The sequence below is a fragment of the Apis mellifera genome, linkage group LG11 (genome assembly GCF_003254395.2).
Source record: "Apis mellifera strain DH4 linkage group LG11, Amel_HAv3.1, whole genome shotgun sequence".
In the NCBI taxonomy this organism is placed as follows: Eukaryota; Metazoa; Arthropoda; class Insecta; order Hymenoptera; family Apidae; genus Apis; species Apis mellifera.
The window spans coordinates 14482683-14626861 of NC_037648.1; the positions used below are offsets into that span (position 1 = coordinate 14482683).

The 144179-nt window shown below is 32.7% G+C and overlaps 9 protein-coding genes and 4 long non-coding RNA genes across 50 annotated transcripts; 7 read left to right on the forward strand and 6 right to left on the reverse strand.

Annotated features, from left to right (window-relative positions):
* The first annotated feature begins 7560 nt into the window (after nt 1–7560).
* On the forward strand, nt 7561–12570 carry LOC113219098. Its single transcript, XR_003305635.1, has 2 exons — nt 7561–9504; nt 9617–12570. It is a non-coding gene; the product is annotated as an uncharacterized LOC113219098 (long non-coding RNA).
* Nucleotides 12571–16471: 3901 nt separating this feature from the next.
* LOC411552 (ceramide glucosyltransferase) lies at nt 16472–19573 on the reverse strand. The gene has a single exon (XM_395023.7). The coding sequence runs from the start codon at nt 18352–18354 to the stop codon at nt 17152–17154; it is 1203 nt and encodes a 400-aa protein (XP_395023.4). The 5' UTR covers nt 18355–19573; the 3' UTR covers nt 16472–17151.
* A 449-nt stretch (nt 19574–20022) lies between these two features.
* Nucleotides 20023–24349, reverse strand: LOC551734 (general transcription and DNA repair factor IIH helicase subunit XPB). The gene is made up of 13 exons (XM_624122.6): nt 24143–24349; nt 23756–23967; nt 23567–23677; nt 23175–23495; nt 22916–23107; nt 22729–22826; nt 22242–22645; nt 21891–22159; nt 21658–21822; nt 21405–21591; nt 21169–21317; nt 20686–20802; nt 20023–20592 (listed from the first exon to the last, which is right to left on the reverse strand). The coding sequence occupies exons 1-13, from the start codon at nt 24174–24176 to the stop codon at nt 20464–20466; spliced, it is 2388 nt and encodes a 795-aa protein (XP_624125.1). The 5' UTR covers nt 24177–24349; the 3' UTR covers nt 20023–20463.
* Nucleotides 24350–24816: 467 nt separating this feature from the next.
* On the reverse strand, nt 24817–26943 carry LOC410264 (tRNA-dihydrouridine(20) synthase [NAD(P)+]-like). 2 transcript variants are annotated; one of them, XM_016914989.2, is made up of 5 exons: nt 26531–26943; nt 25901–26414; nt 25584–25829; nt 25156–25494; nt 24817–25069 (listed from the first exon to the last, which is right to left on the reverse strand). In XM_016914989.2, exons 1-5 carry the CDS (start codon nt 26703–26705, stop codon nt 24961–24963), a joined length of 1383 nt encoding a protein of 460 aa, XP_016770478.1. In that variant the 5' UTR covers nt 26706–26943; the 3' UTR covers nt 24817–24960. The 2 variants fall into 2 exon arrangements, with proteins under 2 accessions (XP_016770478.1, XP_016770480.1); XM_016914991.2 differs by having other exon boundaries at nt 26521–26857.
* A 113-nt stretch (nt 26944–27056) lies between these two features.
* On the forward strand, nt 27057–33032 carry LOC100576185. 2 transcript variants are annotated; one of them, XM_026443935.1, is made up of 19 exons: nt 27057–27356; nt 27465–27586; nt 27650–27778; nt 27854–27978; nt 28063–28376; nt 28441–28613; nt 28680–29171; nt 29269–29505; nt 29588–29796; nt 29897–30160; nt 30241–30722; nt 30796–30966; nt 31065–31278; nt 31351–31527; nt 31604–31787; nt 31866–32064; nt 32121–32259; nt 32326–32510; nt 32584–33032. In XM_026443935.1, the coding sequence occupies exons 1-19, from the start codon at nt 27256–27258 to the stop codon at nt 32918–32920; spliced, it is 4254 nt and encodes a 1417-aa protein (XP_026299720.1). In that variant the 5' UTR covers nt 27057–27255; the 3' UTR covers nt 32921–33032. The 2 variants fall into 2 exon arrangements, with proteins under 2 accessions (XP_026299720.1, XP_026299721.1); XM_026443936.1 differs by lacking the exon at nt 29269–29505.
* On the reverse strand, nt 33021–35343 carry LOC100576286 (26S proteasome non-ATPase regulatory subunit 6-like). The gene is made up of 2 exons (XM_026443943.1): nt 34179–35343; nt 33021–33744 (listed from the first exon to the last, which is right to left on the reverse strand). The coding sequence occupies exons 1-2, from the start codon at nt 35326–35328 to the stop codon at nt 33041–33043; spliced, it is 1854 nt and encodes a 617-aa protein (XP_026299728.1). The 5' UTR covers nt 35329–35343; the 3' UTR covers nt 33021–33040.
* Nucleotides 35344–35463: 120 nt separating this feature from the next.
* LOC410266 (replication factor C subunit 5) lies at nt 35464–37304 on the forward strand. Of its 3 annotated transcripts, none has more exons than XM_026443944.1 (8): nt 35464–35649; nt 35745–35809; nt 35873–36000; nt 36125–36287; nt 36354–36513; nt 36575–36936; nt 37001–37172; nt 37286–37304. In XM_026443944.1, the coding sequence occupies exons 1-7, from the start codon at nt 35612–35614 to the stop codon at nt 37141–37143; spliced, it is 1059 nt and encodes a 352-aa protein (XP_026299729.1). In that variant the 5' UTR covers nt 35464–35611; the 3' UTR covers nt 37144–37172; nt 37286–37304. The 3 variants fall into 3 exon arrangements, with proteins under 3 accessions (XP_026299729.1, XP_006566679.1, XP_393747.1); XM_393747.6 differs by lacking the exon at nt 37286–37304 and having other exon boundaries at nt 35469–35649; nt 36575–36786; nt 36859–36936; nt 37001–37240; XM_006566616.3 differs by lacking the exon at nt 37286–37304 and having other exon boundaries at nt 37001–37240.
* A 1096-nt stretch (nt 37305–38400) lies between these two features.
* On the forward strand, nt 38401–79861 carry LOC724460. Of its 6 annotated transcripts, XM_026443940.1 has the most exons (15): nt 38401–38945; nt 39120–39295; nt 39383–40419; nt 43103–44048; nt 44761–45019; nt 72084–72297; nt 72715–72821; nt 73603–73739; nt 74281–74481; nt 74756–75099; nt 75338–75557; nt 75635–75940; nt 76100–76693; nt 76778–77505; nt 77606–79861. In XM_026443940.1, exons 6-15 carry the CDS (start codon nt 72095–72097, stop codon nt 77979–77981), a joined length of 3216 nt encoding a protein of 1071 aa, XP_026299725.1. In that variant the 5' UTR covers nt 38401–38945; nt 39120–39295; nt 39383–40419; nt 43103–44048; nt 44761–45019; nt 72084–72094; the 3' UTR covers nt 77982–79861. The 6 variants fall into 6 exon arrangements, with proteins under 6 accessions (XP_026299725.1, XP_026299726.1, XP_026299723.1 ...); XM_026443941.1 differs by lacking the exon at nt 43103–44048; XM_026443938.1 differs by having other exon boundaries at nt 38401–38885; nt 43103–45019.
* Nucleotides 45070–57756, reverse strand: LOC102653678. 23 transcript variants are annotated; one of them, XR_003305747.1, is made up of 17 exons: nt 57495–57756; nt 57063–57382; nt 56617–56845; nt 56389–56545; nt 55924–56243; nt 55208–55553; nt 54763–55070; nt 53927–54592; nt 52369–53842; nt 49944–52293; nt 49578–49811; nt 48466–49488; nt 48145–48341; nt 46996–47751; nt 46364–46812; nt 46072–46279; nt 45821–45987 (listed from the first exon to the last, which is right to left on the reverse strand). It is a non-coding gene; the product is annotated as an uncharacterized LOC102653678 (long non-coding RNA). The 23 variants fall into 23 exon arrangements; XR_003305748.1 differs by having other exon boundaries at nt 52369–52482; nt 52814–53842; nt 55924–56545; XR_003305752.1 differs by having other exon boundaries at nt 49944–51874; nt 51950–52293; nt 55924–56545.
* Nucleotides 79862–80843: 982 nt separating the features above from the next.
* On the reverse strand, nt 80844–83875 carry LOC724502 (transcription initiation factor TFIID subunit 5). 2 transcript variants are annotated; one of them, XR_410727.3, is made up of 12 exons: nt 83700–83875; nt 83339–83524; nt 83057–83259; nt 82790–82986; nt 82511–82715; nt 82321–82440; nt 82102–82247; nt 81883–82020; nt 81626–81819; nt 81488–81544; nt 81253–81399; nt 80844–81164 (listed from the first exon to the last, which is right to left on the reverse strand). XR_410727.3 is itself a non-coding variant. In XM_006566619.3 (11 exons), the coding sequence occupies exons 1-11, from the start codon at nt 83760–83762 to the stop codon at nt 80950–80952; spliced, it is 1959 nt and encodes a 652-aa protein (XP_006566682.1). In that variant the 5' UTR covers nt 83763–83875; the 3' UTR covers nt 80844–80949. The 2 variants fall into 2 exon arrangements, 1 of the variants encoding a protein (XP_006566682.1); XM_006566619.3 differs by having other exon boundaries at nt 81253–81544.
* Nucleotides 83876–90625: 6750 nt separating this feature from the next.
* LOC102654866 lies at nt 90626–97011 on the forward strand. 4 transcript variants are annotated; one of them, XR_003305562.1, is made up of 8 exons: nt 90626–91925; nt 92212–92336; nt 92582–92878; nt 92999–93110; nt 93176–93375; nt 93453–95146; nt 95205–95669; nt 95736–97011. It is a non-coding gene; the product is annotated as an uncharacterized LOC102654866 (long non-coding RNA). The 4 variants fall into 4 exon arrangements; XR_003305563.1 differs by having other exon boundaries at nt 93453–95104; XR_001704965.2 differs by having other exon boundaries at nt 93453–95669.
* A 16245-nt stretch (nt 97012–113256) lies between these two features.
* Nucleotides 113257–115632, forward strand: LOC102654793. Its single transcript, XR_001704969.2, has 3 exons — nt 113257–113985; nt 114068–114302; nt 115085–115632. It is a non-coding gene; the product is annotated as an uncharacterized LOC102654793 (long non-coding RNA).
* Nucleotides 115633–120307: 4675 nt separating this feature from the next.
* On the forward strand, nt 120308–129882 carry LOC100576557. 3 transcript variants are annotated; one of them, XR_003305559.1, is made up of 13 exons: nt 120308–120550; nt 120923–121275; nt 121352–121627; nt 121709–121877; nt 122071–122586; nt 122695–122877; nt 122943–123077; nt 123165–123590; nt 125258–125520; nt 127761–128130; nt 128265–128402; nt 128680–129318; nt 129556–129882. XR_003305559.1 is itself a non-coding variant. In XM_026443597.1 (8 exons), the coding sequence occupies exons 1-8, from the start codon at nt 120454–120456 to the stop codon at nt 123230–123232; spliced, it is 1797 nt and encodes a 598-aa protein (XP_026299382.1). In that variant the 5' UTR covers nt 120308–120453; the 3' UTR covers nt 123233–123798. The 3 variants fall into 3 exon arrangements, 1 of the variants encoding a protein (XP_026299382.1); XR_003305560.1 differs by lacking the exons at nt 128265–128402; nt 129556–129882 and having other exon boundaries at nt 128680–129377; XM_026443597.1 differs by lacking the exons at nt 125258–125520; nt 127761–128130; nt 128265–128402; nt 128680–129318; nt 129556–129882 and having other exon boundaries at nt 123165–123798.
* Nucleotides 129883–144179: the final 14297 nt, after the last annotated feature.

The window sequence follows — 144179 nt, forward strand, 5'->3', positions numbered from 1 at the left end:
ATGTTTAAGTATTATTTTGAAAAATAATTACATAACTTTTTATAATTCGATTTATACACTAATTTTCGAAAAAAAAATATTAGTTTTTTATATTACATAAAAAGTGAAAATAAAAGAAAAAATTTATTATAGAAAAAAACATTCATTATAATATTTTGTTAGATAATTAATTAATTATTTTTTTTTATCTTATTTTCTTACACAATATTATAATTATTTGTATATTATATTTTATTTTTTATGGTTTTTGTTTTTTTATTTCATTTATAGAGTTTCACCATTGTTTAATGATTACAATTGGATTTAAGTTATCTCACAAAAAAATTACTGTTATAAAAAAATTTTTTTTCTATCAATTTTCTATCGGTAATGCATATCCATTTGGATTTTCTTCTTTTGCTTACATTTTATTTTTTTCTTACGATATATTTTAATTATAAACTATAATTTTGTAAATATAAATGTATTATGTAAAAGAATAAAAAGAAAAGAAATTATCTTCAAATGATAATTCATCATTTCATTTTTTACCATGCTAAAAAAAAAGTTTTGCATCGAAATTTCTCTATTAACAATTTTAATAAATTACGCAATTATATACGCAAATATATTATTAAATTTTTATCATTCAAATATATTTTAATTTATAAACAATCAAAATTAAAGATTATTTCATAAAAACAAATTATTTCATAAAATTTTTCATTAGAAAATATTTATACAAATTTGCGTTTCGCTTAATTATTTTAAATGATTAATTAATTTTTAAATGATTTTCGGATATTAATGCTGATATATTTTAAAAATATTTTTTTTTTTTTAATAAAATATGAATATGTACCTCAAATATGAAATATGAAATTCATATATATTCATCAAGAAAATATACCATTATTAATTGATGATCATTCGTTTGAATTGTTGTTGATAATAATAGAAAAGAGAAAATATTTAATTTTTAAAAAATTAATACAATAATGCCGAAAAAGAATCTATTTTTACTCGAATGAATCTTTATTTCGTATTGAGAGACGCGACCGCGGAATACTTGACGATAATTAACGACTTAGTCGATAATGCTGCTATACAATATGTGTATAACGAGTAAAAAAAAAAAAAAAAAAAAAAAGAGGAGGAAAAATTATAATCTTGAAAACAAGTCGAATCTCGAGATTTCAATAACTTAGACATTCGACATTGTAATATTAAAAAAATTTTGATCTATTACTATTGTTATCAGTCATTGATATAATATTTGATAGAGCGTATATACAATCATTATTTTTCTGTTTGCTATATGTACAATAGTATTTCTGCTTGCTATATATCGTACATATTGTATGATATATTTCACGTGATTGTGTAAATAAATATCTTTTTTACTATTTTTTTACGATAATATGGATTATAATACATAAGAAATATTTACTATTAATATTAAAATAAATATAAAATATTTTTTAAATTTTTAATAATTTTTAACATCAAATTTTTTTATTATTTTTATTATTATATATAATATATATATATATTATTTCTTTATGATAGAGATAGAATACTTTAATATTTGATGGTATTCAAAAAAAAAGTATTAGATTAAGGACGATTTTCAAAGTTTGAAATTGAAAAGCAATTTCCAATAAGTTCTTTCTTTTCACGGAAGAAAAGTTAAGTTCATCCCTAATGAAATAGTTCGAAGAGAAATTTAATGAATTCTACTTTCAGACTTTAAACTCAATGTGAAATCGTTAATTTTATCGGCTGATATCTAGTTCAATGCGCTCCTTACAGTGAAAATTTGAAGAGAAACATAGTGAAACCCTCCATTGAGTTTCTCGGATATTTCTGTGCAATTCATAATAAATAATTGTTCTCTTCTTTTCGTTCACGACTTTGTTAAATGATATTCAATATTTACATTATAAATAATAAAGATTACAACTTTCAAAACTTACTTCATCAATATTTGTATAGGTTATATTTGACTCTGTTAACCATTCACAAATATAAGGACATACAGTTGACATCTTATTAATTCAATTAAATAGAAATTTGAATTAGGTAAGTACATATTTAAAATTCAATGTTAAAAATTTAGATATATTCAAATAATTTGATATTTGAAAATTGAAGAATTTAAATACTTTTAACTTTCTGTTATGATACTATAAAATTTCAAAAAATGGATAATTTAAATGTTTCTACTCTATCATATAAAAATATGAAAATAATCTTTGAATAATGCATTCAAGAATTACAAGCATTTTCTTTAAATATCATCTTCCGGCCTTGGATAGATCAAGCGCATCGTAAATTTGTACGAATTACGTAAATAATTTGTCGAAATGAATTGATGCACTTTGTAAAATGCTTTTAAATAGCTAATGACCTTGTGTTTTAAATGCAAAAAGAAAAATAATAAATAATATTCAAAGTATAAATTACATTTAAAATGTATTTAATCAAGTAATTAAAAATAAATTATAACAACATTTCGTTAATGATTAGAAATATGAAAGATCAAAAGAAAATAATAATAATAATAATTTATATATTATTTAGAGTATCATGATCAAAAAAAAAAAAAAAAAAAAATTAAAGAAAAGATATATTATTGTTAAATTCGTTAAAGATTAAATTAATTCTTCTGTTTTTACATCGACAAAATATCATTATACATAAATTATAATTCTAACGTTTATTATGCAATAAATATAATATCATATAATATCAAAATCATTCGCGATAAGTTTTCTTTGGTACCGAAATATGAAACGTGTATCGCATTACCTGGATTAATGTTTCGTGTGATATAGAGATCAATGTCCATGATGATCCATAATGATGATTATCGTGCAATGCATTTTCTCATAAAATATAACGATCAATACATATCTTACATTTAAATTTGCCTATTCAATCGCGTTATTTTATTTATCTAGGACAGTTGTTGAGAAAATTTTTTTTACATTATCATTTATCGTGAAACGTTAAATTTATTACGAAACTCAAATTCACGATTATATTGCTTAATAGAAACTTTTTTGATGAACAATACGACGATATGAAAATAGAAATCGATACACGAGTTTCAAGATAACAATTTTTCTTTTTACATGGACATTTATAGAACATTTATCAAATCTATATTTCTTTAGAAAAAAATTGGTTCATTATTGTGATAAATATTTAAAATTATGGTTTTGGCGATAGAAATGGAAAAAAACGGATAAAAAGCATAACGGTGAAAGAGAAGTTTACCTCTCGGATATATGCACGTAAAAAAGTGCATTTGCGGATAGAAACTGGAGGACAAGAAAGTGATGGTGGTAAAACTGTCTCACGTATATACATATATATATATATATATATATATATATATATATATATATATATATATATACACGATATACGAAAGAGACAAAAAAAGGGAGAAGTCTCGAGAATACATGTAATGGTATCGTTTACTTGCGGTGAGAACACGATCTGTTCTTTACCACGAAGAGAAAACACAAGATAGTGGTTTCCATTCAGGTACTTTAATAAACATGTACAGTTGAACGTATTCTTTTGAACGTATTATTATTATTATTTGATGATGTATATATCATCTTTTGAACACGGGCGGATTCCAGAGTCATTTTACAATGATCACATGAGAAACACAGTAAAATGATAAATGATTTTGAATCCGCCTAATACGCACTGGATTAAATTATTATAAACTATAATTGGCAATGTTTCGCGCGATACAAATTACTGCGAGTAACCATTTCGTTCATTTTTTTTCCCCATGCTTTATTTGCGCTCCTTTTTTTTTTTCTTTTCATTCAATCTCAATTACAATTTAATAAAAGAATCACATATCGAAAATTTTGAAAAAAAAAAAAACATCTTGAAAGTTTGTCGAAATATTTTTCTATTCATTAGTCTTTTTTTTTTAATATATATATATATATATATCTTTTTTTCTTCTCTGCCAGAGTGCGATTCGAATGTGCAATAAAAAATTGCGGAAAAATATTGTACAGAAAATCGCAAAAAAAGTTCACATTCGATTTTCGGCGGACGTTCGTGTCGGTAAAACAGTATTCTATGATACTTTCATTAGACATGCGCAAATTTTTCTATACGATTTCGACTTCGATAATTTTATAAAAACATCGATATATAGTAAGTAAGGGCAGCGTTAAATAAAATTTTATAAAAATTTAGAGCATTAATGAGATTAAAAAGAAAGTTATTTTACAGTTATTAATTGGAAATGGAAAATTTTTATATAAAAAAAATTCGAAATCATTATAATTTATTAATGCCCAGATCACACATTTCAATTGGCAAACAATTTAACGTCCGCCTAAGTCTTTGTATTACCTACTTACAAATATCGCACATACTTGTACATGTACATACACACATACGAGAGATACGATGTATATACATGCATCAGCGCGCTACACTCAATGCACATCCACGCAACCCCATTGATATTTCACATTTCAGGCACCACCAACGAACGGTAGATACGTATTGTACATTGCCATCGAATATTACATCCGGCTATCGATTTTCTCAACAGAGTGTACAACATTCGATCGCGATGTCTCAACCTTTTTATTATTTGGCAGTAAAAAAATTAAGAAATTAGTCTCGCGGAATTATTATACGAATTTATAATTTATCGAGCAATATGTTTTCTTCTTATCGTTAGAACCCATTATTTACAGATTTGAACAAAGAAAATTTATTTAAAAATCAAAAAAAAGAATCGATACATTAAAGCTTTTTTTTTTTTTTTTGTTTTAATAAGAATATGAATATAAAAAAATTCCGCATACTTTTCTGTTCGATAAAATGAGATCTCCATATATATATATATTTATTTTATATATACGTAGATATATCGATAAATGAAAATTGCATAATTTTCAGCAGAGCGTTGGAACTTACCAAGATAAGTAATAAGTATGTTCTTTTTTTTTTTTTATTAACGATATAAATTTTTACAAACATCATTTTTCATCATCTCCTTTATTCTATTATCTCTTTTCCCTTCCAACGGCGTACAAATCCATCCACTCTTGAGCATTTTTTTTTTTTTTTTTTTTCTGTTTTTTACGATTCGCTATGGTTACAGGATATGCGCACGTACCGTACGCGCTATACACTATGCTCAATTCGGTCGCCATTAATTTTTTGCTCGTTTTTTATTTTATTTTAACACATTCGCTACGAGTACATTTTCATAAATTTTTCGTAATTTCGTTTAGAAGATACCTGTGTTGTTCGATTTTTACAGAAAAATTTTTACAACGTCGCGTTATTTCTATGGTAATAGTTACTACATGTGAAACTATCTTAAGCAATAAATCACATCACATCACGGCTCGAGGTATAGCGAATTACCATTAAAAGTGAAAAATTACAGTAAGACTAATGTACAAGCCACGAGTGATTCATATATCGCAGCGAAAGTGTTAATCAATGTAACGTTTCCATCTTGGTTTCAAATCGAAACTACCCTCCTGCAACATTCTCTCTCTCTCTTTCTCTCTCTCAACTGCATTTATGCATACCGCGTCAGTAACGCGTAACATTCTACTTTACCGCTTCGTCGGAATTGGATGGAAAGAAAAATTCGAACGAATTTTCGGCGAATTTGATTATACGTGTATGTCGTAAGTCTATTTCAGCATATGGTTCATGTTTATATAGCGTTTTGAACAAGAGTAAAAATTATTATTTACAAAAGAAAAGAAAAAAAAAAAGAACGAAAAAAAAATTGTTATATATTACTTTTCTGAATATATCACAGTATGAAAAGGAACTGAAAATAGTTTTTAATCGTTTTTAATAGTTTTAATTATGGAATAATGAACACTTGTAACGTAACGTTACTATAGATTATCAATGCAATCATATCAGCAGTCTGTTCGATGATAGAAATTTTTTTACTTGTTAATTTATCGACAGTCAAATATATGATTTTACTATTTCGTTTGTTATATAGTCTTTCTTTCGATCAAAAATAATCTAGCAGTGAAAATATCTGGAAAAATATTTCTCGTAGATTACAGAATTATGGTTCAAAGTGTCGATGAATCATCGATTGCTGCTTCTCAACAAATGCCGAATCCATATTCATGAGATCTCCTTTTTCCCCCCTTTCCAAACGAATCGAAGGCGGTAAACTCATGCAAACTGGACACTTATGGTGTTCTACACCAGTTGGCGCAACGAGCATAAGCACACGCATACGAAACAAATACATAGCCGATAAAAACGATTCGTACGTTCTACCGACGTTTTCAGCCTGTGAGATCCAAGAAAGAATGTACAAACCGAGATGAAGCGCGCGATACAACGATATCTTTGATTACGTTTAAGGAAGTCTTTCGACGTGAATGTTCAATGAAACAGGAACGCCCACACGCGTAATAACACGATTTGAAATCCTCTTAACGCGGCTTACCGTCAATGACGGTAATAGGATTATTATCAAGAAATCTCTAGATAATCCAAATTTGCGCGCGAACAAGTTCAAGAGGGAAACATTTGCCAAATTGGAAAACTAATTAGAAATTATATCACAATCTTCACAATCATCGAATTCTTATTTTATTTTCTTATTTCACAATTAGTTTAAATTAGATAAATTGAAAATTCAATCGATTATACAGTTAAATCAATGAATCGATTTATTTCTCGATCTATCGATTGAGCAAAGATCGATGGATTTAATACGAATTACATTCATCTATTTTTTTTAAACAATTTTTTAAAATTGACAATATTTATATTTCGTATTTATTATCCCAGTTACGTTTAATTATAGATTCCAATTTATTTATACAATTTCTCTTGAAATTGAATAATTAACATTGAAAAATTAAATCTTCAAATTTTTATTAAATATATTCGACTAAAGGAATGTTTTGTTTTAATTAAATAAAAGAAGAGAATAAAATAAAAAAATTCGTCGATTAATTTTACAATTAAAAATATCCATATGTTGAATTTTTTCGCGTTTTTTAAAGTCGGCGAAATTTCTACGATTATGAAAAATCAAAATACAAAAGTAATTTTTAGCAAAATGAAAAATGCGTTCGGAACATTCGTATTGACATTCCTACTGACCTGGATATAGTCAACTGCAAAACAGCATTTAAATTGTCCGATAAAACGCGTGGGCGTCGTTTCCCTTTAAACTTTTAAACCTCGGCCGGACACAGTGCCATTTGATTCCGCCTAAGATTTAAAACGGTTTCGCGGGAAGAAGTGAGAATGAAAATACGCGAACGAAATTTTGAACGAATGACTAGTTAGACTAACACGAGTTTCATACTTAAATAACGTACCAGGTGGCGCCAAAGGAAAAACACTATAAAAAAATAGACTTAAGTAAAAATAACAATAAGTCTTTGATGCGTTCTTATATGTATATACATATCTATATAATAAATCCTTATATAATCATTAATGATTATCGATATTATTAATAATTTTTTTTTTTCGTTATTATTATTATTAATAATATCTGCAATTAATACTTATGCATTAATAATTATATTATATATGTATATGATACACATGTATAAAAATCAAATTAATTGAGGGCATATGTAAAAACTTTAAAAATTAGTGTTATTGTGAATTCAAATCGGTTCGCACCACTAGGTCAAACAGAAATCAATCGATAAAATGTACGTCTATCGACGCAGCGACGACGTTTCGCGATGACATATATTACATAAGGCGCGGAAATCCTATTTAAGCAGATCACAGCTGCTTCCGCTTGGCCACATTTTGGATCTCTCTTAAGTATATATCTCTCTTCCATCGTGCACATTTACGAACTACTGGTCGATTTTTCATTTTTTTTATTTTTATTATTAACAGAAGAAAAAAAAACATAAATACAAAAAATTCTATACGATGCCATTTTAGCACATTTGAGATACGTTTGTAAAATTTTTTTCGTATCGAAGTATCATTAGAGAGTGGTTTTTGCAAAGCTTTGAAAATTGGTCTAAGTGTCTCGTTGCGAAGTGATAAATTGATCCGTTTAATTTTTTTCGTTCGTTCCGTAATTCAATATAAATAAACGCAAATACTCGATTTTACTCGAATCATCATCAATCACAAAAAAAGAAAAAAGAAAAATTAGATTACCAAAGGAAACGATAGATCACAATATGTATTCGAAATGAAATTTGATACATCACAATTAAAAAAAATTTTATCACTTCTATATCGATCGATAACTTAGTGTCCATTGGACAAAAATATATATTAATTTCGAATTAATTTCGAAAGTTTTAAATCCTCCGTGTTTATGCGATCGATCATCGTACGGTATAATCGCGTGATTCATTATATATTAAAAAAAAAAGGAAAGGAAATGTAACAAAGAACAAATATATAAAAACGCATAAAATTCTTCCTAGCTAATTAATGTCATATACATATTATGCATATATGCGTGCGCACGTGATACTCATTATCAAATTGTTCACGATATCTGAATGCTTAAAACGTGCATCAAATCAAATTTGGATAGATAAAAATAAAATAAATTAAACATTTTTAGGTTAAGTAATATGACATTTTTAATCGATGTATAAAATATATATATATATATGTGTGTGTATATATATATATATATATTTGATAAAAAATTGAATAATACTTAACCAAATGCACAGATATAATATACTTGTTTTAAATTATGCGTATGAATTATGCTTGAGTTAAGTAGACAGGTTAGGTCTGAGTCAGAACTGTAGTCGATGTTTACGAGTACGTATACATTTCAGTCCATATCTTCTCTGCATTCTCATCAACTTTCGCGTGTCTATATTAAAAATTTATTGCGAAATATTCGGCAACAAATTTTACATTTAATATAAATTTTACTATAAATAGATTTTTAAATTCCAATATTTAAAAAAAATAAATCTAAATTTTATTACGAAAGATAAACTCTTTTGTTCAATTTCATTGCACATTACTGAAATTATACGTATATATATATATATGATAATAAAAATTCGTGTCAATGGAATAATTAGAAAAAAAAAAAGAGAAAAGCTGATCAAAGATTTTTTTACGACATTACCGTTCCAATTTCTCAATGACAAAGAAAATTGGTTAGAATGATCCAAGTTCTCCATAATATAAATAATAATAATTTATTTGTGTTCAACATTGTGCCTCGATCTTTCACTTCAATAAAATGCTTCGTTGAAATATGTACGCTTTTAAAGCAAAAAGATTAAATTGCACTTTTAATTTATAATTACTTTTTAAAATTTAAATTCATATAATTATTAATGGATTTATTAATAATATGTAAAAAATAACAGATAATCGTTGTTAACTTTCCATATTTTATCATCCACAATCTATGCTCGTGAATTTGAAACTTTATTATCGACCGTGATAAAACAAGTCTCGTCGACGATAATTATTATTACATAACCTGTGCAGAATAAGGGTCACAAAGTAAGTGTAATAATAAAGTGTAACATAAATAAAAATAATCATATCGTGTAAAGTATTCTCGATTCTTAATGATTTTTTCACGATTCTTTTCTCAATGATTCGTTTCTCACAGGTAAAATTACACATCAGGGAAATTGTTAAAAAGGGAACAATTTTTTTCGCGAAATAGATGGCGGAATAGTATCGAGTCGGTCAATGGCCTTTCTTCATCGAACGGAGATCAATGATGGCGAGTTCACAAACTTAAACCGAGAGAGTCGAGTGTTTTCGAGTGCAGTGCACTTGAAGAACCTTGAGGTCAGCTTCCTCTTCTCGAAGAATGAACCACGGACCTTGAAATCGATCGCGCAACGAAACAACGCAACGAAAACTTTGAACATTGCCGCGTTGTTGTTGATTTGAGATACACATTGAGATTTCAGAAAGGGAAATAATTCATCCACGAACAATTTCGAAATAAGAATTAGAACGTAAAAAATAACTTTCTTTCGATCACGAATCGTTTATTTTTTTCCTTTTTTTACCTTCTAACTTTTTAACCTAACTTTTATTTCGTTTTTATCTATCTATCTATTTATTTATTTATTCGCATCATGTTAATATTATAAACGAAATAATAATTTGATCTCGCTAAAATTTACTACGAATCGAGCTACAAACAAGCAATAACTAATAACTGGAACGCATGTATGTTTTCAATTGATTCGCGTGCTATCCCCATATATATAAGCGAGGCAACCCTGCTCTTCGTATTGTTCTCATCGTCTGGCGTGTCCCTTCGATGATTCATCCGCCACGATGCGAATCGAACGCTCGTTTGCCCATGTTGTTTCTGAACGCTGTCGCTTGGCCAAAGAATTAATTTTTTTCTTTTTCTTTTCTTTTCGCATAACAGTGTTCAAAATCGGAACTGGATCTCGAAGAATCCTGTGAAAGGCTTAATGAACCGCGAGGCATCTTCAATGAAAGTTCCAAATGTCAGCCCAGTGTCAACATTTTTCGCATTCAAGAAACGCTCGAAGCAATTTCTACGACGTTGTTAGCCGAAAAACTTCTCTCCGAGACCGCACCCTTTTTTAAACGGTTAAACGGTTCTTATGGAACGAACGTTTTGATACGTGTAACGTTTTAAAATTAATATTCGTGCCTTATAATATCGATAACTTCGAGTCGAGAAATTTATATTACGATAAATATTTTTTTCAATATAATAAAATATTTCACGTTGATTAAATCGATAAAAAATAATTTTTAATCCGAATGTTCGTATGATATGATTCAGACTAGGTTGAAATAACGAATTAGTAGATGATAAAATACTAAGAAGGAATTGATAATAAGATAAAAATCAATGTTACGAAATTCTCCGTTGTTTAGTCATCGAGATAACGCGAAAAATGATCTCATTTGATCTTAGGTTAAGTTTTATTTTCTTCACGAAACGGAATAACCGCATTTCCGACTCTTGCTCATTAGTTAGGGATTGACCAGGTGTTTGTCAGCTGTTTTTATCATACGATACTTATTGGCGGAAAGAGTGAACTACGGACGACAGAGAAATATTCATTCAATTATGTAATGATAGTAAACAAGTATTCTTACGTGTGTTAACACGATTGTATTACGAGACGGCGAATCGACGAAGAATTGATAAAGATAATGTAGATATTATTGTTTCAGCAGTAAGTTGTTATTTTTTTTCAAAAAAAAAAAAATTACTGATTTTATCCGTGTGTAATTACACGTAATTTCCCCAGTGTACTTCATGAAAATAGTAACAGAATTATTTTCAATGTTACCAACCGTGGATACATTTTATTACGATTACAATTACGAAAGTATTCAATTATTTTACTAGAAAATTTTTACATAAAATTAAAAATTTAGAAATTAGAATTTTACGAAATACTCTTTTACGTATAAAGATAATTAATGTCGTCAAAAGTTTGTTTCACGTTCACAATTAAAAAAATTCTCTGCTCTCGTTTATTACGAGTGTAATTTACCGAGCGAAACGTTATTTAGACATTTAACCTCTTAAATTAAAAATTTCTTGAAAATGAAACTTTTGACTAGACGAATAAAATTTCCAAAAGGCGTGCAAAATTTCACATTGATGACGAATTTCAGAAATATTTTTTAGCTAATATCATTTTAAAGAGTATCGAAAGATATTTTATCTATCGGCGAGCGAAAGAAAGAGAGGGAAGCAAGAGATTTCACGCCGTGAGTCATGATACTGTTTAACGCGTACACAATTATTATGTATCACGTTAATTTATTATTAACCTAGACACATTCAACGTCATCCTCTGTCTCTCCGTAAAAGATGTTCTACACTAAATTTTTCACAACTTATTCGTTCGTTTTGTTAAATTTGTCTCGTTAAACAACTTGGTGTTCTCGTTTATAAAAAATTGACGAGAGAATCCTCAAAAAAAAAAAAGTTGGAAAAGAGATAATATCGAGAGATAATTTAAAACTCTTTTTTAAAATTATTTGAAATCTCTATAAATTAAACAACGACGACCTTGTTTATACGTAAACATTAAATACGATAAAACTTGTATTACATAAAAGAATATATAGATGTCTATATGAATCACGAACATACGTCATTGTATAATTTATATGATACGTTCAAATAAAAAGATAATGAATCATTGGGGGAAAATAAAATTAGTATCGTTATCTTACATGAAATATCGATCGGCTATTTTCGATTACGAAAAATGTATTTACGGAAAAAAAAAAAAAAAAAAAAAAAAAAAAAAAAAAAGTAAAGAAATAAATAAAAAAAAAAAAAGAAACAATAAATTATCTCCATAAGAAAAATACTGAAAATCTTTTCTACTGCAGGAAAAATAATGCCATCTGATGGCCACTTGTTGTATTAGCAGTTATTATTGCTCCTTCGTTAAACGCACTTGCATAATGACACTTCAAGTCCAGGTTTTTCCAAGTTTGTGGAAAAGAGTTTTTCATTTAGCATTCCTTTAATCTTTCTGGAAAGAACACCAACAGTGTTCTTTCATTATCACTACCAAAAAAAAAAAAAAAAAAAAAGTATATAAAATTAGGTTAAGTTCCTTTCTACAAATGTTGTTTCGAATATCGTACGTTAAAAAAAATTAATTTCTTTGAAACGTTAAATTAGGAAGGGAGAAATAAATGGAATATCTTTATTAGTTTCTAAAAAAAAAAAAAAAAATTAACAAGGATACGGATAATGACATTTTTTTTTCAATTTTGAACAAAATAATATAACAATATAATATAATATAATAATTTTGACATTATATAAAATTGATTATATAAAATTGAATTTTCGAAGTCAAGATAAGATTAGATATATTTAAGATTAGGGATTAGATATTAGGGATTAGATATATCGATCGATACGATCGATAAATTATTAGAAAAAAGTTTTTATTTACGCAATATACGCGGATGATAAGGATATTAAAAAGAAACATCGTCTCCGATAAGATTATTGGAAATTTAATACAACTGTGATATCATCGAACACGAAACTTTTAAAAGAGTTAATAAAATTTGTTTAAACAAAGATTTCAAATAGCATATTTTGTATACAAAAATATACAGTGTATCGTATTGTCCCATTTAAAAGATTTAATTCCGTTTAAAAAGTAGGCTCGCATACATGTAATTTCGAATCTTTTCTAATTATCAGGGAATGGTATTTTTCAATAATTAATAGAAATTAAGTGAAATTTTGTAATGAATAAAAAGATGGAATGACACGTTTCTTTCGTATATTATATACGTAGGATATGATTCATTGTTTTCGAATTGTTATATATAAAAATATAGAAACAATGATTTCCGTTCTCGGAATATCGTTTTAATCAGCACGTTAAAATTAAATTAAAAAAAAAAAAAAAAATTTCACATGAAATAAGTCATATCTGAGATTTTGATGTAATTGTAAAATACAATTATACAATTTAAAAGACTTGGATTAATAGTTAATACAGAGAAAATGTACGTATACATTCTTTCTTGTAAAAAATATGAATAAATGTTATTTTCTTTTCCAATAAAATTTATGTCCATTCAATTAAATTTTAATCACATCCAAGAAGATAACACGATACATTCTAAAAGGAACTTCTCTTTTGCGCAAAGCAATCTTCCAGAAATTTCGATTGCGAGATCATTCTGCGAGATATTGTCCCATTTCCCCCCTTCTTTTTCGTTGAAATAATCTAATCCATTTGATTTATTCTTGAAAATACGATATACATTTCCTTCCATTATTCTTACTTTCGATTCGACGGCTTTTTTTTATCTATTTTTTCTTTATTCGTAAATTTTAAAAATGAACGTGCTTTTATGGATAATTAAATGGTAAATTCGAAAAATATAAATCGCTTGGGAATATAAATGGAAAATATAACATGCGAAAGGAAGGAAGGAATAATCGTTCAACTTTCGATAAATCATAATAAAAGCGATTTGGACAGCCGATATTCCGTGTTCTATCGGTACGAAAACACCAGGTAATTCGCAAGGGGAAATCTAACCGACACAATTGATCCCTCGTTCCGCGAGTCAACGAGTTCTTTGCACGAAAATAAACGGTATTCGATTCAATCCCGATTATCGATTTGGATAAAATCTTTTTGGAAGTTTCTCGTGTCTTGTTTTTTCACATTTCAACGAAGTGAAATTGTCGAGTAGCGAATATTAGGTTACGGTGAGTAACGTGATACAGGAATTTTATTGTTCGTATAAATGAGGTTATGGTACGGAATTAAATTATCGATAGTAGCGATATTTTTGTGAATATTTCAAATATTTGTAAGAAAATTGCAGAAGAAAGAAAGAAAATATTCTTCATTAAAGTATTAAAAACTTTTTACGTACGTATTTTTGATCGATATTTCTGTCATAATCGTGTCTCGTTGAATTAACCTATAATACGAACTCGTATATACGATTAAACGGAAAAACTTTAGGAAATTTTAATACAAAGTGTCAAAAATCCTAGAATCGAATATTGGATATTTCACTTCGAAACTACATCGAATTGAAATACAAGCTCTAAATCGAATCGTAACTCGGTTTCAAACGGTATATAGTCTACAACGATCATTTACAGGCTATCCAACCGTCCAAAAATCACAATGGCTCCCATCTAGTCGAAATCGTACGGGTTGCAATTGCTGTTAATTAAACGCATACACTATTTCGTTTAAGCATGACGAGGCATGGGTTAAACAGTTATTGGTCCTGTAATGGAACGGGACAGTATAAATATCACAATTAATTGACCACTTCACTGATGAAAGTGTCAGGGTTCAAAAGCTTTAAAGATTCATTTTTATCATTTAAGCGGCACCGCTTCGCTCCTCGCGCAAAAATTTTTTGCCGAATCTGCAACTTTTATTATTATCAAATCCGATAATATTCTTCTACGGCATTAGATATGTTTAAATCAGCTTCTTCCGCGGATTGGAAGAGTCTGCATTGTGTCTATATTTACATTTTCCTAACTTAACAATAATGAAATTAACGAAAGACGTCTTTTTTGTCTTTCCGATAATTTATCTTTTAAATAATTTATTCGCTAAAAATTAATTAATTAAAAAATACTGAAAAGCGGAAAATACAAACCTAAGCTTATATGCAATATCTTTTGATACACAGACTTTCATATTCTGCCTCGACCATTCACCCTTCATTTTTTCTTATTTTTTCTATACAATAAATAAAAAAAATTCATATTTTATTAATAATAATTTTCGAATAATTATTTTTTGTCACAATTCATTAATTCATTACCTATTAAAATATATATTTATATCCACTAGAAGTAGTTAATTTTTATAAAAATGCTTTAAAATAAATAATTTCAAACTAGATGTCATTTTTATTGCCAATTAAACAAATCTTGGCATTATGATTTTTTTTATCTTTAATCAAATAGCATGAGAAAACTATTTTTTCTTTTTTCTTGATTGCGTTGTGTACAAAATAATTAAAATATATGAAACAATAGAAGAAAACGATATAATTAACATTGGCCGCAAACAAAATTCTCATAATTTTCGTAAGAAAGAAAGAATAAAGGGTTCGATATTTTTGCAAAGTTTATAATTTTCGCGAAACTCGATTGACGAGTGAAGAATATAGAGAAAAAAAAAAAAGCAAGCAACAATCTTATCTTTAAACATGGACAGATACCACAGACGCTCACAATCAGTGAAATTTCATTTCGAATTATTTATATATATAGACTAGACTTTTCAAAATCTCTTAATCTTTTCAGTATTAAGGAACCAATCAATGAAAATTGATCAGCGTATTATGAAATATATGCAATAAACGCACATGGACATATGTACTGTATATTATGTAGGTGATACGTTACGTAAACGATAAATTGCAGCATCAGCGGAGTTAAATTAGAACTTAGAAAATATTTAAACGAGAAAAATAATTTTTTTTTTTTAGAAAAATTTTTTCTAGAAATATATGATCAAATAATATCGTATAATCTTTACTTTTAAACGATTTTTTTTTTCTTGTAAAAAAACAAGAAAATTAATTCAATAATTATTTTCAATTCTTATAAATTTTGAAAAAAATTTTTTTTTGTAATATATCTTTGATATCTTTTCTTTTATATTATGTTCAATAATATATATAAGCGAAACGAAAATGGACATTTATCTAAAAATTTCTTTCGAAAATGATGAAAGAAAATGAAAATCTAATCTTTTTATCGATTAAAATTTTGTCTATAATGAAAAGTATCGATATTTTATTTTTATCATATAATTTTCAATGTCAAATATTGAAAAAAATAAACATTTATTTACAAATCAAAAACAATATTAACATTAATACTTCAAAAATAACGAAACGCGTGAAAATATTCCGATAATGACAATACCAATAAAATATTAAATATTGATCGCGAAACCTGCGCAATCATATATTTTTTTTTTTTTTTTTTTTTTTTAGAAATCATTTCATTAGAATATATCAATAATTTTGCGCTGAATATACTGCAATAACGACTGCAATAAAGATTATCCGTTTCGGACAATGATCTTAAAAAAATAAGATTATATATATATATGTATATATACATTAATTATTATTTACTATATATCTTTTCTTTTTCTAACCTATCATAAATAAAAAATGTTTTATTTTTTTATACTATATTTTTTTTTTCCAAAGAACATTGCACAAAAAATAAGCATACCGTTAAAAATCAACCAGCAGAGATGATATGCAGAATAATTGAAAAATGACTTTGCACGTGCATACACCCATGTCGTGATTACTATTTTATGTAAACATATCATATATGTATATATATATGTGTGTGTGTACGTATATGTATACACGCGCGCACGCGGATATTTCTGTTTAATACATTTCTTGTGTATATGACATATATTTTTCTCTCATCCTAACGTAATAAGTACTATATGCGTAATAGCATAATATATCAGATATTACAAAACACCCACGCGTACAGCTCGATGTGGATGTTGTTCTGTATATGAATGTATATACATATAAAAAACAAGGAAAGAATGATGAAAAAGAGAAAAAGAAAGAAAGAAAAGAAAAGAAAAAAATTAAGAACGTATTTTTCACGATATTTCAATATTTCACTTTTGCCTTAACCTCTTCTGCGACTCCACCCCACCTGAGCTTATAAACGCGCGATCGCCACTGTATCAGAGGATCTAGAACTGCCTGAAGGAAAAGATAAGGCCTGGTGATTTCGCTCAGTAACCATCCGCATACAAATTCTAACTTATTGAACGGTAATGGGCCATTTTGCACGACGCTCAATAGCGTCCAATCGAACATGAACCACAAAAGTATGTGTACTAAATAGAAAACAAGGGAGTCCCACTCAAAAAGTACGCTGGCTGCCCAGGAAGCACAGGCACCTAATACTAAACACTCGCTAAGTGGCTCCAGAACAATCATGGTAGGCAACATAGCTACCCTGAGCTTTGCCCACCTTCGTAATCTCGCCTGAAATGAATGTAGCTCACAATGACCGCTATTCTGTAACGCTGGCTGCGATGACACTGTGATACGCCAACCACGATCGGTCAATGACTTTGCATAGAAAAAGTCCTCCGCTAAATACACACCGAACGTCTTTAATCCACCGACCTCGTCAATTGGCGCTTTCCTCAATAAAGCTGACATACCGGTATGACAGTTTATCCTAAGTAAATCGGCGGCAAGATACATACGCGATTGTACGGTACCAAAAAAGATTTTTTCGTATGCTGCGGCAAAACCTTCACGATCACAGGTAAACGGCATTTGATGTACCAATGCAACATTGTCAGTCATGTAATTAATCATATCCAAGAGCGTATCCTCTTTCATCTTGATACCACTGTCACTGATCAACACAAACTCATGTTTGGCCGCCTCGTATGCTGGTTGCATATTGTTGATCTTTGGATTTACACCTACGTTACAGCCACCGATAAAAAGTTTTGCGTCCACTTCTGGATACTTCTCGATCAATTTACGCACTAACATTAACACAGGATCCGAGTCATCTTCCACACAAAATAATAACTCGTAACGTGGGTATTGCATGGTGAAAAATGTCTCTAAATTACTGAATAGATTCGGATCAACGCCCATTAGTGGTTTTATGATTGATACACCGGGTAAGGGCGTTTCGTAGGTTGGTACTTGAGTGATTTTACGATGTAGTTTCCAGTGACCAGCGATCAGTGCCAGTACATGAACAATCCACATCACTGACCAGAATATCATGAAAAATATCGCAAACCCGTAGAGGGTATATATCATGGAGTTCATTTTCATGCAAAAATCCTAAACATTCGGAGGTCTAACCTCCAGGACTCCTAGCTCACCTCACCACTTCGATGTCTTCTTTCTCTCTCGTTTTATGATTATTCGATTCTTTCGTACCTATCAATTTGAATGATAATCTGAAAGCCCGCCATCCTTTTGGGACGAGTAAATGACATCCGCCGCATTCTTGACGACGTTTCCATCGTGCCGCGATCACGGATGCCGTTGAAAAATCGCGCGGGCCATCGATGATGTAGCGTTTTTGGCAATTTCCACAGTGTAACACCGTTTTCACGGCGATCACAACGGTGACGACGACGAGAAAGACGTGGCCACTGCTTCCAATACATTCACGCACTAACTAACCCCGCGCGGCTTATACGGTGGCTACGTAACCGCGTCCACGGTTACTAGCACTTGAAAACGCCGGCACGCTGTGCCGACGGATATATACCAGGCTTTATATACTTCTTTTTTTTTCTTTCTTGTTCACTTTTCACTGCGACAAGGATTGCCCTTCTATTCACAATTACTGATACCGAAGCACCCTCTTTGTCGTCACCAACAACGATCCTCCCCAATTTTCACCAATACATTCATGAATTTCACTTCTTTCACGCGGGTAGTTTTAACGAGACACGATAGATAGTATGTTCCTTGTATTTGATGCGTTTTTTCTTTAATAGTTCTTGAATAGTGCCAATCTTTTATTCCCTAAATATCTTGTATGAAATAGGATCCAGAATAAAAGCGTTTCCTTTTTGCCTCTTACCTCAAATGTACAACGCCTTTCGATAATTGACACTTCCTGTGTTTCATATGAACATTTAATAACCGAAGTTCACCAATCCTTCAGAGTGCAATGTATATAATGTCAAGATAGGACGTTCAGTTTGTATTCACGGACGACTGCTTCCTTTCATAACGATGCGCCTACGCGGCCTTGTCCTGTTCCATTCCAACCGCAACTACGGCACTGCCATCGCGTGCCGATGCATGTCATGTCGATAATCAGACTTCTGTTGGTCGATTCGAACCGATTATAATCAAAAAATCGAATAGTAAAAGCAAAAGGGAGACAAAATAGCGGTTTAAACAATCGAACGCGTCTTACACGCAACGACGCACCGCCAAGCGTCGACAGGATAACTGGCTGCATGTGACAGCCGGCAGCTCTAATACGCTACTAAGTTCAGACTGAACGCGTTGACGGCCGCTACAGTCAACTGGCATGTAGCGCCCGCGAGTCACCATTTTTATAAAAAAATTTAAGACTCGAACGTATTGTTATTATACGATATAGATTTTTTAATGAATTATTTGATAATAAAATAATAGATATTTGTTTTGTTAGATATATTATCATATATCAATTTTATATTTTATTTTTTGATAAATTTAAAACAGAATTAATTAATCTATTGAACATTTAAAAAGAAAATTAAATTAAATAACATATAAATAAAAAAATAAAATAACAAGATTAAAAACAATAATTTAAGTTTTTAATTATTTTCTTTATTATGTTCTAATAACTAATATTATTAATTAATAATATTTTAGTTATTAATATAATTGTATATATGAAATAAATTTAATATATGTTACATTATAATATATACATCAAATTTTATAATATAATTTATGTATATAAAATAAACATGAAAAATATATACATAAATTTATATTTTCGATTTATTTGAGTGAAATCGAGTAAATATAACGTTAAACATATATTACAGGTACTTTATGATTATCGCTCCAGACCAACAAATTTATCAGGAATATTTTTATCGCATTCTTTGTGTCAACTATCCATCGGATAATTTACATTGGCGTAAATTGTATTGCTAACACATAAATCGTGCAAACAGGCGTATTAGATATACAAAGAATAGAGACCTATGAACTATGTAACGAGCAAATTATTAATTCTTGCTTTTTAAAAAACATAATTAAAAAACAAAAACCAGAGCTCATATTTAAATTTAAATTTTTTTACACAGTAAAAAAATGATGTTTACTTTGAAGAAGATTTTTATACACATATAAATATTGAATTAATTAGTAAACAATGATAAATTTGAAATAATTTTATATATACATAATTAAAATTTACTATGCTCTAAATTTTTTAAATAATGGATGTTTATTTGCTGTAGATGAACTAGGAGCTTTTTTATATTCATAATAAACTGCATCATCTGCACCAGACATTGATGTCATGTTTCCAGCTTTACGTACAATCTGAAATAATAATAATTTAAATAAAATAGAATAATATATGAATAATAGATATTATGATTCGATTAACATATTTTTTAATGTCACAAAACTTACAGGTCTTGGACCTTCTCCTGGTATTCTTTCTTCGTCCGCATCCATATCACTGGCAGATAGGACTTGTTGTAACAAATGTCCTTGTTCTTCTCGAGATGTATACATCAAATCTGGTTCCTATTTTAATAATTAAATTAATAAAATTTGAAATAATTTTAGAATATTTTTATTTAATTATTATTAATTATAATAGTATTCGATTATTAGTTATAATAATTATTATAGAATTAAAATCAAAATATGTTATTTATTCTGAAGAAATAACTATTTTAAAAATTATTAAATGGAAAAAAATATTCATGTTTTATTTTAAAATGCATATCTTTATCAAATTTAAAAATAAATTTTAAAAGTATATCCATATCTGAAAAATTGGAATTTTAGTTTCAAAAATTAGTTAAAAAATAATTTTGTAATAATTAAATAGATAAAGTATTATTGTTAATGAAATATTACTTTAATATTTTATACTTTAATATGTACCTCTTCCATTCCTGCAAGTTTTGTAATGACTTTATAAGCATATCCTTGATTGACAAGGAAACGTTGGCGTTTTCGCGAATAATTCATTTCCATCGTATCTTGCGATACTAATGTATAAAAAAATGCATTATATTCTTCCGCAATGGCACCTATAAAAAAGCATAATAATATTTATAATTAATATGATTAATAGATTTTATGTAAAATGATTTAAAAAAAACTATAACTAAAACTACCTTTTTTAGCTCTTAAAATTCGTCCTAAACGTTGTGCTTCTTGACGCCGTGAACCACCATGTGAAGATATTTGAATCAATACATTAGCTTCTGGTAAATCAAAAGAAGTATCAGCCACTTTACTAACAAATATAGTATTCACTTTAGTATTGAATTTAAAATTTTGCAAAATTTGTATCCGTTCACTCTAAAATTAATTTTATCATTATATATCTAACAATTGTTGCAATTTTTTTTTTACGTTTATACTTACTTGACTAGTGGGCCCATAGATATACGGTTTATTCATTTTAATAGCATAATGCTTCAAAGCAAAAACGTTATCCGAGAAAACAATGGTTTTATCGCCACGCCTTTCATGATATCGTATCAAATATTGGCAACAACGAAATTTATTAGGATTCATTACATAAAGTAACTATAAATAGAATAATATTGAAAATTCAAAAATTTTATATCAAGTTAAATTAAATTAAAATAACCTACCAATTTTTTACTCATTTTACAACCAAGATATTCTCTATAAAATTCAGGTGTCATAGGACACCAAACTTCGGCACATTGTACCCTTGCAATAAAACCTCTTTTTTGTAATTCTAACCAGTTGGCCTCATACAGTTTAGGTCCAATAAGAAAATTGAGATCAGCAATTTTGTCATCTTCTCGAAGTAATGTCGCGGTCAATCCCAATTTACAATGAGATTGAACAATTGTTAAGACTCTTCTAAACATTTTTGCAGGAATTGTATGTACCTCTATAAATATAACAATATTAAATAATTTAATGAAAAAAATATAATTTTTCAATTAATTCAATCTATTAAAAAGATATATTACCATCTAAAACCATAATTCCCCATTCTTGTTCTTGAAGCCATCGCATAGTTTGTTCCGCTTCCCATGAACGTTTCTGAGTATGAGTAATCATAGAATATGTTGTAATTAAAATTCCACAACCCATAGGCTTATCTTTCGCTTCGCTCGTAAATCGACAAATCATTGAATCATCCGCAGTAGACCACATTTTAAATTGCTGCTTCCATTGTTCTACTGACACTCCAGAATTACATAATACTAATGCACGTTTTCGAACTGTACAACAAGCTGTTACTCCAACTAAACTTTTGCCGGCACCACAAGGTAAGACTATGACTCCCGACCTAGCTCGTCCATTTCCAAACATTTTTCTTAAACTTTTCTCCTGATAGGGTCTCAGTACAGCTGATGGTTTCAAGTCAATGCTAAAACATAATTTATTAATTTTTAAATATTTTTTATCATTTGTATTAAATATAAATCTATTATATGTGCTATTTTATTGTACTTTATATCTGGATTTATAGTATCATTACGGAAATCATATTCTGCTAATAAAGGATATTCCAATTCAATACATCTTTTTTGTATAACTTCAATTTTTTCCTGTAAAAAAACTTTTAATATAAATATTTATGAATTTTTTATATTTATAAATTTACTTCTTATAATCTCAAGTAAAAATTCAAAAATACCTGATTTACTTCAAAACTAACTGTTTTTAATTCATGCTCTTCTTCTTCATCTTCATCCTCTTTATCTATTTTATCATAAAAAGTAGTTATATCTTCAGGAACAGCAGCTGTTTCTGCTGGAACCTGATCATTAGTTGGTTCTGTTACTTTAGTAGTTCCAGTAGGAACATTAGTTATGGCTTTTGCTCCAAACTAAAAGGAATAGAAATTATTAATATTATATTTCATTAAAATAGTGATATAATTGATATACAATTACCTGTGGTGTTTTTGTTTTATTTTGAACATTTGTAATTATTTCATCTTTATCATCTTCTACATTTTTCTTTAATCTACATTCTTGAATTACAGGATCTTTCAATAATTTTTGTAATACTTCTGGATATGGAGATTCAACAAAATATTTATTGTGTTTTAATACTAATTTCACTTTACCATATGATAATGTACATAATTTAATAAATTCTATAATCCCATCAGGAATGCTAGTTTTACTAAGTCTTTTTAAATATTCTATTATATCATGTGTTTGAAGACCAACACTTACAGCGGCATATAAAGAATAAGCAGTTAATTTATACTGAAACATAAAATTTAAAATATTATAATTTTATAAATATTATATAAATGAATTTATAGTAGTATTTTTACTTCATGAATATGTTCTGGACGACACACAGGTTCTGAGATAGCAATTAAAAAATCATGAGCATGTTTATATACAGGTGAAAAAGATTCCAAAAAAATATGTCCATTTGGTGCCTAAAAATATTTACATAATAATAAAATAATTTTTATATTTAAAAAATTATAAAAAATAAATTAATTTTAATATCTTACCACCCAAAGTGGTCTTAAAGCACAATCAGGTTTTAATATCATTTGTGAACGATAATCTTTTGCACCAAATTCATCTTCCAATGCTGTATCATCTTGTTTTTCAACATCATTCTTGGCTGCATCAGGTATACCTTCAGTTTCATTATCATCTAAAGTATCATCTTCATTGTATTCTTCTGGATCTTCCTTACGTTTTTTCCATTTACCTCTGTCTATAAAAATAAATGATAGTTTTTATTGCAATATCAAAAAATTTTGTTTTCTTTATAAATATATAGTATAATTTGACATTTTAATTTATAGAAAATGTTGTAAAAATAAAATTAATTAAAAATTATAAAATTTTTTTAAATTTAATTTTAAAATAGAAAATAAATAAAATTATACCATTGTCTTTTTTGAAACGTTTTGGAGGACCCATTATTAAATTTAATCGTCAAATTATAAGTAATCTTTTTTATTATATTTATACTTAAAAAAATTAAAAAAATTAATAATTTTCACAATGTAACAAACATACGTAAGATAAACTAAATGCTTTAAAGATAGAATGCGAAAAACTTAGAGTGTATACATGATGGAAAAATGGTTAGTCATAGAAAAAATATAATATAGATATAAACTCAATAAGATAATTTAATATACATATATATTTTTCAATTTATAAAGCTAATATGAATATAATTATATTTTGAAATAAAATAAAATAAAATAAAATAAAAAATTTTTGTTTACATTTATTTACACCATTGTATTTTTTGTCTTTTAAATAACAAAAATATTAATTTATATCATAGTTATTTTTAAATAACTAAATAATTCTTAAATAAACACTAATGGTTATTTTTTAAAAATTTTAAAAAGATATTTCATTACATTTATATATGAAGAATACTGAAACGAATGTTCTAATAATAATTTAATTATTGTAATATATCTTAAGTATTTCAAAATATTAATTATCAATTATATGTATATATATTATATATAATATATATATTATACATGTTATATTATAATGTTGTTAGGTTCTTAGAAATAAAATAAATTTTAAACTTATATATATCTGAAAAATGTTTTTTATTGATAATAAATCAGATAAAAAAATACAAGATTAAATTTTATAAGATAATATAAGATATTTTCATAATATAAGAATATTTATTTAGTACTCTCAATTATTCTTATACTTTATTTATATACTGTCAAGAAGGAACATTACTGTTTGTATCAAAAGTTTTTTCACTGATTAAGCCTAAAGAAAAAAGACAAACTAAAGCAGCACCTTGTTCTGCCCATTTTTTATTTTTTTCCCTTAAAATAATTTAAAAGATATTTTAACAATTTAGCTTTAATAAAATAAAAATATATGCTATAATATACATATATTTTTTTATTACCAGAAAGATGATCCATATTTCCGTCCATCAACAGTAACAATAGAACGAAATAATTTTCCTTTTTGTTGTGTATTATAGTTTGGCATTTTTTTTCTTTGAGTTTGTGTCCACTTGTGTAATACAGTTTTTGGTAGTTCAAGATCTGTTATATAATTATTTCTTAAAAACGCACAATGCATTAAAATTACATCTTCCTCCTCTAAAATCTTTCTTTTATTACATAATTGAGTTTGTTTTTCATCTTCTTTCATAGGTGAAACTTGAGATCTTCCTAATAAACCTTTTTCTTCAAATTCCTTTTTTTTCAAATAAAAATAATCACTTAAATCCCATAAATTGCTAAAGCAAGATATTTATAAATGATATTATGTTATCAATTTATAAATAATTATATAATATAATTCATATTTTAATAATATAATTCATACCATATTTGTTCTAAAGTTTGAGAACTAAGAAACTTTTTGCCTAGTGTTGATTCTTGTTGTTCTCTAAGTATATTTTGTATACAATACTTAGTATTGGAAGGTGAATTATCACAATCCACAGCATATTTTAAATATGATTTTATCACATCTTCCATAGGAAGTAAACCTTTTTCACTAAATATTGAACAATTCCATTCAGCTGCACGTGCAAGCATTACACTACTGCATCCTGTTATTTCCTTAAATCTATAAATTATTATAGTTATTTTTAAACTATACAATAATATAATAAAAATAAAATTTAAATGAAGTATTACTTGAAAATATCAGAATATTTCTGTATTTCTTTTGATCCTCCATTTGCTATAACTGGTATAGAAAGTCTATTGGAAATTTTTTTTAGAACTTCATTGCGATTCATATGTTGTGGTCTTTCATGAACAGTACGACCATGAACAGCAATTGCTGCTATACCAGTTGATTGTAAAAGTTCACAAAGTTCTATAGTCTTATCTATATCTGGCAATACACGAATTTTACAAGTTACTGGGATATTTAAATTATCTACTAAAGTTTTCAAAATATTTGTAGCTGTTTCTGGTTCTTTCAAAAGAGCTGCTCCCATTTTTCCTATTAAGGAAAACAGTTTGGGACAGCCCATATTTAAATCAATTCCAGCAACATCTTGTTCTACCATTTTAGCTACTTTTAATGCTCTTGCTGCATCACAAGTACCGATTTGTAAAACTACTTTATCTTTCTCTTTGGGACAAGTTCGAAAAGTCACTGTACCATCCGTTTTGTCTATATAATCAATTGTTCCCAAAACATCTAAAAAAATGTATTTTAAAGTAATTAATATATTGTATTGTAATTTTTCTCATTTTCTTTAAATTAAATTATTTTTTAATCATAATGTTAATATTTTCTTACTAACATTTTCTTACCATTTTCACGACGAAATGAACGTAACAATTTCCAGTCTATTAATTCTTCCGTATATACTACATCAGCACCGTAATCAAGTGCAAGAAGACGCATAGGAAGAGTACCTATTCGTACCATTGGTGCTAGTATGAGTTTATTCTCATAATTTAATCTTTTTCTTTCCATTTTTATCATTTTATTAATTGCATTAATTGTATTGTCAATATGTTGCTATTCCTTTCATGGTTTTGAAATATAAATGTTTCTAATTTATTTTCTTATTGTTGTTTATTATTCATCATTATTATTCAATAATATAAGTTATTAAGATATAAGTTTTTCTTTTGAGCATTTCAGTAAATTATAGTAAATTAATAACTCTAAATTTTTCATAGCATTATCACACATCAAAATTTTTTTATAATACCATGAACATACAAACAATATTACTTCAAAATTACTTAACCAGATGGCAGTTTCATTATGTTTAATCGTATATGTGATGTTGATCCAACTTAGTAAGAATTCCTTATTCTGTGATTAATGATTACAATACTTTCAAATTTGAATGCTAAAATCGATTAACTGTCAAATAATACGTTAATAATAATATGGTACAATCTTCTCTTTGTTTCAATAATTTGGCGATTAGTAAATCGCTCAGAATCTTTTATGTGTACAAACTATTGTCATAAGAGATTAGTAACCAAAGTAATTGAACGGCAAACAAAGAAAAATTTTGACAATGTTCACACCATCCAAACTTACAGATACAGATTTGATTGATGTGACCGTATTAAATACTCCTCAACCACAAGCAACTTCGACTGTACAAAGAAAAAACACGTGAGTTTGTTTTCTTTATAAATCTTATATTTAATATCTTTTAATTAATATATATATATATATATATATAATAATAATATAAAAATTAATTCTTAATAATCTTTACAGATTTGAAAATAAAGTTCCTGATAAAAATATTAATGAATCTATTAATGAATCTATTAGACATAAAAGTATGACAGAGAAATGTGATGAATCATCTCTTGGTATACTTAATGATATGCCTTCTTGTAAGTTTTTTTTTAAATTATAATATTATATTATACTTTTTAAAAAATAATAAATTTTTATAGTTTTAGCTGAAGTAAGTGGACTGGAAGAAATAGAAAAATGTAATGAGAATAATTTAAATTCAGAAGATGAACTTATTAAAAAATTACTTCAAAAATGTAGTGATTTAAAAACTACCTTTACTATACATGGTAAAGATTTATTTTTTTTTTGCAACTTTTTTATAGATTAACAATGAATATATATATTTTTGATTTATATTGCAGATATAAATAAAGAAAATGATGTAAATATTCAAAACTTATCTGATAATATTAGTCCTACACTGATTGATTCCAATCAAATTATTTTTCAAAATGAAAACAATTCATTTATTAATAAAGCAAGTAGTGTAAGTATAATTTTTTATAAAGAATTAATCAAAATGATTAATTGATTAAATGATTAAATAATTTTTTATGAATTTCATATCCAGATTATTTTTGAACCAAATGAGATAACTGCACGTTCATCAGGATTAAGTAGAAATTCAGAAAAATGTTTATCATCATTATCATCAAACAAAAATTTAAATACAATAACATTTGATTCAACAACTGCTGAATTTATGGCTCAATTTAATAATGAAGATTTTCGTTCTGCTTCTGAAATGACTAGTCAATTCATAGCTGATGAAGCTTCTTGGCAACAAAATTATTCCTATGCTCTTCCCACAACTTCTAGTGGAAAAGAACATCTAGATTTATCTTGTTTTTCTGGTGTAATTGGTGAACTAGATATATCAGTGGAGTAAGTATACAATTATAAATATTTTACATATAATGTAATAGATTATAATATGATCAAATTTTAGATCTTGTGCTGGACGTAAGGTATCTATAGGTGAATTTTTTAGAAGAAAATGTGGAAATTTTGGAGAATTATCAGATAATGCAGTAGAAAGGCCAAGTTTAGGTTTATCTGTAAATAGTCCAAAAAAAAAAGATCAAATTATACCACTAGTTGATTCAACTATTGTAACAGAAGGTATTATTTATCTTATTTATTTAAATAAATGTTTTATATATATATATAAAATTATTTTTTTTATAGATTGTTCAATTAGATCTATTGCTAGTAAAGATAAAACTCAAAATATGCAAAGTACAATGAAAGATATAGAAGAACATAGTATTATGAGTTTGACCAGTATTGCTCAAGCATTACAGGATATTGATAATGGTACACCTAGAAGATTAGTAGATCAACTTATCATGGCAAAAAAAAAAAGGAAATCCTTGCGCATGCAAGAAGAAAATCTAATTAAAGATACTTATACATTAATGCCTTCAAATAGAAAATCTATGCCTATTACTCCAAGTAGGGATATAGATAATTTTAAAAAAGATATAGGATTATTAAATCTTACAACAAAATTATCTCTAGATAGTAAAATCATTAATGAAACTATAGGTATTAAACATTCTATTCCAAGAATGCTTTCATTTGATTCTAACTCAGGTGTAAAAGCAAATATTGAAGTTGCTTATCAAGAACTTAAGAAAGAAATAAGTAATGAAAAATTACCATCTTCACATAATGAAGGTATATACATTTTATTTTCTAAAAATTTCATTCAACTAACCAATAATAGGTTTAAAACTTTTTTCTGATTCACTTAAAAAAAAATTATGAATTTTAGATTTTAAATTATTATTGGAAGATTCTAAACTAACTCTTCCAAACTATATAAAAAAAGAAGTATCACCTTGTATTTCAAAGATTAACCCAATAATTAATCATGAGAAACAGTTTGTTAAACTTGAGAAGAAAGAAATAGAAAAAAAAGATGATATAAAAAAGGAAAATATTTCATATAAAGATAAATTAGAAACTTCTATACAAGATTGTTCAAAAGAAATTCAATCTTATGTTAATAGTATGATGTTATAACACAACAATAAGAGTAATTATATGATCCTTTGCTTTTTTATTAATTGTTATTTTTTTATTTCTTATAGATGTTATTATTGGCAAAAATACGGAAGAACTATGTAATTGTATTGTTGGTCTATCTAGAGAGACTGACATCGAACTTTTAAATAAAAGTGATAAATGGATGCTTTGTTCATTAAATATAAATCAAATTCAAGGAGATAAAGAAATTATTCAACTTTCATCACCAAACAATGTTGTTCTTGTTAAACCAAATTCAGAAAAGTTTTTTAAGGTAAAAAAAAAAAATATATTTTAATATAAAAATTTACAATAAAAATTAAAAAAAAATTATATACATTAATTTATATTTAATTATATTTAATTATACTTAGATTATTGCAACAGTAATGAAAATGAGTAAACCAATTATAACTGTTGTAAACATAACAGTATTAGATGTAGTAGCAAAATTTGAATGGACTATGAAACATATTATTTGTTTCAAACCTGAAGAAATCGATATAAGTGTATCAAATCCTTTAGAAAAAAAGGAATTAGATTTTCAATATGTTGTTGAGAATAGTGTGACAATTCTACCTATTACAATAAAAAATAAAAACAGTATTAATGTTCCTATTAAATTTTTTATATCACAGGTAATGATTTTATCTAATTCAAATAAATGTAATATTTTTTTATTGTTTTTTTAATTTTCTTTTATCTTAATTGAATGCAGCATGAACCAGCAATATTCAGTTTAGAAAATTCAGCAGAATCACAACATATTATTCTTAAAACTCAAGATGCATATATTATAAATATTCAATGCAAGGGTATTCTACAGAAAAATAGTGAAATGCAACAACAATCTTTACAACGTTTCAATAGTACTTTAATAATTCAAGCTGAAAACAATTCTTCAGAGAAAAATGTACTAATCCAAGAAGTTCCTCTTGTTGTACAAGTAGGAACTTTTAAAATAGAAGTGATTGAAACAGATTTACCTTTGATTATTCCTAATAAACAAAGCAAATCTTTGTCTGTGATTAATCTTGGAACAATACCAATAGTTATATCAGCCACATTTTCCGAAGACATTGATTCAAAAAAAAATTCTAAATATTTTTCAATTGAACCAGAAAATATACAGATGCAACCTAAAGAAATTGGACGTTTTTTTATCACTTATAAACAACAAATTTTAGACATTCCTAAAATGTAAGAAGACATTTTATATGTAGATTTATATTATTATGAATTTATTTTTATTGATTTTTATTTATATTTAAAGATATACAAAAATTAAATTAACTGCTGCTGGTAATGTTCATCATTACGTTATAATTGGTGAATCGAGCGTATGTATTGAGGGAGAAAATGAAAATTTTCCTCGTTGTGAAACCCCTCAGTATTTACCATCTGTAAGTTCTCCTTCTTCTCCACATAGTATGGTTTCAAGCAAGTAAGTTTATTATAATATTATATATATATAATATTATATTATTATAATATTTTATATTAAAGTTTTATGAAGTTCTGTTAATATTTCATACAATATAGGTCAAGCGCATCTGGTAGAAATTCTTCTCTTAGTTCAGTATCAGGTTCAACTGTTACTGGAGATAAAATTCCTATAAAGACAACCCATGCTGCTCTATCATGGAATAGTTTAAAAATAGGAAAGTCGGAAATTAAAGAATTTACAATTCGCAATACAAGCAACAACAAAATCAAGATACAAGCTACTATATCAGATAGTGAAAAAAATTTTCGAGTAATATATTCATTATAATAAATTAATATTTTACATTTATGTTTTTACATAATAATAAATATAATATTTTAGTTTCTTCGAGAACGAGAAACCGTTGGTACAACTATTGTATTAGCATTGCAAGGTTCAGAAAGTAGGACATTGTCTGTTGTATTTAGTCCTCATCATATAGGTGCAGCAAGTGGAAAAATTATATTTAGGCATTATCAATCAAAAAGAGAAGATTCTGAATCTTTACCTTCAAGACAAGTAAATAAATTTACTGTTAAAATAAATTTTATTCTTATATAAGTCAAATAATAAATGTAAAATATATTATTTATAGATATTTCTATATGGTTATGGAGGTTATAGCAAAGTCGAAATTTCAGAAGTATTCAAAGACACAAATGGAAAAATGTGGTTGTCACTTGGCATGTTAAATTCAGAAAGTTCTTTAAGTGCAAAGATAAAATTACAAAATACTGGAGATTTATGTTCTTATGTTAAAATAAAGTTAACACCAAAAGGTATAAATATTTAAATATTTAAATTAGTTAAATATAAATATATTTATAATTTTTTAAGTAATTCTTGGATGATTTTAGCTGTATATCCTACTATGATATCAAGTTGGCAAGTAAATCCAACTGAATTATTGTTAAATCCAAAAGAAATTCAATGGGTAACTCTGGAATTTCATCCACGAAAAGAAGATTTAGCGTTATTACAAAAATCTGATGTATCGCATGTTGGAACATTATTAATTACTCACGGAGATGAACCTACGCGTTTGCGAATTCGTAGGTAAGATATTAAATTTATAAATCTTAATCTATTTTGAATTCCAATTATATTTTCAGATTATATAAAAAGATGAAAGAAACAGGCGAGTTGAATGGAAATGAAAATGAAACTTTTAGAAATATAGTTCATCCAATATGTAAGGTTTTTTCTGGAGAACAATTGGTATCGGATGTAATACCTATTCGAGATTCAGTGGTAAATAATAATAAATTTACTTATTTAAGTTTTTTTAAGTAATCTATCAATGTGAATGTTATTTAGCAAAATTTTGGAGATCTTTGTCGTGAAATTCGGCAACACGAAATAATGTTAACAATGGAAGTATGTGCTGATGAAACTCTGACTGTTCTTCACGACAATCCTGATGAATCACAAATGTTTTATTCTCTTTATAGTGAAAATAGTCATGTATATGATGGAAGTGCAGAAAGTTTTTTACCTTCAGAGTAAGTGTAATTATCAATGTAATTCTAATGCAAATAATTTTCATAAATAATTATATTTAAACAAAATTTTTAGGACTCTCGTAGAAAATACTATAATTCAAAACGATATGAATATCAATAATTTTATGGTCAGCCCATCTATTGTAGTTTTAACTCCACCAACTAGAACAGAAGCAATTGTAACATTAAGAAATTCTTGTACTGTAGCACAGCCATTTGAAACTCATTTATCAAATACAGAATATCTAAGTATTGTTCCTACTGAAGGAATGATACCCACCAGAAGAGATTTTCAATTAAAAATTCAATGCAAACGAAAAATTGAACGAAATTTTAATGCGGTTCTTGAAATTTATACGGAAAACAATAAACTTGAAGTACAAATAAGAGTAAATGTTAAACAGTTATGAATTGATGTTTTAAAATTAATTTTTTATTGAAATATTTATTATACAAATATGCTATTCAGTTTTGAATTTTTATACGAGCAATATTTTTATTATCAATAAATTAATTTTCAATCAATTTCTTTATTTATTTATATACTGCTTCATGATATCAACATGTGCATTATTTATCTTAAATTGTACATTATATCTTGAATGAAGATTTTGTATTATTTGAACCATATTTTGTACATCATTTATGCCAGAATGTAATTTTCCTTCTACAGGAAGTTTAAAATACGAGAGCATATCTAACAAACTTCGTGGATAATAATTCGTTGCATCACAAAAAGTACCTTTCAAGTTTATCCATTTCATAAAATGTGTTGGAAATGATATGTTTTCTAATTTACATTGAGCTGGTAACATAAATTTTAAATCCCAATCACCACATGTAACAAATGCACTATCGTTTCCATTTTTGAAATAATTGTGTTCCTCTAACCAATTACAAAATTTCATAAAGACTTCTGAAAAATGAGATTCGTTATCCACCATGTCTTGTATAATTCCAGTAAGTTGTGTACAAAATGGAGTAAGTTGAGGATGAACTTTTGGTTTAATATATTCATGAAACATATTCACTATTTCCCAACTTTTTGTACACACTGCTGCACAAGGAAGTTCAATAATTTCTTGCGGTTCAATTTTTTCATATTTTTTACAAGTACATTCGAAATCCAATACAAGCAGATAATTGAAATGTTGTTTAATTTCTTTGGTTCCTTTATAAATAGATCGTGGATATTTTGTAAGAATTCGATGAGTCATAGTTTTATTAAATATGTCTATAATTATTGAAAGGAAAAGATCACAGAAAACTGATTTAAAATATATATTATTTTTGAAATTATATTTGAATAAGGTTAACTGTATTCTTATTGAATTGAAAGATGATAATTTTCTTAAATTAACTTTTTTTAATAAAATACTTAAAACTTATATTATTTTGCTTTACAAACATTAATTAAATTATAATAAAAAAACATCATATTTAAATATGTTATTAAATTAACACCTTAAAGTAAATTATTAAAAATGTTAAGAAAGATCACACGGTTATCGCGGCAAATTCAACTTTCGTAGAATTATAACTGCGTGTTAATATAAAATAATGTTATTATTAACATAATATTAAACAAATATAATGATTCGAGAATATATATATATTAATAATCAATAATTTGACCAAGTTTTTTTAATCGATTAAGTAATGCATCACCTCTTTTTATTATATTTTGATAAACCAATTCTTGATCGCATGAAGCGTCAGGTGCTTTTCCTCTATTGCAACTAGCGGCACTAACAGTAACGATCATTTTAGCCACTTTATCGATTTTACAATGCAATTTACCATTCGCAATGAAACGTGCTATTTCCTGTTCTATAAACTCTTCTGTCACACCAAATTCTGTTGCCATTCTATTTAAATTAATAGTCCTATATGCTTGTAAAAGCTGAGAGTATGCTTTCAAACGCATCTCTCTTACGTAATAACGATAATGGAAATGGAACAAAGGATTTATCTTAAGTTCATGCTCTATCCAGGCAAGATTTTCGAAGAATTCTTTGTAATGACAATCATAAAAGGAATAAAAAAATTCTCTATATTTAGGTGCTTCTGTAAGTAATGTTTGTTGCAGAAGTCCGTTATCGTTAAATTGTGTATCAAGTTCTGATCGGGATAAAGAAATTATTCCAGATAATAATGTATATTCTACTACTTCTTTGAATGGTAATAATTCATAAGATTCAAAAGTAGGTATACAATCCAATAGAAGTGTTGCAGCACGGGAAAAGCTTCGTGTTGCAAGATAATAAACAGCTTCGTATACTTTCAATTTATTACGACAACACCAATTGCTACCCGATGCATGGCATCCTTCCATTAGATCCGTTATCTCGGCAATTATTTTTCCCATCGAACGAATATTATTTCTTATGTATGCTATTCTAAATAAGCCAAAAGCAGCTTCAATTCTAATGCTAGATGAATTATTTTCATCTTTTAAAATTGAGGTAGCGATATTTGTAGCACGATCGAGATCACCAATCTCGCAAAAAAATTCGAATTTTTTTCTCCAATTCTTTTTTTCAGTGTCCTCAAGAGTAGAATTATCAGAAGACTCTAATTCATTCCATGTAACCTCGTTTTTATGCTTCATCGCGTTGATAAGATCTTCATCAATTTTCCAATTGAATTCTTTGCAAACATCTTCATAGTAACGAGTCATATTTCCGCGTTTTATTGTATCAAGAAATTCAGTTTTTAAGTTGTCATCATTTTGGTATTCCTGTAGAGTTAATTTAAATCGAATCTTGATAAGAAGTATGTAATTAGGGGTCTTATGACACAATTCTGGATCATTCATGACTGATATTTTTTAATAATAAATATCATATATGATTTGTATATATGAAATGCAAGTCTTTTGTTTTAATTTAGATCCACTTTTTAACATTTAAACAATTTGAATTATTATTATTATCTTTCGTCATAGATTCATGAATCGTGAACGAATCAATAAGTATTATTTAAAACAAAAATGGCGCGTTTTTGAACACCCGGCAATAACATTAATTGTATGACACCAAAGAATAAATTCTAACCTTGAATACTTTTTACGAAGTTTATAACATAATTTCGAATTATCGATGAACTCAAAACCTACTCAATCCACTAATTTACCATGGTAAATGTACATTTGTTATTTTAAAATTAAATTTAAATTAAAATTTTATTTTAAAAGTAATCGAATAAAACTGAAATTTCAATCTCTTATTTTAGGGTAGAAAAATATCGACCAAAAAAATTGGATGATTTAATATCTCATGAAGAAATTATTAAAACTAGTTAGTATTTATATTAATTTTATAATTTTATAAAGATATAATTCTTAAATTATTTTATTACAGTAAATAAATTCATTGATGAAAATTTACTTCCACATCTTCTTTTTTATGGACCTCCTGGCACAGGAAAAACAAGTACAATACTTGCTTGTGCACGTAAATTATATACATCAGCTCAATTTAATTCAATGGTTTGATCTTTTATTTTATATTATTTTTATCTTATATAATTTAATATTTCATGTTAAAAATTTATATTTATCATATATTTGACATTTATTATATTTTATAGAATAAATATTATTTTTCGTATAGGTTTTAGAAATGAATGCTTCAGATGACAGAGGTATCAACATAGTTAGAGGACAAATACTTAGTTTTGCAAGTACAGGTACAATGTATAAGTCTGGTTTTAAATTAATCATTCTTGATGAAGCTGATGCTATGACAAATGATGCACAGAATGCTCTTAGGAGAAGTAAGTTCTAACATTAATAGTTTCCTTTAATTATGAAGAATATATTCTATTCAAAACTTGTTTCAGTAATAGAGAAGTACACAGACAATGTAAGATTTTGTATTATATGTAATTATCTCAGTAAAATTATTCCTGCCCTTCAATCTCGGTGCACTAAATTTAGGTTTGGCCCTCTTTCTATAGATCAAATTTTACCAAGGCTAGACACTATTATTAAAGAAGAGAAGTAAGTATATTGATTGTATGGAAATATTATATGTATTAATGATTTTTTATATATGTTTTAGTTTAAATGTTACGGAAGATGGAAAACAAGCATTAATAACATTGAGTGGAGGAGATATGAGAAAAGTTTTGAATGTCCTTCAAAGTACATGGCTTGCTTTTGGGGCAGTTACAGAAGAAAATGTTTATTCTTGCGTTGGACACCCTCTTCCGATTGATATAAAAAATATTGTCAACTGGCTATTCAATGAATCATATGAATTGTGTTATTGTAGTATCCTTTTTTCCTTATTAGTTCAAATTATTGCTTGTCTCCAAATTATAATTTTTCTTAATACATGTTCAGAAATACAAGATATAAAGTTAAAAAAAGGACTGGCATTACAAGATATATTAACAGAACTTCATTTATTTATAAATAAAAGTATGTTTCTTGTTTTTAAATTTCAAAAAAAAGATCACACATAATTTTAATTATTTGTTTTTAGTTGAATTTCCAGATTCGATACTTATTGATTTAATAATAAAACTAGCTGAAATAGAAAAGAGGGTATCTATTGGTTGTAGTGAAGCAGTACAATTAAACGCTCTTGTTTCAGCGTTTCAAAATGCTCGCGATATCGAGACTTAATGCTTATCAAATTTGAGGATACAATTAAGGTAACATTAAATTTATAGCACCATTCTATAAAGAAGTTTAAAATAAAACTTGATTTAATAAAAATGTATTATTTATTTATTTTTTTTGATATAAAAAAAATCAATATTTTTAGATGAAAACTCCATATCATAAATAATCTCTCCATGTTCTGCTATTTATTTTATTTCTTAATTTCCTAGTAAATTATATTTTTTCATAAATAACAATCAAAGTGATAAATCTCCGAAAATAAATTGTTAAAAAAGAACTCGACAAAAAATTGAGACTCATTTATGTAATGTTTTATTTAGATGCCTAATAGATAAGAGATAATAGAAAAGTTAAGATAAGTTTCTTATAGATAATATTCAATAGATATATCTGTATTCGAATTATTATGTAATTGCACTTGATCGTATCAAATGAAACGTTATCTGTTATTTATATAACAAATATTGTCTAATCAACATGACGAAAACATCTACAAATATATAAATACTGTAATATCACTATTTTCTCTATTAATAGTAACTGAGATTTTATATTTCAATAATTGATTTGTTGCTTTGCAAAATATATGATCAAAATATCTTTTGACAGTAATATAAATTTTTTTTTAAAATAATTAATATATTATATAATATTTCGATTTTTTTTATGTAACAATATAATCCATTATTATTTTGATTTTAATATCACTGAGAGCAAAACATTGCTGAATTAATATTTCATATTTAACTTATTTTTTTCAACTTCTATTCTCTAAAAAAATTTTCACTCGAACAAATAAAGCACATCATTTATAATTATGATTTTTGCCTAATAGTTTATATTAAGTATATAATATATTAGTATATTATATATTACAGTCACGGTTGGAGAGACTATTCATATAGTCTTGAAAGTGAGATGAAACTGCTGAAATCGTTTTCCTATCCTTGTTATATTATCTCCAACTAAAATAATCAGATATGTCCAGTATACTATTCTCTTTTTCTTTTTTCGTTCTTTTAGATTAGATTTTTAGATTAGTCAATATGAATATTTTATTCCTAAAATAATTTCTTATATTTAAGATATATTTAAGATTCATACATATATTCTATAAATTTTTATTCATATAAATATATAAAAAAAGAAAATTTTCTTTTTTACTTATGTTTAAAAAATAATTCGATTAATTATGTAATTTGTATTTCTTCATTTTTTTTTTTTCATATAAACTATTTCGATATTTCAATGGATTAAACATTGAAGCCTAGATTTATCAAAAACAAGCACGTTATAAAGTAACGAATGGATGATGAGAAGAGTGTATTTTTGAAAATTGACCAGCTATTTCACATTCATCATGACTATTTTCTATTTAATATAATCGATTTATTTTTACAGGAATAAAGCTCATTAGACAGCGGATCCTCGAATTATGATAATTAAATAATACTTATACTCAAATGAAATATTATAATAATACTCGGTATCAAACGAAACTTTTAGCTTAATAAGAACTTCTTAGGGCGAGTACGCGAGCACCCTTGCCAGCACGTCGATTCTCTGAGTTATTTCAGTTTGAAAACTTGGCGCAGACGTGCCCTTAACTTTCTGCTTCGAAATAACTAATTCAATTAGTATATCAACGCTGCTACATCCCTCCTCTTCTACGTTTAACTACATCTTTGCACGGTGTATCTAATCTTCGTGCTAACGCTAACTCTCGTATTGCTAATCTTCTGGTAAACCTTCGTTGGGAAATCGACTCTTCATCATTTTGATTCTTTGCAATAAAAAAAATTGTAATATTTATCTGAATATTATTTAAAATATTCAATGAAATTATTTAAATAACCGATATATGAATGAAAATTATTTGAACAAAAATTGATGATTTTTATAGGTTATGATACAGGTTTTTAAACTAAAAGTGAACAAAATTACGTTATATTTTATAAAATCTTTTTTCTTCTCAGGCATTCTTCGGTTCGAGAAATAAAAACAAGATTGAATGGATACAAATGAGTTAGATATTCTTCTATTTCGATCGATATTACACGGGAATACATATTTTCAACTATGGCAAGGGGAAAGGTAACAACGGAACTGCCTTGCTCTCGGTCTCCCAGGGATTTTAACGAGATTCGGAACGGTGAATATTTCGTTCCACGTTACAACCTACGGTCCATTTCCAAATTCTACGTAATATCATACCTAAAATCTCTCGTTAACTTCACAGATTTCAATTTTCCTTGAAGGACTTTCAACACAAGTGTCTAGACACTTGAAGAAAGAAGAAGTTTACTCTTCGTTGGAAGATGTATCAATGTCGATACAAGAATAGAGGAAAAAAAGAAAAGAAAAAGGAGAGAAAGAAATAATAATGATAAAAAAAAAAGGAACTATTTCGATATAAATCGAAACGTTTCGTTTTGCGAGATATATTTCGATCTTTAATCGATCTCTAACTAATCGAGATATCGAGTGGCAATCGAGTGTGAATCTCTACTTTCACGATATTCAAGAGTTTCGACGCGTCTTCGTCATTCACGATCTCTACTCGCTCTTCGTTAAATGATATATAGTCTTCGAAGCCGGATACAATCCGCGCGAATCACTCAAAAATCTCATTCCGTGTAAAGTCGGTGACATTTTTCTTCGTTTCTGTACCCGATAACGCGCAATAAATGTTCGCACCGGATGAATACAAACGTTGCACAATTTTGACGAAGTATTCGCTATTTGCTTACAATATCGATCCGTTGGCAGCGAGGAGAGTAAATCTTTTTTTTGCCGTATTTTAAACGTAGAACGAAAGAAACGAACTACCAACGTTGATTACGATCTTGAATACATGGAATTAAAAAAAAAAGTGCAAGTATTTTTTATTTTCGTAATTAATTAAAATTTCTCTCTCGAATTATATATATCCGATAGTATATCATTTTTATATTCATCCCGATGACATATATAATCAGACTGATAAATGATAACGATATATATATAGAAAACAGATAAAATTATAGTATCAGAAATTCAATATCTCGTGCGTGGAAGGATTTCTTAAAAATCTTTCAAGAATTCCAACGGAATTCTCAAAGCTCTGCCTACTCCGCTAGCATGATTGTAACGCTCATTAAGATTCAGGGTTGAGCTGAAAATAGCGTTGAGATCGCTCGTAGTGGCAAGGACGGAGTTCTCCAACGTCAACATGAAGTTCGTTTCGCAACGAACTACATCCTACTCAAAGTAAAAAAAAAGGAAAAAAAGGAAAAGGTAAGAGAAAAAGGATAAAAAGAAACGCCACCTCGTTTTCTCACGCGCTTCGGTAATTTAGTCGACGTTTAAAATGGCGTGTTTCACGCGAATATTTCTTGCCCGATTCCCACCGGTTTATCGATTCGTTTTCTGCTTTAGGAATAGCTCGACTCGATCCCGTGCTACTTAAAAATTAAAAAGCGCGGAAAAAAAAGAAAAGCTGCGACGAATCGTCGAAAAATGTTTCTTTTATAACTTTTTTATAATTTATAAATTTTAAATTTAGTTGATTCAATAGCCATTGTTCAAAATGTTCCCTCGATGGATTTGTTTTTTTTTTTTCTTTTTTTATTATTTCTGACTTATCATTTTTCACTCGATTGATCGTTCATCCTAAAAAGAAAGAGATCTTGTTCGCTTATCTTCGAAATTGACGCATCTAAAGTTAAGTTGTTTCCAAGCTACGCAAAAGCTCTCCAAGAGAAACTTCTGGCTGCTAATTATCACGGCACGGATCTTCACGCGTATCTTCTATGTATACGAACGTTTCGTTCATGGAGAGTTCGATTGATTGGAAAACCGTTTGCTTCGTTTCCAGACTTTTTCTTCTTACCAGAATCTCGAGTTCGAGAGGAAGTAGGGAGAAAGAAGAAAGTGAAAAGCTTCTGAAGGAAGAAAATCAAGGTAGTTTGCGCAAGATTGAAGCTAACCAGACTTTTGTAAAGGAAACACGATACTAGGGATTTTAATCATAAAAAGATATATAACAAGTGATCAGATTTTTTACTCCTCGTTACATATTTTTCTTTTTGGATTTATTATTAATTTTAGAAATTTTTTTAAAAATCTTTTTAAAAAATTGAGATGAAGGAAGAACATAAATTTCTACAAACTGCTCGATTTTCCTTCGAGATTTCGAAATTTTTTACGCTGAATATTCAACAAAAAGCGAGGGATCAGAAGAAATGAAGGTGGAGGGAAGAAATGAAAGAAAGAATGATTAACTTTTTTTTTTTTGAAGAAAAATTCAATTTTGTTACAATAGAGGTAGAATGTGCCAATTGCATCTCGAAAGATTTTTCTTTTTGATTAAAAAATATTTTAGGAAGTATTCGTTAAAATTCCTTCTAAACAAAGACTCATTGAAGAAAAAGAAAACGAATAATAGATATCCTTCACAAGGAAACGTAAACGTTTCGTCCAGACTCGTCGAGTGAGCACACGGTATGCTGAAATGGGTATACGGTGGTGCGGCTCGATGCTGATCGCGAAGCTTGACCTGGAGAGGGGAGTAGAATCAGTGTTTGGAGGGGGCTGGCGTTGTTAGTGCCGTAAGACGACGCTCGAGAGCCTAGGACTACTTCAAATGATTAAAGATCGACGAGTAAAAACCAGAGTATCGAATTTTGTTTAACATTTTTTTACTAATTAATTTATAGGAAGAATATTTTTTAATTTAATGTATATATATAATAATATGAAGAAAAAAAAAATATTCGCTTGTCAATTTCTTAATTATAATTTGGATGTTTTAATCTAGTTAAATTTTTTTCCATTTGTGGAATATATATTTTCATCGCAGAAAAAAAAATAATATTCGTACAAAAGATTACCCAGGTTGAGAAAAGATTTACATTCTGAATCATCGAGGTGCAATTAAGAAGACAGTCTAGACTTCGTACGGTCTCACGCTTGGCGAATACTTTAAATGGACGTTTCTAAAAATACTGGCATGCTCCGAGTGCTAGCCTCGTCGTCTGAAATTTAGTATCATTATGTGGTCTCTTCGAGGCGGAACAATCTCACGGAATTGTCACGAATGAAATGACAATCCGACGTCGCGTTAATTCTCCACGATAAATTATGAAACAGGTGCAACAGGATATCTTTCCTGCGTGTAAATACAGAATTCACTGTTTTCCTTGTTAACTGTATTGCATATGTGTAAATGCGATTTTCGATTTTTTTTTTTTAAATCGTCGCTCTTTTATAAATTTAACATTGATTATTATTATTACTTTTCTTTTTTTACAGTACGAGTTTCAAAATGGTTTAACAAGTGATCGTGAATTACCGTATCGTATCGAAGTTAACCTCTAAAAATAAATTTCATTAAATTTGTCCATCATCGTTCCGAGAAAAAAAATTAATATTTCAGATGTATAACACGATTACGTCCGTGCTATTGAGATTTAAATTCTTTCTGTTCATCGGATCGGTGAATTTCTGATAAAGTGATATTTATGCGAGTAACATTTCGTTTGCGACACGACGACGATTACTTACCATCACAGATAGAGGAGGACAGAGCGAGGAAAGAGTGAGAGACGGAGAGAGGCTCAGCTTTGTGGTTTGTTGTCTAACTAATTCAAGGGAAGCAAACTGCCTCAGGTCGCAATCGATAATTCTCGCTTGAATCGTTTAATCACGCTTTATCATTGTCGTTTTGATATCGTTAATTGTTATCTCTCCGACGGGACAATTATTCCCGTTTAATTAATTAAGTTAAAAAAGAAAAGCATCTTTCTCCCTTGTCAACTCGATATACGTGTCGGTGATGCTCGCCAAACTCGAGCATTTAAATATCGATGGTGTTGTTAGTTTTCTTTTAATTATCTCTCGACCAACGCTCGTCTCGAATGGCCTAAAATTCTCGGCTTGGCTGGAAACGGTCCATTTACGCGCACGTATTTGATTGCAGGCTATTCGAGAGGGGAAGTGTTCAGCCGGCGAGAAACAAGAAGTAACGGGGAGCATAGAAGTGGCGAGGAGGGAAAATAGGACGAGCAACGTCTTCTCCTCGAGTAGCCTCGACCATTCTTTCTCTTTCCAAGAGCGTAATTGCCAGTTTTCGAAATAAAATTTTACTAATATTCCCCTCTATCGCTGCCAGCTCGCCGTTAATCGTCCATTTTTCGCCTCCGCCCCTCCATCGTTTTTTAAAGGTCCTATAGATCCATCGATTGCTCTTTTCATCTTTTACACATCCCTATATTTATAATCTCAACTTTATTTATAAAACGTACTTTTAAAAATCCTTTAAAAAAATTTCTCTTTCAATTGCTCTTTTATCAGTCTGTCAAATCAATCGATCAATCAATTCATTTACAATACAAATTTTTACAATTTTCTAGATAAATCGAAACATTTATACCAGAGAGAGAAAAAGAGGGAGAAAGAAAGAATGCGTGTAACTTGTAAATATAACCGAACGAGATAATTTCTCTGGTTCAACGACAACACAGAAATTCTCCAATTTATATTCCGACATGGCCCTGTGCTTGCTCGACACATCACTGACCGAGGGGGTTGACTGGTCTGGTGGGGATAGAGCAGCTGGGGTGGCTGGAGCTCGAATGCGAGCCCGCGGTACCTACACGCCGGGTTCTGGGTTTGGCCGGGTCGCGCGGCGGGTCCTGCGCAACCAAAGAGACACACTCGGACAAAGAGAGAAAAGCACAGAGAGAGAGAGAAGGAGGGAGGGAGGGAGGGAGAGAGAGGGAGAGCAAGCGTGACAGAAAAAGAGCGTGGAAAGCAGAACGGCGAAGGCGAGGCGAGGCGAGGCGAGTAAAAGCGAGCTAGTTTGGCGAGCAAGCATCTAGACAGTCGAGCAAATCTTCAAGCAGGCAAACGAGACTGGCAGACAGGTAGGCAAGCAGGCAGGCAAGAGCGAGAGCACAACTACCGGGCTTCAGAGCCACCCCTAGTCGCCTGCCCGCCACCCAAATCGCTCCCCCCACCTTGGATCCACCGCTTGGTACACCCCTCCTCGACGTTGCTTCTTCGCACTACTCCTACTCTTTCTCCGGTGCTTTCAGCCGCCTCGTTCGTTCGTACGGTCGTTCGTCGGCCGCTTCGCTCTCCTCTCCTCGGTGCCCTCGTCATTCAATCGTGCTCAGAGAGTGTATATCAGTATATCTTTGGGCCTTTAGTTTCGGTCTTGTTTTTTTTTTTTTTTCCATCGACAAATCGTGTGTGTCGGTTTGGTTCCCGTTGCCGCTTCTTGTGCAAAAGGATATCTCGTGCGTTTTTTGGAAGCAAAGCGTGGCAGCTTGCAATCCTCTGCCAGCAACGCACTGACCTGCCTTTCGTCCCGGCATCACGACACATTCTTTCTTCTCGTCTCTCCTCGAGCTCTCCTCGTCTCTCCTCGTCTCTCCTCGAGCTCTCCTCGTTTCCTCGCGCGAGCGAAGGCCGATTCGGTGGGGAAGTAGAGAGGGGGCTCGTATATACAACGCGAGAAACCCGATACCCTCCTTGGTGGACGTTTACCGAATTGATTCGACGGTATTGGTCAACTTTAGAAGGAAGGAAAAAATTCTGAAGGGGAGTCGTTTTATTATATTGTGTTTTCGGAAGGAGGATGCACAGATGGAATTTTTGGTGAAGGAAAGTGAGGAAGAATATCTGCGTGACGACAAGTGATGGCGAGATGAGGAGGCGCGACGTCGCAATAGAAGGGAAGACGCGGCTGTGAAGCCCGGATAAGCGTGCACGTTGTGTGTCGAGGGACGTTCACACGCGCGACTCCATCGGTTGCCAAGCCGATTCTCCTCGCACCAGGCGACGAGAACTTCGTACCTAAGCCGGTCGTTCAACGTGGCTGATCCTTGGACATGTAAGTACGATTCAACTTTGTCGTTTTTATCTAGACAGACCATATTTCAGGTGGATCTTGTTTTATTCGTGAAAGAACATTGTCACGTATTCGTGGAAACGTATATATTGTTCACTGGTATGAATTGATCTTGCTGGTCCCCTGGTTTCTCACCCGTAAAAGCTTCGTGGTCCCGGGGGATCGGTCGAGTCGAGAAAGGCGGGCGAAAATCGGCGAAAAGAGGCGGCGATAGGAGACGATCGATTTGTTTGGCGGAGAGCGTGTGATACTGACAGAACTCGAACACGCGAGTAAACACTCGAAAGCTTGGCTAGAAGAGAGAGAGAGAGAGAGAGAAAGGGAGAGGGAGGAGAGGGGAAAGAAGGAAAGAGCGAGAGAAAGATTGGAAAGAGGTCGATTCGCAGGGCTTTGGAGAAGGAATTTCTACGTAATCGGCCGACTTCCCTCGAGGTTGAGCGAATAAATAGAATAAATCTGCTCGAAGGAGCGGAGCAGACGGTGAAACGAGACCGTTCAAAGTACGGGGAAGATTGCGCAACTGCGAACTAAAAAGGGAGAGAGAAATAAGGAGAAGAAATAAAGAAAAAAAAGAAAAAAAAATACATCGCCAAGATCCTCGAGGATTGATCAAGTTATGCGTCCGCCATCGTGATTATCTTTGGTTAATGATCGAGCCAGTTTCTGTAAGAACGAAAAGGAAGAAATCTTTTGGGTGTTGAATCAACTTGTATACGAATGTGAAATGTGAAATGGTATTCAAAATTGAAAATATGTGATGTGTACATTACTTCTCAGTCCATTATGAGATTTCATAATTTTATTCGAGTTTTATATGATTTTTTATATGTCATAATTACAAGTTTGTAAGAACAACATTTGCAATGATAATTTGGCTATATGTCAAAAAACCAAATACTGTGATCTGTGAAATTATATATTTTTAAAATATTTCTTGATACCAATTATATCTAAACAAAAATACATATTTTAAACTTAGCTAGAATGATGTAGGAAGAAATAATAATCATATATATACTTATCCAGTTTAATACCTCATAATTAATCTCTTTGTTCTAACCCATTGAACTATAAAGATTCTCTTCTAGTTTCAAAACTTCCAAACCATTTTCCAATTCATAATCATAAATCATAATTGTAAGAGCAACATTTGCAATGATAATTTGGTTATATGTCAAAAAACCAAATATTGTGATCTGTGAAATTATATATTTTTAAAATATTTCTTGATACCATTTATATCTAAACAAAAATACATATTTTAAACTTAGCTGGAATGATGTAGGAAGAAATAATAATCATATATATACTTATCCAGTTTAATACCTCATAATCAATCTCTTTGTTCTAACCCATTGAACTATAAAGATTCTCTTCTAGTTTCAAAACTTCCAAACCATTTTCCAATTCATAATCATAAATTTTAACAACGCTATTAAACATAAAGTGCATTGTTCATTCATGCGCAATTTCTATTGATCAGACGTTTTTATGCTTACATAAAAATTTTGCCGTCGGTAAGTGACATTCAAAGTTTAAAAAATTTCCATGTGATCGTGACACGATTGTGCATAATTCGTAAAAGATCTGATCGTCTTGTCTGAACGTTTTGTCTGAACACAGAGAAAACAGTTTGTCAGGTTTAAACGACCAGAGAGCATGGTTATCTGGAAATGGATTAATGTCGCAATACACGAGCGCACAAGCATTCCTTCAACTATTTCTTATCAATCTATTCGCAATTTACACATTGCTTTTTTAAATTATTTTTCAGCCTGTAATCACATGTTTTATTAATGTATATCGCATATTACGTATCAATCGTTATGAAATAATTCATTTGCCAATATTTAAAATAATAAATATTATTTTGCAAAATATTATTTCACAAAAACAATGAAATCATAATTAAATCATATGGTAGAAAATTTTGTACAACTATTTGTACAGATACTTACAAATTATGTCAAAAAGTAGCAGCAGAATGTAAGTTACATTGACCGTAACATTTTTTTTATTGATTTATATCATATTTTTTAGGAAATAAAAAAGAAAAATCCAATTTAATTAATCGAGCGACCCACATCTATCTGCATAAGCGATAAGTGATCAAATATTATCACAGTAATACCGGTGGATACTATATTTGATTGCAATCAAAGAAACTATGTTATCAGACATCAGTTTAAACAACTCGACTCATAAGCAAAGAGTCTATATAGGCCAGTAAATAGGGTCAAGATAGTATTTCATTCCCGTCTTCTATAGTCTATCGTTTTTAGCCACGTTCCCAATAACTATCCAACCCCTTGAACTCCAGCAGGGATATGTTCGAATCGATTCCAACCGGCAGCTGGCTTTCGTCTCGCCCCGAGGCATTTAGGAATCGAATATCCGGAATTAAATTCGACAAATGCGAACGATCATTAGGGACTGGTCGCCGGCAAAGTGTCGCGTGGCACGGCTGTCCTCTCGGCTGACTTGGAAACTAGCCTAATCTTGTTCAGATTCTCGTTCCTGGTGTCTGTCGACAATGTGCAAGCATTCTTCCGTTCATCCAGTAATTTCCAAGATGGATTCCACGTTTCGTGTCTGCACGTTGATTCACATAAATCTTTACGATTTCGCGCTTCTTGATTCAGATCATTTATTGGTTAATTTCCAACCAATAGAGAGACGTTTACGAATTAAATTCTTGATTAATTAGGCTCCTCCTGAAATGAAAATGCCAAAGTTAGAAATTAAAAATATCTTTTTAATTTTAAAAAAATAATGAATAGTATTCTATATAATATATACAATATAAAAAATTTCTATAATAATTATATATTCTTTGAAATAATGTATATATATTAAATAATGTAATATATATTCTTTGAAATTGATTAATTGAAAAAAGAATCGCTTGACCAATAAAAAAATTATTATTTTTATCAGGACTCCGTATCAGTCGATTTTTCCATTTTATTTTTGCCAAGTGCACGAGTCATTGCACGGTTTATACTTGGATCTGGTAATTGAGCGATTCAATGTTACACGACTGGTCGGTCAAAGTTACATTATCGATACGAAAGGCTTCAAAGCGTCTCCGCCGAATCTTATCTTACGAAGTAGACGTCTTGACGGTTCCACCCTTATCCGTCTAATCTTTGCCAGAGTTATTACGTTTCTGCGAAACTTCCTTCATGCCCCTTCTTTTCTTCTACTATCGTTACCGTTCGAGGAGTTGGTTGAGAAATGGTTTCCTTTCATGGATGTCGAACTTTAACATTCCATCAGGGATTCGTTTGCCACGTGGCCAATTCTAAGAAGAGAAAATTTATATTACTTTTTTCTTTTAGATAATATAAAGAATGATCTATGAAATTCAATTATGTATCTTTTTCTTTTTAAAAATATAATTTCATTTAAGAATAATTATACTTAACGTGATATTTAATTTTTCTTTTGACAAATCCTGTCAAATTTGTCAATATTGACACAGTAATATTTAAAGATAAAATGACGAGTTAGTAATTAAATATTCCGATAGATTTATCAATTTTTATGATCCTATTAACTGTTTCTGGCTTCTCTAAGATGGCCACGAGATTCGAACGCTAGCAAGATCTTGGTGTTTCTCACGAAGCGGTAAATTCAATTTCTTTCAGCCATTCGCAAAGGAAAGAAGTCGCCTTCCACTGAACATTTTCGAGGCTTCTCTGAACTTCTTTACGATACCCTGGTCAACGTTTCCGGCAGCAAATGGCACCATTGCGGTAACTCCTCGTGCCAGCATTCATTGTGCATAGAGATCCGACGCACCGATTCCATAACCTCAATGTTACCGAAATACTTGGCTTTACAAGTTTTACAACAAGAAAGCTATTTCATCGTTATTGATAATTATTCCCCTTCTTTTGAAACACTTTTCTTGTTAAATTGCTATAAATAAAAAAAAGAAAAACAATTTCAAGTTTAAAAGAGAAAAGCGTTAATCCTTCACTCACATATACATAACCTCTCTTCTCGCTCTCGAAGACAAGGATTAAATTTTTTTTTCCAAAGCTTCGAAAAAAACTTTCAAATTATCCAGAAGCTGTACATAAAACACAAACGAAGAGACGAATTTCTTTTTCTCTAAAAAGAGATTGACTCTGGCCTCCGTTACACGTTACTTTCCATCGACGATTAATCGAGTCGGCGGCTTCCGGCGGAAACAGAGACGAACAGAGAATACCTTGAAGTAGAAGCCGGATCGCATTCTCATTGGCCATGAACCGTGGAGATATATACCGGTTGGAATGAAACGACTCGAAAAGGCAAAACCAGTGCACTGAAATTACACGTAGCGAGCTAGGACTAATGAAAACGTTATAGTTCGTCGTCTTTTGAAACGTGGATTGCGAAGAATTACAACGTGAATCGCTTTAATAAGAGCTCCCATGATCAGGGTGTGCATGTTCTCGATACTAGTGAAAAAAAAAAAAAGGATATCGAGGATAACTCGTTCCCTTCGTGTATCGCGAATAGCGTTTTGTTCGACGTGGAATCGACTTACTCTGTCTGCATTTTCTTGCAGTTCAACCCTCGATGGGACGAACCTCTGTACTTTAATGGAATTCCACGGTTTCCAATCTTGAAGTAGGAACTTTGAGAGTCTCTTGATAATTAGAGTTTGAATCGTTGATTAGATGATTGATTGTCTTCTGATTTGAATAATGGGATGATTTGACGATTTGGTGCTTGAATACCAAGAAAAATATCCTCCTCTATCTTCTTGTTATTTATTAGGCTGTAAATATTGATTAAATTTTAGAGTAGTTCTTTATTAGATAAAAAGAAATGGATAATATCATTCAATCTATCTTTAAATTCAAAAGATTTTTTTTTAAGAATGATATTATGAAATATATGGAATAATTACCATTTACATTTATTATGTAATATCTTGATACGTTTTTAAATAGTATGAATTTTCGAAAATTTTCAAAGAAATTTTTAATCCGTTTCATTAATAGAAATGGCAAAGTCTATAAATATAATATGGGTAGAGATCAAGACCTAATTTCAAGTACAGTTAGTTCCAGACAATTCAGTAAAATGTCGATCGACAGATCTGTGAGCAACTTACTGCAGCGTTTACTGGCCTCTACGGAAAATATATCGGCAAAGCTCCACCGGGGTCAGTTAAAGCTGCGGCTTTAATGGCCGCGGTGAACGCGCAACAAGGGGATACACGTGTACACGTGTTCAAGCTGGTAATTCTGAATCGAGTTAAAACATTGCACGCTCCCGTATCTTTTTCCGACGATTGCCACAACAGTTGGCGAATCTTCGTGTCGTTGCACAAGGATAGATAACGTCTACTGTCTCGTAAACTTCCAATGAAGTCGATGCATTATGTATGTCGTACAATTTGATCTTTCCATAAATAAATGTAATCGTCAGATTGACTCCACGTTGAAATTCTTCAGAAATTCATTGTCTCTTGCATGGAATCGATCTTGCTTTTATCAACGTCCAGAACTCGTACCTATCGATAAAAAGTTTTAATTGAAAAGCGTTAATTCGATCGTTACTAATCGATTATAAGGATCCGATTGTAAAACCATTTTACAATTAAACGTGGGTGATTCTGATTATCCTGTAATCGTTTCCTGTTCTGAAGTAATCGAGATTCTTCCGATTGAATATTCTTGCTTATTATTAGGTTCTGTTTTACCCAATGATAGATGATACATGGAAAAGGCAATATCGATGATTGACTGGGCTGTCACAATCATTTCATCAATAGGGTTTTTGTGTTTAAAAAAAAGAATTTAATTGGCATCCACTTATTGTTAGTTGTCAATCATTGATCAGCCAGGATTATTACGTCAAGAGATGTTTCAACATTTATAGAGTGACAATTTTCAATCTATCGATACAAAAGTAACTTATTCGATGCATGGAAAAAGGTATTAGATAAATTATAAAAAGTTTTAATTCTTTGCAATTTATACATAGAAAGATCTTTGTCTTTGAATAAACTAGGCATTTACGAAAAAAATCAAACATTTTAATTTCATAAATCAATTTGCAACTAGAAATTCTATTCATATATCTGAAAATCAATCTTCATCGTCCAAAGGTCTTTCATTAGTTATTCCATCCGGTCTAATGACGTCGTGTTGTTAATTCCACGTCGAGAACACGGTGCCAAAGGGTAACTGCATACACGTGTCCACTTGCAAATCCTGAAGCGTGGCGCGTGGCGTGGAAGCTTCTGTTTCGACACATCTCGAGGCAGCTCGAAGCCAACCAGTACACAACGGATTCTCATAGTTGCGTGACGCTCTATTACGGCGTGTATAATCGACCGATCGACCGGCTGAATTCCCAAAGCTGACACTCGATTCGTATCCGGCCATTTCGGCCGGATATGCGATTCAGACGTTCCAACCGTTTCCGATGTTCTCCGCACGAATTATTACTCTGACCGGCGTTAATCTGCTTGCTTTCTCCCTACTAGAGAATTACGATCAAACTGACATCTAGGGGACATCTTATGCTATAGATTACCAACGAATGATATTGCAGTAAATTGATAAGTGATAAATTATATATATATATATTATTATATATTATACAGACTTGATAAATAGATTTTACAATTTTATATTAGATATTCTTGAAATATCACGCGAAAGATATTAGATTAATAATGATGATAAATCTCTACGTGACATCGTGCTTAAAATGCAAAACGTTCGTGAAAATAAGAAGATGGCTGATTACCACCCGAGTTGAAGACGGCTCGTTTAATGTGGAAAAAAATTCGTGCAATGCAACTACATGAAGCGCAATACTATCTACCTACGGAAAAAGCAAGAAGGAAAGAGTGGCAGGTATATCTTCGTTGCGGCAAGTTCGTTAAACTAATATTCATACATCTTGAGAAAAAGTGGGTCAGTCGCCTGGCCGCGTGTATCACCTATACACGTCGCTCGTTTATTACGTTTCGTGCGTTTCGTAAGTTTTATTAAGAGCCGCGACGTGAAAATTCCTCGACGTTATCATTGCGCCTGCACAACTTCGTCTCCTTGGAAGCATGTCTCTTCGTTTTTTACATTTTGTTGAACGTCTCACATCCCACGTGTTCCTTGCAGATCGTTGTTATGCTAACGAAGTTCGCTTCGAAAGGGAAGATTTGAATTCCCTATCTCACCTCATAACAAGGCATGTCTAATCTTTCTCGACTATGGTTCGATATTGCTACAAGATAAACAGGTATTCTAAAAGGAAACAAGATTGCGATCCGAGTCTTTTGTGAAGATTTGAGGATCATTAGCGCGCAGAAAGAAACTTACCAGGAGGATAGATGCGGGATTTGATCGAGGACTTGTTTTTGTCGCTTTTCCTTTGAAATTTCTTATAGAAAGCATCACAGTTTTAATGTCTTAAACTAGAAATTCTTGTCGAATCTGCAATTAAGAATGTCGTTAGATCGATGATTTTTCAACACTTTTGTTGAAATTTATTTCTCTTTCCTTTTAACTTTCTCAACTAATTTTTATTAATATTATTATCAAATCTATTAATACTATTGATATCATCTCGACCATTATTTCCTCTAAATATAACAGTATTTTTTTCTTTTCTCTTATTTTATATATAAAACTATAAATTCTTCTAGAAGCAACAGTTCTGATTCAAACCTATCTCCATAACTGTCTCGACACAAAAATATCTCTTTTAAGTTTTCTTTCTTCACTTCTTCGCTCCAGATAAAATATCACCTGAACTATGTACTACCTCGAAATCAACTTGAATAAATATCAGAATGCCAAGCAGTCGATTGGCTTTTTTGTCAGTCGATTTACTTCCATTTCTCCGAACTCTGTTTCATTCACTCAAAAGTAGAAGGGGCTTGAAGGCAAGATGAGCCTTCAACGACGAGAACTCGATAAGACATCGTACAACATTCGGCCGATTCTAATACCAGTTTGACACTTGGAGATCGATGAGAATGGGAAAGTATCGTACATCGAGCCGGCAGGGAAAATTATACAGCTGATGCGCGTTACGTGTGGCCCGGTCATAAATCACGGACATTGGAAGCGAAGAAGGCGGCCAGGCCGCCGATACTAATCCGTGGAGAAAGACAAAACTCCCGATTACAGTTTCATATTGAATTTTTCATTGGGACCCCGCTACGTGGACAGCCTCTTTCATCGTAATTAGATATTCGAGCCGGTTCGGTGAATAACGACACTACGATCTGCGCGCAATCTGCCTTCTCTTTCACTTCCTCCCCTTCTTCCTCGTTTTCTCCTTTTCCTTTTTCCATAGGCTACTTTTTTTTTTTTTTTTATCTTTCCTTCCCTACGATATGCCGAGACACAAAGTCAGCTCACGTTCCGTGGGCCGTGCGAACAGAACAGGTAACTCTCGAAGGAACTCCGGCAAAGTATCCTCTATTAAATTACAGACGACCAGGCGTAAATCTTCAGGCAGAGGCGTGCGAATGAGCGAGCGAGCAAGCGGATAGACTTCTCACTTGCGTGATGGAAACTTTGTGTTCCCTTTTCCTCTCCTTTTCTTTTCTCGCCATTTTTTCCTCCATTCTTTTTATATTTTTTTTTCCTCTCAAGTTTTTCGAGACAGCTTTCTATAATAGACACGAAACTGGGTGTTGTATCGTCGCGATGTTGAGGAGGATCGTGCACGAATGTTCTTAAAGGACTAGAAAGTTTTCCAAACAGGATCGTTTATTAATTCTGATCTCATCCAGACTTTACTATTGCATTTCTTCTTGTATCCTTCTTTGTCCAATAATCTTTTCTGAAAATTAAATTTATATTAAAATTGTTTCAATAATACATTTAATAATAATTTCTTTTTTTTTTTTAATTATTCATACAATACCTGACCAAAATCTAAATATTTTTGTATTATCTTCATAGTAACATTTATATAAAATACATGATGAAAAACTGGCTTGGAAAGTATTATCAACAGAAAACTATTCATCCAACCAAAGCAACTTTTTAGTTGGCAAAAAGAAAAGAAGAAGAGGAGGAAAAGGAGAAGGAGGAAGACGAAGCCTGGAGAAGTTGCCGAACTGCAGGATACGTCACGATCAAAGCGAAAGGTAGCCCGCTTTGTAACCAGGATACGCGAATAGGGACAAAGAAGCTATCGCGGCTACGGGAATTACGTATACAGAGTGTCTGGGCGGAAAAGAAACGGCGACATAGCGGAATCTGGAGAGCATAAAATGGGAATTGTTAGGAACTTCATGCTCCACCGCCGCAGGCACATTTATCGCTTCCTTCTCTGTATCGACGGGGTTCTATCCTTAAGTTTCTCACCGACTGGCGTGCTTCACGATGCTTCAAAATGGAGACGATTTGTAGAGGAAGTGGCGAGCTTCGATCGACATTATCGCTATCGTGATTTCTCGTAATTTATTATTCCATCCTTAAGAAGGTTTTTCTTCAAGTGTGTTTCGCATACGTCTGTTATATGCTCAATGTATAATAGTATTTCCTTGTAATCTAATTTGATGAGAATCCAATGAATTGATGATTCCTACAATAAAATAGATAAAATTTATTATTTTTATAATCGTTGTAGATAATAGATATTAATAATGATATATATATATTTAATATTGATAAAAATAAAAGATAATTAAAAATAACAGTTAAGAGCTATTCAATATTGTTATCGATATTATAGTAAAAATTTTCACTTCATACTCAATGAATACAATATATCCCATGCATTGATTCTGTCTACGCATTGTCTACGTTGCATTTTTTTATCGACGGGGTTCTATCCTTAAGTTTCTCACCGACTGGCGTGCTTCACGATGCTTCAAAATGGAGACAATTTGTAGAAAAAGTGGTGAGCTTCGATCGACATTATCGTTATCGTGATTTCTCGTAATTTATTATTCCTTGAGAAGGTTTTTTTCTTTGAGTGTATTTCACATACGTATATGCTCAATGTATAATAATATTTCCTTGTAATCTAATTTGATGAGAATCCAATGAATTGATGGTTCCTACAATAAAATAGATAAAATTTATTATTTTTATAATCATTGTAGATATTAATAATGATAATTAAAAATAACAGTTAAGAACTATTCAATATATTGTTATCAATATTAGAATTACAGTAAAAATTTTCACTCCATACCCAATGAATACAATATATCCCATGCATTGATTCTGTCTACGCATTGTCTACGTTGCATTTTTTTGCAACAATACCAGGATTTTCTTTACCGTTCCTGATGCAGCAACACCGTGCTGATTCCCTCCTTTTTCCTCCTCCATTTCTCTTTTCTCCATCTCCATTCCACTTTAAATCTGCTGGAGGGACGAAGGGATACACTGTATCGCGAAGGATTCCCTTTGAACCTCCTTTAATAAAATTGAAATCCCGGAAACGATCTCTCCTCATTAATCTTTTTAACAGAGGGAACCGAGGCTACCGCTCGTCAAAGCGTTTATTTCCGTCTTTCGCGTCTATTACTACTGATCTGCAAAACACAGAGAAGAGAAGCGAGAGAAAAAAGAAGGACCAAATGGAGAATAAAAAAGAAAGGAGGAAACAGGGTGCAAAAAGAGAAGAAAAGGAAGAAAGACCGCAAGGGGGGGGGGCGGAAGAGGCGGAAGGGGCAGGGCAAAAAATGAAAATCCGCTTGCTTCGAAGTGCTTTCAACGAAATTAGAATTTCAAAAAGGTCAGGTTAAATTTTCCATCCCCTCTATCCCCGCCTCACGGCCACAACCATCGTGTGACCCGCCCCGATTATTAATTTCTTTTTCTACCCTTTTTCGGCCAACGGTATTTCCCCCTCCTCTCCCTGCTCCTCTCATCTTTCTTCCTCACCCCCACGTACTCCCATACCTCCATTTTTTCTCCTTTGTTTCTTCAACATCGATGAAGCGATTCGTCCATAGGGCTCATCTTTATTCATCGTGTACCAACCTGGTCTGGTACACATTGTACATTACTCCGGCTAGCTATTAATTCTCGTTTGACACTCGGAGACCGATGGGCCAGACATCCCTGGTACTTTTTACAGGATTTCCATGATCGATTACCGGCCGCTTGCGCCGAACATATGTATCCTCTCACGGTGTTTTGCCTTTCCCTTCTTGGGATAAGAGGAGTCGGCCGGGGTAAACCGATCCCATACTCTACCATCTCTCTGCACCTCTGGGATTCTGTATATGCATACATACACGTTTACCGTGGCTGTATAGTTTCAATGAGTACACGGTGCAGCTGTTTGGATAGAACAGATTCAAACAAACTGCATCGTCGTTTGCATATGGACTGTATCGAAGGGGGGGGGGGGAGAGGGAATACATTTTGCAGACGACTTTCCGTTTTCCAGGGAAGCTATGATTCCTCGAGATTTCCAAAGGCTCGATCGACGCAATAAATTGTCGGTAAAAGGTTTGAAAATATGTTTCACTGCTGATCGATAAACGAAAGATCTCTTCTCCTTTTCATTCCTTGTCATCTGAAATTTAAATTTAAGAGTTTAATTACGGATTAAAATTAATGCGAAAAATTTAATAAAATATTTAATACTAATTATCATGAAGATCTTATCTTTCCTCGAAATTGTATACAGTTTGTATGTATCATTTTGTTATTTTTTCCTTACAATCGATTCTTCTCCCAATATATTCTCTCAAGTCGAATTTTACGCAATTAAATTGTTTAACACAAATTCAATTAAGCGACTCGAACATTGGCCCTCGACAGTATTACGCATCCGAGCGTGGAATTATTACAATTACAATTTCGAGCGAGGAAACTGGAATGGAATTGGAATGTAAAAATAAAATGACAAAAGAAGAGGGAGAGAGAATGAGAGAGATCATATATCGGACCAGAGCTAATCTGTTAATCTAATTTTCTCCAACTAGTGGTTGGTGTGTTCTATGTCGGGAATCAACCAACCATTTTCTCTATTGCTCTTCCCATATCATCTTCCCAATTGTGTATAGTAAATAAGAAAACTAATAAATTACCAACGAGTGTGTGGTTTCCAGTTCCATATGGAATTATATATTTTCTCTCGCGTAATTGGCGAACCATCGAAGAAGATTACTCAGAATATTGACCGAAACCGAAGTCATAGCTCGAACACAGAGGGGGAGAACCAAGAGATGAAGGGGTGGCTCGATTGAATTTCGCCTCGGTGAGATAATAACGAGCTACCGATAGATTCCATTATACCTTTAAAATTCTCCAACAATGGAACAGAACTTTCTCCCATCAGGACCGGTTGAAAATATTCTTCAGAGAATTGTTCGACCACGTGATCGGAAATTAGCGCTCTTCTACTTTGCTGAAAAAGAAAATTACACGTTTTAAAATCATCACCATTTCGCTCGACTTGGTCATGTGTCTCTAATTAATAATATTAGAAGATAAGATATCATGTTTTGTTATAGTAATACCTTAATTATCAATTATTAAATTAATCATAATTAATATGATAAAAAGAAGAGAAGTTTTTAATTCTATGTAATATTTAAAGAGGTTAGGCATTCGACTCCCTTGAATCAGGTGAAATTAGGTGAAATCAGGTGAGATAATGGCTGGTTTTAAATTTTGATAAATAATCAAATTCATGCTCGTTTTATCCAAGGTAAGTAGGATGATTATCTAGGTAATAGCACGTTTAGTACTTGCTTATGCCAAAGAGCAACATGTAAAATTCCTAGAAACAAGAATTTCTAATTAAATTATTTTCAAATTCTACCGAATCGAGCGAATTATCAATCTTCATAAAATTATAATACTTGCATTCTCCAGATTCCGAATATCGCAGAGAATATATTTGTTACATGCTTTTTAGTATATCCATACTTTCCTCTATGTAATTTATGGAAAAGTTCGTTGTAAAACTCGAAGTTCTTGAGCTATCAATGCAAATTCATCTAAAAAAAAACAAATTTCTAATAATATAACGAATGGTAATAATCGTTTCGTTAATTCAAATGAATTTTTTCTTTTAATAAGATTGCCTTCAATAATAATTTCTATTTGTCAAAGACACCTTTTTCCATTTAAATAAAATTCAACGAAAGTTTGACAAAAATAAAAAGAATGAGAGATATTGATTCATCATTGTGCCAATAGTGCAAATAGTTAACGGTATAAAAAAAAAAAATTGTTCCCTTTTGAGGTTATATGTCGATTGTTGACATATAGATTCACAACCTGTTCGACACCATAGAATACGTAAGTACATATATTCGTCAAATTGTTTGTATTTCATATTTTTCTTTTCTTCTTTTTTTTTTTTGTTTTTTTTTTTTTTATATAAACCTCTCAATTGGATGATCGATCCTGTATACCAAACCTATGAAACGACCTATATAACCTCGTAATTCGAACGGTTGTCCGCATCCTTTCGACGCTTTTATGGCACACTCGGGAGTCAGAAAATTATTACAATTAGTGAGTGCAAAACGGGTCACACGTTACAATACGGCCTGTGTGGACGAGGTGAAACAAAACGCGTGTAGAGTCATGGCAGCGCCGATTTCGCCGATTTAATGACGTTATACGTAGATTTAGTAACGGGTGGACACGTGACAGCTGCATTAAATTTTCGCATTAATTCGCTCGCTCCCATGAATAACCCTCCTTCTCACTCTCTTTCCCACTGCATCTCTGAATCGAAAATGTTCCGAAACCGATAGAGAAAAATCATGATTTTTTTTCTTCTCGCATTTGCGCGCTTTTGTTTCCATTCGGTTTTTGTCTATTCGCATGATTACTCGCGTTACGCTTCAAATTTATCATTGTTGATTCGGTTAGTCTTTTCAAAGAGCCCTGTGAATAATATCAGACGAGCATATTGACAAAAACTGGATAATTCTGTTTTTTTTCCCATTTTCTTATTTCATTCACTCGTATTTCCCAGACACGTTTTTTAAAATTTACAACAAATTGAAAAAAACAAACGATATAGTTACTTTTAAAAAAAAAATTGAATAGAAGAACGGATAATAATGTATTTGATTGTTAATTTGTTGATGACTACAGATAATTACGATGAAAAATTGAGTAATGTGATAAAGTTCATAATTGAATCGATGTTTATCGTTGACTTCTGCATTAATTTTTTATTCAAACATCAATAGTTCTTCGAGAGAGCGAGATGTAAAACGATTCCCACGAGAACGATTTGTATTCCATCGTAACCGATCATAATCAAACCGAATTATTGAGACTTCCACGATATCCAGAAATTTTAATATTTATTCTTGTTTTATTAATACGTTTAAAAGAGAATAAAATAAAAAATAGAAAAAAAATAACAGAATGAATATTTATTTTGATTAAGATTATAACTAAAAATCCTACGATTTCTTTATGCATAAAAAAACGATAAAAAATCTAGCACATTTTATCGATACTTTGTCAAAGATGCTTCTAGTTATAGAACGGCTAATTCAACGATAATTTATTTTGGAGATTGCTATATACTTATCTTATTATCAACGATACTTTCTTCTCTATAGTATCGATATTTTTCGATATATCTTCTTCTATTAAAAACAGTAATGCGTTTTTCCGGTAAAACATATTCAACTTTTATTATAATATTTTTTTTCTAGAATAAATGTTTCGATGTTTGATGTTTGAATATTTACAAACTTCGATGATTACACTTTTTTTTTTATTATGCATAGTTGCTAAAAAAATCTCTTTTACCTAAATGAATAAGAATATGAATATTTATACTTTCTATATATTTTTCTATATATATATACACATACATAATTTATTTTTAAAATAATTAAAATATGAAAAATTTGATATTTGACAAGAATTTAACACGTTAGTATTTATAGAATAATATATAATATGTAAAATTTGTAGAATTATAAATAAATACTTACATTATAAAGTTATATTACTTAATTCATTCAAATGAATATTGCATTTATTAAAGATTTCATATACAAAAAAAAATTGTAATACTGTGTGATATTTGAAATAAAATGGGGAAACTATTGCAATCAATTGAACGATATTTAAACGATCAGAAAATTCATTTTTCCGAAGCTTAAATTTTATTTTCAAACTGATTGTATATATTTTCTATTTTTAGCAAAAATTCATTTTTCAATACTTGTCTAGGAGACATTTCAAATATCGAAATTCGTTTTGTTGACGATTAATTGATAATATATGGTTGATTATTCGCTTCCTGTTATCTATTAAAATGTTTCAAATATGGTTGTACGTTCTAAAAGACCTTTTATGATTATAACATCAGCTTTTTCTTCATACTACAAAGTTTTTACAAAAAGGATAATCCTGTTTAACCACATTGTGGAATATTTTAGAAGAAGGAATTGACGATATATTTTGTCACTTCGTCCAAGGAAAAGAGGTTATGTTGATTTGACGAATTCCACTCTTGAGACGGCAACTCATACAACGAACATTTACCTAGCGTCGTATAGATACGGGAACAGTCGTTACCCTTGTCCCGGAAGTGTCTTAAGCTTACAGATGCCCGAATATACTGACGTTGCCAACAAAGCTTTGTCAGAATCGGAATTGGCGTCAGGACGATAATTTTCCTCTTGTTACATTCTATACCATATGTCTCGGTATACGTTCACTATTGTCAAATTATTGTCGCTTGATAAACTTGTCGCCAGATGACAGAATCATCATGATATTAAAGAAATGTAAATCGTTAAATAAAGTTTTATTAAATTGTGCAAATATAAGATTTAAATATAATATTTTTTTTTCGAGAAAAATGAATCAATCTGTTTAGTAATATATATTTATTATAAACAAAATACATTTGTTTAAGTTATTGATGCTTAGAAATTATCATAGAATTACTTTAATGAAATATTTATTTTATTGGAAGACACAGGTAAAATAAAAATTAAACTATAAATTATATAAAGACAAAGAACATTTCAATTAAAAAATGAGAACATTATTTAGAAAAAAATCATGCATTTTTATATTAATGATAAAAAACAATTTTTCTTATCATTTTGATTTGCTTAATTTAAAATGTTATAATATTTAATAAAAAAAAATATGTTTATATTTTAAATTTATATTATTGGTCCATTTGTGTTGCATATTTTGTCTAATAAAATTATTTTTGTCATGTATTATTCAAATTTAACAATGAAAACTGTCAATAAAGAAAAAAGAAACAGAAAATAATCAAAGTTATTGAATAATCTTTATGCAATTTATTCTTCTGTAATTTATTCCACAGTAAAGTGCAGTAATAATTGGCTTGCGTATCGAATGGATAAATATATATATAATGGTTAACCTATATTTTGATGAAAGTAAGAGAAAAAGAGACAAGGAGAATTTTTTCTTTACATTTGCTTAAAATATCTTGTATTAGAAGTACGTAAATATCATACAGTTTGATAAATATATTAGAATTAGATAGTAATTGATTGATGATATATAATTTTTTGTTATACATGCGTTTGATACCATTTTATTTATGTTACGTTCTATTTATAACTATATAGACATGCTATGTATAGATATAATATATATAATTATACATCAAAACAATGTAATTAGAATAAATTTCATTATTATATTATAAACACATGATTTACATTTTTCGTAAAAAATAAATATGAAATTTAAATGTAATAGTTTAAGAATAATTGAAAAAATCTTTCTATTAATAATGAATTTAATAATGAATAATCATCATAAATGGTTTTAATAAGAGGAATTTTTTTTTAGTAGAAAAGAGTTGATGCTAGTAGTGAAAACGATCACTAGTAAGACCTGTCTACATGTGCAGTCTGCCGCGGTAAAAGCCGGTGACCTAAATGTCGCCTTTATGCCAGGGGCGTATCTGTCATACGCGCAGGTGCACCCTATCCCATGACCACCCCCAGGATATTAGCAGTACTGCTCTCGACAATTTCTTCCTCATTCTCTCGCTTCTATTCTCTACGCCTCCTTCTTTTTCCATTTTCTGTTTCTATTACTACATACTTTTAATCTTTGTTACTAAAATAAAAAAATTTATCAAGTTTGTTTATCGTTCTATCTAGCTGTCGATCTATCCGTCCATTTAAACTTATCTAGCCATTTATCTAGACATATATACTTTTTTTTATCATTTCGATATTCTTCGGTTTTTGTTTTACTATTCTTTTGTTTCTCTTTCCTATTTTGTTTTTATTCTTGTTTTAATTTCTATTTTTCTTTCCTTATCTCCATACTATCCTTATACTTCTTTTTTATTCTATTTTATTCATGTGCTTCTTTTTGTATGAAATCCACTTGAAAAATTTACGACGTTATAAATCATTATTCATTCGAAAAGAAAATGTGAAAGAATTATTTTAGTTAGAAAAATGATTGTAGATGTCACTTGACTTTTTCTTACTTTTTCTTTCTCTTTCCTCACCATCCATATTATCATTAGATAGCCATAGATAAGTGTATTCATTGAAAGAAGCTGTTCGAGAAAAATAAATCATTTTATTATTCTTCATTACAGATTATCTGGCTGATCATCTCATATTTCAATATTTAGCCGCCAATGAAGAGTATTGTGATAAGATTCGACGGTTAAATCGCTATAAATTTTCGCAAATAGAAATTTGATTGCCAAATCGAACAATTACCTTCTCTCGTATAACAACGAGCTTTTGTTTGTCTACAAGCTCTTGGTTAACTTCAGCAACCATGTATTACGTATGCGTGTATGCGCAAGCGAGCATGAATTCTATCGAATTCATAAAATAGAAGATTATTTCATGAATTCTCTTATTTACATTCATTGAAATGGATATATGTAATATAATGATTTTATTTCTTTCCTCTTTCTTTGTTTTCCACGTTCTCTCTCTCTCTCTTTCTCTCTCTCTCGATTATTTTCATCTTTTATATTATCTAAAAATAAAAAAATGGATAGCAAAATAATATATTTAATTGACGAATTCAATATATAGTATATAATTTGATTAAAATTATAATTAATTATAATTTTTATTTTAAATCTTATTTTAAATATTGTATAAATTCAAATTCACTATTATTTACACGTTGATCATGAAAATTAATTCGCCTGTGTATTTTTCATTGTGCAATTTTTCTATACAGAATATATATAATATTTCTCTTAATTGTTTTGAAAATTGTGAAATAAAAATCCGGATCTATGATAGTTTGTATATGTACATTCATAAACGCACAATATTTTTTTGATAGGATAATTTTGAGTGCAGCAGGAAAATGTAGCAGGATAGTTAATAGAATAATCCGAGCTCAAAAATTAGCAGAACGTAAAAATAAATGTGTACGAGATACACAAATCTCCACTTGAAACAGGGAAAAAATATTCGTGACATAAAATGTGCCCGGTGGATTCAGCGAAAAATACGAGGAAGTTTAAAATATAATATTGTTAACGATAAATCAACCGAGCGAAGTTGGTCGTGTATTGATCGAATGATATTTGAAACGCAACTTTTTAAAAGCAATGGACGTGAATCGTATGGCTGTTTCAAAGTAATAACGCCAAGTGAAAAGTTAATCAACTGCTGCTTGCTTGCCTCCTTCTAACTGTTCTCCTTCTTTTTCACCTCTTATTCTGCCCCTTCTAAATCTCTTATCAGTCCATCTCTTTCTATGCTTCGTTCCCCGTTCCTCTTGTCTGAACTCACCTGCTGCATATTTCAGTTGTTCTCAAGACGTTTAAGGAGCACCGATGTTTCAAGATTTTTTTTTCAAGATTCTCAAACATTCTTCAATCTAGACAATATATTCAAAGCGATTCGAATTTTTCCATAGTTAAATTGTTGAAAATCTTATCAGAGAAATTGAAATTGAAAACCCTTCGTATTCATCATTTTCATTATCTCTTGTTCTTTTTTTACTCTTCTATTTTCTATCTTTTATAATATTGCATTAATGATTGTTCCTCAAATAAATGAAAATTTAAGATTACCGGGCAACGATCTCTGGTTAACAGGTCATCGTTCTCGTTTCAATTATCTGCATCACTGAAATCCAAAATAAGTATTATTGATCCACGGTTCGCGAATCCAGTTTATAATATTCATGTGCAGTTAGCTAAAATTACACGTTCTCTTTTTCTGTAAAATAACGAGAACTATTGACTTCAGTCGGTAAAAGAGACACGTAGCTTGAGGGCACGCGTGCACTATGCATTCTATCTGGTTGAACGTGCAATACAATATAGCCACAGCCTGGCGAGTCCATTAGTCATGTCCTTGATTATGAGGGATGGTCTAGAAATTTTTCATCCGCGAACGGTCTCGCTTTGTCAACCTCTTTGTAGCCGAGATAATGTCTTGCGCGTACCTTCTTGGATTGGCTAATTTCCCTTTTTCCTAAGAATACTTTGTCGCTGCTTTTCGCATTTACCAACCGTGTCATTTTTGTAGGTTATGAGACAAAAGAAATATGTAGATCTTATGATTCTCTAGACAAGAAAGTGCGTTGAAACGGATTGAACGAATTGAACAAAATTCAAGTGAGTGTAAATATATATTATTGAACGCTGGATATGTGAATCTCTTGGTATGTTTATAAAAAAAAAAATATAATCTCGAATAATCATATTTCGAACATTTTTATCGATCGATTAGAGTTTCGATTGTTTATATCGATAAATATTAGAAATACATTTGGTGCAATAAACGATGACATGATATGTAGCGCATTGTTATGTGCTGTCGCTAGCGAATTTCGCCAGTGATGTTCCGTGATTGCGCATCGATTTTTCGAGAGAGGTTTATTTGAAGAGCGATAGGGACGATTGTAAATTTCGATAGGACCCGAGTCAACTTCCTGATAAACAAACAGTTCCATCGAATAAATGCACGATTCGCGTATTAATCCTGTTTCTGTGACTAGTGCATTACAGTTTTGTTGAGTTAAAGCTTTACGTAAAATAGTGAAATTTAATGGAAGGACAGTTTTATTGAAAATATTTTGTGTTAAAATTCTGATTATTGCAAAATAAGATCAAATACTGTGTAATAATAAATAAATTTTATCGTTTGTTTTTTGCAGTGATTATAAAAAATTAACAGAAATCGTATGGAAATCATTTTATCTTAATGGAAGCCATTTTGCGGTCGATTTTTTTTTTTTTATTTGATTTCACTAATAATAGTCGAAGAATAGAAATAAAAAAATTGTATGGGAACGAGCAATTAAGCAGGAACCTGAATCATTTCGTTCGTAATTAATTTATTCTGGTTGAGCGGGAATTAACTGCTGTTTTTTATGCGTCACTTTTTGACGTCAGTTTTCATTCGCCATAGAAACAGGGTATGATTAACATTTCTCATTTTTTTTGTGTGCATATGCACTGAAATATATACATAGCGAGTATAAATTTTTACCTTTGTACCAGTGACTCTCAGCGTTCCTCAATTTGTCAAGTTTAGCTACAAAATTTTCAGAAAGAACACTCGAAAAAAATGAAAGAGCAACGTACTTATATACACATCAACCCGCGTGCAAAACTTAGAAGCTGAAAATTGTTCCATCCTGATTAAAATGTTTCTTTTTTTTTTTTCTTTTCTTTTCTTTTCTTTTCTTTTTTTTCTTTGTCCCAACACAAACCGTACATATGTTCGTATATGTACGTATATATATATACACACGTTGCTTCGAATATGAAAAAGTCACTGGAATTTTGCATTGTGAATATACGTTTTTAATAATAGATTAAAAATTGTAAGATAAAATTTAAAATATTGATTTTCCATCGTTCTGTTGTATCTTTATCGTTTTCCCAGCACAATCAACAGCAGCTCGGCCAATCAATTCGCTATTCTGATATACTTCTTCGAAGTTGGGAATTTGTGGTAGTACTTTGATTACCGTATAAGAAAAAAAAGAAAAAAAGAACGAAAGTATAGTCTGCTGCTGTAGATGACACCCACACTCATCTATTCAACTATATCTATACCTAGATCTACACGAGTGGAGCTGTGTGTCTTTGTGCCGTCGCAATCACAAGGAAAGACGAGCACCATTACACCGACATAGAGGACGACCAGGGAGCAGAAGTGTAGGAGGAGGGGGAAGGGAGAAGGAGGAGGAAAAGAAGTCGTAGATTAATCGGGGACGCCTAACAATCGCGTGCTATTCTTCGTTCACGTGCTGTACCCTAGCTCGACTCCCTTTTCCGCACGAGAGGACGAGGTCTCTGAATTCGACGAGGTACCTGGGCAAAACAGCGGGGAGACGAGTGGAAAAATAGAGAATGGAGACAAAAAGGGATGGAGAAAAAAAGGAAAAAAAGAAAAAGGACTAGAAAGAAGAGATATATAATGGAGACTCCTAGTTCGTGGATCGAAGGATGGCGCCACACGTACTACGCGTGTTCACGTGCTGACGCTCTTGCAAAAAGCTAAACGTCAGTGCTTTAACTATACAGTGCATCGTGGCGCGGTGATATATGGCGCGTGTATGGAACCAGGATACGGGACCGATGAAGCAAGATTACCAACGACAGATAAGATCCTGATGATGCTAGGTCGCGCCAGCCGTTCTTATCCAGCTTCTGATAGACAAGTCTGGTAATACATGTGTTTGTTTTTGTAGGTACGATCGAGATATGTTTACGCGGACTAGTAGTATAAATTGAGGGGAAACAAAGGATTGAAAAGAGGATTGAAACTTGCTAACCTCGGAAATCGTTGGTGATGAATGTACCGGCACATAAATTTTAGGACACCGTTCCATCCGTGTGATTCAGATTTCGTTTAGATGCTTCGATTACGGATACGGTGTTTGCTGATAAAAGCGATGAAAGTGAAGCGACATTTTTCGTCCCAAGATTATGGCAACGTTGGAGGAATTTAAATGAGAATCATCAAGATGAATTTCCTAACCTATTAATTGTCAAACGTATTACTAGTGATTCGATGTTAAACTGTGAAAATGTAATTGAAACCGATCCAGGACAACCACAAAGAGACGAGTCTGGAATTCTTGGAATTTTAAAATCTCAATGAGGGTATTTTTCAATTTCGACGATGTAACTCAATATTGGATGTCGAATATTGGATTATCGGAAGATCCACGATCCATGACGAAACTTCGACAACGAGATTAATAAGTGAGGATCAAATTCTGTAAGGTTCAATTTCTGGCCTGACCTTTAGGCGAAAATTGGATTTTCCGGCTTCCTTGTTTCTCGGTTGCGTTGGTTTTTTTTTTTTTTTATCATGTTATATCGTTTTGTTATCTAGAAAGCAAGGAAAAAGCCTGATATTTTCAAGAAATGGAAATATATAATGGAAAATACGATGTTGCAGCTGGATCGCGTGTCTGTGGTATGAAGCAACACGTTGTGGTCAGAAATCGAGGGGTAAGCTTCGGAAAAGGAACATTTATCAGCGCCATGCTATATTTGGGTCTTGAATAAATTGACTTTTTGCACACGTCGGAGCGGAACCAATGGAAAGAAATTACCAACCAGATAAAATCCTGATGATGTCAGGTCGCGCCAACCACGGTTTACTTACTCAGCTCTTGCCAGAGGAAAGGCAAGATGGCTGTGTTTGATTTACCAAGATTGCCTGCACGTCCGCTCGATCAATCGATCAAAGAATTGATGACAAACGAGCGGAATGGTAAATAAAGGAAATTTATTTCAAGCGTGAAAATTGAATTTAACGAGCAGTTTGTTGTAATTGTAGTTAGAATGGTGCAAGATTGCCAAGATTAATTAAGAAGCTAAAAGATTTTAAACTGCGAAATGATAAAGCAATGAGAAAGAGAGGTTAGATGGCGTTAAGAACGATTTCCAAATATATTAATTCGAAAATATAATGCTATTCTATTAAATTTATAATAATTTGATAAAGATAGATTGAGATATATTTTCATTGACAATATTTAAAAATCAAAATTGAGACAATGATAAAAAGAAACTGTATCTTACAATCGCAATTAACGAAATTTTTGATATTCTTCCAGATCAGGTTTTCAATTTGAATAAAGTTCACGAAACTTTATGTCAAATGATCCAGTTTATATCTCGCCATGATGAACGATCGATGTATTGGTTTATCGACATATAATGAGATAAGGATATAGTAGATGGCGCAAAAGAAGCATTGAAATTTTGATCGCTCTCCGATATTGTTCGCAGAGCTAGGATGAAAATTTTATCTCGTTCCGCCTGCTGGCGGCGTTTTATTTATTTAATGACCCGGCCATAGGATGTAATTAAATAGCTCGCTTTTACTGCACAAAACGACTGGGCTTTCGGGCAAATATTAATCAACCGTAGAGAGAAGGGATATTCCGTTTCGTTAACGACTAATGCACAATTGAAAAGCGACCTTACTCGAATATAATATTACAAAATACACGGTTGCCACGTTTTATTTATAATCGGGCACTACATGCATCGGGCAAGGTTTGCACGGTCCAGAAAGTTTGATTTTTGGCAACGACAAGTCCCCGCCATCGCATACAACACTTATTTCCTTCTCTTTTCAGTACTTCCTGGCACTTTTCCCTGCCAACTTCGTTCAACCACATATGTGCAGTCTTCCTATTCTACGTATATGTAGAGACATTGCATCTATCTAACACTCGAGAGATATATAGTTGGATCCTGCAAATAAAAGTCTATATAGATGCTGCTTCCTTGCTATAAAAAAAAGCTTCTCGCTCATTTAGCTTTCATTTCCCGAGAACCATTTCATTTTAAAACGGACATCTTTTATATTCGACATATATTTAATCATTGAATAATTTCTCTTATCTCAATTTATATATTTGCTGCAATTTGAACATTCAATGATCTAACCAATCGAAGAAATTTATCAGGTATTTAATATTTTTTTTTTTTCTACATGTTTCTATATTCTAAACGTAACGTCGTTTAACAACCAAATACATTAATCATTCCTCATATTTTTCTTAGATGTTCCGTCTTGCTACGAGGCCCGAATAGCATCGTAATACATCTTGAACATCTTCCATCTTCCGCGCAACAATTTCCGCCTTATTTATTACCTGTAATTTTTAATATCGCGTTATTGCTGTGCACTACCTATGAATGTAGCAGAGTTTCTCTCTACGAAATTTCTCATGTGGAAACCGACTTACCCAATCTCTCTCTCTCTCTCTCTCTCTCACACACACAGACACATACCATTCTGTCTGTCTATCTCTATCATCTATGATATCACTTATTCCTAGGAATTTTCATTTTTTTGGCACCGTTCCCTGGTTGAACCAAATCCGTCTATTCATTGGACAGAAGGCTGTAACAAGTGACACGGGGGCTTCGGATAAAGTGGCAAAAAACGGAAATGTCGAATTTTCGAATTGAATGGTGGCCGATTACGATCGATCGGTATCGGTTTCACGCTGAATGGAGGGGAACCGGTGGGTAGATTTTCGAGTCGCGAATCGACTGGCCAGAAGGGTGAAATGAATGAAAGCGGTCACGAGGCACTTCAGTCTCGGGTATCGGGGCCAGTGTAGCGGGGGCGAAGGCATCGATTTTCGAGGCGTGCATACCAATATCGGGGGATATAGAAAGAAGAGAGTGGCTCGGTGGCGCGGCGGCTCCCCGTGAGAGGCTATAATTAAGCAACAGGTTGTAGCTTCTTCGCGGAAATTTATGAGCGACGCCCGATGCGGGACGATCCTCCCGTTTCGAATTCAATTTTTGAACCTGCCCCCGCTTCAAGTCCCCCCCCCCACACGTTTGCTTTTTGCGAATCCGCCATTTCCATCGATCGATCCCACCGCTCGGGGGAAACGGCAATTGATTGTAAAAAAAAAAAAAAAAAAAAAAAGGCCGCCGCGTGATCAATAACGCGGAAAGAGGCGCCGCTTGCCAACCGGCGGTGAAGGTGAACCTGGAACCGTTCCTCCCCCCCCTCCTGCCCCTATTTCGACCAAGATTAAAGGGTAACCGAGATGGCAAATGTTAATGGAACGGAATAGGAAGTTCGTTCGCCGAAGAAGAAGAATTTTCAATGCGCAACCGGCCAAGGTAGAGAAGAACTTAATGAGCTTTTGTAAACGGGCTTAGCATGCCAAGAATAATGGTAAACGATTTTTGTAAGCGTACGAAAAATAAAGATTTATTTTATCTTTCCTTTTCCCCCCTCCCCCCCTTTTTTTTTACACAATTTTAATTATACACATCTCTTTTATGTTGGAAAAAAATAAAGAAAAAAAGATTCGAGAAGGAGAGCAGGAAGGAAATAACCTTCTGCTCACTGGGCGGTGTCACGGCCTCCTCCCCTCCCCTCCCCTCCTCTCTCCCCCCTCCTCCCAAGGGAAAGAATTTAGGTCCAATTACAGAAATCGGTGGGGCGATCATCGGTATCGTGGATCCCGTGGAAGGGCAAAATACACGGCCAATTTGCGTGGAAAGCCGCGGCAATACAGCCGAATTGGAGCGCGAGGAGGTGGGAGCCGGAGTTGTTACGCGAAATCGTTCCTTCCTCGGCCGCGTTTCTAAGTACCCGGGCGCCAACCATCCAGGGGATCCGGTAAAAGCTTGAAATCGTCGATCCACGATCTCCACCAGCCTGCCTCTCTCCATTCTTGGCCGACGATCCAACCCGGCCTCAATTTTGCATCGATGAAAACGACCGTGGCGCGGGAGGGGGAAAGGAGGGAAGGAAGGAGGCAAAATCAGGAGGATGTAGACAAGGAGGTAGGAGGAGTGGAGACGCGGTTGATCCACTGCGAAGAGGTCCTCTCAATCTGCAGTCGATTTTCCCGTGCACCGACCCAATTTCGAGGCTGGTGCGGGCAATTTAACCAAGGCCCCGGGTTCGTGTGTTGTTCGTCTCTCTCTCTCTCCTCTCTCTCTCTCTCTCTCCTCCCTCTCTCTCTCTCTCCTCCCCTCTTTCCCCGGATTACCGTAACGCCGATTTGCTCTCGTCGTATAACGGTTGAAACTGATTTTAAAATCGGTCACATGGGCGCTGATTCCCCCACCACTTTCGCGTTCTACCGCCATCTTGTTCTATTATATGTATGTGTGTGTGTGTGTGCAAGCAGAGTGGAAGCAACAAAATTGAGAGAGCAAAATTTATAAAGGCGTTCTGGTGAAATTCAAACGAAGAAAAAGTTCCAACGAACAATTTTTCTAGTTATTTTTTTTTCTCTTAGTATCGGAAGATTGCAAATATATATTCGAATCGTTGAAGGAACTTTGTCTTTCTCTAACCTCCTATTTTTCGGTATTCAATCGACGGTTTAAGCTCGTTTAAGTTGTTTGCAATTTCACTGTGACACCACTCGTACGGGGCTGTACGAGGTGTATTTGTGAACCCGGGCCAAATTACCATATTCCAGTCCTCCAGGTACGTGTTCCTGGGCCGCGTTTCGCCCAGATTTCACTCGGCGACTTAATAAACAGAACCTTTTGCTGCACGTGTACCACGCAGTTTTTCGCTTAAATCCTTTATTTATTTTTCTTCTCTCTTTTTTTTTTTTTTTTTAGGAGATTTATCCACTTTTAGGATCCGTGTTCTCTCTTTCTCCGTGTCTGTCTCTCTCCATCATTCTTTCTCCTCAACGATGGCCGTGACAACAAAAGGAAAGAATTATCACGAGCACCATTATATATATAATAAAGCAAACTATGGTGGCGACTAAATTTGTACTAGGAAATAGGAGACAGATTCCAAGCATGGGAGGCAAATATAAGCGGTCGAATAGAATTAGCATAATCCTAGCTATTATCTCGGCGAGTTTCAGGCCTCTTTGTCCAATGTGTTACGTGCCCTATATATTTATATATATGTAGTTAAATAAGTGTTTCGCTTTTATGAAATCGTTGCACACAGACGTACGTATATTTTCAATATTATGCGAATAACCTATTTAAATCTATTTAAAAAAATAATGTATTATGAGAAATATAAGATATGTAATATTTTTGATAAAATTCTATCCTTTTTTTCTTCCTTTTAATTTCGATCAATTCTTACTCTTGACGTAAACTATCTTACTCTTTCTTTTTTTCTTTTCAGGGTGAGGGGGCATGTTGATGTGCCGGCGGTTGCTGCTGATCGCAGCCGCGATCACGGCCTCGATCGAGGCTGGCTCCGCTAGTTACCATCCAGGAATCTCGTCAGATTATTCTGGATATCCCGGCTTCCCGGCCTATCCAGGCCTGACGTCGCCCGAATCCTCGTCGGGCGCCACCGCTGCTACACCGACATCGAGTCTGGAAAATGTTTGCAGGTAATTTTGCTATATATATATATATATATATATATATATATATATATATATATATATATATTTGATACATTTAACACGATAAGTTGAAAAGTTTTTAATTAATCTTCCCTTTTTAAAACGGACGGGCAATTAGAGTATCTAGGGGAGGGGAGAAAAGCTCTGCGATTCTATAGGAACTTTGAAACAAGGTCGGCTGGAGCACGCTTTTCCCTTCTACCACAGCTCCGTTTTATATATACATAAAAAGGAAGAATTTTGTATTTTTCACGAGTATAAACTGAAAAATCACCAGCCTCGAACTTGTTTGCGTTCGAGATCGATATTTTCTTAACCTTCGCAGCTGTTAAAAAAAAGGGATTCAAAATCGTATCCATATTTGAAAGGATTATATACATTTTATTTGCGTTCCATTTGCAGGCCATCCGAGTACCTATGCGGGACCGGAAACTGCGTCGCCCAGGACAAATACTGCGACGGCGAAGATGATTGCGGCGACAACACCGACGAGCCGAAATATTGCACCCGTGAGTTTCCCCCCAAAACTTCCCCCCGAATTTTAATTCGATTAAAATTCGTATCGATGCTCGTAGATCCAATTTCGAGGTCTTTAACATTGAATTCTCGTTTTCGATCTTCTTCGCCGCGAAAATCTTTTTAACATTTAACAAAATTTCCTTAAAGTAATCTCAAACGTCTCAAACGAGTTAAATTGAAAAGAAAGGTGAAAGAGAGAGAGAGAGATATGTTATTGTTTCATTTAGAAATCGATTTATGATTATTTCTTTAATTGTTTCTTACAAAAAATCAAACTTTCAGTATAGAAAAAAAATAAAAAGAAAAACAAAAAAAATTTAATTTTCTTTCTATTTATTTCTTACAAAATAGAATAAAATCATTTTAAAATAGAAAAAATAGAAAACAAAGAATTTCACAAAGTCCTATTGCTATTTCTTCCGATTATTTCCTGATGAAAAAGAAAAATGAATCACACACACACACACACACACACACACACACACACACACACACACACACACACACACACACACACACACACACACACACACACACACACACACACACACACACACACACACACACACACACACACACACACACACACACACACACACACACACACACCACACACACACACACACACACACACAGAGAGAGAGAGAGAGAGAGAGAGAGAGAGAGAGAGAGAGAGAGAGAGAGAGAGAGAGAGAGAGAGAGAGAGAGAGAGAGAGAGAGAGAGAGAGAGAGAGAGGAGGAGATGGATTATTTTATTTCTTTGCGTTACAGCGTGCAACAGAACGTTGTACGGAGACGTCGGTCGGACGTACAGAGTGGAAGTCCGCCGGCCGAGGGAGGATCGACTGCCATTCCTGTGCCATCTCAACTTCACTGCCGCCGGCTCCGATCTGGGAGACCTAGTTCAGGTGGGGAGGAAAGAGAGGGATGAGATGCGTGAGCTAGCGAGTAGAAAAATAAAGCGCTGACTCGACGTCGCGCCGAGTGGAAGGGGACTGTCACGGGGCAGACAGTAGTTGCGGACAATAATTCCCCCCCCCCCGCTCGCGCGCGAGTGATGTTTAAACGGAAAAGAGAGAGAGAAACAAAAAAAAAAGAAAGAAAGATTGTCTCTCGAAAATTATTTTTGTAAGTTTTGTTTCACTTTTGTTTAATCGTTTTCGTTTCTTTATCTTCTTCTTCATTACTTTCCTTTCTCTTTTTTGCTTCTGCTAATAATCCAATGATTTAATTCAACAACCTGTCTTTTCTTTTCTTTTCTTCTTAAATATATTTCGATTTTGAACGAACGAAGGGAGAAACGATTGAACGCTTGTTGACGCCTCCTCCAAAATTATACACTTTTTGTATATAAATTCAATTGATAAATTGAAAAAATAAATTCAAAAAAAATTGTATATTAATTCAATTAATCAACTTAGGAGAAATTGAGATCCGTGATTATTACAGTTGACATTCGACACGTTCACCGTGGGCAGATTTTTGTCCTTCACGTCCGAAGGATGCCCGGATGGTTACATGACGATACGGGAGAGGGGTCGTCCAGCGACTGGAGGCCAATGGTGCGGGAGCGCGTGGGGTTACACCGTGTATTACAGCGAAACACCCTCCATCAACTTAACTTTGTATCTGCTCCGCCTAGCCGAACAGGTACGGAACCACCAGTTCAATAATTCTGATATACGATTTATTACAGAAAAGAAAAACCGAGTTCTTCCAGAAACAAGTTTCGTTTCGTTTAATAAATAAACCTTTGTACAATTTTTATCTATATAATTTATAAGAAACATATTATAAAAATTTAAAAATTTATAAATTTTATAAATTTATAATTTATAAGAATTTTTGAAGATATATATACGTATAATTTTTATTATTATTATTATTTATATTATATTATATTATAACATTTAATTGTTGACAGGGAAGCGGTTATAATTTCGACTTCAAGCTGTCGTACAAGTTTCTGAGGCGGAGCGAGGCGCACCTTAGGTACGGGAACAGCAGCATGTCCACGTGGAGGGGGGAGCTTGTGAACGGCACGTATTGCGATCGCGTTCTAACCAAATGCGACACGCGAGCCTGCCGACTTCAATCGCCGAATTACCCGGGTGTTTATCCGAGAAACGTCACTTGCTATTACCGCGTGGAGCAAAATCGTGTCCCGCCAGGGCATCGGGCGTTGCTCGCAGTGAGTCAGCGGAACAGCCACAAGATACACATCAAAGACCAGGTCGTCAAGTACGATGGTAGCCAAAGGATATTAAGGTAGCGGCTTTATCACGGCATCTTTCTACAAGAAGAAAAAAAAAAATTGAAAATTATAATTAATCGACTTTTCAACTCTTCTTTTTTCGTCACCCTATATATGTATATACAACGTGCAAAGAAATTTTAGAAAGGATAACGATCAATTTTTTTCAAAGATTTAAGATCGAATTAATTTGGATTATAATTTACGTGTACATATATATATATATATATATATATATATATATACGTGCAGGGTTTGGGATCAATGCAACGTTGTGCAAGATTACTTGACGGTTTACGACGGCGGTTCAACCTCCGATAAGGTGCTTGTGCGACTTTGTGGAGGTGACGCGGTGCCAGATATAGTGAGCAGTCATAACACTATGCTTCTCGAGTTTCACACGTCACCGTACGACAATCCCTTTCATCCCGTTCCTTTGTCGTTTTTGCCCGGTTTCGAGCTAGAGGTTCAGGTAATACGCGTTGATAATTGCACTAATAATGATGATAATAAAATTTTTCCACACTCATTCCTTCAATTTTTAAAAAGGTATTGTTCGTGGACGAGAAATCTCGTAGCTTCGTCAAGGAGAACAACAATTGTGACTTTTATATATCCAGCGACGAAAGTTCTTCGGGCATCTTGGAAAATCCGAAACATTCCCTTCCCCCGAACACAACTTGCCGATATCACTTCCAAGGGAAACCGAACGAGATCGTTTGGCTGTCTTTTGTCAAGTATTATGCTGCCAGCGCCGACGCCGCCGCGAGTATCGACGTTGCTTCCGACTGCAACGCCAAACTTTTCATCTGGGACGGCGATCGCACGCTAGATAAATTAATTCCTATACGTAAGGTACGAGATATGCCTTGCCCCAGACCTTCCTTTTCCACTATTATTTTCAAAACTGATTGTAACTTAAAGAAAAAACATTTATTTTTCTAAAGATATAAAATATCTTTTTGGTTATGTTAAAAAAATAAGAGAGAGAAATAAATTCGTTTCAATTTTCAGAATATTACTTTGATGGGCCAGTTCTGTAAGGACGACACACCACGTCTCTGCGATCACAGTTTGTTAAGGAACGGGAGTCGTCACGCGAGGCCTTGCAGCCTCGCGGAGAGTTACGTTTCCAGCGGCAGAGACCTCACCCTGGAGCACATACTGCGTCAAGGAAGTGCACTTTATCCGATAAGCTTTGTACTGCGATACGAGTTCGTGCACGAGGCGGTTACTTGCAACCACGTGTTCCACGGCTCCTCGTCAACCTCATCCACGTCTTCCACGTCCTCCTCCTCGTCCTCTTCGTCCTCCTCCACTCTGCTCTCGCCCGCTGCCAAAGCGGGGAAATTCGCGTCGCCGAAAAGTGTATTCTTTTATGGCCGTGGCGGTGCGCAGAACGTTAGCTGTGTATATCGTTTCGAGGCCGAGCCGGACCACAGGATAGAACTGTCGATAAGCAGAGCCTCGTTCGGAGATAAAGGATGTTCCTCGTACGTGGATCCGTTGGTCAATCGATGGACTTGCGATCGACGCATAGGCGATTCCACGAAGCTCGGCATCGCGGAGCTGATCGTTGCCGAGTATCCTTGGCAGGGAGTGGAATTGGTACGATAGATTTTTGACAAAAATGAGAAAAATAAAAAAGAATGAATAAATTAAAAATAACGATGAAATTGTTCCTACATTCAGATCCGAGATTGCCTGTGTTCGAACGTGAGCGACAGGATCGTCCTGAGAACGTTGACGTCCAATGTGGTCGAGGTCCGATTCACGGTCTCATTGATGAACGTCACGCAGGATTATAGGGATTTTTACTTCGAGGGAGAATATCGTTTCGTTGCGCTGGGAGCGGAGACGAGCGAGCAAGGTTGCTCGACGAAGCTCGAGGAGCGACGGTTACGAGGGACCAGTGGTGAAATTTCCCTCAGAAGTCCGTTACCGCGAGTAATTCCCGGTGTTGCCGCCGTGGAGGAAATTCTAACCAACACGGAAGATCTGACCGCGACCCAATGTGTGAACGAACCTTGGTTGATAGAACCCGAAGACGCGAGAATTAATTATTTGTATTTAAGAACAGCTGGGTACAGTATCACATTGGACAACGTCGAGGAATGTACGACGTTGAATAGAATTGTCGTTTATTCGGCGGCCAACACGAAGGATCGTAGTGTAATTTGTCCCGAGGTAGGTGTCGACACTGCGAGAACAGTGGATTTTTTTTCCGGTGGTTGGAACTATAGCGCCATCAACGCTACTGTCGCCATGACGCAACACTCGAGAAGCTTCGTTGTCGAATTCCTACAAAGGGAGCCTGGATTCTATGCCGTCACTTGGATGGCTATTTCTAAAAGATCCCCCAGTTCCAGCATTGGGCCTAATCTCTTCACGATATTGCCTCACGAGGATTGTCCTTATCGGTAAGATTGATCCCTGTTGGTCGATAATCATAGATATATATATAAAGATATGTAAAAACAACGTGTGATATGTTTGTAATAATAAAATTTTATTTTACAGATGCCCTGAAATTCAGGCGTGTATAAGTTCTGTTTTATGGTGCGATGGGATCCGTCATTGCCCTTCGGGTTTCGACGAGGAAGAAACCAACTGTTCGTATCGTTTCGGTGTAACATTACTCTACGTGGCCGTAGGAGCTGGTGCTTTAGGTATATTTCTGATCCTGTTGCTTGCTACTGGTTGCCTCAAGTACTGCCTCTATCGACATAAAGCACGAAAGAAAAAAAAGAACGTCGTTTTGAACGTGAACCATCTACATGTGAATCACACTCATCATAATAATGGTTTAACCGGGAGTCGTTTAAGCGGACGGTATAATCTTGCCACGCCGCAAGAGATGTATTTGGAAAATTATGGGAAGGACAGTATTTGTTGACAATACGCCATTGCCAATATCGAGACCACCGTGTGAATATTACAGGATTTTTAAAATATGCCTACCTCGCTGGCCTCTGATCCCCCTCCCCTCCCGCGGAAAAAAATGGAAGCAAACGACGAAATAATAATTGATAATTGAACATTTTCCCCATTGGATCTAGCGCATACGCGCGAGAAAAACATATACGCAATAATCGTATCAACTAAATTCTCGTAGACCAATTTGAAGGCATTTAACAAAAGAAGAACGGATTCCGAATTGTATCGAAGTTTCGAGCACGATCTACGCTTTGTCTATTTGATATTTAATTTTGGACGAGAGGAAGAAACGTCACTTTTGACGACGTCTTTTTAGATTTTATTAAATTCAAGTTAAATTGGAATGCTAAGAAGTTTCGAAGTTTCACGACAAAGAATGGATCGAATCGACGAAAAATTCGTGCTGCTCGAATAAATCGTGTATATGGTTTCCATGGAAAAACCGTGGTATCACAGTAGCGCTAGGAACACACGTTTTTAGGTTAAAGTAATGCGTGAGATGAGAGAGAGAGAGAGAGAGAGAGAGAGAGAGAGAGAGAGAAAGAAAGAGAGAGATGAAAAAGAACATACAGAGCGTGAAAGATTACAACCACGAAGAAAAAATGAGCATGGCTGATGCGTACGAATATATGCTTTTAAAACGAAGTAGGAATCTGTAATTTGCATCGAGGAAAAAAGAAGAGAAAAATTTTTATCACAGTCGGTTGCTGGGAAACGAGTGTCACAAACGTCCACGACGAGAAACGACGCAGAACCTGAATTGGCGGGAAAAAGAGGGAACTGAAAATAGTGGCCAGTATAAAATCCGCTTGAATGAATCCTATACATATAAATCGCATGTGAACATCGGTGGAAAACGAAACGGAACTGCTGTGATTTATTGAAAAAGAAATTTAAAAAAAAGAAAAAAAAAAAAAACATAAAACTTTACGATCATACTTTGTGAAAACTATACAAAGGGAAAAAAAGCTAAAAAAAGAAAATAGGAAAAAAAAAAAAAAAAAAAGAAACAGATTATTTCGATCGATATTTCTCACTTTTAAAATCAATTTTATTCTATAATTTTATAAATTGTCGTGTTTGAATGACGATATTCATATGCAATTTATTCTAAGGAATTACACGACCAAGATCAATCATATAATGCGTTATCATCGACCCTCCAGTTCCATCTTATCAAATCGATGTAATCTGCGTCGATCCGTCGAAAAATTCCAACGTTTTTTGTAAAAAAAAAAAATAAAAAAAAAGCACGCAACCATCACGAGACCATTAACGCAGAGAGCATAGCGACGCCTTCTAACTAAACTGCCACTTTAGGAGACTATTTCGAGATTAAATAAATAAATATATCTCGGACAGAGACACTACACTAACTACAAATAATCCGGTTGTCGATGTTCTAACTCTATGCTCCTGCGTTAATCGCGATCCTAACCTATCCAAATTTCATAAGTACGTTACAAAGATGATATAACATATAGTTAAATGATACACATGTAACCTAGGTTTGATATCAATGCGCGAGGCTTGACTGGGACGTAGAGTTTTGATGTATAGTTGATTATCGTTTAAACGAATGTGAAGGAGAGAGAGAGAGGTGAACAACAATACGAGATTGACAACGCATACATTGTAACCTTATTACGAAAGTGTTAAAACTACTTAAAAAGAGAAACATCGTTTCACGTATGCACACACCGACACATGTACGAAAGGAATGACATTACTTAAATACATACTACATACACACACGTATGGTAAAAGCGCGTAACTTACGTCTGTATGCTGTGATAGAAGTAAGCGTATCAACAATCGGAAATAAATTTCTCGCGTGAATTTGATCTGGATTTTTATCATGAATTGAAACAGTTATCCGTTCCTCTTCTCCTATCAATCCTGTAATTTTACGTTGATTATGTAAAGAAAGTATAATATTAATAATTAAAATGAAATGATATAGTAAATAAAAGTCATAAAAAAAATATAGTTGAATAGAAACGATTCCAGCAAAATAAGTGAAATGAAAGAAACATATTTTTTGAAAAAGCTGCCATTTCATTATTCAGATCCTTTTTCCGTCGACCTTCAAACTAACGAGCACGTTTAGTTTTTTTTCTCCTCTTTTTTCTCTATTTGCTCTATTTTAATATTCAAATAGATTTTTTGAAAAGCGATGTTGGTCAACTATAAATATCATCCTTCGAATGAAATGTTCAATGTCGGTTACTGAAGATATTTTCTTAGCATAATTTCTTTGAATTTATTGAAAGTATTTTTTGAAATTATTTTTTCTTTCTCAAAATTATATCTCGATAATCTTAATGTTCTTTCCTATTTTTTACATTTTATAAAATTTTGTATTACAGAAATATCTTTTAAATTCTCGTTTTTCTTTAGTAGAACAATTTGAATTAAAATCTCATGAAAATGCAATAGGAACGAGTGATAGAATTTTACATAAAGAGCAATTGAATATTTCCGTTTAAATATGCAAATAGAATATGAAATCCATTGGTCACTGAGAGACGTCCATCCATATTCTAGTCGTGATTAAAATTCATCAATCGAATTTCCTATTCTATTCGTGAACATAAATCTTCGAATTGATTAATTATATAAGATTGATTTGATTTTCAAAAAAGTGAAAAAAAAAAAAACAAGAAAATATCAGAATATTTTAATGTCTTGTATTTTGAAAAAAAGTTGTACAATATCTAAATATTGTGATTAAACGTGTATATATATATATACATATAAATATAGCTTTTAGAATATTAATCGAGCATATAATCATTAGGTATGATTCAGGTACATCGCATAATCAATGTGAAAAAATTTATTAACAAACGTTCTTATTTTACAACAATGATGAATGGATGCCAGACCATATCTCATCAGAATTCGTTTGAACATTATTATGTTTGCTATGTTGATTCGAACATTCCAACACCTAAAAGTAAATTTCTTCGTGAGAAATGCAACGCCAATACGGGAGTGCTTTTTGTCGCGAACGTTCGAAGAAGATATGTTTCTGCGTTCGTTTTTACATCTGGATTGTGCGATACATTCACATCTTCCAAACTCATTTCTTCCGCAAGTTTCGTGAAATCCCATAATTTAATCGTACAATCTAACGAACCTGAAAAAATAATAAATTAGACAAGATGCATAATTTTCTTTTTTCTTCCATAATAATATAAATTAAAATTAATCCAATATAAACTAACCTGAAACTAGTATATTTCCATCTCTGCTAAACGATAAACAATGAATAGTACCAGAATGACTCGATAAGGCTGCGACAAGATGACCATGTGCTAAATCCCAAACTAAAACACGATGATCTGCACCGGCCGACGCCAGAAATCGACCTTCTGCGGAAAAAGCAAGGGAGTAAATCGGAGCTTTGTGTCCTGTCATTAATCTGACTTGGCTGCCGGTTACGCAGTCCCATAATCTTACTGTCATGTCACTGGAACCGGTTGCTACGTAGTTTGAATTTGGATGAAACTGCACTACCTAGAAAAAAGATTAATTTTTTATTACATTTATCATAAATCAGTTATCATAAATTTGAAATTTATAGGAATATAAACTTACATCTACATCTGAGTAGTGGCCAGCAAATATACGAAGCGGTTGATGAGAATCAGTTGCCCAAAGTCGAGCGGTTTTATCGTGAGAAGAAGTTGCAAAATAATAACCATGAGGTGAAAATCTTACACACCAGACGGGGAATAAATGACCTTTGTAGCATACGACACATGTCCATGTATGTAAAGACCATAATCTTACTGCAATAAAACATATAATGTAATAGCCATCGAGTATAATTATCATGATATTTTAAAATTTACCTGTACTATCTTCCGAAGATGATAATAGAAGATTCCTATCTGGACTGAATGATAAATTGTATATAGGACCATTATGTCCGAATAATGATCTCGATGTTTCCGCTGTACGATCATCCATCATTCTTACCAGTACATCGTCTATGTCGCGATATGAATATATTTTAATATTCACGATACAATAAATATTTTATGATTTAATTAAATAGAAATTGATATTACCAGCTTCTCTGTCTATATCTTGTAATTGTTCCCCTGTCTTCATCAGTCTTAATTTTTGTGGAACTAAGCTCCATACCTTTATACAAGAATCACTGAATCCGATAGCCAGTAAACTCGAATCTTCTGCTACTTCAGCTGCTGTCACGCTAAGTTTTGTATTTTATATATATATATATTATTTGTTTACTTTGAATTAATCTTTATATTTTATAAACTTACGTATGTACTGCATTCAATAATGTATAAAAGCATATAGATGGTAATGTATCAGGACCAAGTATAACACGTTTCGACGCTTCTCTCAATGCTTTTACTTTTTCCAATTTATCTGCATCTTTCCTATACTTCATCAGATTTTGTTATGTTTATAAATGTATAATAAAAAAAATATATGAATAAATCTCCTTACAAGTTAGGCAGAGGCATTCTTCCAACAGGTGGAGCATTTGGATCTGATTTAGTTTTCTTTGAAAATAATGGATCTTTTTTGGCTTTTTTCTTTTTCGGTTTATCTCCATCTACACCACCCGTATCATCTTCCTCTTCTTCAGTTGGAGGCATACATTGAATGTCTGGTTCCTTTAAAAGTCCATAATAAACTTTGGCCTTATTGTCTGAAGTAAAAACAATAATTTTAGGAAAATTTTTTATTGAAAATTTTCATATTTTATTTATTTAAAGATATTACCTTGTCTTGTTGCTTCACCAACTACTGCACCAGATGTAGCATCTATTTGTTGTTTATTTCTAGCTACTCCTTCATACATATCAAAATAAAGATGCTCTTGTATAATATTCAATAATACACTATGTTTTTTTTCTTGTAAATGTCGTTTTAATATAGAAAGGGTATCCCTTGACATTCTAATTATAAACTGATTTGACCTGTAGAATATTTTATATTGATATATAATTGATATAAATTTGAATTTAATTTGAATTTATTAATATTTACTTAAAAGTATCAGTTAATTCATTTCCAGCCATTTGTTCACGTTTTGTTACATTGGATAATCTCTTCAAATCATTTTGATAATATTCTTCCAAATTTCCACCAAATTTTTCCAATAATATCCTTGCTTCTTCAGAATGATTATTATAAACTAATTCAAGATACATATGTACCAAAACTGGATATAAAATTGTTCCCAATTCATGCTATTATTTAACAGATATTTAACAGATTTAATTTTTTATATATTAATATATTTTTTATGAAATATATTTGATATTTTACCTTATATATATCTAAAGATCCTTCTACAAATTTTTTTAGTTCGCTATATGCTTTTTCATAAAGAGCAGGATCTCCTTCACTTTTATAAGCAGAAAGAACACTGTTCACTTCAGAATCAGTTTGCTGAGTTTCATCTGGAGAGATATCTGTCAGATTTGCTTCTTTTTTAAAGAGTTCTTCCGTTCCCTATATAGAATATAATATATATGAATATACATTTATTAAATTATAATAATAATATACTTTTATATATTTTATAAAAAAAATACAAAAATATTCAATGGTTTTTAATAAAATTTTGATGTTTATATTAATATTTAAGGTTAGAAAAGTTTTAATGGTGAAATCCACTTCGAAATACCTTTAGATTATATTTTCTGAGTAGCTGCAGAACTGCAAGCATAGTACTTTTATCGTTTTCCATTTTCAACTGAGTTTTTCTGTCAATAAATCAAAATATTCGTTAACAAATAAACCGCATAAGAAACGCACAGTTACTACGCCGTCCGAACGCGCACGTAGGCGCGTGTGTACAACTTATCATTCCGAAATTTCTTGTAATTAAAATACGTGGCGCTACTGTCGGATATTGTCATTTATATATATAGTACAAATAACATAACAGTTTCTTTTATAAAATTAATTCTTTGTTCATCACAAATTGTAAATTCAAATAATAAAAACAATTTTTTAAAAAGCAATATCAAAAAATTAAAAATTAAAAATTATTTAAATTCTTTTTATGTTATAATTTAATTATATTTAATATTGATTTCTTGATTTACGTTAAAATCTTTTTTTTAATTTATTTTTTATTAGATTTTTAATAAATATATCTTTATAGTACTATATAATAATTGAAATATTATATAATAATAATTTAATTTTAAATGAATAAGAAATTATATTTCAACCAATCAAAATGCTACTTACTTTGTGAATAAGATACCATGATGTTCCAGCCAATAAGAACGCTATTTACTTTATGAAGAAAGAACTACGCTGTTCCAACCAATCAGAATATTATTTATTTTATGGATAAGAAATTATGCCAATCAAAGAGCCGCTTTCTGAATATTTGGCGGGAGATATTATTTATTTATGGAAAATTTTTGTAACGTGTTTAAAGTGGGATTTCTACGCAGAAAGTAATTATATTCATATTTTATTATTAAGTTTACTTTAAATTATTATTAATCTCATTTATTTAATAATTTACTAAACATTATGATAATGAAATTAATTAAACTCTTAAATTTTTTCCTGTTATTTATTTGACATGATTTCGAAAAACTAATGACATAACATACACATGTTATTGTTGATAATTTATTAACAATAATTTTTTTGCAAATCTGTTAAATTTTATTTTAATAAAGATAAATATATTTAAAATTATTTACGTGATTTTTTTTATTTATATTGAAACGAAATATATTGAAATATTTAATTCATAAAAATCAACAAATTCATTTTATCAAATTAAATTTGTTAATAAATTTTTTAATAATATTTTTCTTTTAAATGCTTATTTTTATTAATTATATATATATATATATTTTTTTACTTATATTATGTTCAAAATTAAGTTTCATTTTTTATAATAAATTAATAATTTAAATAAATTATAATCATAGACGAAAAATAGAAAAGAGTGGGAATGTAGAAAGTGATAAATATAAACAAATCAAACAATCTTCAAAATAATTTATTAAAAATGTTGCATACTCGATATTCGAATCGGTAATCAATAATGGTATAATTAGTAACTATATGGATGTCATGTGAGCATGTTTCCGGAGGTTCTGTTGAAATTTTTTTCTGGCGATAAAATGCGATCCCTCATCATTTTTATTAACCATCCTAGAAGAGTCCTTCAGGCCAAACGATACAATTAATTTGTCATTAATTGACATAATCAATATATTTATATCATGATAGTATACTAATTAAATTATTATTTTCATTTTAAATTCCACAATAATATTATTCCATTTGTCAATAATATCTGAAAATTTTATTAAATCGTTAAAATGCTACTTTTTTCTTTTGCATTTAATAAATGTCATTGGCCTGACAGACGCATCTATTAATGTTCAATTTCGTAAAGTTGTATAGTGTACGAGCGCATGCGCACATATGTTATTGTCGGGCCTGTTCTTGATTCCATTTCGCTCACCGTTAATTTAATAATTTATTCTTATATCATAATGCATTCTTTCGTTCATGATTATTTTCTTGCAATAATAGTGTCAGAAATCGAGAGTTTCGCTATCTCGAGGTATTGAGTGTATATTCTTTTTTTTTGCGATTTCGTGCTGTGAATAATTTATAAAAGAAAAATTGAGGAATAATCTAAGATCTATTAGAGTGAGTTTTCGAACAATTCGAGTGCAAACAATTGAATGAATAAAAAGAAAAAAATCATTGTGCATAAAAAAAAAGAACGACGAAAGTGGATATATCTGTAATAAATGCAAATGCATCTAAAATTTCAAAATTAAAAGTTGTATCAAATATTACGTACTAACAGTCGGTAATATTATATTCGATAAATGTTTGATTGGTTTAAAGTGGAAATATATTTTAAAAATACGGTAGAAAATATTTATAAGATAGAAAAAAGAATAGAAAAGAAAGATATATTATTTAAGATACGAAGTAAAAAAAAAAAAAAGATGTCGTATCAACGATTTACCGACTGTAGTACAATTTACCGACGAAATATGGTGTAGATAAGTATTAAATATGATTCAATATGAAAAATGATGATAGAGAAAGCGATAGTTACTTATTTTTCACCGCTTGGAATGATAATTATTGCGGGACGCCGAAGCGTTTCAAACAATAAGCGTTTTCGGCAGTCTTCGGGAAGAGTTCGGAACTCACGCAACTTCTGTGTCACTAGATAAACCAGGCCTGCTCACCGGATATATTCTTCCGGATTCCAAATCTTCTTTCTATACTTATTATTGTATAGAAAATGCATAGATAATTCGTTAATTATACATCGATTCTTCAATGAACAAAGTTAGAGCACAAAATGAGAGAAAACGATATTATTCTAATTAGGGAATTAAGTTCAGCAGTACCATACATAGATGGCACTATAATTATCTCTTTGACTAGCGTTGCTTTTATTCCTTTTTCTTTTCTTATTTTGTACTGTAAATTTATCCTCTAAAGTATCGACTATACGATATGATTATTTTTACGCTGTTCACTACTCTATTTTTCTTTACTATAGCGAAGAATAATCGATTTGAGATTTCTATACGTGGACAGGCCTGAGATTAAACGCTGTATAAATTACTTCACAGAATTTTATAAACTTTCTCTTTACTCGTTATATCGTCCATCTTGATTTTTTTCTTCCCTCTATTTTACGATCACGTTCGTTCGTTTCTTTTCTTTTTTTTACGTACACAACAGTTCGTCGAGAAATGATCATTAAACTTAATCGTCTTGTGCTTTCTTAATTTTCACAATTTATCGCTTCGGTAACATTTACGCTTATTTATGTACATAGAACCGCGTAAATATTTTTCTTCATTTAAACGCGCATCTACTGGAAGTCGTTCATATCCAACCTCTTTCATCATATTTTCGTTTGTCCTTGTTTATATAGTTTCAACGAAGAACTTTAATAATTATTGATTAATTAAACTTTAATTAACAAGCACTTTGTCCTATAATTATTTTTCTTTGGTATTAAAAATTATTAATTAAGAAATAAAAATAGCGAAATTAATTACGAGATTTTGATCAATCGATCGGTTATGTGACAATAAAAAACAAATGTTTGTGTATAAAATTTAAATTAATAATTTAATAAACACGCGTCACTCAAAATAAGAGGCAAATAATTATTTCGAGCATCGACCTTCCGTTCATTCATTATCAACGCGTTCATGGATATGATTTTATAATTCGTAATTAACTTCTAATCGTCTACATAGTTATTCGTTTAACTTAGATCGTGATCTAGAATTATTTAAAACTCGATACATGTGTATTTTACGTTTTATTTACAATCGAGTCGCTCATAATCTTATTTACATACGAACATTCACATTCACACATGCCATTGGCCCGTAACCGCGACGAAGATTAATAATTCTTCACTTCGAAAAATTAATAATTTCAAAAATTACGATTAATCACGTTTGTAATTAAAGAGAGTAGAACACGATCGAAAACTCAACGACCTGAAAATTTGAGAAAAAAATTTGTGCACACTGTCTTTTAGAAACAAAGGAATTACAATCTGTCATCCTTCGAGACACAAAGAAACATGGACGAAAGTTAAACGAATATAAGTGTACAATTCGCGAAATCGATCGAATAGTGAAATGCAGTGGTGCCAGCATGTTGTCCACGAGTTACTAGGCTTTGAGATTTGTCGTCGATTCTACGGCCGATGACCATTGTCCTGCGGGCGTCCCTAAACACGAGACTCGTGTTTTCATGCGCAACGTCAATAAAGGTTCACCGATAAATTGCACCGTGCTTTGTATATCGGATACAAATCTTGCCAATAAACCTTTACTTCGTGCACATGTGAACAACGTGCTTCCATATGGGAGCACGTATTTTTTTCCTCGCCCAATACCTCGTTCATTTCTTTCGATTTTCATTTAAAAAGTTTGAAGAAATTATTCGATTTTTATCCTTTTAAATCCGATCGTTAGAATTGGAAAATTAATCGAATGGATATTTAGAAGGGGAGAAGGGAGATTATATTTCGTAAAATTTATAGAGGAAATTATTTCTTGTTTATTGTTAGCAATAAAAAAATAAGTAATATTTTTCATTGTTCTTTCATTTCGTCACTGTCATTCTCTTTTAGTTTGCAAAAGCACTTTGCTGACCTACTAAAGGATTGAAAAATTAATTAAATTAATTAAAATTTCGAATAAACTTATTCTAAGTAATAATTTAACTTGGATGCATACAGTTAATTATGATTATTCTATGTTTAAATAATAAATTATCCAATTATTAACTTCATGAATTTCAGGTAAAATTTTTTTCTTCTCTATCCCTTCACTAGTTCCATGGAAACACTTATTTACATATAAAATTCCTAACATATATTTTTCTTCTAAATATCCATTCAATTTTTTTAAAAAGATTATCAAAACATTTTAAAGCGATCAAAAGATTAATATTATTCATCGAATAATTAAAGAAACCATAGTAACGAAAAATAAAATAAAAATATATAAGAGAAAGAGAAAAAAAATTCGACAAAAAATTATCGATTTCGATGAACGAAGTTGCACGTCGAAAATTGGCGACAAAACCACGAGGCACAGTATCGACGCAAGCCTCAGGCATGTGACAGTGATCGTTTCGTCGCTATATATCTTGACTCGTCAAAATCACGCTCGAGGGAAAAAGAGAACCGTGCCGTTTCTTAACTTTTTATACTTATCGTCGATGAGCACGCGACTTCTTTGTATTTTGTTCTGTCCGTGTGATTTTTTTCAGGATTCTTCGACGGGAACAGGTGGAATCCAAAAACGAGAACTCGGCCGTGAGCGATCGTCCCATAATAAATCAAACATATCATTCATGAACAGAATAGTATGTCTTCCTTTTCAACCTCCTGATTCTTTTTTTTATCTCTCTATTAAATTTGGTTCTTTTGTATATTTCTTCTTTTTTTTCCCTTCTTTCTTCTTCTGTTGTATTATTGCTATTTCAATAAACATTTGATATAAGATATTTATTGTAAGAGATGTAAATACGGATGAAATTTCGATTATTTTAAGAGTGATTATCTCTTCTTTGGCAGCCTTCTTTTGAAAAAGTTTGATTGTTTATTTCTTTCTTTTTTTTTTTTTATTCGATAATTTATATCTTCACGATCGATGATGTCCACGTTTCACTGGTCGACCGAATCTTTCGAGAAACGTATGGGTAAGTTATGGTCCGTAAAATAAAGGAAATGGCAGTGAACCGATATCACGCGACACTTTCGTCGTAAGAGCAACACGATAAAACACGAAACTAAAAGCGTCAGTCTTCGATTCTCTGGAAATGTATCGCGGGATCTGCAAACTGAATAATCAAGAACAAAGAAAGGTTATTTTTCTTTCTCACTTTTTAGGTTAAATCCAACGATACTATTGGTCCCCGCAACACAAGAAACGCGGATCACACATGGAGAAATGGAAAATATTGCGAAGACAGGATGATTCGTTGCACGAGTTCGTTCTCGAGCGAGATTATCGATCGTATCGATATCAATCGAATCGTATATACACATAAACATCGATTTATATCGAGCGGAACGTACAGAGAACGAATTAACCTTAATCAACGTTATTACGAAATAAAAAATGCGCACATATAGACAAGTCTTCTCGTAAGGACGAAATTCGGTGACAATTCGACGAAAAATTCCCTTCTCCTTTTTCCATCTATTGCTGTCGATCTTGATTCGTTCGTGGAGATGTCGAGCGTCGGTGGCGCCTTCTATGCGAAGAAATTTCTCGAAATTATTTTTATTATTATTACTATAAAATGTTTCGAACGACTTATAGACCTAAATTAATTATACGTTTGAAAAATCGAACGATCACTTAGAAATGTTATTTTTGATTTTTTGTTTCGTTTGTTGAATATTCTTCGCATAGTGATAGCCATTGCTCGATGAACGTTGCCAATATAGCTGCCGCTGGTGGGCGGTTCGTTTGAAAGCGGAATTAATAAAATTGAAAAAAGTGAGGTTCGAACACGAATACTTTAACGATTGTCTTTTTTATCAATGTATAATGGAGGGTCAATTGTTGACTGTAGCTTTCGTTCCGTAGACATCCCGTAGGTTATTTTTCGAACAATACGGTTGATGTACACGCTGAACACAGCAAAAATATAATGGCGGTGCTTTCAGTTAGCTGACCGGTCATTGGTTAATTTTTTCTTCGATCGTGTTTCTCGGCTTTGCTTCTGGTTCCCTTCGTTTCGCCTCGAATTTTCTCGTTTCGTTTATGCTTCTGCGCTTCATGAGTTCTACGCTTATCGGCTAGTAGTAAAGCAGTTTTGGAACGAGCCTTCGTTCGCAGTGATTGCGAAAAAATGGTATTCAAAACAATCTTTAAAAATTACGGATTAATTCAGAGATTCGAGTGTTTATTTTCAAAATTAAGAGCAAATTATTGATTTTTAAATTTAAAATATTCAGATTTAAATTTTCAAATTTATGATATTTCAACTTTATTACGATTATTATTAAATAAACTTTAAACTTCAAAGTGATGAACAATGAAACGTAGCTGCGAACGAAGACACATGCACGAACGTGTCATATTATCCGATACAAATAGATAAATAATCAATTATGTACAAGTATAAACATGGTGTACAAGTTACGGCTTTGGATATCGTCGTGGCGCCAATTTCGCGCAGTCAAAAAAAAAAAAAAAAAAAATTGACGCTTCCTCCCTTTTATCGATTTTCGTCGTCGACGACCCCTCCCGCCAAGATGTAACAATCATTATTAAACGGAGCACAGCTCCGTAGAAAACAGCGTTATATATATCACATAATTTCAGGCTACCATATTTCTACGTCATTTTCTTCGTACTCGTTCTTCCCGAAGTCGTCTTACATCTAGTGTGTGACAGTATTATTAAATCGCCTAAACGGTAATCACTCGAAACATTTGGTCAGTATCTATAATTTCCGACTTCCTATTCGGCCGTTTTATCGTGATTAATGTCGATTAAATTTCTATCGATTTTTCATCTTCCAAACACTAAAACATTATAGTTATTTAAATTCTTCTTCAATATTTCAAATTAAATTTTTATCAAATTATGTACAGAGCATTTTAACGAAATAGTAACGATTAGTATAACTTTGTATTAACAATTAAAATCGAAACAAGATTGAATTTTTCTACTTTTATCTTATTACTGGCGCCATCTGATATTAACTCGACAAAGATGATATCTGCCGTCCTCGTAAGGTAAAGTCACTTTACAAATCGAAGAAAGAAATCGAAGATGAAAATCTCAACCATCAATTCACGTTAATCACGACGAAATCAGCCACAGTTCAACCGAAACGCGCGACTTCGATCGAATTATTTTACAGAGAATCTCGCGCGTTTACCAAAGGGAGCAAGAAAAAGCGAAGGAGAGAGGAGCCATTAGCTCGTGCTTAAAACCGTGTCTTCTATCCTTGTCGAGATTACCTCAACATACGATTGAACGACAGTAGTGCGAGTTTCTTTTTGCTGGTTCTTTGCTCGATGCCATGAACCATTATCTTGTTCTTCTTTTCTTTAGATTCAATCGAGCGCAAAGTTCAAATAAGTTTCTCAGGCTCCTCTAAATCTGCCAATGTCTGCCACGACCCAAGATTTCGATCGATTAATCAGTCGTTCGATTTATCGATGAATCGACTTCTCTAGTCACAAGAGACAAAAAGTTAACTATCAGCGAAACGATATTACTAAGATTTCATTATTATTTATTGTCTTTTTTCAAGCAATTTGATCACTTTCTTACCAAAAAATTTTCGAGAACACGTCGCCTTGTAATCACGGTGCAAATAATAATCTATTTCGAAGTGTGTAAGTCAGTGCTGTCTTAACCTAATTTAAAGAATGAAACGAAAAAATACTAACAAAAAACATCAATACAATTATTAAAAAAATCGAAATCAATTTAAAAAATCGTATAGCAGTACAAAATATGTCAAGTACAAATTGTTTCAACTATCCATCGTTCATAACCTAAAAAAAATCTACAAACAAATATTATTCTTACAAACAGCATTGATCTATCTCCACATAATAAATCTATAAGCACTTATCTCCAAGTCTTCTCATCCATCATCTAATCCCCATCATTTTTCAGAATCCAACAAGGATCCTAAACCGAATCTACAAACACCTAACAAATTTTTCTCCGTGGATAAATAAAGAAATGCAAGAATGGTCCAAGTCATCGAGCAGCGAACCATCTTTGAGAACAGAGTCTAGGTTTCCTATAAAGTATATCAGAGCAGTTCTGCACGTTACGTAGAGGTGAACGTCGTCGTGAAGTCGATGCGTGTTTCTCCTTCAAGAGGAGACGAAATGGGACGCGACGACGCCACGACGAGCGACGAATGGGACGACCGTGGGTGATCGTCACACGGTGGTCACCCGGTCGACCTCGACGTACCGCACAGAACTGTCGCTGTGTCAGCAAATCACTTCCTTTCCATCGATGATCGCCGTTTCAGAGGAGATGCTCTTCAGCCTGTGCTGCGATATCGACCGATTCGTCCGTTGCCTACAGATCCGCCAAATCACGAAAATGATGACGGCGAGAATCGTGATGATGGCGAGGAGGCCAAGACCCAAGTGAAGGGGAGGCAGTTGCAGAAGGACAGAACAGTGAGTCAGAGCCTCATCGTATCCTGATGGACAATGAGAGATTCCATCGCACCACAGAGAAGCGTTTATGCACGCATCCAGCTCTGGACATCGCTGTTCGCAATCACGTGGCATCTGCAATCCTGCTGTCGATGTTACCGATGGTCTGTAAAAAGATTTCGAGAAGTGAATTAAGAAATACGTCTTAGAAGTTGTTAGAAATAAGAATTTACATCGAATTTAAGTAAAATTAATTTTTTCAATGAAATTAATTTATGTTTTAGGTTAGAAATTCGAGCGAAGGAAAAATTGAATAAATTCTGAATTGGAATACTTTCTAAGAGGATTGAGAAATTTGGATATCGTTTTATCATGAAAAATGCATCACATTAGATAGTGAGATAAGAATTTATATTAGACGAAAGATTTAAATTGTACTAAGTGAAGAATTTACCTTCTAGTGAGCTCGAGCCAGGTGACCGTGTACGTATCCGGTTCCTTGATAATAAACTCGATGGCTATAGTCCTGATGGGGTCCTGACCCGGGACCAGAATCATGGCATTGCTGCTGACGGCCCAGCCGTCGCTGAAAACTTCGACCACGTGGTGTCTAAACTCCGCAGGTGGTTTCGGGCACACCGACACGTGTATCGTGCCACCGGTATGTACCACGATCCGATTCTTTGTCGCGCACTTGCTCGTATTCGACATTATCGTCCCGTGCATTTTTACATACAGGTATTGATTCGGCCCAGGATCTATCAGCCATGGATGCTTCTCACAATTTTTCTGGAGACGAGATTAATCAAATATAATAACGTGATTCAATTGTTCACAAATTTTCTCAACTCTCAAGATCAACGAGACCTTCTTAATTCATCATAAATCAAAGTGTCTCACCTCGTCCTCGTCGACTATTGGAGCTTTGTACTTGATCTCTCCGGAAGGCCCCCTCACCCTCCTCTTCTGCAAGCAAGGAATCGTCTTGACGAATTCCCATATGCCTTCGAAGAACAGATTATTGTAATCGTCCAACGCGTCCATAGATCTGACGGTGAAGTGCACCTCGACGATGTTCGAGGTCGATTTGATGTTGATCGGCAGTGATCGATTGGAACACAGGCAGTCTCGTTGCACGGGCGGCGCGTTCGGCCATGGAAGATCTAGCACCTGTGGATATCGAGCCGTGATTCGGTCCCGCGGGTCGCTTGCCATTTAATTAGCCGTCTGATTATATTATAATTGCAGGGGGACAAACATGACGGCCGGGTATCGAGAGCATAAGCGTTCCTAATTGCGCTTTAAATTCGCGAGCTGGTGACCCTCGTAAATTCTGGAATCGATAACGAAGTTGGAACGAACGATGGTAACCACCGTTTTCGGATCGAAATTTTAGATTTATTCGGCTTTTGCCCACCGCTGCCACTCCGATTACCGTTTACACGCCGAATTTCTGATAAAGTTTTAATGAAAACGCGCCCTCGTTAATTACGACCTCTCCCCACTCGTTCTCGCGAGTTGGGAAAATTGTGTCGATAGAGGTCCTCTCGATCGCCACCAGGAAACTTTAAATTAAAATCGTTGCTCATTTGTGATTGGTGTTCGAATCTTATTTGCGATTCCATTGGTGGACTTCTAAAGATTTATCGGTTCTAGGTCTTTTTGTGATTTTAAAGAGTGTGGATATTTTATGCGTTATGTTGTTCTTTTACACGAGGCATGTTTAGTGTTAAAAAAAATATTTGAATATTTATATTAAAAGTGAAATTCGATAGATAATTACGATATTGTGATTAGATAGTCAAGGAATCAGAAATTTTATCTCGTAAATGTGAATGTGTTTGTTTTCGAATTGTTTTCCTTCTCGCATCGGTATTCAATTCATTTCTACACAATGTCGGGAAGAGATTCTTATACGTTATTGAAGCAAATTTAAATCGGTTTATCTTTCGAAGTGTAACAACATTGAAAAGGAAATAATTGTTTCGATCTCTGTGATTAATTTTTGAACAAGGCTCTATCGTTCTCGATTATCCGAACAACACCGACTTGCCAGTTATCGCACATTTGCTCGCCGACGTTAATAACTCTATTCACGAGAGATGAATGGGGGCCCCTCTAGCGATCTCGTGTCGTGCAAATATAAAACGGGGCAATACCCATTCAAAGTTCGTTTCGAAGATTAATTGGAACACGTGCCGTGTTATTAACAGATCGAGGAAAGGAAATATTTGAAACAAGTTCTGCGCTTTCAATTGTTGAAACAAGAAAACGTCAAAAATTGCAAAACTATCTGAACCAAAAACTATATCGATAGACGTGATACGTTACATACGTGGTACAATCAAAGCAAAAATTTTTCCTCTAAAATTTATTCGCAAAATATATAAGTATGTATGAAAAAAATATTTTCATAAACTGAAAATATCCACGTAAGTACTTATACGATTTTTCCACACGAATTCGTACTAATCGGAAATTAATTTACAGGCGAAAAAAGGGATTGATTGAAACGGAACGATGAGACTCACCTTCACGAAAAAGTTCTCCGATCCAACGCAGAGGAGCCGATTAAAGTCTGCGCTGGAGACGCTGCGGCACGTCCTGTTCCCGTTCAAAAGCTTGTTGAACCGCAGCTTCACGATCTCGTCGTGCTCGCCCTCGAATCGATACACGCAGCTGGAAAATCCGTTGTAGCCTGTACTAATGGAATTTACATGGTCGGCCGGCCACGCAAAGGAAATCGCATCCTCGATCCTGATACCACAGGTTGCACGAGAGATTACGAGGAGGGGCAGATCAACCATGGTCAATGATGTTTCTCGTTCGTTAACCGATCGTCGGTTTCCCTTGCGGTAATTTGAAGAGACAAGGGAAGGGAAAGGAAGAGGTTGAAGGAAATAGTATATAAGAAGTAGGAATTTTAATTTGAACCAATTTTTCTTAGTTTCTATGGTATGATGATTAATAATAAATTGCGAATAGAGTATCAGTTTATTATTATATTTATTAACATTGTAGGTATATGAAATTGTATTTGAACGATAAATGGAATGAGATGAAGAAAAATGAAGAAATGGAAAGATGAGGAATAGAAATTTTAATCCGGATCAATTTTCCTTGGCCTCTGTTATATTTCATTCCTCTTTCGCATGGCGTGTAATCACAATTGAGAACAAAGTAAACGGGTATCCGTCACGCAGCAGCTATGGAATTCTATTTGGAACGGTAAACAAATGATAAGTAAACAACGATCGACGTGAAAAAGCGAATTGTATATATGGTTATACAACCGATCAGAGTGCACGTCTCTCGAGGAAGATGTTATTTCTCTCGTGTCGAATATGAAAAGGTGTAAAAATCCATTTTTATGGTCTCGCGAAGCGAGTGGAACGGTTTAATGGATGGGCAAGGAAAGTTTGATTGGGATTGGATCGATTGAGGAGTTGTTCACGCGAGGATTGAAACGGAGTAAGAGTTGAATTCGGTGTCAATGGAACTTTAGGTGAGGTTTGACTTTCCTTTCTGTGGATTTTGTAGGTTGAAGTTTGAAAAAGAGAAAGAGGAAGAGAGAGAGAGGGAGAGTTGTCAAAGTTGGAAGGATAAACAGAGGGAAATTTGTAATAGGGATGGTGGTTGGGTAAAGGTCTCTTGGATTTGTTTGTAGTTGAGCACGAGAAAGCTTGGAAAACGAAGAAGGGGAAGTTTTCGATGAGGGAATAGTGATTCTATTTTTAAGATTCGCTTTGGAGAGAGGGGAATAATAGTGAGAGATAAGGGGAAAAGAGTCGAAAGAGAAAAATGCTCTAAACGAATAGCTTTCATAATACTTTTCCAATCTTAAGTTGGTGAAAGTTTTTACTTTGTTAAACTCATAACTATGAAAAGAAAAAGATTTTAAAGGAGGAGGAATTCGTTACTGTATAGAATGTCATATCTGATTTTTAACATTTAAGTTTTCTCTGTATTATTTATTTGTGATGAAAAATGTTTATTTGTAATTCAGATAAAAGTTGAATGGTGTCAAAAAATGCATAATCTTTGTTCTTAATTCTTTCTGCATAAAGATGAAGATCAATCTTTTTTCCTTGTTTTTTTTTTTGAATACTTTTTACTGCTTAAAAATTTTTGCAAAATTTATTCCATCATAAAAAATCATAAAATCCTTTCCTCGATTCAATTTTTATTTGAAACGTTTATTCGTTACGAATAATAATATTAAAAAAATCAATGTGATACACTTTATTCCATACTTTCTTTATTGTTAAAAAATCTGAACATTAAAAAAAAAAAAAAATATACGATCAGGAAAAATTTCGCAACAATGTCTGAAGGCTTTCTAAGAGAATAGAAGACTCTTCACATCCTCCTCTTCTTTTTTCTTCAGCCTCGATCTCGAAGGGGGTCGAGGAACTCGATGACAGAGGAGAAGAAGCGAGGAGGAAAATTTAAAAAAAAAAAAAGTGAAAGAAAGGAGAAAGAAAGAAAAAGGCGCGCACACTTTCGTCGCGATGCACAAAGGGACTATTTACGGCCAGCTATCGCTTTTGCAGGTGGAACAAAGAGGCAAGCTGGTGACGCGCATCTCATTCGAAATCGCGGAATCGTTTGCGCGTAAAAGGCGCGCACCGGATGCGGCCGGCGGAAAGAGAAAGAGTTTGTCCTCGTTAGGTCGACCCGCCATTTTTCTTCGAATCATTTAAATGGACAGATTGCGCGCGCATCTCGCTTCCTTTCATTAATTCTCACTTATTCGGACGTGGCATTTGTCTCGAGACTTCGTTTCCATCCTTCTATTCATGAATATTGTTCTCGTAACACTTTTACTCGAATTTTCTTTTCTTGAATTTTTTTTTTTTCTTTAAAATAATTTCGACAATCCGGTTTCCTCTTTCAAATTAGATTTCATTTGAAATTTAGAATTTTTGAATTTTTGGAATATTTTAGAAATTAATTTCTTATATAACGATAAAGGATTTTTCATATGAGACAAGATTACAAATTAAATATCTAAATATTAGGAATAAAAAAGAATATATATTGTTTTAAAGTTTTATTAGTAAACATCGTATTATTAAATTAATTTAATTTCGCGAGCTTTGATGCTGTAACATAAAAACGAAAAATCGTCTATTTAAAATTTTAAATTTATAAATATTATCGATTATCGATAATTTTAAAATTCTTCAAAATATTGTTCGGAAATTAATATCCGAATTGAATTCCGCTTTATTGAATTGTTCTTATACTTCAAAGTAGATTTCGTTTCTTTACACAAGAACAAATCTATTTGGAATTTATCCTTTTAGGATTCAATTAGAATTTTTGAGCAAAATTATTACCGATTATCGATAATCAAATTCTTCGGAATAATCCGAAGTTGAATTCCGCATTTATTCTTTGAAGGATTATTTTAGAAGAAGAAGAGAATATAAGGCTGGGAAAAATTGTTTTGAACGAAATAAATTCTCGATTCTGGCTATGATGACAGCGCTACTATCTCCAAGGCATTGCGGTATCGAGAAACCTCGAACAATGGAGAAACGAGAAAGTGGACTCACCTTATATTTTTCGCTCCGCCGCGGCCATAAAGGAAAATGTCGCGTGGCGCCTGGAATCTATGATCAGGATAATGATCTCGATTACGGCTGTAGAATATCCTCGAGCACGGCCCGCTTCCATACGGATCGCCATCTTGGTGAAGATCCACGAACTCATAGAGGGCGCGAAAATTCACCGGCCTATAGCATCGAGACAAATTTTCAACATTCATTCTGGATCTGAATGTTTCAGAACTTAACCATTATACGAAATATCGATTTCACTCTCGAGACTTTATTTTTCTAACTTTTTCTTTACAATATTTAGAAAAAAAAATTTTTTTTATTGTATTTAGGGGAATTGAAAAGTTTTTGAGAGGCAAGTATTTTTTACTATTCCATGCTAAAAAATCGAAAAACATCGAAATACGATTTTTCTTACCTTCAATCAATCTCAACGTATATTTAGAATACAGGAAACGCACCATTGCCATGAGAAAAAAATATAAAAATATTCGCTTGCTAAAAATACGCGATTACGAAACGCGTAACAAAGCATAAACGTTATCCCGCACGTAGTTGGTAATTAACTATCTCGGATGGATGATGGACGTCTGTCGTTTACGTCGCAAACGGGGTCATTTACATTTTATTTTCTTTCACACGAAGCCCGACACGCGTAACGCACGGTCTAGTTAATCCCTTCCGCATGAGCCTCCCAGTCCACCCTTTATTAACGTGTTAAACAAGCCGATTCCTTGAACGCCATCTCCCTTGCACGGCCAATTAAAAAACGATCCGTCCGTCTCTTTCTCTCTTTTTTATCATTTTATGCCTGCTCGATTTAATTGAACTCGGTCGGTAAGAGGCTCTGTAATGGCTCTGTATTGGAAAGGGATTTTCAACGATGCAGTTGTTAAGGTAGGAGGAACGTTGAAAGTACAAGTTTTTTTTATCATTTCTTTTTTCTTTTCTCTCTCTCGTCGACGAGAGGATTCAAGAATTTATTTAACTTTGTTTATTTATTTTTACTTCTTGCTCCTGATGGTTTATCGTGCCTTTTCCTGTCCTCATTTATCATTTTACGCGTTACCTTAAACACGAATGTAAATATTCGATGTAAAATATATCGAGTTGTTATATTTCCTTCTCCTTCGCCAAGGAAAATATGGAGTAAAAATATTGGAAGGGAGACATCATCAGGATATTAAAGAGAAAATAATATTCTTATACTTGAATAAAATAGAAATCGAAAGAAGTAGAGATTCGTAAAATAAATCGTATCTTATATCGATATACTGGAATAAAATAATGGAATAAAAATATTCGAAAGGAAATCATTTTAAAGAGAAAATAATATTTTTATATTCAAATAAGATAGAAATTGAAAAAAAATTCGTAAAATAAATCGTTTCTTATATCGATGTATTATTTAATAAATTCTATCTAAATGAAATTACGAATAAGAAATGGAATTAGAAAAGTTAGTGCTTGGAACAATGTTAAATGCACGAAAGATATTTTATTCGGTCGTGGAATCATTTGCGTTTCCGTGAAATGGCCTGAGGAAAAATCGTTTCTTATAAATAACTGATATAAGGGAAGCCGAGTCGTAGGAACGGATCAAGGGGGGGGGGAAGAGGGTAGCGAAAACGTGCAAGTGCGCCAGATATTGCGCTGTGTCGCCATAAAACCTCCGCATTCCTCGCGTGTAACGTTCTGTATCGATTCAGGAGGCCGGTGTCACGAGCAAATTTCACGTTTGAATTTATATTCAAAGCTTTCTACCTCTTGAGAAAGGAAAAGAAAAAAAAAAGAGAAAGAGAGAAAAGTGGCGCAAGATATCATGATATTGGAATTTTGAACTTCTGATTTCTCGAAGGAAGTCAAATCCACCATGGAACGTTTGTACGATTCTCGTTTCAAGTTTCGACTTTAATTCGCTTTGTAAACTTTCTTCTCTCCCACGAGGATGAGTTTCATTCGGTTTTCTTAAACGCTAGTTAATTGAAAGAAATGAAAATCTTGCTTTTTTTATCGAGCGAGAAACTAAAAAATACTCCTCTCGTCCTTTGATCCTTTTTACCGTCGACGACCGTTTACCGTCGATCGATAATCTCGTTTTAAAAGTATGAAATAAAATTTTTTTCTCAATAATAAAATGTTAAATTATTGGTTTAAATTAGTGGCTTCCAATCTGTCGATTAATGCTTTAAATTACAAATTTTGCTTAACAACGTGCTTAAAATTGCTAATGAATGACTAATGAATTAATTTAAAAAAAGATTAAAGATTAAAATTAAAAAAGATAAAGAGAATATTCATATTAAATTAGCTGGAAAAGGTTAAGTTCTATCAGAATATATATTATACAATATATACTTTCAGACATTTAACGTATTACATTTACCTTCTTGTGAATATTACGTTCTAGCTTATTAACATTTAATTTTATTAAAGTGGACTTTCAGGATAAAAATGCATATAATCACGATAAAAGGAAAACCAATGCAATTTATTCGAATATTATAAAACTAAACCCGGTTTAAACCTTCCATTCGCGATCGTTGAAAACGAATATTAGAAAAACGAAGCGGTCAATAAAAGTTCGTTTTCTGCGGATATTCTCCGTGAAATCTCTTTACATCGCTGCTCGAGAGAAAACATTATACACGTGCCGATATCGATCGATTCACAAGTGAAACAACGACGACGAAACGGCACGCGGCCTGTAATTGAAACTGCTCCTCTCTCTCCTTTTACTTCTCTCTCTTTCTTCTATTTCCCTAGCTTCGCTCGATAGAGTTTAAACTTGCCTGAGAGCCGTCGATTCGACCATTCTCATCTCGATGGTTAAGGTGCTTCCACTCGACACGAAGCTCTCGCCCAAGGAGCATGGACGGCTGGTATTTTGCAGGATCGCGTGATCGCAAGTCCTTGGCACCTTGTCCTTACAATATCGTGCCAACAACGTAGTGTTTCCAGCGGGGCGAGCTGCCAAAGGATGAGGTGGGTCTGCACCGGATCTGTCACCGTGACGTTGATGCTCCTTCTCGCTGTTACGATAGGTAAATAAAGCTTTGAGAGATTAAAGCGGATTAAAGTGAAGGGATAAAATTTGGAAAAGAGAAAATTATAAATTGATTTTTACAGATATGCCGAGTTTTTAATACAGAAAAATATCTTGCAATTATTTTGTCTTTCTGTTGGTAATATAAGTTTAGTAACTTAGTAAAGTAATATAGTAATTTTAATATAGTAACTTTATATGTATTTTAAAAAATATTTAAAACGCGAATTTTTGCGCAATAATTAATAAAAAAAAAAAAAAAAAACGATAACACCAACCAAGTGGGATCGTAGCATTCGGACAAGGGCATCATCTCTCCATCCCAGACCATGAGCGTGGTGGAACAATCCTCGTCGCCGGTGGACAGGCTCGTGCCTACGTGGAACTTGAGAATGGACAGCCAGACGCGGAATTGTGGCTGCGGTGCTCGTGGTGCAGGTCTTCTCCACACGGTACCCGGCCTCTGTTCAGGAAACTTGGGCAAAGGACGCGGCGGCGTTGGGCTAGGAAGTGCTGGGCCAGCGCCACGTAGATGATATAGGCACGTGCTGTTGCGCGGCAAAGAGTGGCGCGGGGAAGCGAGCACTCCGCCCCCACTCCCTTGTAACCAGAACTCGCAGTGTTTGTTCTTCGCGTATGTTGGCGAGTCTGCGTCCACAAACTTCACCTGGAAGCATAGTTTATTGGACTTTTTTTTTAGGGAGAACGTGACTTTGTCGAGAGTAGTTTAGAGCAAGAAAATTGAAGAATACTTGTAAGTTGATATTGAAAAAAAAAGGAAGAGATTTTTTTATAGTGGTTTTGAATCATTGTGATATTATAATTTTCAAATATAAATGAATAATTTATGTTATGATATTATTAGAATTGATGTGAGAAGAAAGATTAAGAATTTCTTTAAAATTCTTTAAAAATAAATTAGACAAGAGAAATTTTGAGATAATTGTTTTTGTAAATTGATATTTATGATGAATTTTGAATTGTATTTGTAATTTATTAAATCTTCTTTACACCTCAAAAAATTTTATTATAATAAAATTGACAGGAAGAAAAGACACGAGGAAAAATTTATCACTCGATATCTAAAATTCTTTATAAATCCTCTTCCTAAAAGTCATCGTTCATCCCAGTGAACTTGCACAAAACCGTTAAAATTATCTTGAAAAGTTAAAAAGAAGAAATTCTAAAATTCATTTCTCATCTCAGAAAAGATTCATCAACATTAACACCCCTTAATCCATTGCGAGGGAATGAAACGGAAGGAAGGAAGTGAAAAAAAAAAAAAAAAAATAAGAAAAATCGCCGTTCTAAAATTCATTATCCCGGTTCCACACTGGTGAAAAGTCGCAGTAACTCTCTTCCATCTCATCCATTTAAATGCGATCCGCGAACGAAGGGGGGCCGGTAGTTCGCCACTATGTGAGGTGTAAAGCAGGGTGTTCCTGTGAATGTTTGAACGGAATTACCACGTACTTGCACTTCTAATTGAAAACCGTGGAGCGAGTGCGGTGGCGTAGGATGTAGAAACGTGCCATAAGGAGACGTGGTGAACTCGACCAAGATTTCGGTTCCGCTACTGGTCGCTTCCGGCACTGGTTCGCCTCCTCCGCAAAATTTCAGGATCACCGGGTCTCGAGTCGTGTAACCATCGTACACCGTCACGTAATCCTGCGGACATCAATGAACGACTCTTTTTTATTATCCCATGGGACAGATAATCTATATTAATATAATTTTTTTTCAATTAATTTTGAATTTTGAATTTTTTTAATAACATATAAATACGTTTATATTAATATAAAATTATTTTTTTTTAATAATTTTGATATTTTTTAGAAAAATTTTTTAAGATTCTTAACTAACTTATCTACCGATTCCGATCTAACTTATCTATTGAGCAAACATGATTGGAAAATTAAAAAACATTATTAAATGTAATTCTTTTACAACTTATTAATTGTACGAGTACTTAAGTACTACTTGACTTTAAATTTAAATATAAAATAAATAAATAAAAATAATAAATAAAATAAATAAAATCCTTGAATCGACTCGACATAAGAAATTAATAAATTTTCAATTGTCGTTTCAGAAGCATTGGGCAAGATCGCCATTATCTTCCTTATCTTAGCTCGACCCTATATTCCTCCAATAAATTCCGCTTATCAAGTTAGACCACACGGGGTCTGCCTTCATCCTCGATTCGAATTTAGTTACTCTCGTCGTGGATCGATAGATTGGGCAAAGAGGTCGGTGATTTAAGAAGCGCTCTTGTATAATGGGGCAGTTCTGGTTTCGTCGATATGGATACCGATTTGACCACGTTCCTCCTCCGTATCTCCTTTGTTGACCATCAAATTTATCTCGGTTTATTTTCTCTTCTATCACGTACCTGGACCACGTCGCAATCGTTCCACAAACGAAGTTCACGGGGTGACGATTCCGCTTGGGTCGCCGCTGGCCTCGCTCTTATGGCGACCAATTGGCCACGAGGCTGTTTCACCGAAATTAACGCATGTTTTCCAGGTGGTACATCGTGCTGCCTCACCTGTGAAGTAAAATTATATACATATGTGTGTGATAAAAAATAAATTCTTTTAATAAATATTTTAATAATTAAAAAATTTATATAAAATGCATTTGATAAGAAATTATCAAATATAGTATAATAGTATAGTATAATAGAAATATGTAAAATTAATATAAACAAAATATTTCTCTTTAAATAATAACTTTTATAATATTTAATAATTATTAATTATTTAATTATTTTTTGGCTGAGATTCTATTAATTATGGTAATAATTAATAGAACTTAATTTTTGTTTGATTATAGAACAAATATAATATTTATGAGAATGGAAATATACTATATTAATAGATTTTTTGCAGAATTTTTTTACACGGTGTAAACATCATCTATATTGCAAGGTTAAATAGAGGATGTATTTGATTGGAGTATGTCGTAAAAAATGGAGGATATGTATTGTACGCAGAGCGCACAATGGTGTGTAAACGTTTATGCTTTCGCAAGAGAAGTTCGATCGGAAACGTGCAATCATGGGGGTGCTTTGATCGAGAAGTAATTGAATTTATCACTCTCCTCTGGGCACAGTTCATTCGATTAATCGATACACCCCACAGAATCAAAGACCGATAAATTGTTTTTCACGTAATGCAATACGTAACCGATACAAGATTCGATTTCACTTATCAATGATGTCAATGTTCTTTGTAAATAGTTCATTAATTAAAAATTAATTTCAAAAATGAAATTGATTGACTTTACTTTTTCTAAATTTTTGTATTAATATCAAAATTTTTAATTAATATTCAACTTGTGAAAAAAAATTAATTTAATTTCTAATTAATTAATATTTTTCTGATTAAATGATTCATAATTTGCAAATACGAACGAAATATTCTACGACATAATATCGTTTGTGTATATTTCGACACGGACGAGTTCGATATATTTCGATTTGTATCGAGTTTGTTTATTATGCGAGAATCGATGTTATTCGTATTCTTAATTCGATTCGATAGATATATTTAGTCTCGCGCTGTTCGTCGTATCGTACGAACGATATTGTGCTGTGGAATATTTCATCTATAGTATTATAACATATATATTTATATTATATAATATTTTATATATATATATCTAATATTAATAAATTAATAAATTATATTTGTATCATATTTCATTTATAATATCGTATAAATATATCACGAAATATTTCGTCAAAGACATTGTATAAATTACTACACTATACAACGTATAATATATCGTGAAATATTTTGTCTATAGTGTTATATAATCTATATCGCGGAATATTTCGTTCATGATACTTTATACGTTATATATGTCGCGAAATATCTCGTCAATAGTGTCGTCAATAGTATAAATTACATTGTGCTGCGGAATATTACGTCCATTGTATCGTATAACCTATATTGTATCACGAAATATTTCGTCTATGGCGTCATATAAATTGTATATCGAAATATCTCGTTCATAGTGTGAATATATATAACAGTATCGTGAAATATCTCGTCGATTTCAAAACGATTAAAATCCATCAAAATCTCTTTATCTCCCGGCCAATCTAATACAATCTTCTTCGTACCTATAGTTTCTCTTTTTCGATCTTGATGGAAACGAGATAAAACCAAAGGAAACTTTAATAGAACCAATATTTGTTCCACGATATTTTTATCTTTGCGTCGAAGTGTATTTAGCGCGGAAAGTCGAGTTCAGCCAGGAAACAGAGAATAATGGGTGGATAGTTCGCAGATCCGCGGTCGTTGCCTCGTAAATTTTCGTCAGAATGCCAATGGTATCCGATGCTCCCTCTTCGTTTCGAACCTGTGCCGCATTCGACCCGTTCAATTTGCTCGTCTGCGATTTTGTAGTGAAATACGGCTTCTCGGATTAACCGGGTACGTTTTACGTGTCACGAAGAACGTTCGAGGGTCATACTTTTCCCTCTTTACGATTTAGAAAGGAAGACTTGTTAATATTCATTAGCAAGGACTGGCAAAGTTTCAGAAGACTTTGTCGATAATTGTTACGTGGAGCATGGAATTCTTGAAATTTGTTTGTCAATAGGAAATAGAGGTTATGTCGGTAAAATTTCGTTATTAGATTTTAATTTTTATTATGTCGTGAAAGATATATTAAATAACATTGTGAAAAAAGTGTTTAATTTAATCTAAATTGAAAAACTATTAATCTAATCTAACTTAAGTAAAATCCAATATAAATCAGAAATTAAATAAATGTTAACTTTAATTTTATTTCAAATCAAAATTAAATAAAAACTCGTTTAAATGATTTAATGCTTTTTTTGAATTAGTTTTCTTCTCTGTAATTGATAATAAACTAGATTTCATTATCAATCCGTAGTAGTAAATAAAAATAACTTGAAACTTAATCTAACCTATTTCAAAGAAATGTTTTTGTTAATAATTTTTTAATAAACAACCAAATTTTATCTAAATAAAATTTAAATTTATACAATACTATTCAAAATAATGATTTTGACATTATATCAAAATATCAAAATCAAAAGATATTATCTTTGTAAATAATTATTTAATTTTTTTCAATGTTTTTTCATTAGGATTTTCGTTTCTATTCAAATAACTTGTGATTTTTCAATTATATATAAATGACGAAAATTTAAAAAATATGATATAATAAAATTCCTTTAATAAATTTATTTTAAACGAGTCACAGCCAATAGGTTAAAAACAATCGCTTCATTTTTTTCCTTCAATAATTTTCCAAAGAAAAAAAATTTTCCAAGAAACGTCATCTTTCGAAGAAACTTCACTCCTTAAAAATCGAAAAATCCTTAATCGTCTCCCGATACAAGATAAAAGAAACAGGGTCATCGAACTTTTGCCAAGTTTTATCAACGGGTAGGAAACAACTTCTCGAAAGGAACTCTCGAACTCGAAGAAGAAGGGAACGAAAAGAGAGAAATGTTGCGTTGTTATTCTTCGACTTATCGCGTTTAAGAGGATGATTCGAAAGTTTTTGGAAGATCTTTGGAGTGAAGACTTACTGCGTAGTAGCAGGTGAGATTGCGCGGATATAATCCTGGAAAGTTGGGCGACTGGAGCCTACACTTTTTCCGGTCGCAGTCGCTGAATATGCGGGAACAGTAGGTGCCCGATATCAGATCCCCCAGGTATTGCTCGGTACTCGGTTTCGTCGTTTCTGATGGCTGCTCCACCATTTGCACCGGCATCGCCATCGAGCTGTTCATATAGTCGCTCGAGGACGTTGATAATGTTGTTTCTGTCGACGCTGGCGTACCTGTCGCCTGCGTTATTCCTACAATTCCATAATTTTGATGGATTTTAATGTTAATTATTTGTTTGTTTTGCAGGTGATTCACTTGGAATGATGGAATTGATTGCAATCGCATCGATTGGAAAATCACTCTTTTGGAAAAATTACAAGAATGTGTATATTTATATGTGTATTTGTGTATATGTATTTCATACATGGAATGTATGAAATTCTTATTATATTAATTTTAACTATTTATTTGCTTTACAGGTGATTTATTTGGAATACATTTGGAATTTATTTGGATACTTGGAATTGTATACTTTGTAACTGCATCTCTTGATATTCTTATGAAAAAATTACATTGATGGAGCTTGTTAATAGAGCTTGGACATATTCATTGACATTTAAAATGAAAAATATTATTGGTGTGTTATTGATTTCTATTCTCACATTATTATTATTCATAGCAAAGAAATATAAATAATAAATAAGAAGATAGACAGTTTCTCATTATTAACAGTTTAGTTCTTTAATGGTTTGGATATAAATTGTGGATATGTGATACACAGATCATCATTGACAATGATAGTTAGAATAATTATTAGATTTTTTTCTATATAGGAAAATAAAGTGAAATAGCAAAATTAATAATTTACTTAATACTAAAACATGAAAATGTTTTTAGCAAAATTATTATTTTATTAAGGTAGAAATATAATTACATATATCTATCTATTTTCAATTATATAATTATTTATAATTATGAAATAGATATTATAATCTGATTCTATTTTAAAATTCCATTCTAAAAAAGCAAATATAATTTTTTCCTATGATATCTTCATTATATTCTAATATTTAATATTAATAATATCATTTCATATCATAAATTTTACAAAAGAATTCTATAATTTTAATTTGGTTTTCCAGATCTCAAGAATGATCTCAAGAACCATGAATCAAGAAATTGAACAACTGTACCCAAACTACAATATTTTTAAAACTATCTAACTTATGCAAAAGTTATCAAGGTAAGAGTATCAGAAGTGAGAAAACAAGGGAATCACGTTGCCAAGAGGAAGATATATAAGAATATAATCCAAACTTTCATACGTACCTACGAAAGGATTGCCATAACGTACCACGGCGTCTGATTTCCTGATCATCTTGTACGCCATCCTAAAGTCGAAATTGAATCCCGTCTGATCCTTGCTGAGCCTGAGCAGCTTGAGGGTGATGGAGACAGTCTGGGTCTCGCTGTAGTAAATCGCGGGCCCCCAGGACGTGCCGCACCAGAGGCCGCCCACGTCCGGTCGTTGGGCCTCCGAAATCTGGAGCGAACCGTCCGGACACCCCTCAGCAGTGAACGACACAAATTTCCCCAGGGTGAAACTGTCGAACGTCAACTGAAATCGCAAGTGGTGCCTACGTTGATCGAGATTGTCGGGTGTTGGACGAAGTTTGAGCAAATTTATTGAGATTGGCTTTCCTTTTTTTTTCTTCTTCTTTGAAAAGGTGTGATGGAAGGAATGGAATATTTGAATAGGTTTGGAAAGTAATTATTACTTGACTGTATGTTTTTTTTATGGAATAATAAGAAATGTAAGATAATTTACAAAATAAGTGTTATTTAGTGAATTTATATCATCTTTATTTTTTTCAGAGAGAATGCAAAATTAGGAATACAATTTAATGCAAGGTAATTTGAAAAATAATTATTAATACTGTTAAGCAGTTAGATGTGAGAAAATTAAGAGATAATTTAGATAATTTGAAAAATAATTAGTTAGTTATATTATTTTTTTGATGGTGTGAATTAAGTAATTTTTTTTTTTTTTTTGATATTACAGAAAGTTTGCTGAATTTTCGACTACCACTTTAAAAGAATTAATATTTTTCTCCTCTTTTAGAATCGTTGCAATTTCATTAAATAGAAATTAATTATTCGTTGGTATGTTAATTAGATTTGCTCGCTTAAACTTTCCAATATTCTTCTTTGAAAGTATTTCAATAAAACGACAATATCCAGCAACGAGTATTCTCGAATATTGAAACATAAATATACAAACATCTCTTTAATTTTTCTCATATAATTGAGTTTCTTATAATTAAAGAATATCTAACTATGAAAATTCCAATTAAACTTCGATTAAAGTATTATTGATTTCGCTTGTTTTTTTCTCCATCAAGAATAGTATTAAATAATAAAGATATAGAACTTTTTTTATTTAATTTCTTTCAATGTGGTGTCAACCTGTTTTGATAAAAACGGTAAATATGGCAACCAATGAGAAAACGTAGCAAACGAGCCATATATATATATATAAATTTAGTGGAGAAACTTTCACCCTATTTCGTTTCATCCCGGTTCATTCCATTGGAAAGTTTTTCGTGGCCTCAAAACGCATGTTCGAGAATGCTTTTCTCCGGCTAACTGGCGCAATTCTAGCAATTCGCGTTATTAAAAATTCCACCGTTAATTTTTATTCCTCCTGTACCGGTGGTTCCGCCTTGTTTCTCCCCGGAATTCTCTTTCTCCATTTTTATTTTTTTACCCACCCCTTTTCTTTTTTTCTCTTTTCCCCTCCCTTTTTTTTTTTTTTCAAAAACTAGCTTTCGAGTTCTTTTTCGGAGAACAGCAACTATCTATAGTGATCCTTTTTCCATGAAATTATACCGTGATTTGGAGGAAAGTTTCATTTCTGCCGGATGGAAATTTCTTTGGTGACCTAACCTAAAATTTGATTTTGCAAACATATATCACGAGTTGATTGATGGTTTAATTATAACTACGGTTCGTATTCACTGATTGTATGTTAATTAAGAATGTAAATAATTAGATTTAGGGAAGTTGTACTTGCCTGCACGATGTCTCCAAGATCGCCACCCGGTGCGCTGAAGGTGAGTTTGCAAATGTAAGGCACCTTATCCTCCTTAGGTCGATGGAGCTCCAAATCGTAGGTCTTGCCCACGTCGCCATAGTATGTTTTATTGCACGCTGAAACACATGGAAAAGAAGCATATATACGAACTTTATCGATTGTCTTCTCGCTTAACTCCCCGAGGGAGTTTAAAGACGAAAAGGTTAAGTTTCAACTTTAAAGTAGCATTTACATTGAAAAAATAATATTCGATACAAGATTATGAGAGTTTATTTCTTATCACAGATTTATTTTTAATTTTTTAAACATATGCGTATACGACTTTTTCGATTGTCCTTTCATTTCCAATTACGAGTCAAAGCTCGGTCGATCGTTTTCCGTAATTGGTATTGGAGACTCGATCAAAGAGTTTATCGAGGTTAATTTCGAGTTCGACAGAGCAAAGAATCGATAGAAGCGTTCGATGAATTATCGATAACCGCGAGTTACTCCTATTCGATTTTTTTTTCGAAGAAAAACTAAAGTTAAATGAAGAATATATTTCATATTTAAAACAAATATTACAATTGTTCATCAAGATATATTATAACGATATTCTCAAATCGATTGATAATAATTTTAAAACTTTTTAAAAATCTGTTCAATATATGGATATAGGTTATGAACGTTTTATAATTATAGAACTCTCGTTATCTTGATAAATTAAGTTCGTTGAATGGGTGAAAAGGTTTTACAAAAGTGAAACAAGATCAAAGTGTAATTAGTTTCATTTAAACGTAATTGTGAAATAACAGATGTGTTTATTTTTAAATCGACTGTTAATAGGGCTGAATTTTAATGGCCATTCGTGAACATGTTAACTCAAACGAATAGCATATACGAACTGTGATATCTCTCGTGAATTTTGTCGAAACACCTAGTTGTTTGGTTAATGGGAAAGGGTTTGATTAAATTTTTCATTCAAACGTTTATTGTTTTATTCTACGTATTCTATTTTTCCAACGAAACGTTCGTAAAATAATTTTTTGTGATCAAACAATTATTTTCATTTTTAATCATTCGTTTAAAAAATTCTTCAACTAATATTACATCAATTATAAGAATACAGGAATTTTCATATGGTTATTTTTATTCTCAATTCTATTTGTGAAAAATTATTTTTGAGAACAATATATATTCTAAAAGAAGATCGTGTTCTTCAAAAAATATTGACATATTAATTGATTTATAATACAAACCCATTTCGTTGTGCATTCGTTTACATGAACGATCGATCGATGCCAATCAACACCGAACATATACGAACATAAACGAACGTAAACGAACGTAAACGAAAACAGTTGATATTTCAATCCCACTGGGAATACAACACTCTAAGTATATAACACAAAAGTGAATTAATCCCTTAATATTTTTGCTTAAAATCACGTAACAATTTTCCGATAAACGAGTTCATCACCAATGACACGATTGTAATCGCGATGACATAATAGTAGAAAGATTTTGATCGACGTGTTTCAAAGGAAACCGAAACTCGGCCGCCGATTAAGTTACTTTGGCTTCCTCTATCGCATGCTCTGCGCAGAATTACGTTGTGCAGGACGGCTTGGTCACAATACTAGTTCATTGTAGGGCTTCAAGGGCTCATCATGCAAGTATATACGTAGAATGAAAATTGAGGGTAATGTATAGGTGGTGAGCTACAACTCGCACAAAGAAACACACACGGACATGGTATCGACGAGGTGAATGGGTCGAGAACACAATGCGCGCCATTTCCAGGTATCGGCGAGTCTCATTCCTAATCAAAATCCCCAGTTTGCCTGGCTAATAGCTCAAGCTGAAATCGTCTTCTCTGCATTGTAACTTATCCGTATACGCAATTGGATTAACCGATGGTTAATTTTCATCGTGGATAATCATTTTCACGTGATTGAAAATTTAGAAAAATTTTAAAAATCGATTGATATCTAATTTTTAAATTTATGTAAGTTTGTAAGAAATTTTGTAAATTTTTGAAATATTAATTTTTCCTTTTTTTTTTTTAGAGATTGTGGAAGATTGGATGATCTCTGAAGATTTACAAGAATCTGATTTTTTTCTTGTATTCTCTTTTTTCAATGATGTTAATAATAAGAGAGAATAATTATGAATAACGAATTTTTAGAATTTAAAAATTTAATTTAAAGTTAAAATCATGATTACAATTTTAATTTCATTTTTTCACATGCTATTCTAAAAAATCATAATTTAACGAAATAATTATGAGAGATAAACAGTGAAATAAAGAAAAATGAAAAACGAAGAAATCCTAAAAACCTGAAGAAAAATTTCAAGTTTCTAGAAATCGTTATCACAATTTTGATTTCAATGCACTTATCGTATTTTGATTCATTAAATCGAATAACGAAACACGTATAAATCTTGGAATGAAGAAAGAATGAAATTTCTTGATACAAGAGAGAAACGAAGAAAAAAGAAATATTCGGCCAAGACTTTTTCAAATTGTACACAAATAATAAATTGAACTGTTTGGAACAATCGAGGGCCAGATGTAATTGAATATACGTCGTCGTTAGGTTTAATGGAAGGATTCGGTATCGAAAATCGATAGTCGCACAGACCGACTCTGTTGAAGTATTACGAATTCAGTAGATGCATCTGTTATGTCAAATTACGAAAGTTCCTAGAGGGGAACTGGTTTCTCCGCGTTTCTCACGGCTGACTAATGCCGGGCATCAACTACTTGGCTGCATTTCGCCGGCTGGATGTGCGTGCTCCTCCCCTTGGTGTCTGCCAATGGTGTCTGACGAATTATGGACTTTTGTCACTGTTCAAATGCAGTTGGTCGGATCGTTTCTACTGAAATGTTGTAGAAAAGAGGAAGAGGAAAGAAGAGGAAAGAAGAAGAAGAAGAAGAAGATCTTTCTGGAACGTGATGATTAATAATTCCTTCTGCATTTCTCTTTCCTCAACTTGTGCCGCATTTTCAATTTTAATTCATCTTCTCTTTGTCTTGCTTAAAAAACTTCTTTGCTTAAAGTTTATTTTTATCTGTCACTGGAAGATGATTTTTAAATATTTTGGCAAATGAAAATTTTAAATTTTCTTTTTATATTAGTCATAAAAAAAAATATTTTTGAGGACGAGAATTTAAAATTTTCTTTTTATATCATTGCTTATCACAAAGAGGACAATTTTTGAATATTTTTGAGAAAAATTTATGGTTTACTTCTTATATTACTTTTTATATCGCAGAAAGAAAATTTTGAATATTTTAAGGAACAAAAATTTAAAGTTTTCTTCTTACATCATTGTCAATCATAAGAAATGAAATTTTTTAATATTTTGCAAGAACAAAGGTTTAAGAGGTTTTCTTAAATTTACTATTTTCATTTCCCTCTAAGAAATTTCAAAGAACTAACCCAGTTTTCAAACCTTGCTCGCGATAAATCCTGGACAGGTGACCCATTACCTTCTCGTACCATCGTGGGACTATATTTTATTACGCAATAAAATATGGACCCCTCGAGTGCTTTTCCATTTATCGCGCTGACGATCACGAGAGCCTACCAACCCTGCATCACTAAATCACTCTACCACTCTACTTTGATTTTCCAATTTTGCAAACTTGGAATTTTTTTTTTCCATTTCTTATTGCATTTATCACTGAAAAAAATACTGTGTGAAATGAAATAATTTCAGGTATCATTATAGAAGAATAATAAAATCGTGGCTCGTTCGCGTTGATAAATGCCGGATCAAAAGGAGAAGAAATCGTCACAGTTCAACGAAGGAATAAATGGCGCGCGTTCAACTGGGAAATTCTCTCGTATTCCGCGACTTCGACCAATGAGAGAAACGTATGAGCGGAGATAAGAGAAGACGTGTCGTGACTGAGGATTGAGGTTATCCTGGAAAAGTAAACAAACAACTCGAAAGATCTTGAAATATATATTTATACGTATCATAAGGTAGAAAGGAATGGAAGAAATTAGAGAATTACAGAGGCAAGCCACGTCTTGAAACGAGCTAATTTTCGTATTTTTTTTTCAGATTCTTTACGTGAGCCTTGATTTATCTTTTCGAGAGCTTTGAGAGCGGAAAGGTTCGAGAAATGCGTCCTCCTGTACGATAGAAAGCAGGAGACAGAGGGGAGAAGGGTTGCACGTCACGATATGAGATACTTTTACGAGCGGTGCAGGATTTTTCGCGGGATATGCTCGCCAAAATCGGTGCGCAAAACTCGGTCAGATTTTATGCGTTTCTGGGCATCACGGTACTGTGATTGGTACGAGAGGAGTAAAGGGATCTGTGATCATCACGATCATCCCCTCTTATACTTTTCATTACGAATTTTTTTTTTCTGTGGAATTACGTAGAAGGTAGAAGGTTTTTCGTATTTAAAATTTGACAAATGTTTAACACTAGAGTAATCAAAATGAAAGGATTTCATATTTTTTATTTTGGGAACGAGAAAATGTTTTTTTTAGCAAAAATAATGTACTTTATTTTAGTAAGATAGAAATGTAATTATATTAGAGTGTACCAAGTTTAAAGTGCACTTTGTCAATATATTTTATGTAAATAAGCTAAAAATGTTACATAAACATAGGATGTGTTTAATATTATATGGTTTTATGCGAGTTGTGTTTACTATCATTAAATTAATAGCAATTTTTGTTTAATATTAATTATCACGAATTTAATTTTAGTATTGAATATTTTCTTTATATTTTTACTTAAAAACGTTTGTGAATCTATATTTATATAACTATTTTCATTTATCATTAAATCTATATTGACAAAATTTTGCATCTTAAACTTGGAATATTTATATATTTATATATTATTATAATATAATTATATTATATAATTATATCTATTTATATATTTATTTTAATTACAATCATTTATATAAAATACATATTACAAATTGTTCTGTTAACAATATGTTGGATATTTTTTTATATATATCTGTTTAAAAAAATTAAACTTTTATTCATGGTAATATTATATCAATTAAATACTTATTCATAAGAAAAGAATAATTACACATCAAATTTATTCCAGGTTTAGTTACTTGTCAACGAAGGAACTGAGATCGTTTGACAGTGGATTTCTTAAGAAATAATCGAATAAGGAGAGTTATCAAATTCTAAGCACGATTCGAGTCGATTGAATCGAAGGAGGTGGGAAGCCTGTTGAGCTATCATCGAGGTGACCCGTATATCTCCAATCCGGCGACTCCTTTCTTGTCACCGGCTCTCAGGCTGAATCTAGTTCCTCTGAGGATCCATTTGCAAGAGAGATGTACCAGAGCTAAGGGGAAGCCAATACGAGAGATACCATGCGATCAGTGGCCTATCAACCAGAGTGCTTTTGCAGCTTCCCTTTCCTCGAAGAAAAAGAAAATCATTGGTGGAATGACGTTTGATCGTATCGAGATCCTCGGATAAATCTCTCCTCCTGGAATTTCTGCTATTATTTGGCTTCCATTCTTTCATACCAATTACCTATTCTTTCTCTTCAGTGATTAATAAATCACTGAATTAATGCAAACATATATATTTTTTAGTGAGATGATATTGTTAATTGTCAAATTGCGATAAAAAATTATAATTAATTTTAAGTATCATAAGAAAAATATGAAATTTTAAGTCTATTTTTAATATAGTAATATTAATTATTCAAGATAAAAAATCGAATTGTTCATATAATCAAATTATTTCTATTGAGGCATACATGTATTTAGTTTTTGGGAATTATATAAAATTACTCATTAAATACAAGAATACTACTGTAATTTGATGTATAATTATACATATATATTATATATTGTACATTATATATGAATATTATTATATATATATATTGAGTAATTGTTATATCAATCAGTATTGTTTCAAGATAGATAGTTTCACTAGTTTTAACTAGATAAGATAACAATAATGTAATACTGCAATTTGAATAATCGACGCACTAATGTATTGTATTCATTGTTAAAAATCTGTTAATTTTCAATTCTAGTAATCGATAGTCGATCAAGAAGATCATTCAAAACACCAGTTTTTAACCAGTTTAAATAAAATAGAAAGAGAAAAATCACAATATTATTGTGAGTAGAGAAAACGTGAAGCCAAAAAATGTACAAGTCCCTGAGACGTCCGATTAAAATTCCAGCTATGTTCGATTTATGGTAGCATGAAAGCAGCTTGGTATCCTTTTGAAAACGAACACCCGTGGGAGTTGCATCCATCTCTGCCATCGTCTCGCTCGTTTATCCGTGCGCGCCTACTTTATTTCCATATTTTCCTGCGCGGCGTCGATCCTTGTGCGTTCGTCGCCTCTGGCTTGGATGTTTCAAACGAGAGAGATGAGAAAAAAAAGGAGAAAAAAATATAGGGGAAAAATGAACGAAGAGGAAATGATCCCTGAATCCACCCTTAGCCGCCGGCTATCATCCTTCCTCTCGGTCTAGTCCCGATAAACGACCAGACGAATTTCACTGCCCTCCTATCTGAGTCGAAATAGAATTTACTTGACACGTTAAGACGACGCTTTTCTTCGTTTTTATGCGATCTTGGCATTGGATGATTAAAAGAGAGATAACTCTTATCTCTCAGAGGAAAAAGTAAAGAAAAAATTTCTTTATTGATGAAAGGTTTGTATTTATTTGTCACATTGTGTAATTTTTCGACTTTGTTGTTAAATTAAGATTCAAAAATTTTGATGCGTTTTGTAATAATGTAATTGTAATAAATCAACTCAACTATTTATTGCATTAAGTTGAGTGTTGTTAATGGTAAATGTACAATTATTTTTCAATTTTTTCTCAAAGTGTTTAAATTATATATTAATTTGAACCGATAATTATTCACAAAAATGTATTATTCTCCGATCCTGATGATTTTTAATATGTTATCATATTGGATTTGGGTTAAGTTAAGTTAGATTAATAACTTTTCAATAAATAACGATTATCAAGTAAAACCTTCACAACACAACATGATGATTTTGATATTGTATTAAAAGAAATCATCGAAATTGAAGATATGATGGTATCTTTTTATAAATATTTATCCTTTTTTGGGACATACACTTCACGTTAATTTATTTCACAATAAATCGACTTTTTGAAGAAAATAAAAAGATGAAATATAGGATAAATTGAAATACATAAATTTAAACTAAACGAAAAGTTGGAAAGTTTTAGAGAATTGATCGCCTCAGAGGGCAATATTTCGTCTTCATACTAAACGAGGTAATCGCGAGCAGTAGGCGAACGTGCAACTTGTTTATACGCTGCAGTTGAATCCTCGTTGCCAAGTAGGGTCGGTTTGCAATTGGCGATTCGCCAGCCACGCGTAACAACGCCTCCAAATTTCCGATTTTCCGTGATATAGCTTTGCATTTTCCTAATTTTCGCCGTAATTCGGAACAAAATTCTCTTTGTTTTTTCTTGAAATAAACAAATTTCAATTTCGATGGTTATAATTTTTCCTATAATATCATTCGTTATTTGAAAAAATTAATTTTTAGACTGAATAAGATCGTTTTCTATTTTTTGATAAAAGATAGGTTGAGATTAAGCCAAATTTTCATTATATCCGCTATGATAGCTGTAAGTTGAAAGATTATCGACGATGTCGACATCTCGTGTTGCCACATCGTAAGTTACAAAAATCTCATAAAGATGCGCCATTAAACATTATCTATCAACTTTTTTATCTTTTTTATACGTTCGTTCTCATGGTGTTCTGTTTCAAGTTTCGCCGATACATTTCTGTATTTCGTTCAACAGAAATTTCCGTAAAAACGAATTTTGTTCGCTCGTGAATATATGTATTTTTTCTTTTTTCCATTTTTTTTTCGATTGTTCTTCTATAACAGAGATAGTTTCGTGCAGATGAATGTTCCGCTTTAAAGTTAAACTGGTCGTGAAGCTGGTCGGTACAGGATAAACTGGCACGTATGAATTTAAATACATTTTCATGCTACGCTTTTTTTTTATCCGTTGCACAATTTCGGTTGTAAAAGGATTTTTGTTACGCGCAGGAAGATGAAAGTAAATTTAAAACTAACAAAGAACTCTTCTAATAAAATAATTATATACATGTACATCAATCCTTGTACTTTTTGAACTTTTCCATTCGTTTGTCCTCGTTTTATCGAAATATTTTTCGATCCTAAAAATTCTCTCTCTTTTTTTGAAATTCCTTTTTATCCTTTAAAATCATCATCAAAAAAAAAAAAGTCAAAATCGAAATCTTTGATCTTTAAATCTTTTGCATCGAAAAAGATCAAATATTTTCCATAACGAGATACTTTGCGTGTAATCGTTTTTCAGAATGTTGCAGAACTTTGTCTCTTAGCTGGTGTAAAGGGATTACACGAGAGATCAGAATACTTTGCAAGTCGCCGCTTTGTTGGTTCGCGAGACAACGCAGCCCGCGCGAAAAAGGATCCCCACGGTCACGTATACAACTCGGCAGTTCACGATTCCTATTAAATAAACTGCAAACTCGTGTGCAGCCTGCATTTAAGCGAACGAACGCGTCGTTGGCTGTTTTGTCTCTGTAATGGTACAACAGTGCTTTTTGTGCGCATGCAAGAACGAGCACCATTTTCAATTCCTCTTCTATCTTTCACCAGTCCACAATCTGTTTCACTTATGGATTTTAAAGATTCGAACGGAAACACGAAGTAAAGAAAATGAAGTAAATGGCATCGAAAGAGGTATCTTATTTTTTTTATCGATATAAAGAAAATTGATTCTATTGAAAAAATTAATCGAAAACTTGATTTTTACAAATTTAAAATTCGAAGATTTTCGAGTGTATATTCCTTCCGTAAACAATTATTATAGCAATTGGTGATGATACGATATTTAAATAGAGTACCTCAGTGATAGTTATATTAAATGAAAGTCAAAATATGATAGCGTGAATTTCCAGCGAGTATAACTTTCAACGTTATGTAAAGGATTAGTTATTACACATATGTGATGCTGCATATGGAATATACGCGAAAGGTGTTCGGTAAAATTTGAAAGCTCGAGAATTTATCTTGGGATGTGTTGAACAAATGAAGATGAAAGGTTTAAAGTAATTTAGTCGAAAGAGATGAGAGTAACTTGTATTTTATGCTTTGAGGTTAGTTTCGAGGTTAGAGGAATGTATGTGAATAAAAGTTGAGAAGCTAACATGTCTGATAATTACATTCAATGATAAGAAAAAAAAATTGTACACGAGTTCAAAGAGAAGAAAATTTTTAAAATACTATGATATATATTTTCGCAAAAAATTTTTCACGAAGTTTCATTATATAGTAGAAAAAAATCCATTGCAATATATATATATATATATATATATATATAAAAACCTGTTTTTAGAAAATTACTATCTTTATCTATCTCAAGTTAAAAAAATTTCATAGTGATAGACAAGTGCCAACATTTTAATTAACCTTAAACATTAACACGATAGCTACCAAAAGAGTGAAAATAGTGAAAATGGTGAAAATAGTGAAAAAAGTATCGGCAATTCGCAGAGTGGTCGTACCAGAACCGGAAGTGAAGGAGTCGAGCAATGGATATAGAGTTTTGACCCAAATGGCCGACCAGTTGGCCGTTGGCCAGTTCCCTGTATCCATGCACTCGGCATCCAGGTCTTTACTTATATTTTTCGATATCAATTTCCACAGGACCGATAAATTAATCGGTTGCCAGTGGCGAATGCTCGTTGGCTGCTTGATCGTAAAATGTTTACGCGCGTCGTCGACGCTGCAAGAGAATTAAATTTGCCTTTATGTTGTCGAGAAGTTGGAGCAAGCTGTGAGGAATGATGTAAACGAATAGCTCGCTATGAACAGAGAAACTCTACCAACAGTTACATGCTCTTCGCGCTCGTCGTGAATTTTGTCTCTTTTCCCTTGTTTTAAGTTTCTGCTTTGTAATTTTGTTGCAGTGGGCACGAAATATTTTCATGAACCGTGTTACTTTATGGACGAGATGTTGTTTGGTATAATAAAAAAGAGATTAGTTTTTCAATGTTTATCTAGTTGTACTTTATCTTTTATTCACGTAATTTCTTTATTATTTTTTTTATTAAATTGCTTTTACCAGTGATCATATTAAGTAATAATGTTCTTTAAATTGTTATTGTAAATATTACTAATTAATATTCTTAATTTTCTTTGTAAATTAATGATGATTATGATATTGTCCCAAAAAATGTTTTAAATTTGGCGCAAATTGTTACATAATGCGCCAGCCAATTAGAACGCGTGTTATAATTTTAATAGCCCGCCCACGTCAGTTTCCATCAACGTCGCATAAGTGTTACTGCGTAGTAAATTTTTTCGTTCTTTTTGTTCTTTTTTTTTCAAGTTTGTATCTAATTTTGAGTAGTGTTTCGTGAAAATATTGTTGTACAGTGAAAATGGAAGATGAAATCAGTTGTGACGATCCACAATTTATGACAATGTTGGAAACCTGTCTACTCATGGAGATCGAGACATGCAAGAATACGTTTTCTGGTATACTTTTTTATTATTATCCTATTTCCGTTTCTTGTTGAAAATAATATTATATTTACACATCAATCGACGATATATACGGGATTTATCGATATATTCATTGCTTGAATAATGAAAGAACTTGTTGAAGCTAAATATCGAAACGGCAAAAATCGGCAATTCTAATAACTATTCAAATATAACGCAGTTAGAATATTTTTTATGAAATTAGCATTTTATCGATATTTCTTATTAATAACAAAAATAATTTATCGAAGATTTTTTTTTTATTTAACATAATATAGATAATATTTATTTTATATCGATCCATTTATTTTCTCAATATCATCGAATGTAATTGCTCGAAGATTTTCTTTTATAAATTTTCTCAAGAACTTGTAAGGCAGATAAAAGACTTTAAAATTAAAGTGAAGATGCAATTGCAAACGAGGAAAGAATTGAAAGAAAACACAAAGAATACCCAAGAAAATATTCTAATTTTAAGTAACTCTCTGAGCAAGTATGTAGGAAATAATGACTTTTACGGAAATATATCAATCACATTATACAATTTCATCATATTTGAAAATATCTTTAACAGAGAAAGGAATTATATGATTGAAATTTCAAATAAAATCGAGTTAATGAAGCTTAATTTGGACAACGATTATAAAATTATGAAAGTGAATTGTGAATTTTATGAAAATATATACAACGACTACGAAAAAGTGTGGGAATCGTATCACGTACGTAATTCTAACCTTAAAACGCAACACTCGAGATAAGATCGTATTTCAACGAATTTCAATGAATATTGACCAGGCAAAATATGAAGAGTTCCCCTTGGCCAAGGACAGAAGAGAGGCGAAAATAAAAATGGAAAAGGTTCAAATCGACCAGATGGTCCTGGAATACAAAGTTAAAGAATTCGAGAAGATTTTGAAGCAAAAGCAACGGATCGCTTGGCTCAGAATGCGCGCAAAAATCGTTCTACTTGCGCGTGCAGTTTTAAATTATACTAAATTAGTCGAAACGTTGAAAGATCTTGATAGAAATATCGAGAAACGCAAGGAGGAGTTGAACACGATCGAAACGGAGGTTTCTCGCCATGATTTTTCACATATTCTCAAGATTTTCAATTTTCCATGGTAATTCTTACACCATCTTATTTCTTTTCAGGTAGCCATGCGATTGAAGAAACAAGAGGAAGAGAAGAGGGATCGAGCGTTGAAACTGCTGGAAATGCCACCGCCAAAGATTAATTTCTCCCACATGCGCACGATTTACGGTCCTAGGCCGGGAATCGGCTTCCCAGACGGTTGGAAAAGAAATTATGAGAATTCCATAGGTGCGCATTCTCGTGAGATATTCTTTGGAGAAGGTTTTCAGAATTTTTTCCTTTCTCATACTTTCTCTAGATTTAATTGAATCAAATTTATTAACTCGATTTTCCTCTCATACTTAACCTCTCCTTAAACGTAATCTTTTCTTTCCTACTAGAAGAAACGATCACAATTATTAAAAAAAATAATGAATTTCAGATACTTTATCGGTGGACACCCTGATGTTGGAAGAAATGTGTTTAACTGAAGAAAATTCCATGCAACCACCATCCAATATTGAAGCCCAAAAAGATCAGAATCTTTCTTATGAGGAGCCGGTCGATTCAAGAAATTCTCCACTGGACCAAGAAGCGGAGAACGAAGATGCGGCCAGCGAAATGGATGGAAATATAGGGTCAGAGCCGATCGATGATGCAGTCGAGGGGGAAATGGAAGAACAACGAATGGGCCAGGAACTGGAGCACGTAGACCAGTCGTCTGGTCTTTCCAAAGATAAGCAAACGGACCAATGTTGCAAAGATCTTGAAAAGGATGAACCGGTGGCAAAGAAAATGAAGTTGATTTCTCACAGCGCAGGGAAACTCGTGGCATCGCCGATGAAGGGTATTCCATTAGAGAGGACGAAGAGCTGTTCGGTCGAACCACCTCCACGTCCAAGAATCTCGAGAATCGAGACGTTTCATTACACTGTGCCGATTAAAAAAATTGAAAAATGTAACCTAAATTGATTTATCCAGGAGGTTAAAAGCTTCTGATATATTTTCTTTTTTCGAATAATCTATATATGAGATCTAATATATTTTTTATTAAATAATAATTTAGTCCCAAGAGAAATTCAAATTCCATTGGTGAATCAATCTCCTGGATCAATGATAACGAAGGAGTCTTCTGTACGGAACCAGAATAATCCTAATCCTTCCAGTATGTTCACTCCTGGTCACTATGATTATTCTGATAACAGTGAAATAAGTTTCTGTATCGATGAGAACATGGCCGAATTGAAAGGTACGTGTTTTATTCTATTTTTCTTGGTGAAACTTTATCTTTAATTCTGAATATTTCTTATTCAGCTGATCAAATATCGCTGTACGGTGGATCTGTTCGAAATTTTTGCGAGTGTCCCAATTTATCACCTATCAATGAAAATATAAATCTGGAGGGGAACGAAAACGTTCCATCGACTAGCAACACTCGTAATTTTTCACGTATATATACTTCTTATTCAAGATATTATTCTCTATAACTTTTTTCTCCACTTTTATATACTTATCTTATTCTTTTTCCTCTTGCAGAATTTGAGAAAAAATTCGACTTCAGTAATATTCTGAAAGGCAGTTCCAGCGGAAGAAATCTCTTCTAAATCTGAATCTTGATCGAAGAGGATCGATAATTATTTAAGAAACGTGTACTTCTTGTAAAAAAATCTCATTTCGATGAAATAAAATCGCGTGAAGCGAAGAACGAATGAGATAATTTCTCTCTTGGAATGGTATAATAAGACTGGTTCATTTTTCGTCCAGAGTGAATAATATTCGAGCGAAATTACGCATAGCCGTAATTCTCACTCTCGACAGTCGGTGGAAAGCGTTGGTGGTAGCTCGGTTCCATCCTAAGAAGCCGGGAAAAGGAAACGTGAAAGACGTAGACGGGGGTAGAAAAGAGGCACACGCCAGGCTGGAGAGAGAGAAAGGAAGAGCACTCGGCTCGACGACTGGAAAGTAGGTCCTTTAAAGCGCTCTTTTGTGTGCCACTCTTTAAAGACCATTGCCACTGACATTTAATCCTCTGTCTGTGAATGTTTGTGAATTATTTAAAGGACCACCGTGTAGACTGATCACTTCATCGATAAATTTTGTAACGTAAAGAGAGATCGTTATCAGAATATAAGATATAAATTTACTTGTACAAATTGGATAGGATTTTGGAAGTTTAAAAATAACGTAATTAAAATAAGTTAATTTTCTAATATGAAAAGAGATCAGTGTTATAAAAATATGTTAAAGAATATTTATGTACATATTTTGAATAATTTTTTATTTGAAGCTAAAAAAAAAAGAAGAATTATTTCTATTCATGTTTTAATTAACAGAACAGGTGTTTGCATGAAAGAAAAATTCAAAATGGCTATTAAAAACTAATAACTTTTTTTAAAAGGAACTTCAGTGAATTAATGACACGTATATTCAAGTATAGAGTTTTTGAGAAAAGAATTTTTGCATTCAAATTAACTTTTCTTCATTTTAATGGTCGCTGAGATTCTGAATAATTCTAAAGAAAAATGATATATGGGGAACTGGATCCGATGAAAATGCGAAAGGAACAGAGAGATAGAATGGAGTAAAATTCTTTCCCTTTGATTCTCTTCTTTTTTCTTTTTTTTTTTTTTTTGGTCGGAATTTGATGTCAAGCAAGACGTGCAAAGAATAACGAGTGAACGGTAACTTCTTTCTAATAAAACTGACTAGCACCCCTTTCTCTCGCGCTAAATTGCTTTAACCTCTATAATTGATATAAATTAACCGGATTCGTGAGGAGAATTCATTGTAGTCGCAAGAAGAATACCAAAGTTTGTTATTATCCATTGTAATTTTTCTGCAACCAGTATCCGACTTCCTATAATCCGTTATGAATGCAATTTACAAAAGTGATGGTATCTGTTGGTGATATATGGTATCATCAGTTTATTTCTGACGTCGACAAAAATACATTGATAAATTTTAAAAAAATGATATAAAGACAAAAAAGAAGAGAAAGGAAATGGAAGAAACGAGCTTAAGAAAATTCATAATTGTACCAGCCAGCATCTTTGTTTAATGAAAAATAGAAGTGAAATGTCGACAGCTCCGGCTTTAAAGAAGATATCTTACTGCGAGAGGTTATTGTAGAAGATAGTACAATATCAAAGTTGGAACTGGAATCTAATAAAATTGAAAGGTTTGATCGTTCTTTTTGAATTAGTATCATATCCTGTATCAAAAATAGTAATTCAGTTATTGATGCTTATGATAATATTCTGTTTCAATATTCATGATGTGAATCATGATTATTATTTTTTTTTGTAATAATAATTACAGTATACTATCAAGTTTTTCCTTAATTATTCTAGAAAAACTAAGGAGTCCATTTAGGAAAAAATCTTCAAAAAATTATTTATTGTCATTTTTAATCTCAGAATTTATAATTTAATTTATAAAAAAAATTAGATATATTTTTTTATCTATATATAAAGTTTATAACAGAATGATTCTCATTTTTCTAATATTTAATATTATTATTATTATTATATTACAGTATTTCGCTATGTTATATGTCCATGTCTAAACGTTAACCCAAATACCATTTTCTCCAATTTCGCTGACCACTCATTCCATCTTCTATTCCACAGAGTCGAGCCTGTTTTTCTTTCCGGTTCGAAGTTCCAGCAACTACGTGACTGGAATCTGGCCTTGCCATTGACACGTCATTCTTTCCCAGTCGCTGGAACCGGAAGTTCTCTAGCCTGGATTACTCGCGAGACCCCTCTAACAGCTTCATCGAATCCACCGAGTGCACATCGACTTCACTGTTTTACCAGCAGTCCGTGTTCCTTTTTTTCCCTTCTTCATCATCGATGGACGTAAAAAGAGTGCGGAATAACGTCTGAATCAGGTACTTACGACGTTTTACGACTTTGTCCCTTGAATTACGATCGGTGCAAAAATAGGGATCCTGAGAGGAATAACCGAGTCAGCTTCTTTTACAGAAAGATTTTAGTGATTTTTAATAATGTATTCCTGATATTTTTACTTCTATATCTTAATTTAGAAAATTATGGAATATTAATAGGGATAGATAATTGAAATTACAGATTGATTATGATTATTGGAAAGTAGAGTCTTTGATTCAATTCAAAGTTTATTATATCTTAAGGAAAAGTTTATAATAAATATTTTTTGTATTATTATTATTTGCCAATTATAAAGAATTCACAATGCAAATTCGAAATTCCATTTGAAAATATATTCTAAGAAGAAAATACTTTTAAAATAAATTTTTCAACATCTTTTTACTATCTTAACTTAATCTAATTCTTGTTTGACAAAACCGAATGACTTTTGATTCAAACGATATGAATAATATTTAATGTTTGCTTTGTAGTCGACGTTAATAAAATTTCAACAAAATTACGAAATTAAAATTACAAAATTTTTCAACAAAAAGTACACATCGCATTAAACCTCACTTTTCAGTCCACCAGACAAATTAACCGAGTGATACGTGAGGAAAATATAAATCGCGATGTATTCCAAGCCTCAAGCAAGCTAGGTTTCGCGGCGATAAGCCGGTCGACATACTAGAATAATATATCAAAGTCCGCGAAAATGCGGATCGCAGCATGGTTGTGCAATTATTTCGCAATGAATCAGCCAGCTTGATCAACGTTTACCCCTGTAGCCCCTCTGTAAATACATCGTCGTTGCATTGTCTCACGAAACAGTCATTATAATGAGGCTAATAAGATCCCGGTGGGGAGTACGACTCGGTAAATCATTGTTATCAAGAAGGAATTTTGTAGAGAAAGCACCGAATGCGCGTGTATAAATTCGCGTGACGTTTAACCGCGTGCGCGCGCATCCTAAACCCGAGTCGTAAGTTTCGGTTAATTATGGCGGCAGTAGTTAAGCCGGGCTACATTGTGGGTTACTGATAAGTAGAGATCGAGAAATTAGTGAAGGAAATTTTGCAGTGAGGAAATAACGGTTCTTTAATTTCTTCGTAAGAATTCTCGTGATCATTATAGAATAAAAAATTCTCGTGTTAATTGCATCGAATACGTTACACTTAAGCAAGATGAGAATATTTTAACCTTTTTTTTATCGCGTATAAATAAAACTTTTGCATAAGTGCGATCAAATTTACATATCATGAATCAACAATTGTAAAACAAGCAATCGTATCAACGAAATTCAATCAATTTCGACTAAATATCTCGAAGGATGTTTGTCGAATTTGTAATTTCGTCGCATCGAAGGGTACATACATCGCGTGACGTAAGGATTAATCGAGCTCGTAGAGGACATGCGACATCGTTCCGCCATTTGCCGTAAATAATTCGAAGCTGGTGAGCCGGGTTCCACGCGATTTAACCCTTCTCAGCATAGAGGTTGGGACGTGCATCTCGTGACGCGACAACAATGCTAATAGAATCATGAAAATATTGCGTCTCGTTCCTGAAATAACGAAAACCTATTTAATTCGTGGAATATTTTTTCATTTTTTATATACAAAAAAAAAATTGAATAATATTACAGAATATATCATAATTTATAAATTCGTGAAAAATTCGAGTTAAAAAAGAAATTTAAATCAAAAATTTAATAGAATTTAAAATTTTATTTGAAATAGGATTCTCACTTTCCTCGTCTCGTATTTTGCCATAATAGAATTATAGAAAGAACGATGAAGATACAAAGTCGATGTAGTGATCCAATTTAAAAAAAACGATTTTATAAAAATGTGAGGAATAAATTTTGGAAAATATAGAGGATAACGAGCGTCGACGAGATCCATGACGAAATTGTTGGAAAGATGGGGAATATGTTGTCCCCTATTTGGACAACTTGCTATCGACAGAGCGTGGCAAAATAGGGGTAGTTTGTCCGGGAAATCCACCCGAATCCACGTCGTTTCTTCTTCGATCCTCTAATTTTCTTGATTTTATCCTTTAAAAAACATCTCCCCATATTTTCACGGATTTATTATGGAAAAAAGAATCAAGAAAAATTAAAAAATTTCGTTCGAAACGAAAAAAAAAGGAAAAAAAAATTCATTTATTTTTGCGAATTTTATTATTATTATTTATTAACAAGCACGCACAAGAAGTAAGTCTAACCTATTTATAATTTCAGTATACAACATTCTATAATCTGGATACGACCATTTTCTTTCGTATCTCGTTACGAACTCTCGATTGGCCAGTTGGAGAGGAATAGGAGAGTTTGCGGAGAAAGGAGAAGGCGCGAGGAAAAATATTTACCTGTTTGTTCGATGTAGAAGGAAGGAAAACAAACGGAGAAATTAACGACACGACTTTTCGTCCAATCTTTTCATCGATTTACTTTTTAAAATTAGTAGTTGGGATGGATAGCGATGATGGAAGAAACGTCTCACTTCTTTTTCGCCAGATATCGAAGAAACAATGGAACATGAATGAAGAAGGCAACGAGATTACACGTTAACCTAGTTTCCAGTAAAACTGGGCCACAGGCCATCTTCTATGTAAGTAACTGAAAATGTTCCCTCGAATATTTTCTTCAATATTTTACGGAGATTGTAAAGTCGAATGAAATATTTCTGTTAAAGGAGAACGTTTCACAGTATTTTATTATTACGTTTATCATTGAATTCTTTAGATCGTGTACAGTCAATCGTAAAAGATTTGAAGGAAATTCAGCTAGCTTGAGAAAATCTATACGATATACGTATATCGAGATATGCATGGCTGATTCGTGAAATCAATCTTTGAATTTTATCATACCATCTCAACTCAGGTAGAATATTATAATATTGGATATTATACAAAGTTATATTTTAAGAAACGAAAATAATAAAATTTCAAAAAATCTTTATTGGAACGAAGAATAGTGTAAAAAGAAATTGGTACAATCACATACGATCTTGCGTTGATGAAAAGTTAGGTTATGTATTATGTTGTCATGTTGTCTCGGCTCAGGCAAAGTATTATAATATTGAATATTACAAAGTTATTATATTTTAATATAATTATAAACAATTATATAACTAATAAAATTATATTTTAATTTTAAGGAACGAAGGTGACTACGAAGACTACTACCAGTGTAAAAAGGAACAACCACGTACGATAAAATCTTGACTCGAAAAGTTAGGTTAGATTAGAAGCGTATCTTGCAATATGGAAAGTTTAAACATGACTGGCGCTTTAGAAATTATCAATCGTACGTATGGAAGTATCATCACCGCGTGGTTAGAATTGGTCGACGGATGAAAAGCCACGAATAATTAAACTCCAATTAACGTAGCACGCCCCAACGAGGCGAAACGAAACGAGAGAAATGAAATACCTTCGCATTCGTTTCACGTTTCAACGGGAGCCCACGGTTCAACTTACAGTTGCACCCTTTCCCCAACCCTTGCCCTGGTGCACACGATACTAAACGCCGTTCTATCGATCTCGCCATGTTTCCCATTACCGCAAAACCGCCGCCAGCATAAAGCAACCGCGTTTCCTCTTATTGTCTCCACGCGACCGCCCGACAACCGCCATGGAAAACACCCTACGCGATTATAAATGCGACACTGGCTGCCTTAATATTCGCACGTGTTACGGATTAAACGAAGTGAAGGGGAATTCACGACTCTTGGCAGGAGTGCTGGAGAAAACGAGATATTTTTGCGAGGATGTCTTGAAGGATATTACTGTGAAAAGTAAAAATAGAAAGAGATTGGTTGTGCTTTTTGAATTTTTAAAAAATAGAATATTGGTATCATGTTTTATATATATAATAATTTTTAACCTAGTTTATAAAATAATTTTTGATTACTTCAATTTTTCATTTAAATGAAAGAATATTTTTCTTTTTCCTCGATTCATTTTTTTCATAGTGTAAAACATTTTTACACTTGTATGTAGAACAGTCTATATATACGAGTTTCAATTTGCAGGTAGATAGAACGATGAAGGGATGTTAACTGCTAACAATTTCGAAGAAATGTTTTTTTTGACGAGAAACGTGTACTGTATGTAGAGAGATTTGAAGGCGTAGAATAAATGAAGACGTTGATGGAAGGTAATTTACGCGTCTGGAAATTCTATGGGATGCCACGTCCTCGTTGAAAATCGTTGCTAGATTACGGAATTAATCTAGCATTCATTGACAAACAAATTACCAACTATTATTATCAACCATACTGCTCCATATTGTATTAAAATCAACATTTACTTGACGGATTTCCAATTTATAATTCTATTACCAGAAAATTATAAATTTAATACAAGAAATAAATTCATTCCATCCGGAAATTTTATTATTCGAAGACTAATTAAAATTATAAATGTATACTTTTAATAAGCTAAATTTGAAATATCCATATAAGGATTAAAATTATTCCATATTCGCAAATTCTATTATCAAAGATTATTAAATTTTCGGTAACTTTTAAAATTTTTATATTCACATAAGGATTAAAATTAATTATAAATTTCATTACCAGAAGATTAGTAAAATTACAAATGTAATAAGCTTCGAAATTTTGAACATCCATATAAGGATTAAAATATTATTCCATCTATTGAAAATTCAAGACTATCACAAATTTAAGAATCTTCAAATCTTCCAATTTCAAAGTATTCGCACAAGAATCAAAATCATTCGTAAACACGCATTTAGCCAAAATTGAACGAATGAAACACAGTAAGTCTAACTTCCTTCGATTCCACTTGATACCACGTACGTACACTGTGCTTCATTCGATACCTCGAGAATCGGAGGATTGGAACGCGCGATCTTTTTCATCGAATCGAAACAATAATTAGTCGGAGATTCGCCGCTTTTAACCGAGAAGAGGATACAATCGTCCCTTCTCCCTTTCTCTTCCATGTCGCCAACATTCCTCGCTCGACTCATTGTCGCGAGGATTGAATGCGGTAACTGATCCTCTCATTGTTCCCGCGATCGAAACTCTTCCCCCGTTTCAAACTCGAAACTCGTTCTATCCTCTATCGTGATCGCAACCTGGGATCCCAAAGACTTTCCGCTTCGTTACACTTTTTCTCCTTTATTGCTTTTTCTCTCTCTCTCTCTCTCTTTCTCTGTATTTGTTTATCCTAACCCTTCACGGTCCTCTCGTTTCGTTAGCCCTGTAATCGAGTTTCGTTTGCTCCTTCGATAAGGGAATAGGATGGATTTTTCACTATTGTTTTCGATTTTTCGAATCGAAGAAGAAAAGAAGTTTTTTAGAAACTTTGCAAGATACGAATTGATGTTATTGAAAGAAATGTAACGAATAATTACAAGAATTTACGTAAAACAAAAATGTATTCTTCTTTATCTCCTGTTGATAAGTTGGGCATGAACTAGTTGAAAATTTCGAGTAAAGTTACTTTAAATAATTTATATTAACAATTTACATAATCATATTGATCAATGACTGTAAATTCTTATGAAATTTTTGAATTTAAGAGATAAAAAATATTAATATTAATTGATTAATTAATTTTGTCACTTAGAATTTTGTGCACAAAAATAAAATCAAATTCCATTTCAATAGAACGAATTTGGACGAACGATGTCCATTAACGAAATATACTACTCATCCCGATAGCAATGTCTTTTATCTAACAGATTCCACGGATTCTAAATTACTTATCTCGCTCTCCAACTTGTTCCAGCCATTGATGCATACCGTTCTGCATTACATTCCATGCGATCCTAAATTTTAAAGGCCCGTCTCGAATCAGATTCTTCAGAATAGAGAGAGATGGACGAATATTTGTCTCGTCTCTATCTTAAGTCCGCGGCGATACGAGAGAAGCAACACAGTTATCCAAAGTTTTGCCGGATGAAAATTGGGGGCGTCGCGGATAATTCAATTTTCCAGTCGCGTCTGTCCTGCGCTTGTGGCGCCGCTTAACTCGATCCACCACCGTGGAAGAGCGAGTCGTTCATCAACCATGTACTCACGAGAACACTGTCGTGGCTCGTCGCTGCCGTCTCCGCAGTCGTTGACAGCGTTGCACGCTTTGTTCAGAGCGATGCACCGCCCATTCCCGCATTGGAATTCGCTTTGCCGGCAGGAGAGCACCGTGGTCGCCGTTAAAACGCAGATCAACACCGGCCAATTCGCGTCTGAAACATATCGATTAGTCGATATATAATAAGATCGAAGTAAAAATAATATCGATAGTACATAATAAAGATGGAGAAAATTTTAAGGTTAGTTGTGAGTATAAAGTTTTTAATTTATGTAGTACGATTCGAAATTTTAATTTTATTATTTAATCTTTATTTTTAATCGAATACTTTTTCAAGGGATTAGACTTTAATTGATGTTGTAGATAAATGGGGAAGAACGAGACTTGAGTCTGAACGAGAATGAAAGTTTTATTCGAAAAGGAAAATTGGAAAAATTGGTGATTCTTTTTTTCATTAATTCTTAATTAACACAATAGTTTCATTTCGCTCGATCAGCTTGGCTCAAGATAATACCTGTTTCATTTGTCTCATCAAGGCTGTTTTAATTTATTTGTCCACGACAATCTTAATCCATTTTCGAGATAATACTTGTCGCTCAGGTATAACCGTCTTATTCTACTTCTTTCACTAAAATCAAGTTAATCTGTTTGTTCAGAGATGAAAAAAATTTAGAAATTAAGAATGAAGTTCAACATCTAATAATTATAATGAATTAATTGATTATTAATAATTAATACTTCAATTCATTTGTATGATCTGGCCATAATAATCTCGTTTGATGTTTCAGTATCGATCTTTCGTGCGGTATTTGGAAAAATACAATGATAAAATATCCAAGACGATCGTTTTTTTCAACGTAACGATGTAACATTGTTTTGCAAAGTGTTACGATACGATACGAACGTTAAGATACGAGAGGTAGAGGAGCTTGTTTGCGCGAAGGGAAGCTGCAAACAACGCATTCGTCTTCGCAGTTTCCGCAGGCGCGAAATTTATCATTGGTTCGCGAGTCCGCCCCTTTTTTTCCGTCAAACGTCTTTTCGCTCGAATTGATTTAACGATCGGTTTGCAACGTTCGTGACGTTGCTCGAGGCGGGAATAAGACGGGCGATTTGTCCTGTATGATTGACAGTGAAATAGATCCCGAATGATTTATCCTCAAGGGAGATACGCGCCTGCCGGATTCCATTCAACGTATCATGGCACAATGAGTCACCGAAGATCATGTTCCAGCCTTCAAATTCAACATTTTGAAAATAAGATTAATCTGTTCGGAGACACATTGACGCGTGTTCTTTGAATTAAAATTTATCGAAGAAGAGAATATTTTTGCAGAATCTTTTAATAATAATAAAAAAAAGCTCGATAATATTTTATTTTATGACAACCTGTTTTCAAAGTATTTTAACGGTATAATATATATATGTTCTAAATAATAGTTTCATCCAAAATGATCTAATTTTTAACTTGATCTAACTTGATGTAACTTGAAGTTGGTGTAATTGATATAAGTAAAATAATAACGTGATCTAAGAATGTTATCGTGGCTCAGTGGCTATAGTCCTAGTTTTCCACCAAAATAACCAGGGTTCGAATCCCACTCACCCACGATCCAAACAATTTTTCGTTTTTCTTCGATTTTTCCGTTCGGAATCCAACATTTCTCCATATTTTTCTTCATTCTACGCGAAATTTTTCCAACGTGGACGCGAAGTAAATAGTCGAAGGAGGTCAAGCATTTTCAAGAGAAGGAGAAAAGAAGAAGTGTGTTTCGTGGAATTATAGACGAGCAAAGAGGAAAGTTGTGGTGGTGGAAAAGAGAGAAAGAGGAGATCGATAAGGAACCGGATATCGAGGCACGTCCTCTCGATTTCCGGCATCAGCTGAAATCGACGACGACGACGAAGGAGGTCCAGACGATGATGATATCTATCTCTCTCTCCGTGTACGTCGTTCGACGAGCGCTAGTTTTTCCTTCGCTTCTGACTCTCTGGTCACGTATTCGGTATACGTACCACGATCCTCCACGTACTCGAATTAATTCCCAGTAGATTGTTACCAGTTTTCTCGTGGAGGGGAAAAAATCTAGGTTACTATGCCTTCGATTCTTTCGTAACGTCGTCGAATTTCTCTCTTTCTTTACGACTATTCATTAAAGCACCTGCATAAAAGAGTATCCTCTAAAATTGTATAAATCCAACCAGATTTTATCTCTCGAGAGATTTGCCTTATGTATTATATTCAAAGACTCGGGGAAAGAGAGATTCTTGAATTTCGTGAAAGACAAGCGGGGAAAAGAAGTTTCTCTCTGAAGAAGAAGAATACGAGAGGATCGAAATTAAAATTAACGGATAAAGGACCGAAATCTTGGGAAGTTCTCACCGTAATGAGTAATTTACATGAAAGTTCGTGAAGATATTTCCAAGCCTAGAAACTCTGGTCGGAAATATCTTGGATGACGAAGTTCTGACGAATCTTCTCGCTCTTTAATCCAACTGTCGGTAACAACGCGAAAAGAAGTCCATAACTCTATCGATAAATTTCAAGAAATCGATTAAATCGATGTATATCATATCGATTCGATTTATTTCTAAACGTGAAACCAGCGTTTAAGATATTTCGCCATTTCACTATGATAGATATAATATAAATATGACAGTATATTAAAATTTTCATGGAGTATCGTAAAAGGTAAAAGAACAATTCTCTAAGAATTTTTTTGAAGAATTCTATTAATCCACACTAATGGAACCAATGTTTAATATTGAAAAAGAGAAAATCCCAAATAATCGTACGATAATCTGGAGACAAGAGAGAAACGTTTACGAATATTCGCCTTCGTTCAGAACTATTTCTCCCATCTGCAAAGCGTCTTCCTCTCGATATTCGAACCGATCGTTGGAAAGGGGGAATTTCCAACAAGCAGAAGCAACGGGACATGCAATTTCTTTCCTGGCATACACTCTGGTGGGAAACCAGAGAGAGAGAGAATGAGAAAGAGGGAAAGAACGTGCGAGGGACCGAAAAATCGAGAAAAATTCAGAGGGCAATTATTCGAACGAGCACGCGAAAAATTAAACGACGTTCGAGGACACTAGAAATAAATACTTTCTCCCGCCATCCACTCTTTTCAAGGGTGCTGGAAAAAATTACAAGTATCGAGGAGACTTTGAAAAAAGAAAAAAAGAAAGAGAGAGAAAAAAGTGTACAGTGGAAAAAAATATTTTTCACCTTCGAACCCCGCTCTTTCTCGCTCGCCAGGGAATTAAATCTGTGTAGAAATGCGAGAAACTTTTTATCTCAATTTTTATGGACCATTGTTTTCGACGTGAATGCGAAAGGAAAAATGTTGCAGTGTTTTATTAAGGAATATCACGTCACGTTTATATTTCTTGAAAAATAAGTTTTAATTCTTCTTCTTGTTTTCCTTTTTTTTTTTTTTTTTGTTATTTGTCTGATCGATTTCCATTTCACCATCTATTCATCTCTCTTTGACGATATCAAACAACAAATTTTACTAACTCAAACAGTCTCAACTTGTTCCATCATTCGTTCTAATAATAATCAATAACTCAAGTAACTGTTATAGTATCAAACAAACGATGAAATGTCCATTCTCATTCAAATTTCCATTTTTAGAGATCGATCGATCAATTTTCCAAAAACTTGCCCACAAGCAAACTCGATCGTTAATCCGTTCGCTGACTCGCCAGGAAATTATTAAGGGGGGGTGTGCTCCCCTTTTATCCTGTTTGCTGATCCTTTATTCATCAGCCAACTCGAGCACGAGGGAGGGAGGGGGCGTGGAAGAAGCAAAGAGAAGGGATCCTTTTTTTTTTTTTTTAAATCACGACGCATATATATATATTCTGAAGTATGAAAAGCGCGGGGACAATGGAATCGAGACACTTTTGGCCGCAAACGTTGTAACGAAGTGTGATCGGGGATAGAATTCGATTTTCACGCGTTTGTCGTTCCCAGTCGCGGATCCTTTCTGCAGAAGCTGTCGAAAATATTGTAACACCGGCGCTCGCTCGCTTTGCTATGCTTTTTCATTCCTCTTTCTCTCTCTCTCTTTCTCTCCTTCTCTCTTTTTTTTTTTCATTGTTTGAAGAGAGAGTTATATATTCGCGGTTTGCCTTTCAAAATGCCCGACCGGAAATCAGTTACTTTTTTAACCGGAGCGTTCGCCAAACTGTCAAACTGATGGATTTCTCCCTCCTCTCCTATTTTGTTAAAACATTCATGGATCACGGTGTGACGGTGCACAACGGTGTATTTTTTCAATTTTTTTTTCTCGATTCGCGCGTAAAAATCGAATATATGTGGATCGAATGTAATCTAGTGAACCCTAAATATCCTAGGTATCCCTAGAATCAAAATCGTAGCGAAATTCTGATCAAATTCAACGGCGATCGATATAGGAATCGATGTAAATACAGTCTTGCATTTGTATTTAGTTATAATAGGTAGAAATATCTCCTATACTATTTTAATAATAATTATGATAAAGTGAAAAATTCGTGTCACGGATTATTAGTAGATTATTGTTATTCTCAACTTGAAATCGGAGAGAAAAACGAAAGCAGATGGAAGCACAAGTCGTTTGACGTCGAGATAAATCGATCGAATCGAGACGCTGGGTCAATTGTTCGGCGAACATTGAAAAATTTATCGACGGTCGGTCGATATTTTTTTAATTTTTCGCGATTTTTTTTTCCGATTCGCGCGTAAAAATCGAATATACGTGGATCGAATGTAGTCTAGTGAACCCTAAATATCCTAGGTATCCCTAGAATCAAAATCGTAGCGAAATTCTGATCAAATTCAACGGCGATCGATATAGGAATCGATGTAAATACAGTTTTGCATTTGTATTTAGTTATATTAAGTAGAAATATCTCCTGCACTATTTTAATAATAATTATGATAAAGTGAAAAATTCGTGTCACGGATTATTAGTAGATTATTGTTATTCTCAACTTGAAATCGGAGAGAAAAACGAAAGCAGATGGAAGCACAAGTCGTTTGACGTCGAGATAAATCGATCGAATCGAGGCGCTGGGTCAATTGTTCGGCGAACATTGAAAAATTTATCGACGGTCGGTCGATATTTTTTCAATTTTTCGCGATTTTTTTTCTCGATTCGCGCGTAAAAATCGAATATACGTGGATCGAATGTAGTCTAGTGAACCCTAAATATCCTAGATATCCCTAGAATCAAAATCGTAGCGAAATTCTGATCAAATTCAACGGCGATCGATATAGGAATCGATGTAAATACAGTCTTGCATTTGTATTTAGTTATAATAGGTAGAAACATCTCCTATACTATTTTAATAATAATTATGATAAAGTGAAAAATTCGTGTCACGGATTATTAGATTATTGTTATTCTCAACTTGAAATCGGAGAGAAAAACGAAAGCAGATGGAAGCACAAGTCGTTTGACGTCGAGATAAATCGATCAAATCGAGGCCCTGGGTCAATTGTTCGGCGAACATTGAAAAATTTATCGACGGTCGGTCGATATTTTTTCAATTTTTCGCGATTTTTTTTCTCGATTCGCGCGTAAAAATCGAATATACGTGGATCGAATGTAGTCTAGTGAACCCTAAATATCCTAGGTATCCCTAGAATCAAAATCGTAGCGAAATTCTGATCAAATTCAACGGCGATCGATATAGGAATCGATGTAAATACACTCTTGCATTTGTATTTAGTTATAATAGGTAGAAATATCTCCTATACTATTTTAATAATAATTATGATAAAGTGAAAAATTCGTGTCACGGATTATTAGTAGATTATTGTTATTCTCAACTTGAAATCGGAGAGAAAAACGAAAGCAGATGGAAGCACAAGTCGTTTGACGTCGAGATAAATCGATCGAATCGAGGCCCTGGGTCAATTGTTCGGCGAACATTGAAAAATTTATCGACGGTCGGTCGAACAGTTTGGGCCACGATGAATTCCCCGTCCAAGGACCCGTGAAAGCTTTTTCCGCGCGATTCAATTACACTGCTGTGTTCCAGGGATGTAAAATAGCCGGTTTAAAAGGCACGTACTTCCATACACACACCAAGATCCCGAGGGAAACATCTTTGCGAGCTTTTCCTGTTTGTTGCTTACCTGCGTGTTCGCGTTATAGCGTACATAATTCCGTTTGAAACGTTTTATTTCAATTGTGTGAAAATTGGCGCCACTGGGGTGGCGGAACCGAGTTCATTTCGCAACTCGTTTGCGGAAAACAGGATTGGACGCTTTCTGTTGGAGATTAAAAAAAAAAAAACAAAGAAAAAAAAAAGTAAAATAAAATAAAGAATAGAATAGAAAGTGGAGATTATCGTAGATGAAGTTTTTAATAAAATTTCGTTTCAAAAATTTTCGTTCCGTGACAATTTTTTAATTTTAAGATAAGACTCGAGAATGAAAAATGGAATCGATTAATTTAGTTTATTTATTTATTTAATCGCGTTGCGCGAGGTTTACTACGCTTCCAACTAGGAAGATGCATTCGTTCGAACTATAAGCGTCTTATTAGTTGGTAGAAGTTTATAACAAACCTCTTGTAATCTCATCAAACGCATCGCAAAACTTAATACCATCGATACTTTCGAAACATTGTTAACTTTTCGAACCTTTCAAGTACTTATAGTGATCCCTAAATGTATTGCGTGATCCCTAGAATCAGGATCTTATCAACAATTCCATATAATTTAATCTGCCAACTCTGCACTTCGAATGATCCATAAAGATTCTAAGTATCTGTAGAATCCTAAGAATTCTAGTTGAATTTAGCGTTAAAATACTTTTAGGAACCCCTAAATATTATCCGAATCAAAATCCTAACAATTCGAATTAAATCTAAGTGGAAAGAAAATATTTTACTTGTAAATATTCCTAGATTGGAACCAAAATCTTAACAATTCTAACAATTAAAGTCTAGTGATTTCCTAAATATCCTAAATACAATCAGAATAAAAATCCTAACAATTAAACTAATAAAGTATTTCTGGTGACTCCTAGATATTTTCTAGATAGATCCCTAGAATCAAGATCCTAAAAATTGTAATTAAATTCACCGCCGATAAATCTAACCACACACTCTCAAATGATATTTACTTATATTAATAACGTAGTTAGGATATTTCATGCAAATATTTAAACTTAATATCGTGTATTTTCTCGTGGAAAATGTTGGTCGTTTGTTAAACGCAGACAAGCTTCCCCGCTCTCATCGACAGACGAAAATTTCGCGTCGCGACGTAATTGTTACGAGTATCAAACTGGCTGATGACAATAGCACGGAGAGACTCGAACGTCGTTTGAATTTGAATACCCCGCTGTCATAATGGCGGCCAAGTCTTCGAACTAGGTCTCCCTCCTCCAAGCTTCCCCGTAGCTTTCCTTTCCTAACAAACGTAACACAGTGGAAAGTTTCGAATCGATGTTATGTTACAAGTTAGTCGGTGACAACAGTGAATTTATTCTACTAATCCGCCGTATCTCTTCAATTGGTATCTACGATTCACTTTTTACTCGTATCCGAAATTGTAAATATCATATATTGTATTGTTTTATATCGAAAGTGATCTGAAAATATCTTATCTCGTGTCCGTTTAATTTCTAATGATCCAAAAAAAAGCAAATCACTTAGACGCGAACACCTTTTTGCACAACGAAGAAACTACTTTACCATCTGCTGTTACAGATTCAAAGCCTCGGTACAAAAAAGTACAGTATTACGTGCATTGACTCGATGCCATTGCTCGTTTTTGTCCCATCACGAGACACGCTTCTCTCGTTTACCAAGCAATCTTGCCCAATTCGAAACCACATACACCTTTCTTCTTTCGAGAAAAGAAATGACACGTTTTTTTCGAAACGGTTTAAACAAAATTCCTGTTCACGGATTAAATACTATTTTTTCGACGGTAAGAAAAGATCGCGAGTTGCAAACCGATTCATATCTCTCCTCCTTTTATTCGAACGAAACGAACAAACGATGGCAGGGACGGACAAAGGATCGAGAGGAGAGGGGGAAGAAGAAGGAGAAGGGGAAAGAAGGAGGAGCAAGTTAGGCGAAAGCGATATATTCGAGCGATCCAGAACGGTTTCACGAAGACGAAGAAGAAGGGGACGAGAGAGGGAGAGAGAGGGAGGATTCGCTTTTCTCCCCGCGTACGTTCCCCACGAGGACTTTTTCCATCCTCTGGCCGGCTTTTGTCATCGTTTCCACGATAAAGAACGGGGCGAGCCTTTGGAAGAGATACACAAGGACGGCATCGTGGCCCTTTTTGTCCCGTGGCCCGTGACGAGAACCGTACCTGACGCTTTTATCGCGTGCCATCCTCCTGCGGAAACCGCTCGAAAAAAAAGAAAGAAGAAAGAAAGAAAAAGAAAAGGAGAGGGGAGTGGCATAAATTCGCGCCGCGACTGACATTCGCTTCGAATTACTCGAGATCCCCTCGGGAGGAGGGGAGGGGAGAGAGATAGATTCGCGGAAGGAATTGGAGGGAAACGTTCGTGAAATTCGTGTCGTCGAAGCGTGAAGCTATAAAAAAGAAAAAAAAAGTTGGTCGATTCCGAGTTGCAATTTACGATCCTCCCTATCTGACGAGAAATGGAAGGAATTTCGTATCGTAGTTCGAATTAATTCTTTTTATATGTATAAATATTTTTCGAGTGGTATAGAGTAAAGTTTGAAGACTTTTGTATATTTTCGAGGGATTTGAAGTTTCGAAATATATTTGGTATTTTAGTAGGATATGTTCAATTAAGAAAAGTTTACGTTCATTGCTGTGATGGCACTTGATTTATTTTTTAATATGTCGAATGATACTCGAAACTAAATTCAACGAAGAGAACGAAAGAATTCATGTAATATCGAAAAAGTTTTCTTTTCTTTTACGATATATTCAAAGGATTTATTGCATCAAAAAAATCATATAATTTCTCGTTTAATTACTCGAAATCCTCATCGATATGGATGGAGTCAAGTTTTCAAAAAAGTTCGATAATTTTTCATTATATATTATCCGTTTAATCATTTGGGAGCCATCGACGAGAATGAAGCAGAAAATAAATCCCCCAAAAAAATTCTTTTACGATCCCTTGATCCATTGATAATACTCGTGAACAATCCTCCAAATAATAATTGTTGGATGGCACGTATCGTGGTCAGCTCGGATATGGAAGGGTTATTTTCGAATATGAAAATTGGCACGGTTCCAATATAACGTGGGCGCATATATCGATTCATATATTGGGTTAACAGCCGGCCAATGATAAATCGAACGGCTCGTTGTTACCCACGGTCGGTAATAAGTCATCGTGCAAAACGGTAATAAACGTTGTCACCTGGGTAGCCGATCTCGAAACGGACGAGCCAGCATTTCTTCGGTTATTAAGCGATATTTTCATCGAGAACCACCGTTTTCCACCGTATAATATCACGTTCTTTGTAATCGTACTTTTCATCGATATATGGAAATATGCACAGGTTATCATTTGCATTTTTACCCAGTATCGCGCAACTCTTTTTTTTTAGGTTAAGTTTCCAATGTTCGTGATGTAACGTAGTTTTGTACATTTTTATTTGAGAATCGATCGTGCTTTTGCAAATATAATGTGAAAAAGTGAACGTGAAGAATTTACAGTTTTGCATTATTTACAAGTGTTAATTGTGTTCAATAAGTTCAATGGATCATCGAAACGTTACTTTTCCTCGAATGATGTCGTTTAAAAATTTCGAAATCAAAAATCACAGGTTTGTACATTATTTATATATTTATCGAATCGATCATAAGAAAATTTCGTATCGTTCTCCGAATTTTTAATCTCTCTTTTCTCTTCGATCTATTCTTTCCTCCAAGAATTTCGATTTTTTATAAGAAATTTATAAATTCAATTCCTTTCGCGATTGAATAACTCTAAGGAGCATAGAAAATTCAAAGACTTTCAGAGAAGATTTTTCGTACGAATTTTTGGAAGGAATAATAACTTCGAGCAGAGATTTCTTTTTTCCTCTCCCTCTTTTTTTATTATTCGTTTAGTTCTGCTCGCTTTAATACCCGGCGAGGATTGAAACGGAGATGAAAATCGTAGAATTTCCGCGGACACAAGAGCACTTAGCGCGGCGTCGCCGATTCTCAGACACTCAGCCACGGGTTGATCAATATCCGCGGAAAGAAATAGGTCGCTCTTATTTCCGGTCCCCGGTGATTCCATTTAAAGTTCAAACTGACAGCCTCCGCCGGCGGGAAGCCTTGATTTCAACCTTTATGTGCCCATAAACCAAGTTTCAAACGCTTTTTTCAAAACGCCTCCATCACGATATTCTTTTATTTATCCGATATTAGCGTCGTTTCACGGAATATCAATCTCGAAGAAGCGCACTTTTCCCTCGTTTTTATTTCAACGAACACTGTTACAACTTGCTTCTTGTCACTGCTAAATTTTTACAACTTACGACGGTTACTTGATTAAATGTTATTAAAATAAAATATTCCCGATATTATATTCAATATTTTAGAATTGGACACAACGAATGAGATATTCACGATATTTCAACAAACGTTTCTTTAATATGTAATAATTAACAGAAAGTAAAGATAAAGATTCGATATAAAAATGATGATTGATGTAAATATTAATTCAACGTTGGAATCGAATGCACGCGAATTAAATGTCCACGATGGTGTATTCCAATGACAAATCATATTCGTGTATCCAATAATCCTTGTTCAAGAAAGACAGACAGAGCCACGTTGCGGCTGATCGTGGGACCAGAAGCAACGTTCTTTCTACCAGATTCGCCATCTTTCACGATCGGAAAGACCCATTAGTCGATGGATCGCGCGATTAATTTCAACGACGTGGAAACGTTCTATCGCGACAGATTCGCCAGACCGCCACCGTTTCTCGAACAATGCTCTAATTAAGATCCCTCCTCTCTGATTTCTCTGAGCGAAATCACACGCGTAATGGCGGGAGGAGTCGTTTAAGGGATCGCGTTATTACATTAATCACCGCCATTTCTCAACTAACCGCAATCTTTCCCAAGAATTTGAACTCTTCGATAAGTTCTTTGACAAGTATCGAGTGTGAATAAATATTTGAAGAAATTTCGTACAAAGTGTTGTCATCATCGAGGAGATGATCTTCTCAAAAAGAAAATTTTATTTTCCACATTCAGGTATGTATCCTTGAACTTTGAAATCAATCGAAATTTTTAACTGTGTATTCGTTAAATTTGTAGATAAGAAAATATTTTACATCTCTTTAAAATTGGAACAATGTTGGCGTATGAAAAATGAATCATTGAGAAAATTGCAATTGGAATGTAATTAAAAAGTTGAAAGAAATTGTTGAAAATCTAAAAATCTAAATTTTAAAAGAATCGAACCGAAGAAAGAAATATGTACAATAATTTCGATAATTAAAATTTTCGTTCAAGATCGAACGAAATACGATCGTATTCTCTTCTCAAGTTTCTCATAACAATATCTTCTTCTTTGAAGAGGTAACGGGAGTATCGTTACGTCAAAACGACGGAGAGATACCATTTCTCATCCTCTCCTCTATCAATGAACGTCTCCTTTTCAAAGATCATTTTCAGAAAACGTCTTCCAACCTAACCTCAACCACCATGAATCTCCCTAATTTTGCCTTTTCTCGCGTGATAAAACGCGAAACGAGTGGAGGTGAACACCTGGTGGCAATAAAGGGAAACCATTTCGCGTAGATTACGCGTGCGTGCGGCGAGAAAAGGATGTTTCGACGAACGAGGGCGACGAATAGCTTCGAGTAATGGGAGGAGAACGTATAAAAAAATAAAAAGCGTGGCCCGTGGGCGGTTTCGATATAAGGAAGATCTTCGTGAGAAACAGCATCCTCGCTTCCGGATACTTTTGAAACTTTCCACTTGCCATCTTTTCGAAACTTGTCTCGAAAAGAAGAAGAAGAAAAAGAAGAGGAAGAGCATTTTCTTTTGCGACACAAAGTGCACACGTTTGTACGCTCTTCGTTCGAACTTTGTTTGACTCGATTTGAAGAGAGTTCGATGTTCGAAGAGGATAGATAGAGTTTTTGGTGATTTGTGAGTTGAAAATAGGATAGAGAATGAATGGTAGAAGTTCAGAAGGATGGCGATGATTGAAATAGGCGATAAAAGATAAAAAAGATGAGCGATAAGGTTGGGTGAGTAGATAAAACAATTGAGTTTGCACACGGATGGATTCCGAGTCCGAGTCCCAGAATATATTTTTCAAAGTTTTTTTTCCGATATTTCTAGTGTAATTCCATTGGAAAATATTTTATTTGTATACGTAAAAAGATGTATAAAAAAATTCGTTGAATAAGAGAAGGAAATTAAACAAAAAAGAAAATAAAAATGAAAAAAAATATTATATATAAATATTTAATGATTTGAATAAATCTCTTTTATGAGAGATGAATCTGATAAAAAAAAAATTGTGAATTTAAAAAAATAAATTCATAAAGAAAAAAAGATGCAATAAAAATGAATTAAATAAAATTGCTAAAATTTTCAGAAAAAAGCACAAAATTTCAATCTTTGAATAAGATGCA

Coding starts and splice junctions, on each gene's coding strand:
- LOC411552 (XM_395023.7), bottom strand. CDS start 18,354: ATGAAAATGAACTCCATGATATATACCCTCTACGGGTTTGCGATATTT.
- LOC410266 (XM_026443944.1), top strand. CDS start 35,612: ATGAACTCAAAACCTACTCAATCCACTAATTTACCATG. Junction 36,001..36,124: donor CAGCTCAATTTAATTCAATG/GTTTGATCTTTT, acceptor TTTTTCGTATAG/GTTTTAGAAATGAATGCTTC. Junction 36,288..36,353: donor ACAGAATGCTCTTAGGAGAA/GTAAGTTCTAAC, acceptor AACTTGTTTCAG/TAATAGAGAAGTACACAGAC.
- LOC100576185 (XM_026443935.1), top strand. CDS start 27,256: ATGTTCACACCATCCAAACTTACAGATACAGATTTGATTGATGTGACC. Junction 30,161..30,240: donor TTAAATTTTTTATATCACAG/GTAATGATTTTA, acceptor AATTGAATGCAG/CATGAACCAGCAATATTCAG. Junction 31,279..31,350: donor ATAGTGAAAAAAATTTTCGA/GTAATATATTCA, acceptor ATAATATTTTAG/TTTCTTCGAGAACGAGAAAC.
- LOC551734 (XM_624122.6), bottom strand. CDS start 24,176: ATGGGTCCTCCAAAACGTTTCAAAAAAGACAATG. Junction 23,968..24,142: donor ACGTTTCAAAAAAGACAATG/GTATAATTTTAT, acceptor TTATTTTTATAG/ACAGAGGTAAATGGAAAAAA. Junction 21,318..21,404: donor AATTTTAAGAGCTAAAAAAG/GTAGTTTTAGTT, acceptor GCTTTTTTATAG/GTGCCATTGCGGAAGAATAT.
- LOC100576286 (XM_026443943.1), bottom strand. CDS start 35,328: ATGAATGATCCAGAATTGTGTCATAAGACCCCTAATTACATACTTCTT. Junction 33,745..34,178: donor TCAAAATATAATAAAAAGAG/GTGATGCATTAC, acceptor CAATAATTATAG/ACATATTTAATAAAACTATG.
- LOC724460 (XM_026443939.1), top strand. CDS start 72,095: ATGTTGATGTGCCGGCGGTTGCTGCTGATCGCAGCCGCGATCACGGCC. Junction 76,694..76,777: donor CTTGGCAGGGAGTGGAATTG/GTACGATAGATT, acceptor TCCTACATTCAG/ATCCGAGATTGCCTGTGTTC. Junction 77,506..77,605: donor CACGAGGATTGTCCTTATCG/GTAAGATTGATC, acceptor TTTATTTTACAG/ATGCCCTGAAATTCAGGCGT.
- LOC100576557 (XM_026443597.1), top strand. CDS start 120,454: ATGGAAGATGAAATCAGTTGTGACGATCCACAATTTATGACAATGTTG. Junction 121,276..121,351: donor AAGTGTGGGAATCGTATCAC/GTACGTAATTCT, acceptor AATATTGACCAG/GCAAAATATGAAGAGTTCCC. Junction 122,878..122,942: donor GAACATGGCCGAATTGAAAG/GTACGTGTTTTA, acceptor TTTCTTATTCAG/CTGATCAAATATCGCTGTAC.
- LOC724502 (XM_006566619.3), bottom strand. CDS start 83,762: ATGGAAAACGATAAAAGTACTATGCTTGCAGTTCTGCAGCTACTCAGA. Junction 82,716..82,789: donor TGGTGAAGCAACAAGACAAG/GTAATATCTTTA, acceptor TTTTTACTTCAG/ACAATAAGGCCAAAGTTTAT. Junction 82,248..82,320: donor TTATTGAATGCAGTACATAC/GTAAGTTTATAA, acceptor TACAAAACTTAG/CGTGACAGCAGCTGAAGTAG.
- LOC410264 (XM_016914989.2), bottom strand. CDS start 26,705: ATGATAAAAATGGAAAGAAAAAGATTAAATTATGAGAATAAACTCATA. Junction 25,830..25,900: donor AAATATTCTGATATTTTCAA/GTAATACTTCAT, acceptor AATAATTTATAG/ATTTAAGGAAATAACAGGAT. Junction 25,495..25,583: donor CAAACTTTAGAACAAATATG/GTATGAATTATA, acceptor ATCTTGCTTTAG/CAATTTATGGGATTTAAGTG.